The sequence below is a fragment of the Falco biarmicus genome, chromosome 1 (genome assembly GCF_023638135.1).
Source record: "Falco biarmicus isolate bFalBia1 chromosome 1, bFalBia1.pri, whole genome shotgun sequence".
NCBI lineage: Eukaryota > Metazoa > Chordata > Aves > Falconiformes > Falconidae > Falco > Falco biarmicus.
The window spans coordinates 125984725-126125170 of record NC_079288.1 but is presented as its reverse complement, the minus strand read 5'-3'; the positions used below and the strand labels follow the sequence as shown (position 1 = coordinate 126125170).

Sequence of the window (140446 nt, the reverse complement as noted above, 5' to 3'; positions counted from 1 at the left end):
GTTTTTTTTTTTCTTTCCCCTGTTCTTAATGTTGGTTACTTTTTTCCATGTTGTTTCTTTCTCCAGCTCATTTCTACCATTGTTGCTGAAGTTATAAGTAAAGTGGAAATTACTACAGAATATTTCTTCAAAGTGCTCGGAGTTTTAGAAATTGTCATGCCATTGGCACCAGAGTAATGGCACAGACAGGGGAGAACAGGCAATGTTCATAAGCCTGGTCTGGAAAGGGTACAGCAATGGTCTGAATAATTCTGTTGCTTATCTTTTTAATATAGAATTCTCATTTATTTGAGAAGAACACAGGTACTCCTGTTGGTACAACCAGTCACTGCAAGTTGATCTTGTAGATTTCTATAGGAGAAAGGCTTTCTTCTTTGATCGCTTCCTTTGTCAAGAAACAGCAAAAATATAGGGTTGGCTCAACAGCGGAAACATAATTTATGTTTGAATGTCAGATGTGTCCTTGTATATGTTTTCCTATATTAATCATATAAAAACATTTTTAACTCTGTGACTTTTTTTTTCACTCAGGCTTATTTTTATAGAAATGCATTTTTTTTTTTCCAGAACAATATATGTTAGCAAACCCTAGTCACTTTCACAGAAATGTTACGCATTTTTTTAAAAGCACCCCACACATACTTCCACCCCCCGTATTTCTTATAAAACATAAATATTTTCTGACTGGATGATCCTGTTTTACAACCAGCTGTGAGCTGACATTTATCAAGGCTGAATTTATTACATAAAAATATGAAGCAATAAGTTACTATAGAGATTCAGTATAAATCGGGTTTATTTTTTAAATAATTATTTAATCAAAACCAGCTGTGTCTTCTAATGCCTGATCAGCCAGAGACTAATAGATGAAAGCTAAAACTTGAGTATAATCAAATGTGAATGTATAGAAAAATCAAATGCTCTTTTAGAGTGTATGTCTGTTTGCAAATAAACAGCAGATTGCAATAAAACTCAGACTTCAAGACTTTTCCAAAGAAAAATAGCATTTAATCAGTTACAGCTCAAAAATGGCGTAAAAAATGTTGCTTTTCTAGGTCAACAAAGAACAGTAGTCAATTGTATATAAATGAAAATAAAATCAAAGCGCATCAATAAACCAATTCTGAAATGGCAGATTCCAAGGCAGGAGATGAATCTAGGGGGGCAAAAATCAGCTGGAAATCACACATGACAGGAATACCAATATGTAATGTTGATTTAGGGTTGATTTAGACTTCACTTACAACTTCATTTCTGTTGAACAAATAAGTGACTTCAGATTGGTGCATACGGATATGTTTTAAAGTCTTCCTAACTTAATTTAATTAGAAACCCTAAACAAGTAGGTCTTTTTATTATTTACTGTGCCCTTACCTGTGCTTTCTCTCAACCTTGCTTGGACACCCTTTCTGAAATCGTTGTTATATATACACTATATTATATGTACCACACTAACAGTATTGTATACTTATGTGCATATGTATGTTTATATAGTGTTACAACTCACAAATTTCTACTTTTTCTGTTAGTATTTCCTGATCTTGTAGGCTTTCATAGGATATATAGCAGCTAATAACCAGAAGTTAATTACAGTAATTTTTAATTTCAGTTCAGAGTTGGGGTTTTTTTTATATTTTTATTTTATTAGGATCTTTCACCCTAACAGCTTCAATGGATTGAAGTAGTTGATGATAATGTTTGGTTTCTCCAGTTTCTTTGGTTTCACAAATGTAAAAAACAAGACAGACATTCTGTTAAAATAATAAAAAAACCATTGAAAATGTAGATGTAATTGCACGCATATAATAAATACATGCATAGTGTATAGTAAATACTACTATATGTAAGTTAATATATATGTATATGTTTATATACCTACATTCGATATATTCTCCAATATTTGTTTTTTCCCATCCCAAATAAAGACAAACTCTATGCTGCTCCAGTGTATGTGACTTGTTAGATACAAAAATTCTTAGTCCTGTTTTGTTATTTTAGTTTATGTTCTACTTACTCTCCTCATCACTGAAAAAAATGCCAAAATATTTTAATAACCACTATTGCTGTAGAATATTTTTGTAGTATGGGAAACTGTGTATGGATTACACAACACTGGCTTATGACCTTTTCTTGAGGTACATAGCAGTCTAACTCCCATGCCAGCTTAGGAAATTATTCTTTGATTAGTATGTGTGCAGATAACTAAGTGCCCTTCATTGCTTTCCTGGGTTTTTATAAGCAATTTATTGAAGGAAAAGTATTTTTCCTGAAGATTTTTTTTTCTTCTTTTTTTCTACTGGCCAATATTAGAGCAGCTTCTCAAAGTCAGTCATCATCACTGAAGATGGATAAGCTTGTCTGGTCACTTTATGGCACCTGAAATAGTGAAATAGTGAGTGTTTGGTGGGGGTTTTTGCTTGGCTGGTTGTTTTTTTGAGGTGGTGTGTCCGAATGAGACAGTCCCAAAGAATACTGCACCGGTTAACTGACTGCACTAAGTGTAATTATTAAGAAAACTAAGCCTTAGTAACTAAATTGGCTGAGATCTCACTTCATTTCCTTTGTATTCCTGTAGACCTCAGGAACTGAGCTGTGGGTTTTACTTGTGAGAGTCGAAGGAAACGGGATGTCGTATTCTCTTGTCCTCAAGGCCTGAAGGGAGTTCATCTGCAAAGTGTTTGGTCTAAAATGTTAAGTCCTGTTGCAAGATGTTTGAATGTGGGGAAAAAAACCCTGTATGGTGTGTGTCTTCCTTCCATTACTTCCTGAGCGCCTTCATTAGCAGCCTTGTAAAATCCTGTGTTTTATCAGATGTCATTTATCTGCGTTAGGGATGACCCCACGGTGTTTGCCCACCCATTGTCCGCTTGCTCCTACGTTAACTCACAGCTGTCAAACAAGTCATAGGTGGAGGGCCAGTGGGCTGGTACTTCCTGCTCACTTCCAGATGTACCGATAAAAGTCTTTTCCTGGATGTCTCTCAGGGTTTGAGGGGCTGTCAAGCTAAAGCTGAAGGGCTCATTTTCTCCCTCACTATCTTACACACCCCCACCCCCACCCCCCTCCATATCAACAGCGTGAAAGCAAAACTTCAAAAGCCAGAAATATAAGCTGGTTTTGATATGCATTTTCAGTCAGCTTTTTGTCCTTTCTTGAATCTTAACAAAAAGTACTAATGGTGTCCTTTTATTGTTTATAAAACATCTAAGTAGTGGCAATAAAAGTAATTCTGACTGAAAAGCAAGGAAGGTACTGCCTTAGAATATTTTGTAATTTAAAAATTTCCCCTGGCTATTCTTATGCACATCCTCATAGCTAAGCAAGAAAAGTAATGCAAGAGCATTACCTATTATATTCTACTAGGCTTTTCTCCTTGATGATGATGATGATAATGAAATAATACTATATATATAATAACTATGTATATGTAATAACTAAAGCACTATAACGCTGAAATTTGGTGTTGTTGCATCAGAAAATTTTGTCAACACAGATGATTACTTAAGATTCAGAAATTATTTAATAGACAAAACCTGCCATTAATTACAGAGGCAACTGAGTGAAAACATGAAAAAAAAGATACTTTTGTATATATGGACTTGATCCAAATCCTCAAGTAATTTAATAGTTTCATATTCAGAAAATGCTGTATCAAGTTTTAACATTGAGATTGGATATAGTTAATATAATATCTAAGTAGCCTGCACTGTAGTAGAAAATAATTTTAAAATAATCTTGGCTCTGGAATATTGTGCTGGAACTTGGCAGCACTCTCTGGCTATTGTGACACTTGAATTGAGCAGCTCAATCCCGGCTAGGGTGTTAACTAACTTTATCTATGAATAAATTGAGAAATTATAGGTAATCATAAATGCACAGAGTTGGCTCTATGTATCTGTAAAACTTCTACAGTGTTTGAAAGTCTATTGTCAAATTCTTTTCCTGGGAATTAGAGGGTGGGGTGTTTAGTGCTTCAAAAATAAATAAATAAGAAAGGGAAAGGGTGTGTTGTTCCTTGATCAATTCCAAGCCCAAGCTGGTAAGCTGCGATTTTTATACACTTGGACTTTTGTAATGGATTGACTGGCTGGGTATAGTTATGGGGAAATGCGAAATGCTGGACTGGAAATTTTCCCTAAAGATGTTGATCTTCCAAGGTGTAACATACCTTCTAGTCTAAATAGATGTGTATCAGTGGCAATAACATTTGGGACAGTCCCTCATAAAATTCTGTGTGTAACAAAAGTAGAAAGACATGAACTTCTGTTAACCTTCTGCACACGCGTGACCAGATATTTACATCTTGGAAAAGTACGTGAAACAAGAAACTAAAGGGATACTTGGTGCAAAGTGATGCTTTCTGTTATTGATGCTTGTTATAGCACTGAAGACATTCTACCCAGTTCTACCCTGGAATGTCAATATTGTTGCTATCTCCATGTGACATGGAGAGACTCCATTTGGCTTGTTGGGAATCTGTTGCTGAAACTGACCCAGAAAGGGGAGAGAAAGCAAATGATGGCCCAGGGGGTAAAAAGGCAAGGCAGGCAGAGAGAAGCTGGGTGGTTCGGGGCAGGTCAGAAGTAGGGGTACAGGCGAAGCCTAGAAGTGAGAAAAATTGTCATGGAAAATCAAGTTTTTATGAAAACAACACTTTTCTGCTTATACAGAAATTGTGAAATATTTCAAGCGTTGACTTCCTTACTTGATCAAAGTTTATTTGACTTCAACAAAAAATATTTTACCTCAGTTAAGGATGTAGGATTTGGTCTATGGTTTAAAATAGATGTGAAATATATCTCATAATGGTTGGGTTTTTTTGGTTTTTGTTTTTTTTTTAATAAATCTGTTGAAACAGAAGATACAGAAATTGTCTTTCTGGTGGTGAATGCAAGAGTAAATCTTTTCACATTTTTGTGCTGTAAAGACAAGAACCTATTCAAAGACAAGGTTTTTTTTTAGCATGTTACTTCCTTCTGAGTTGCAGAAAATATTTAAAAAGCATGTATTGATTTAGGAAAACTTCTCTGAGATTAACAGTTTGCTGCGCTGTTTACATGTTTACATTGTAGCTGAAATATCAGGTACACATATGAATGCAAGTCTGGGCTTGAATTCAAGAAACAAGTTTGTGGAAAGCATTTGATCCGTTGATTTTGTGGCATTAGAACTAATGAAAATTGATCTGCAAGACTTTCAGAAGTATTCTTCCTACATTTTCAGCGGTATGAGTATGAATCAAAGCCATGTTTCTGCTTTTTCTTTGTTGTTTTTTCTTTTTTTTGTGTGTGTGTGGTTTTTTTTATAACTTTTTTAAATGACAGTGTGTTTTGGTCTACTTGACAGATAAGTATGTGGGTATAATCTGAAATAAAACCTGTGGTAGTTTATCAGAGTAGAAGGAAACTTCCTTGATGGTTGAATGTTCTAGATCCTCTTTGGAAAAATGGACGTTACCAAATATTAACCAGCTCTATCCCTTATGTGGCTGATGACAAATGATGAAAAATAGCTGAACCTACTCTGGACTTAGTTTCCATCAAATTTATACATGGTTTATTGAGGGGAAAATTAAAAAGCACACCTCCTTAAATACAACCAGTCAATTACTGATAGCTATCAGGTATTACTTACTAACTAGACTTTATGTAATAGGAAAAAAATTGAAATCTTTAGAAAAGAATTAAATGTATTTAAATCTGCAATGGGATCATATTTGTAGTGGTCAGTTTCCTGTCTCTTTATGGCATCAGACAGAGTAACTAGATTCTCTGGCTTATGGAATTTAAAGAGAGTTGCTCTTCAACATTTTATAGGGAGCAGCTCAAGAAATTCAGGTGACACTTAAAGATAGGGAGAAAACCACAAAATACAAATGTTTCATTCAATTTATTCTTGGGATAAAGCAGTAGTCTTTTTAATTTTGAAATGGACATTTCCACTTTGGAAGAGTTTTGGTAACAGAAGGAAAGATTGTAATATAGTTCCCTTTGCTCTTCTTTGAGACATCATAGAAGATGGTTTATAAGCAGTTACTCTTCTACTTCCAAAAGCCACCACCTCAGAAATGTTCAGAACAACAGAGGTAATTTCTTTTTGTTTGGTTGGGTTGTTTTTTGTTTTTTTTAATCTTTTCAATTGCTACAGCAGATCTGTGGGTGGATATGGGTTACCATTACCATGGGTTTTCATTAGTATTTCTGAAGTTTGTTTTGTTTTATTTCCTCTTCAGCTGGAACTGCTGCCTTCCTTTACATTTGGCTGACTACAAGCCCTGGACTAAGGCCAGCTGGCTCAGTTGTAACCCAGATAAGGTTGGCAAGGAAGACTCTTTTGAGCAAATGTCAAAATCTGTAGCTGCTCCCTCCATTGAGAATATCTGCCTGAAATCTGGTCAAACTGGCTTACAGTAGTTCAAACCTTTTCAATGTCATTATTTTCTCTTTACTTGAAATACAGTGCTTTTCCCCCCTATTTTTGTTTGTTTATTTGTTTGTTTGTTTTTGGTTTTAGTTGTATGGTGATTTTTAACTCCTGATTAATAAGAGAGTTTTAAGCCTTAGGTGAGTTCTCCAACAGCTTTTTGTGGGCAATCAACCACTAGAATAAGAATGAACTTATTTTACTTAACACAGAAGAAGATGAAGTTGGAGTAGAGATGCAGATCTCTTACGTGTCTGTTTAAAGATGATGACAACAGAGTTTATGCTTGTTTATGAAAGTATCTTTAGGAACAGAGGAGTTGCAGATGAAAGATTTAGGGAATAAACCACAAATTCAGAAGAGAAGAGAGGTTTTCTGGAGGAGTTATGGAAGAAAGCCAAGACAGGTATGAAATACTGCTGGAGTCTCCTCTCTTGAGAAGAGACAGTTATAACTGTCCTGGACTTTGATATTAAGTATTACTGTGCAGTGCCTTACAGGGTAAAATACAAGCTTTTGGTTTCCATCTACATACACGACACCAGGTTCTGCTTACCTAAAATGGTGTTAGAATTGTTGATTTCCTGAAAGGGCTTGACACGTGCCTGCATAGAAGAGTAGGAGGTGATGTATCACCAAGGTGTGGTTGTAACACTCTTACCTAATCTTGGCTTCCAACTGTGAAAGAAAAAAAAACCAAAACCATAAATGCCCTGGTTTTTTTTTACTTTTACTCTTATGAAAAGGATAATGGTAGTCTGTGGACAGTAGCAAGGCAGCAGGCAATTTTCTCCTTTACTAACTGTCCTCGTGTTGAATTCTGGTGCTACACCAACCAGATGTTAATGCCTAGCCTAATATTTAGTAATGATAGCTGTCTCCAAGCTGGCTTCACTCACACATCCCTGAGAAATTCACAAGCTACATCATCTGACTAAAGAAAAATCCTCATGTGGCTGGGATAAAGACAAAGACCAGCAACAACTTTATCTGATCTCTAACTGCACAGTCTCACTTTGAGGGCCTGAGGACTTAGTTGACTATATCAATTTCCATTATTGTTTTGCATTCATAATTTTAATATATAAAAATAGATTTATTTTTATGTGGTGTTTCTATATCTAAGTCTTTGTCAATACTTTTACAACCCAAGAAGACAGTGACTTCAGCAGAAGCTTAATAGTCCATCAAAGAGAACTTGACCATTGCAAAATATGTGTGATATTTAGGTAAAATAAGACATAACTGAATAAATCATTCAGTAAATAGCATCCTTGAGGGAATTAACTTAAGCTCTTGGGAAGAAAGCTGTGCTCCTTATTTTCATGAGGTTCATGTTTCATAAGAATCAGCCCAGTTTTGAATGATGTTTGCATTGCTATTTGGTTTTAATAATTTGTTGCTGCTTCTCGATTGATTTCGGTTTTAGTAAGCTTAAGTATTATTCATGTAGTTCTTGATTAAAATTATACTTTTTAGGTTTTGAATTTTTAAATGTTCTTGTTTTCTATGAAACTTCAGCCCTAGAGAAACTTTTCACAGCAATATTCACTGTCCAGAAGATCAAATACACTTCCCAGTGTTATGATTTCAGGCTTCATCTCCAAATCAATACTTAGCTTCTTTAGAAATAATGATCATGATGTGCATGTAACAATATGTTTTAGCAGGTACTTAACAAGTCTTTACAGATAATCCATCTTTCAGCAACACAGCCAAACAATTTAAAAAAACCAAGACTTCAGGGAAAAAAATAGGTTATATAGTAAAGGCAGAGAAATGATAACATCTTCAGTTGCCAGCATATGTTTATACTGGGTGGGCTATTGGCACAAGTAATCCTGAACTCTTTTATTTAGTGCATTTTTCCTGTAAATTCTCTGTAGTATGTTATATTTCAGTTGATACTATAGCTAACCTGTCTCTAAGGCGACTCAGCTTGCTTTTTAACTTCTAAGAGAGAAAATTGTAAGACATACATATGGATATGCTAGAAAAAAAGACATCTGTAAGGAATTTAAATACTCCCCACAGACTTTTTATTCCTGCCCTACTGTCTGATTTTCTGTGCTTATACATAAGGTCTGTGCCTGTAGACCTGACTCAAATGAATATACTAGTCATGTGAGTGAGGACTGTATCAAATGATTCAATAGAAAGGTATGCAAGGGGAGACAGAGTAGACATTTTAAATACTCTATACCAGGGAACTGGAAGCGCTCATAGTTTGATGGAGATCACTAAGAGATCAAGTCAAGACAGAGCAAGTGTTACACAGAGAAAATGTACTGGTGGTACACTGGAGAAATCTGAAACCTCAAGGGCATCAGCAGGATCCTTGTGCTAAAATGGAAAAGGCTTTCGATGAACAAGTAGTGTATTATCATTATAAGGTCCTTTGGAGGAATGGTCAATTTATTATGAGTAAATAAATCTGTGATATGATTTTGTTTAGGATTTTACTTCTTACTTGCAGTTTGCTGATTTTGCTTTGTCATACATGAAAAGAAAGTAAGACCTAGGACATTTATAGCAGGCATTTACATCAGGCAACTTCTCCAGCATTTTCTGTTATATGAGAAAATCAGGGGGAAGGACTTAATGTTTTTTACCTGTGCTAGTGTTGGGAGGCTTCATTTTATTCATGACGTCTTCAAAAAACATCACTAGTTTCTGAGCTGCTGGGTGCTGGTAAATTGGAGGATGGTGAATTTATAGACTAGGTGAGTTTGTCGTGATGCAACTTTGCTGCATAAAGGAGTGCCGTAAGGGAAATACGTTATCGAACTTCTCTGTTAAACAACTCTATGAATTTCACATACTGAATTTCCTATTGGAACTGAGATAATCATGTGAATAATTATAGCAATGATTAGAAAAACTATTGAATAGATGAATAAAGCAGCTTTTGCACATTCACAGTGAAAGCTGCTGCAACGTGGCAATTGCAGCCTATCCTCTTTCTGCTCCAGAAGGTTACTGTCCCCAGCTCTCATGTCTGTGAAGCACTGAAGAACAGTTTAAGCAGAGAAGTTCATTTTTTATTCAAATATTTTTAGTAGTATACAAGCAAAGACAGTCTCTCTTTAAACTTGATTTGTTCCTCTTGAAAAGTTTAATTGAAATTCAAAGATGGAAGAAGGTCATAGAAAGGGGTTATTACATTTCATGCTTAATTTATCTTTCATGAATACAATTGAAGAAAAATTGGGACCTTAGTTGTTCTTAAAATATGTCACTGTAACACACTACTACTGAATATTGCCAAGTTTCTGAGCTGCCAAGTGCTCTTTGTACTCATGGCTTCATGGAAAAAAAAGTATTGATTTCATGCCATATGATGACATATAAGTAGGAAGGCCTGTTTCCTTGGAGGATATAATTTTCTTTTAACTTAAGATAATATTTTATCATCACAATATCACAAATAACTCTAAATGTTATCTTGCTCTTTGTGTCTGTTTCTTTGTTTTTGTTTTCTGTCTGATGAATGTGTTCTCTCGGGCTTATTGTATGTAAGCATATCATTTATGCATGATAAAATTGCTGCTAGATTTAATTTTGATTGTACAACTGTTTTTAGTGTTTACTTCAGTTTCCTTTCATTGATTCATTGCTTTTCTTTATTTGGTGCCTTGCCACAAGCCAGATATTTCTAAACCCATAAAAAAAAAAAAGTGTTAGTATAGATTAGGATATGGTCTTGTTCCACCCTTTTATATCATCACATACATGTTAATTTAAATAAGGATTTCCAATTGAGTATAACAGCATTTTTTTTCTTATCACTCCATTCCTCCTACACCTTAAGAACTCCTACTTCACATACTCAATGAAAGATACTGTCTGATGATTTATAAATTACTGCCTATCAACTTCTAAACATCTGGCCTTTTACACTTAGTACTCACTTTAGACCACTCTTTTTCTCCAAATCCTTAATTTAGTTAGAATTTGGATAGTAGTTTAGATGAAAGAAAATTTTTGTCTTTAAATATTTACTATAATTATATCCCCTGAGCTACTTTTCTTAAACATTGCCATATTTGACACAATATTGTTGTTCGAAACCCCTGTATATGTCAGCTTTAAAACTTAAGGATGGGTTTCATCCAATTTCCCTAAATGTTTTGACTTCTTGTTGTTGGGGTGGCTGTGGGGTTTTTTGGTGGGTTTTTTGGTTGGTTTTTTTTGGGGGGTGGGGACACAACGTTCCTCCATGTTTGAATATACTAGTTTAAAAAATATTTGGCGACTCAGAGATTCAATACTGATGGACTCTTGAAGTCAACTGATCTCTTAACTTTTATGTATTTGCTTATCTTTTACTGAGAACCAGATACTGTCAATTATTTCATCACGTGATCATTTAAATGAATCATGGTAGCACAAAGTTACATGCCAATAATATTGTCAATAAAACATGTTGTATACAGTTCCCAGAGATTGATTATTATAAAATTAATAAGAAAGCCCATAGAAATAGCACTTCTATTGACAACTGCCACTCCAGATTCAAACTGAGGTTCCTAAGGCACACTAATAATGTGTAAGGTAAATGTTATGGTTAACATATTTTTCTCCTAAGTCACAGATTTTAAGTTATGTGTATTTTCAAGCCAGAAAAATTGCTATTCCTGCTGTAAGAATGGCACAAGGAGGAAAGACAGTTGGTTTGGAATTTATCTGACCAATATTGACATCTGTAATACAGATACCATCATTAGAATTAGTCACCTGGGTTCATTTATAGGCAGAAGAAAGAAATAGGTATTTCTGTGGCGTGACTAACCTCATTCTAAAATCGGGAAGAGCAAACACAGCCTTTCCGTGCTCTCCATTGTCTGTGAAAGGACACAAAGGCAACTCGCTCAGGTATAGCCAGGCTGTTGTGTTGCTGTCTACAGGGCTGGGAGAGATCACAGTTCAGCTGCCCGTATGTACAGCGTGTAATTGAAGCCAGATGTGAGTATATACTACTCTGCATAAATAATACAGGGTTCTATTTTATTGGTCAGAGTAAAATTTAATTAGATTTTGTTTTTATATTTAATTACATTTTCCTGACCTGCCAGACTGCTTCTCCAATAGAAAAACAAGGGCAAGTCTTCATGAACTTCTTAAATTCCTGTCTTAAAATCTGAATTAAGAGTACTATGATCATAAAACTCATTCTGTATTCCTGCTAGGTTATGAAGCTCAGGCTTGTTTTAGCTTGCTAATATAAACATTGCAAACGTATGAAAAATTTTATATTAAAGCATCTAACAGTGTGGTGGAATATTGTTCCTCCAGAAATTTGTGTTCAGTGATGAGAAATAAGTAATGCAGCTAAAGCTGATTCTGGTCAATGCATTTACAGTCAGGTTTTCAATTTTTGCCTTACGTATTTGGGCTGTCTTTGGTCTCTATTTAAGATTTAGTAAATAACATATGTTTATTCTTGAGAAAGTCAAAGAGCTTCAGCTTTGTAGCTTTGTGATGAAGTGAATTCCATTGGACAGAGGAGACCACATCTCTAGTTCCTTCATAAACTGCCCTGGGAGCAATTTGCTTAGAGGCATCGAAAATAAGCGCCCAAGGGACGCTGAACAAAAGCAAGACCTGAGAGCTTCCCGTGGGAAATGTCTTTCTTGTTAGGACACACAATCAGGCTGTATCTTGTGCATTAAATATTTGAATCTTTTCAGCACAGAGACCCATTTACCACAGAGAGGAAGGAAACTGGTCCCGTTATAGCCCACTCAAAGCTTATCAGTTAGGAGGATATACTATTTCTTGGAAAGGTGCTCAAATCAGAAGCTGATCGTACAAAGACAAGTACTTCTTACCAGTTGCAGCTGGTTTTGCCCTTCTTCAAGGCAAAACCCCTAATCTAGAAACCCAGCTACCTTTGTCTTCACTATTGAGTTTGAATAACATACACTAGCAGAGCAAAACTCTGCATAAAGAATGACAGGAGAAATAGTCATTTTTTGAGCAGCACTTATGTGCAGCAATAAGTTCACTGCATGAGACAGTACAATGAAGAGGAGGTCTCACGCAGTCATATGCATAGTCCCCTTTGCAAAGGCACGGATTAGCCTAGACAACTTCAAACTAGCATTTACATATTAGAATTCAATGAGTTTTTTCAGCTTCTAAACTTTGAAGTGTATTAAAATAGCACATATACGAATATGCCATGGAATGCTTGAAAAGACTGTGGTTCTCCACTCCTTATGATATTCTTTCTTATGGAAAACAAACCAAAAAACCCCACCAATACATCCGTTTCAAATCTGGATGTAGTTGGGTGGTAAAACTCAACTGTGACCTCAAAAATATGTGAAAATTTAGAGGCTTGCTCAGTCACTGGATCTGTTCTTCTTTTTTAATTTCAGTACTGTTTTTCCTTCCTGATAAGTACGTAAATTAATGACCTACCTTCCTGATCCAGACCTTCCACTGTCCTCCCTTGTATATGCATTGTAATCAGAGAGAAAGATATGAAAGGTAATTTATCACTATCAAGTATCGTTATCAAATTGTGCCCAGGGTTATCTAGGATTATCCCATTCTGCAGGGGAAAAAGCCTAATTACTCAGCGAGGGTTTTGTTCCATAGTTTCTCAGAATACTCAGGGTAATAGAAAGAAGAGGGTGTCTTTCCACTTCTTGATGAATCTGAAAACCTGTAGACCCCATGTAAGGGTGCTTATGAGGGTAGCCAGTCCTACTGCTGAGTTATCTTAGTTCCTGCAGACAGGGTCATCCTTCTATGCTTCAAGAAAATTATGTTCATTTCCTGAAAAAGAGGGTCAGAGGAAAAGAAAGTCTTTTAGACCCTTTCATTAGGTGATGGAATGAGTCCTGTCTTGGCACCAGATTTGGAATGAGTGTAATAATATGTAACACTTCCTCCAGTAATGTTCTTGTGGAGTCAAAATCCATAAATTTAATGAAACTCAGGCTTCAATTTTATAATACAAGTTATAAGAATTATGAAAAACAAAAAGGTAGTGACTTGATTTCAATTCCAAAGGCAAACATAAGACAAAAATAACTCCCCCCTTCTGTTAGAAGCAGTTCCAGAACACACTAGGTGGTGCTGTAAACCAAACAGCAGTTGCTGAACGTGCTTTACGTGTGTTTTCCTACTGACAAGGTGTAAACTGTTGCAGTTAGCCTTTTGTACATTTTCTAATACTTGTGAAATTTTAAATATTTCCTGTGTATTTTAAGATGCTGTAACCGATCTTTTATTTGGTAGGAACAACACTGAACACTTTCAGTTTTCATGTTTTGATTTTTGGTCTAGTGACATAAAATCCAATAGATTTTCATTCTCATCGTGCTTAGGACCCAGGTTTTGAGGATGAGTTTTCCTTCTGCTGAAAGGAAAGGAATTTTCAGGAAAATTCTGGATGTCATGCCAAAAAACTAACCATGAAAATATTGATCTCCGCCTGCATCTGTACTGCCACTTCACCAACATCAGTGACAGTGAATTGCACTTGCATATAGTCTGGAATAGGCATATCAGAAGTGCAGGAGAACATATTTGACTTAGCTTCCCCATACCATTCATGTTACCGTCATGTAGTCATGTAGCCCCGTATATAAGGTGTTGGCATTGCTACAAAAATGCCCCAGGTCTTTGTGTTAAGTGAATGGCACGAGCCTCAGGTTTTTCAGGCTCTGTCTGGACCTTGTCTCAGTCTTCACAGAAGTTAAACAAACTTCTTGTTTAGCTGTTAGGGAAATTAGCTAATGACAAGATGACCATGAACGGTTTGTTCTCTCTTTTGCTTAGCTTTGTGCATTTTTGTGGTAGGGTGCTTGCTGTTATGTATATATTTTAATAATAGGTCATAATATCATAAAGTTATTCTATGTAGAATGAAGTATGTGTGACCCTAGAATAAAATGCAGAGTAGAGGTGACAGGGGATGGCAATGGAAACCTTTTAAATTATGCTAGAGGCCCCAGTGTGCTATGTGGCTGGTCACTGGTCACCAGAGAAATGCAGCCTTGGGATCGGTCGAAGTCAGTGTTAGGGAGTGCAAAGGGAACAGAGAAGAAATATCCACTTTGTTAAAACAGGATTTATATATAGCAAATTTGGTTGCAGTGTGGAATTGTAAATGAGTGATATAAACAACGTGTATAGCATGTTAGAAAGCACATCAAAAATAGTGCTAAACTGACCTCAGAAGGCAGCATCACACTCCTACTAGAGAAGAGTAGTCATCAGCTTCCATTTTAAGCCTTCGTCCTCTCCCAAAAGAAGGGGGAGATAACACCAAAATTAGGGTGTAGGTGCTAGGAAATGTGTTGATTCTATTTTAACTAGTATTTTGGAAGCTTTTTTGATAATAATATTCTTCCTTTGATTTGCCTTTTTTTTTTTTTTTTTTTTTTTTTTCCCTCCCCACTCTGTAATAAGCAGATCTGGGCTAATAATAATTCCTTGATTAGGCTGCTATGATTTGAGATTAATAGAAATTACTTGTAATTTTTTAGCCTGTAAGGTGTCTCTTTAGCTCATGTAAACTGCACAAGTTGTAGCTCAACACACTGATGGACGTCTTAGATTGTAATCTGGATGCATCGTCTCCAGCATTTTGGCAGCACTGTGTTTTACTTCCCCCTCTTGGGGATCATTGTATGAGCAGGGGAAAGAAGATAAGAAAAATATTTGGAAGTGGCAGGATGAGAGAATGAGACTTCATACATCCTATGTATGTTTTCAGATGATGTAATGTTTAATAACTCTTCCATAGCACTTTCTCACTCTTCTGTAATCCAAGTGTGTGTATTTAAGCAAACATTAGTAGGGTACTGTTGCCATGCCTAATGTGGCAACTTCTCTATTCATTGTTAGTAAGAAGAGTGAAAACTGAGTACAACTTTAAAAGAAAAAAAGACATTGTAGAGCTGAAAGAAATTATCTTGGAAATATTACCCATACTCCCTTTTATATATATGGCTTAAAAAATAGTATGCATTTACAGTGGTCCTATTAACATATCAGTAACAAGCTAGAAAAACTCTCTAGTCATGATGTGATTTGGGAACAGTGAGATGTGACAGCACTCCAGTTCAACATTTAGATGAACTTTTTTACAGTTTGAGCCCACACTCCAGAAGCAAATCAAAAGAGCTACATATTTTTATTAGTTCTACACAAGCCCTGTATTATTTAACTACATCAGCTTTTGTTTAGGTTATGTAAATAAGAGTTCTTGTCATGTCAAGTGTCTTGTATTAAACTATAGTTATATGTTGATATCCACTGAGAAGGAAATGTTTCATTAGATGTTTACTATCACATCAGAAGGGCTTTGCTTTGGGTAGGGAAATATTGCAGAAATTAAGCCTTCTTAATTAAATCTAAAATATTGAAGAACTAATAGAATGCTTTTAAAAGTACTTGGCATGCTGTCTTTAAGTTGATTTTAACACGAAAACTGCCAACCTCCACATCAAGAAAATCTTTGCTCCTACTTTTGCTTTTCAGTTCTCTATCTGAAAACTTGTTTTATCCAGTGTTTTATCTGTTACTCTTATTTATTAGGGTACATTTTGATTTGCCTTTCTAATGGTACTTTCACTTTGAAATTTCTGAAAAAAAAAGGTTTTTTTAAGTGCAAAACTGTAAACATTAACTCAAAATAGATGTCTGTGTTCAAAATTGAACAAACCAAAATGGAGACAAGTACTTAATTTTATTCGTTTCCACTCTAATTGGAAAGTAATCAAACACCATTATATTTTCTGTTACTTCACACTCCATATTAAAAAAAAAAAAAAAAATTCCAGTCAAACTCGCTCTCTTTTTTTGATAAATTTTGAATCGGTTGGCCTACTTCAACTGGTTTTGAAAGAGTAATAGAAGTCTCTGGGCTAGTACGTTAGTACGTCCATATGGGTTCATGAAAATGAATCTGAATCTCATGCATGTGTGATGCTTCCTGAGTGAAATGCTGTGGTAGATGAGGTTAGGTGTAGAAATATGTGGGCTTTTGAGTTGATACATTTGTTGGGAAAAGCTTCAACTCACTAGACACCTGAGCATCTACCCAGAAGACCGTAAAAATCTAAGTATCTTGAGTTCCACTGTTTTTGTGAAAGTTCCAGCAGCATGCCAGGGATTATTTTTTCACATTCCACTGTGCGTGTGTATGAGATAAATAAGATTGTGTAATAATAAATAAATAGAAAGCAAATATTTTTCCCTTCATGTTCTTTTGTACCTGCAAAGTTGCTTCTGCTTGAAACTGTAAAATCTTTAAACCAGCATCTCTGAAACCAAATGTTTACTTGCAGTGTACCACCAAAACGTAATGTCTTTCTTTTGAATCAGTTTAAAATCTGCTTGCTTTAAGGTATTGTGGTGCTTCATGCGAGTTGAGGTCACATATCGCATGCTTTCATTGTAGCCATTTGCCATGCTTCCCCTCTAGGCTACATATTCTGTGGCTCACCACGATTGTGATGAAGATGCTTCCTTACAGTGACTCAGGCAAGGGGAAGATTGCAGTGGCACCAAGAACTGTAGTCTGTTAGGTGAACTTCTTGAGCACTGTTAGTTACAAGACTGTACAAAATCCTTGTGCATTCTTCTCCCCCTCTTCTTGTCAAGTAGAATTTGTATAAGGTTCCAGATTTCCAGACCAAAAATACATATATCCAATTTCAATAGCAGGAACAGAGACTTCTTGTCTTCCCACTCTATGGGAACTCTTCTGAAAGAATTCCTTTACAGTTATGAGTTGTATCCAGTAACTATAAAAGTTTCTTCTTCTTTTTTTATTTTATTATTACATCTTCAGGCTCATTTCAGTAGATTAGGAAAATTAGATAACTTGTAATAATTTGAATGAGCTGGATTGTTACATCATGTCATATAGCATGCCAGGGTAAGGAAATGCCATTTCCCCATAGGAAATTAAAACAATGAACACCTATTTTGAGATGAGAAAGATGCTATCAGTTTATGTAGACAAAAGATCATAATATCTCATAATTTTATGATTACACAATAAATAGAATTGAAGATAGAAAAGGATTTTGTAGATAGTACTTTCTTCTGATACACTGCTAGCAGCTTAATGAAGCAATGTTCAAACAAATCTCTGTGAGCAATTTGGAAGGGTTCATATTGCATCCTTCCTTGTTTCATAACTGTACTCTGCAGAATGTGATTTTTGCCAAAACCTTTTTTGCTTTAGTTTTACATCCTCTATGTACTTTCCTCTCAGTTGACACAAGGTGAAAGTTTTTTTCTGTTTGCTTAAGAAGTAAAACAGATCCATACTTAATCTTCCTTTCATGTCCAAAGGCAGGACAAAAGTTAGGCCAGTATAGGGGTTTTCTCTTACATTTTTTCTTCAAAACAGAGGCTGAATACAGATTGTCAGAAGCAGATACCACTTCAGTAGTTCAAAGGCTAAATCTGTAGGTTCCCTCAGCCTTCATCCCCTCCAGTGCATCTCTGATATCTGTCATGATACTAATCTGCTGGGAAAAGATTAGCTGTTAGTTATTACAGTGAGGTTTGGGAAGACCTAACTGTTAGAGGAGTTTGACCAAAATTATGGAATTCCTCCTGCCAAAGATGATGATGCTCAGCGATTGGCAGCCTTCAGTAAAAACTACCAAATGTGCTTTTGATTATTTCCTTGGCATACATGGAGAAAAACCTGCCAAGGGTACAAGCAAGCAAAACCAGAGAAACTAGGTGCAGCCTGTATTCTGCCTCTCCTGTCTGCCCCCTCCCCTACCCCCAGGATTAATAAGATAAAAACAAAGATTGCTTTCGTGACTCTAAGACATAACATTTTGAAAATGCTCAGGTATGTAGAAGTTCATATTAGTTATGTTCTAATGCTGGTTTTAAAGCAAATAAAAACCTTAGGACCTTATTATGTATAACTCGTAACTTAACAAATCAGTGATTAGCTTGTCTAGCAACATTCCAGATATGCAAACAATATTATTTCCATCTAAGAGTAATCTTTAATGACCTACTCGGTTGTTTTTTGTCAGAGTACCTGGTGCCATTACATCTCTTCAATTTACAATTAATATAAGATAATGGTTACATAAAAAAAGGAATTACAGGTTTAACTCTGGGAACAAATCTGTAGTTTTATAGAAATATGTTGAATTTAGACTTGGGAAACTGTGTTCAGAATCCATGCCATAATAAAATTCCTAACATTTTTTGTGTGCTAACCGTGGATATCTAGGTGCCTTAAATACACTAGCCAGACTTATCTTCTAGCTTATAGGTATTTGGAAGTTTTATCTTACTCCTTTTAGGTACATGCTCTACCAGAGTTACTGAGAAACTTGCGTTAGTATTGCAGGATTGTGTTAAGTTTTTGCTTTTCTATTTGAGTGTCTTCAATTTTCCTTAGTAGTTCTCAGGTTTTGGAAAACTAGAACTTGAATTCTTTAAAAAAAGAGAGTTCAGGGGTCTATTTAAACTCAGCATTTAGGCTATGTACACTATCAAAAATAGTCATCAATACTGCAAAACACCAATAGGTAGGCTATGTGATATTTATTGATTTTACATTTGTAAAGACTAAAAATGAACATTCAAAAGCCCTTCGTACAGCAGTCCTACAATGTCACTTTGGGTTTACATCAGTGAAACTGAGAAAAGGCTCTAAGGAATTTATTTCTACAGAAAATATACAGTGTACAGGAAATGGGCAAATGCACTCTTTCTGTTAACAATTTTCATTTTTAAATTCCCTTCCCACCTAAAAGAGTTTAGGAGTTTTAAAAGTTTCATGGAGCAATTTGTAATGGCAACTTACATCTGAATTGTTGTCAGTTTGCAATATCTCCATTTTTGTGGCACTTTGAGTATTTTACAGTAATTTAGTTTATTTTTAAGGTGCAGTCAGAGAGACAGGATTAAAAGACTCAACTGTTAAACTAAATTATATTCCTGTGGCAGTGGCGGTCACACATTCACTTCCTAAAGAAAAATAAGAAGGCTCAGCAAAAGTGAGAGGAGAATTTATTTGGATAAAACATGTAATATTGCTTTGAGTAAATACAAGTCTTAAATCTTTCAAGCTCTGAAAAGACAGGGAAATCACTGGCATGATCAGTTTAATTCCTTCTCAAAGTGTGTTAATGGGGGTAAGTGTAAAGTAGGAAAAAAGCAAACAAGGAAGGCATAAATATTTGTATTTATGTCTGTCACATTGAGTTGAAACTTGTAAACTTAAGGTGAATTAAAATTATTCTGGTTATTTGTGACAGTTAAGGGTGGATTTTGCATGAATTGGACTCTCATATTTTAGGAGGAGATCTATTGATTTTTCTCGCTGAATTAGTCTGTCCTGTCAAGCTCTTAAGCAGCGTCACCAAATTGGAATAGGCTTGTGGCTCACTTTTTGAAGAGTTTTCTGGTTTGTGCAATCAAACGGCAATGATAATAGCTGTGACTATTTGCTGGTTTAAAATGTAACCCTGTTAAATATCAACCAAATGCTTCCGCGGAAGGCTGATGTCTTCAGCTGGTGCGAGACTTGGCTGTTTACAGAAAACTGACTGGATGTTTCTGGCTGTTTACAAAGTGGCTCTGAAGGTTTACTTAGCAGTGGTCTGCTTTCAGCAAAGTTGTATGCACTTTTTCCTTTTTCTGAGGGATTTTTTTTTTTTTTCCCTCCATGGAAAGGGGGAACAGTTTGAGTTTACTTAGGCCTACCTTTCACTTGTGAGCTGGCTTTAAGGCTCAGTTCAGAAAGCATGTGCCCTTCAGCGGGAACTGTTTTGAGAGGAATTCTCTTCTGGGCAGTTATAAAGGGTTTTGATTTGTTGGTGCCTACCTCAGTTTTGGATCCCAAAGAAGACTTGAATCTGAGGGTGTTTTAGATTTACTTTTTATATTTTAGTTCTTGCTTTTAGTGGGATTTAGTATTGTTAGAAGGTCCTCAGGGAATAGGAAGAAGAGAGCAGCACACGTTTTCTTGATCACTTTCACCTCATCATCCATAAGAATGAATCAGAGCAGTTGTCTTTTTAAATTGTTCTGAAATACAATCATACACATGTAATGATTCGTTTCTTAAAAACAGTTCTTCACTTGACTGTACTTTTTTTATTTTTCTTGCTTGATTTTATCAGTTCTCAACTCTGTTGCTTGCTACCAAAGCTGATTTATCCTGATATACTGTCTTACACATTCCTGCAGGGAAATTTATTTGATATTTTTATGATAATTTTATGATAGTACAGTCCTCTCCACTCACAGATTTGTTCATAAACAAAAGGTCTGTACCTTCTCCTATGGGATCAAATACAAGAAACCCAGATTGTGAGGAAAAGAACTCCTTTTACAAAACAAATATTTTGAATGACTGCATTGCATTGTAGGAAATACGTAACTCTTGTGTACTCCATACTATGTATCTTCTTCCTTGGTTTTGCTGAACTGAAAATTAGTCATTATATTAATTAAGGAAATAATAAAGTGAAAATCAAAGTACACCTGCATTACTTGGCTATTCCATCTCTTACTTGATTTCCTGCTGAGGAAACAAGGCTCTTTAAGGTGGAGAAAATAGGTTGGAATCCAAAAGAAATTTATTTAAAAAAAACCCTAGCAGTCATATTAGGTCAAAACTGTAAAATAAAGGTAAGCAACTTTTTATGTTGTGGGTAGAGTGGTTTAGGTGATTCTGGTCCTTGAATGTTCTGTTTTAAAATATAAAATTACTTCTGTATGTGTGAAGAGATTTTGGAATATCTCGTTTAGATAGCTTTTTTGAGATACCTTTAAATGTGTGACAAAATGTCACAAATCCATAAACTCATTTAAAAATCTTGGTCTTTATTATCCTTATACTGCAGATCTGAGAAATAAAAGCTAATTGTTTCCACAAGATACAAAATAATTATCAGAGTATATCTGGCCTTGGAAGGTACCTATAAGGATCATACTCATTCTTTCAGTGTTTGCTGTTTCAGACTGTGTTTCTGTGGTGATTCTTCAATTTTCCATAGCCTCTTCTTCTTACAGGGTACATAATAGAAATTAAACCTTAAAGTGAAAATAAGGAATATATTAATGACTACTGGCAGACATATGCAATTTTAGTATTTGCTTTCAGAATCAGTGTAGATTGGTTTAGATTTACGACTTGTAATTACTTAGAATCATGAGTATTATTTCATAAAAAACATGTAGTGATAAGCAAATAACAAAAAAAAACCCAGCACCTTGATTTCCTAGCATTAGGAGATGAAATAGTTCACTGCTGCAAGGAGGGTGTATTGAGTGGTATCCTTCAGTCTGGTGCTACTTGATATTAATTAATGGCTTGAGTAATGGAATAAAAAGGCTCTATAGTGAATTTGCAGATAACTCTAACCTAAAAGTAAGCCATAAAGCATACAGGATGAGAGATCAGAATGGTTTTTGAAAACGGAGGAAAGCCTTTCAGAAATATATGCTAGAAGGAGGAGTTGTACACTTGAATGAAAAAAATACATGTAGTTGGTAGAATGCAAAACTTCATGTTGGCCTACTGGGAAATAAGAGAAGGATTACATACAAAATATGTCAGATAGTCTTTTTGCTTTAAACTGAGTTAGAAAGATGTAAAGATGCTCTTGGAAGACACAATTCCATGAAGAAAAATGGAAGGACTTCAGTTTATTTAGAATAAAAACCAAGAGAAATAGTGGGTTAAATGGTGTTCCAATAAATATGAGAAAAAGCTGCCTGAAAAGAATACTTTCTTCTTGTATTCAGAGTTGGTAACATAGAAATCAATTAGCTTCAAACTGCAATAAGGAAAAATAAGGCAATACAGAAAATTATCAATGGTAAGAGCAGATGAATAGACTGCTGAAGGTTATTGAATCTATATTGTTGATTATTTAAACATTTCTTTATATTTTTAAACTTTTCTGTTTGAGAATTATGTGAGTGGGTGGTCCACACCTTAACAGATGAGAATGTACTGGAGGCTTCCTTGAGGGCACTTACACAATGTTTCTACTACTATTCTTTTTCCTTTTTTCTCCTTGTATTTTCAGCTACATAATATATATAGTCTGTCTTCTTACATATGATGTTTTGTAAGTGCATATTGCCGGTTTAAATAGAGTGGGATAGAACTGAGATATTTTGCTCCTGTACGTAGAAAAAAAGTGCCTCAAGATATTAAAAAAAGAACAAAATAATTTATCACATGGAAATGAGGAAGAATATTGCCAGATATTCTTGTGTGCTGTGAATATTATGTTGCCAACTGTTCACTGAGTCTTTGCTGAACATTGGATTGTAAAAATAAAATAAGAAATTACAAGTTGTATTGAAGTGCAAAGTGGTGTCAGGGAGGATGACAGGCGTCAAGCTAACCATAAAATCAGTGGCTGGCAGTAGCAACAAAACTTAGAGACATTTATAGATGCTCTGAAAGGAATCCCTGGCATGATTACATTGCAGATCAAGTAAAGTATGGCGAATTATAAGCATTTGAGGTTGATATTAGATGGCATACAAATAAGAGTGAAAACCCAAGCACTTCTATGTTTAAAAAGAAAAAACAAACCCAACCAACCCTTAAATGGCCATGGTGCTATATATGAGAAAATGTGTAGTCTGTTTAAAAAAGCATAAGGCAAACTGTGACAAAGTAAAAAAGGTATCCTCATTTTGTGGATCAACCACCATGTCTAGAATATGATGGTATATACCGCTTCAGATGTATAAGCGGTTCCATGCAGAATAACACTGTGGGTGATATATGCAGAGTAATGCTGTAACCAGATATCAAACTAGTATTTTCTAGGACTAAACAATAGAAGAACTGGTTATTTAATAAGGCAACATGCATCTACTCTTAGGTTCCCAGCTGAAAACAGCTAAATTCAATTTAATCCCCAGTGATACAAAAGTCATTATAAACTAGCAGGTACATGTTCCTCTGAGCAGAAAGAGGAGGGGAGAGGCACAAAGATGAGAAAAACTGTGCAAGGCCTGAAAAATGAAATAATATAGCAGCTTTGGTTGACTTCAGATTCTCCTGACTGCTGTGCATTGTGTATGTTTCATCCATTTCTTTGGTTAATAATAATTAAGATAGATTCAGTCCAAGTCTCAAAAAATGTGGACATGTTGCTTGAGAGATTGTGAGCGTATGAACAATCGGTGGTGTATGTAATTCCTCACTTATTAATTCAAGAGAAACCATCCTTGAGTCATTAAAACCAAGCTTGCAGTCCTCAGGAGCCCAAGCAACTTTTTTTTTTTACATAAAGTTAGTGCTTTTTTAAAGTGACTCTGATTATTTTGAATATCTTGACGTCCTTTATAAAAATTGTAATGCAACATGATCTTTCAGTATGACATATGTTGGAGCTGAAATATATTTTCCTAATTAGAAAGTATGGAGAAATAATCCAAATTTGCAAAGATGCTAGTCTAGCTCAATACAAGTACCAAAGTAAGTGATGAAGTTTTAGCTGTGAAAAATGTATGTGCATGGAGCTATACTATGGAGCTGAGAAAAATGACCTGAACCTACTAAAATGCTGCATTAGGTTGCTGACCCTTGGAAAACAGGTCATTTGTTCTTCAGCACTGGCTTATGCGTTGTGCTATGTAACACTCCACAAAACCAGTTTCAAAGTCATAGAAGGCCTGAAATCCCAGTTCTGAATGTTATGTATTTAAACACTTTGGAACCTAAATGCCTTTGAAAATGGAAGGTAACACTCAGATTTGGGCACATTTAAAAATTATGTCAGCCCAGCCCCTGAAGAACAATGGACAGTTGACATAGCTTCCAAAAGACAATAGAAGGAAATGCCTTTCAGGGAGCTGTTAAAGAAAAGCCTTTTAAAATAGCCACTAAGTCTTTTTTGACTCTGCCTTTAGTTCTGCCACAAGATGACAGTATCTCAGGACGTGACTGTTATGGTGTTGAGGGGTTTTGTATGTGAATGATCAGTAAGGCTATGGTGTAACGTTAGATAAAAGTGTGAACTAAGAATAACTATTTTGCAGGGAGGCATGCAGAATTGCTTCTTCATGAAGTCATAGAGGTGAAGAGGGCAATTCTAGCCCATGTTTCTGAGTCCCATTAAGAGTGAAATAAAATCAAGTATTTGCCTTGAGACTTTGTTTCAATGGAAGTCAGCTATGGGGTCAGAAATAAGCCTAGACAGAGCAACAGAGGCAGTAGGTGTCTCTTCCTGTTAACCCCGTTAATTATGCTGTTGGCATGAGGCAATGTCACCTACAGATAACTTCTCTACACAGCTTTTTTTTTAGTGACACTAACTTGATGCCATCACAGTGTTTCAGTATGCAACTAAAACCATAATTTAGTTGGTAGGTGAAATGATAATTTATGTGAGTTTTGGAAAGTATCCTCTATGAAGTAAAAATACAAAATGAATTGGCTTTTGTCAGAATTGAACAGCAGCTCATCAGTCTGTGTATGATCAAATTGCCGTACATAACCTTTTGCCCATGTTTTTTGTAACTCCTTCCTCCCCTCTTCTGGGAAGCTTTAAACAATAATTTCACTCACTACCATTAACAAACAGGGCTGTTGAAGGTCTCAACATTTTTACTCTGTAGAATATGTACGTGCAAAGATTTGGGAGCATTTTCTTGTTTAATTTTGCCCCTCTGACAGGCTTTTTGAGATTCTTTTTTTGCTCCTCAAAGAACAGATTGCTACAAGGCAAGGAAGGGAACTCGATGTATTTGTTACAGCTTAGGAAGCATATGAAGTTTCACTTACTGCAAATAAATGTGGTGGGTTGACCCTGGCTGAATGCCAAGGTCCCACCAAAGCTGCTCTTTCACTCCCTTGGCTAGACAGGGGAGAGAAAAACACAACAAAAATCTCACAGGTCGAGATAAGGAGAGGGAGAGATCATTCACCAATTACCATCACCCGCAAAACACACCTGGGGGAAAAAGAAAATAATTTATTACCCACCAAATCAGAGTAGGATAATGAGAAATAAACCCAAATCTTTACAACATCTTCCCCCCGCCACTCCTCTCTTCTTCTTGGGCTTAACTTTACTCCTGATTTTCTCTACCTTCTCCCCCTGAGCAGTGCAGGGGGATGGGGAATGGGGGCTGTGGGGTCAGTTCATCACGCTGTCTCTGCTGCTCCTTCCTCCTCACAGGGAGGGCCCCTGACACTTCGCCTGCTCCAGCACGGGATCCCTCCCATGGGAGACAGTTCTCCACGAACTTCTCCACTGTCAGTCCTTCTCATGAGCTGCAGTTCCTCACACACTGCTCCAGCCTGGGTCCCTTCCACAGGGTGCGGTCCTTCAGCAACGGACTGCTCTGGGGTGGGTCCCCCATGGTGTCACAGGCCCTGCCAGCAACCCTGCTCTGCTGTGGGCTTCCCAGGGGGTCACAGCCTCCTTCGGGCATCTGCCTGCTCTGGCCTGGGGTCCTCCCCTGGCTGCAGGCGGGTACCTGCTCCAGCATTAACCCCCCCGGGCTGCAGGGGCACAGCCTGCCTCACCGTGGGCTTCACCACAGGCTGCGGGGGAATCTCTGCTCCGGCGCCTGGACACCTCCTGCCCCTCCTTCCTCACTGACTTCGGTGTTTGCAGAGTTGTTGCTCTCACATGTTCTTGCTCCAACAACTAGCACAGCAGGGTCGTCCCCCCCCCGCCCTTCTTAAATTTATCAGAGAGGTGCTACCCCATCATTGATGGGCTCAGCCTTGGCCAACGTGGGTCCATCTTGGAGCCGGCTGGCATTGGCTCCATGTGACATAGGGGAAGCTTCCAGCAGCCTCTCACAGAAGCCACCCCTGTAGCCACTCCTGCTACAAAATCCTTGCCACACAAACCAAATACAATATGGTAGATGGAATTGTGTCCTTTTTGGCCAATCCTACATGGATAATAATTGCATTCCTGGATATTAAGAAGCTGGAAGAAAGAGACTCTGTAATGAAAACTGTTTTCAGAATGTCTGCAAGCTTTCTAAGGTGCATTTCATGTAGAGATTAGTCATAAGCAGGATTGTATTTTCTGTGAAACCAGCATGATGGATGAATTCACATGTGTATATCTGAACTTTGAATAGATCCTTGGGGTGAAAATGGGAGGGGAAGTAAGATCTCTGATGGCATATGCAACAACTTTAGATTCTGGCTTGTGAAACTCACTTCTAGAATTCCTTCTAGACTTCCTTCCAGATAATAAACCGAAAGAATCCTTTACCTGAAAGAAATTAATGTCAAACAGTGTACAGCTTTGCTTATGATAGTAGTTTGGGTGCTTAATTTCATTAACCACATTCTAGACCACAATCCCTACTTGCTGCTTTAACTGAAAGGATGGTGGTTCCTCCAGAAGGGTGAATGTCATGTCTTCTCACTTCCGCCTTTGAAATGCATATCGCAGGTAGTCTTGGCTAAATGTACTGATCCTTTTCTTGCAATGACAGTACACTTTGAAGTAATTCTTCTTCGTTCCTGCTCTTTTCATTTTATTCACTTTCAAAAAAAAAAAAAAAAAAAAGGTCTGCTGCTGGATTTTCTACATTCTTCTTGGGGCTTTTCCAACATCTATCACATAGTATGTAGGAGGCATATGGGAAAGACAAGACGGTAAGACGATGCAGAATTTGGAGAAGCAGCAGCATAAAACAGCTCCCACTTCCCTTTAAAATATATACTTCTATTAACTTTTATATAAACTTTAATATAAATTAACTTTATATTAAACTTTAAATATAAATTAAAATTTAAGGCTAAGAGATTACCTCAGAAGAGATTTGTTTAAATACTTTAGAGATTTGATTCTGTTGTGGTCTTCAGAAGATGGTTCATTAAACAAATACTTATTAGCTTATCCTTACAGTTTATTAGCTGTCAGCATATGTAACTTTAAAGGTCAGTGCTTAGGTAGTTGCCTTCTACATGTTGCGGGGTTGGGGGGGGGGGGGGGGGAAGAGGGACAGAGATCACTGTGTAGGTACTTTGCCTTGCCTTGAACAGAAAGACAAACCCAAACAAGCCATTAAGTCTTAACAATCACTTTCTTTTCATCACGTTTTAAAAGGCTTGCGCAAAGCCCTTCTCCCTTATGAAGCCATGCAGGATTGGTCCCTTTATTGGTCCCTTTATGATGATTGTCTTAGAGCAGTTAAAATGCAGGAAAATGAGTTTAGCAGCTGTGAAAATTAGTGCAACTCCAGGGACTAATAAAAAGAAAAACTGTAATGTTGACACATCAGATAATGTCTTCGGGATGTGGGACAACACCTAATGTGCGTTTTGTCTGACCAACTATATGTGTGTGTGGCAGCCCTTGAGTGCAGTCATCAACTTAAGAGGGATATTATGCTTAGGTTTCAAATTGTATATACTACTTAAAGGAGAATAAACATTTTACTGTAGGTCAGTGGGATCAAAACATAATCTGAATTCGTGGAGCATTGCAGTACTGATGTATGTTTGAATGCCCCTTACAAAATGTGTGTTCGTGTTATTTCTTCAGTCTGTGAATGTGTATATGTCTAATAACGCTTGCATTTATAAAATATTTATTGGGTCTATAAGTGACACAAGCCAATACATACATATTCAATGTAAAGCAAGAAATCATAAGAATTACTAAGTATGCGTTCTTCAAATATATTTCCAGATGCTAAACCAAACAATATGATTATTGGTAAAAAATACAAAAGAGCAAAATGGTATAAAATAATTTTGTTTCCAAAGTACTGTTTTAATTACTTTGAACTAAATAGGTCAAGGACTTGAATGCAGAAAAGGACAGCAAGTCAAAATGTAAAAAGATCCCCCCACCTTCACTCTTGTAGGAAATGTCTCCAGGCTTATCTGGATAAATAGTGACCTGAGAAAGAATCTCTTCCCTCCTGCCTTAAAGACAGCAGGAAAGAGAGCTGGATCTTGTAGGTCAGAGAAAGTAGGAAGAGGTTACAATTGCCAGAAGTCAAGCTGAAGCAATCATTGCAAGGAATTTAAATAAACAAACAGAAAGATTCTTTAGACATAAAAGTAAGAAGAGAACAAGATCTGTTTGCATCAGGTAACCTGTATTGGCTCCAAATAGAAGTAGTATTTTGATTCACTTTTAAAAAGTGATACAAAAAATCTGCAAAAGCCAGATGGCTAATGGTTATATGGCAATGGAAATCACCTCCTTAATAATGGTAACAAAGCTCAGAATGTAACATACTCCAAAAGGATTATGGGTGGGAATTGGATAGGTGCTTTCAAGAGTTTTGACATTTCAGGTCTGGTAGCAAGTGTTAAGAAAATGGGAAGAGGAGTAAAAGAAAAGAAAAAAAGAAAGTAGAAAACCAGAATAAGGTACAACTTAAGTTCATCAAAGATACAGCTTCCTAAACTAATACTACCTCTGATAAGGTAACTTCTAATTCTGGTAACGTGATTAAGTATTCTCTAGTCTCCCTATCTAATGCTGTTCAAGCATAAGGCACACACCTTCTGTGCCAGCTGCAGTGGTGTGCGCTTTGTATTAAAGACTCTGAACTTAACTTGGAGTAGAGGAGTGGTTACAGATTGTTTTGTGCTGAGGGAGCAGAAATGGTTGTTCTGTGCAATCCCAAACTTCCTTTTGTGGAGTCACTTTGATTCTGGGGATGAAATCTGTTGCCTGGAGGGAGTTCCCCTCTGGGGAACGTCCCTTCCCTCCTATAGGTTGCTATATAAACTCCTTCACTTGCCTCTCATCAAAAGACAAGTTCTGTGTAAAGATACACAAACAGCTAGCCTTGCCTTTACTACTGCAACCCAATGCCTCCTGAATGTGATTCTCGGACTACTAATGGGATGCAAAATAAAAGCAAATGGCTTCTTCCTTGCCTGCTAAACCAACCTGCCTTTGCAGCGTTCTCGTTTGCAGGGCTGAAAGCACGTCTCTGGCCCTCAAAATATAGAAGCTGCACTGCTACTGCTTTTAAAGCAAGAACTAATCAATGAGGCTTGGAGAGGGATTAAAGGCTGTGTTACAAATGCATTATAAACACTGGTTATTAATGGAAGTTACTGCACTGACTACAGTGGGAAACTCTTGTTCTCTGGGGAGCTTGGAGAAAATCTGCTTTCCAAACGCAGAATTTACCTTCTGTTTCAAGTGGTACTGTGGAACATAGCCAGCAGCTCTGAATTACTATTTCTTTTTCACCACCAACTGGAGACAAATTTTATTAGATCTTTTTTTCCACTGAGATATTAGCTACTGTTGACCAACTGTATTCAGAGAAAGGAGGGGACAGAGGACTGGCCAACAAAAGATTTTGTAACATTTTATCTAAGAGCTGGGATGCCTCCCATGTTTTTGGTTTTTTTCTCCGCCCCCCCTGCATTCTTGCTTGGGATGATTGATATTGTGAGTCTTCTATAAAAACGCACAGTGCCTTCTCTGAAAGTTCCTTTTTGCCATTCTCAGGCGGACTGAAGCAGAACAATCAGTAACAAAACGATCTCTTGGTTGGTCTGTTTGCTTTGATATTTTCACTAGGAATTCTGTTGGCTATGCTATCAGTTAGTTATAAAATTACTTGCCCTGCAGTATTAAAGAGAAAATAGATGTATTTTGAAATGAGCATGTAAGTCTGTAAACTTGGATGCTCTCCTAACTCATACATCTTCAAAGTGCATTCAGTATTGATGAAAGGCTAGTAAGGTTTATGGATATAACATTTTGTTACTGTAAATGTCTTGCGTCATCTTGATAAGCAAAAGCAACCTCTGAACGATCATTTAGCCTATTTCCACTTTTAAAAGGAATCTGTACTGACACCATAATCATGTGCTAGTAGACTTTGTCAAATTCTTCTTGGCAGACATTGTCTTGAATCATTTTCAATGCCACACAGGCTATATCATAATCTTCTCTCTGACAGATATTATGTTAAAACCTCTTGTAAACCTGATTGCTTTTTTGGAATCCAGACCGCCGTAATGTGGATTTTGTATGGAGAGCAAATAAAAATATAAAGCCAGTGCCGATAGGCTGTAATAAAATTCTCCCTTCTTAATACATATGTGGTGGCAGGGCATGAAACCAGAAGAGACAAAGAAAATGGGGAATAAGCACAGACCCAGCAATTAGGTGAAAGGAAAGAACTTGTATCTCCACTGGTGCTGTACTTGGGTAGAAAGGTTTGTGTTAAACACCTAATTGTTGTCAAGTTTTCAGTGGAGGAGTTTGGTTTGGTTGCATTCAAGCACAATTTTGCACTGACTCCAGGGTGACTTCATACAGGGAAAGCCCTGAGGTTGCAGGAATTAATGTTCAGTCTGTCCCCAAACTGTGGCAATCCAGATAATTATCTGCCTGTCAGTATGGAAATACCATGTAAGGGGGAGAAAGAAATCACCTCCTGTATGTGATTAGCAGCCAATCTCTTCCCTAATATCACACAAAATTGTATTTTTTGCCATAGATGAGAAATGTACTTTGTCCCCCTCAAGTAACTTGGACAGTAAACATGTTTTGGGGATTAACCTGCCCCATTGCTAGTGATTCATATATCATAGAATGATAGAATCATTTAGGTTGGAAAAGACCTTTAAGATCATCAAGTCCAACCGTTAACCCAGCACTGCCAAATCCCTCACTTAAACCATGTCCCTAAGCACCGCATCCATCTGCGTGGTTTTTTTAACACCTCCAGGGATGGCGATTCCACCACCTCCCCGGGCAGCCTGTTCCAATGCTTGACCACCCTTTCAGTGATTTTTTTTTCCTCTTATCCAAGCTATGGCACAACTTGAGGCCATTTCTTCTTGTCCTGTCACTTTTTACCTGGGAAAAAGGACCAACCCTCACCTGCCTACAGCCCCTGCCAGGCAGTTGTAAAGAGCAATAAGGTCCCCCTTGAGCCTCCTCCTCTCCAGGCTGAACACCCCCGGTTCCCTCAGCCGTTCCTCATAAGACTTGTGCTCCAGACCCTTCTTCTCTGGACACGCTCCAGCACCTCAACGTCCCTCTTGCAGTGAGGGGCCCAACGCTGAACACAGGATTCGAGGTGCGGCCTCACCAGTGCCCAGTACAGGGGGACGATTGCTGTCCTGGTCCTGCTGGCCACACTATTTCTGCCAGGATGCTGTTGGCCACCTGGGCACACAGCTGGCTCATGCCCAGCCGGCTGCTGACCAGCGCCCCAGGCCCTTTCCCCCAGGCCCTTCCCAGCCGCTCTCCCCCAGCCTGTAGCGCTGCGGGGGGCTGGTGTCACCCACGGGCAGGACCCAGCACTGACCCGTGTTCAACCTCATACAAGTGGCCTCGGCCCATCGGTCCAGCCTGTCCAGACCCCTCTGCAGAGCCTTCCTGACCTCCAGCAGATCAACACTCCCACCCAGCCTGGTGCTATCTGCGAACTGACTGAGTGTGCTCGACTCCCTTGTCCAGATCATCCATAAAGACATTGAACAAAACTGGCCCCAGTACTGAGCCCTGGGGAACACCACGTGTGACTGGCTGCCAGCTGGGTGCAACTCCAGTCACCACCACTCCTTGGCCCCAGCCATCCAGCCAGCTTTTTACCCTGCACAGAGCACACCCATCCAAGCCATGAGTGGCCAGTTTCCCCAGGAGAACGCTGTGGGAGACAGTTCAAAGGCTTTACTAAAGTCTAGGCAGACAACATCCACAGCCTTTCCCTCATCTGCTAGGTAGGTCACTTTGTCCTAGAAGGAGCTCAGGTTAGTCAAGCAGGACCTGCCCTTCATGAACCCCTGCTGGCTGGGCCTGATCCCCTGGTTGTCCTGCACGTGCCATGTGAGGGCACTCAGGATGATCTGCTCCATAACCTTCCCCGGCACCGAGGTCAGGCTGACAGGCCTGTAGTTCCCTGGATCCTCCTTCCTGCTCTTCTTGCAGTTATGTGTCACACAGGCCAACCTCCACTCTTCTGGGACCTCCCCAGTTAGCCAGGACTGCAGATAAATGATGGAGAGTGGCTTGGCGAGCTCCTCCACCAGCTCCCTCAGTACCTTCAGGGTGGATCCCACCTGGCCTCATAGACTTGTGCGTGTCTAAGCGGAGCAGGTGGTCACCGTCCTCTTGGACTGTGGGGACTTGGTTCTGCTCCTCGTCCCTGTCTTCCAGCTCAGGGGGCTGAGTACCCTGATGGTAACTGGTTTGACTATTAAGAGACTGACACAAAGAAAGTATTAAGCACCTCAGCCTTCTCCTCATCCTTTGTGGCAATGTTCCCCCCAACATGCAGTAAAGGATGCAGATGATCCTTGGCCCTCCTTTTGTTTATAATGTATTTGTAAAAACATTTTTTTTGTTCTCTTTTATGGCTGTGGCCAGCCTGAGTTCTAGCTGGGCTTTTGCCTCTCTAATCTTCACCCTGCATATGTCCTAACCCTAAGAACTCCTGTGTGTCCCACTGTGCTCCCTGCCACAGCATTTCAGTACTAGGTAAAGATGCTATCTCCTCTAAACCTCTCTGTGCTCTGCTGCTTAAGTCAACTTTTTCTCCAAATTCTGCAAGAGTCATGTCAAGAGGCTGCTTTGTAGATGGCAGTGGATGCAGGAGGAGTAAGCCTGGTGTGCCATTTCAGGCGTGACTCCCAAAACTCTCCACCTACAGTGCCTACACAGAAAAAAAGTGACTCTCATGACTTGTTTAGTGGCTTCTTGGGTCATGCCCTTCTTAGTCTCTTTTAGAGAGGAAGCTGAGCTTAGTTTAGAAGTAGCGTAGCACAGCTCTGGCTAGACAAATAACACTGATGCATGGAACAGGTGAAGCACTGGAAGAGCTAGTAAAATTCTTCAAGGAGGGTTTGCAAAGATCGAAAATCTGTAAAGCAAGTTTATGCAGTCCTGACTTCTAGTCTGTATCTATGCACACAGTACTTGTGTAATGGGTGAAAATAGCATTATCTTTTCTCTCTGAAATGAAACACTCCAAAATGATCCCCGATGTTATTAAACACAGCTGCAACATGTGTTACATAACCTAAAGCTTGGCACACTCAGAAGCGAATGACCGTAGAGAGTGCTGCAGTTTTCCTACGCAGGTAAGCATGCTGTAAACATGCTGAACCTTTACCTTTGAGAATATGTTACCATATTATTTCTTTGTCACATTTACTCTTTGACTGATTTATCTGGAGAACACAAACGGCGGATTTTTAACAGTATCACTTAATTGCTGGAATATCTTTATATTTTTCAACAGCTGATGACTTACATTCAAGATTGTAATTTATTTAGCAGAAGTTATGGCTTAAATGGAAATTTTGACTTGGAGGCAAAGCCTGTTGTTTGAGTGGTTTTGGTCTCTATTGTGCTCATACTTGGATTAGATGATGTTTGTAGTCTCCTTGTAAATATGAATTAGGGTTTTTTTTTGTGAATACCTGTTAGCCATCGACAGATTTTTGAAAGGTGGTTACATGTTATTTTTGCTTTAAGAATGTTTTAGTTTGTGTTACATCTCCAGAAACAAAAAAAGAGAAAACTGCATGAGGTATATTCATTCCAAATGTAATTTTCATTTCAGAAGGGAAAACTGCCTGGAACTTTTGCAAAAGAAAATTACTCATATATGGAACATTTTCTGCGTCCGTACAGTATTTACAGGTTTAAGGAAATGAAATATTCATGTTTGGTGTATCATATGCATAATCACATAGAGTTCAAAGTCTTGTTTTACACTTCAGCACTGGGAATCGGGATTTCCCAACACAATGTAGTCACGAAAAATGAATTAGCACTGACGCAGAGCTCATGACCTCCTTGGCGCCAAGGGGCTACATTTAGCCAATTTCCTGCAAGGATATAGTTCAAGGAAAGTTTCTCACCGATGCCTAATGTAATTTATATGATTGCATTTAATTTTTCTTTTAACTTTTATAGGAGTGACTTTAAAAAAAATCAAATTTTAATAGTTACTTGAATACCATTCCCTCATTGAAAATAAGATTTAATTCCATTGCCTTTGTACATGCCCTGTTTGACTGTTAAGTCCAGCGTTTTGTTATTTCAGCAGACTTCAAACGCGTAATAAATAAATTTCCACTGGGTTGGCACTTCCCTTTTGCTTCCTGATGTAGGGATTAATTGTTCTTTGCAAGTCTCTTGGGATTTTATGAGCTTTCTCAGAATGACTGACTTGACCACAAACTCAACCATCATAATTTTCAGAAACCGTTCACACAGAAAAGCTAATAGAGGCAATTTTTAGAACAATAGCAACTGCTGCATATTGTATGAGATCAAATGCCTTCTCAGGTGTAACAGGAGATACAAACAATGATGGAATTGACTCAAAATATTGTTAGTCATGGGATTAGACTCAGTTGCAGGGAAGGTTGTTAATATGGTAAGTTGTACAGGAGAATATTCTTAGAATAAGGATTCTCACAAGGGGTGTCTTTACATATGCACAGAAATACTAATGCGGTTGCTTAGACTATGCAGCAATTGGGAAACTTAGCAAGTACTATGCAGGTCAAACAATACTAGAACTACTTACTGAACCCAGCTTAGGATAAAGACATACTGAAATTTTAGTAAAATCTAAATTAGCTAAGTAATGTCGTTGAATAATTAAATATCTCAGAAAAAAAAAAAAGAAACTAAAATAATAAAAATGGTTACTTAAGACAGTAACAGTTCAGGGTTCAGTTCAAGTGGGGAAACGTACAGCAAGGTATGTCCAGTGGCATTTTGGGTGTCCAAGTGAATCCTTGTCTCCTGCAGGCCTTGTGTTTATACTTGACAAGCCTGAATGGAAGCATCAGATATGCTTGGTGCCCAAAATGGCAAGAAATAGCTATGCTTAGTCTCAGAAATCACCTTCTAATAGTTACTAAGTATTCAATAGTATTAGTGTATACATATATATTTATTTACCTGGTCAGCAATAAAGTATTGTCTCGTAGTTAATAAAACAGGATGAATAAAACCCGGTCTGGGTAGTTCAACAGAACTGCTAAACATCTGAGATTTAATGTATCCTTCTACCTTAGGCAGTTTTGGCCATAGCTGGGTGTAATTTCTCTCTGCTGCTACTTGTAAGAGTTGTTGTCTAGACACTTCACTACCTTTGCCACCCTTCTTTGGAGATGCTCCAGCACCTCCATGTCTTTCTTGTAGTGAGGGGCCCAAAACTGTTTCCCTGATTGCAACTATATCATAGTTTCTCAGCTGCACGATGGCTTCCAACTCCCGTTTGGTGCCCATGCTACGTGTATTGCTGTTGATGCACTCCAGTTTGGCTATTGACCCCACCATCTTTTTGAGAACATCTAATTCCTATGTGACCATTCTCAGGTGCTTTCATGGTTTCTAACACATCAATAACCTTTGTGTCTTTGCTGCCACATACCATCCCTTGCTTCCACTGAGATGATAGACCAAGGACCTTGCCAGCACACTCCCTCAAACACTGGCGTGTCACCGCCACGCTTATCTCTAGTGAGCCCTGTTCTATCTCTTTCCTCCTGCAGTTATTTTTCCTAGAATCACAGAAGAACTTAGTCTGGAGCTCCTGGAGCTCATCTAACCTAACGCAACCTGCTGAAAGCAGGGGCAGCTTTGGGTTGCTCAGGCCTTTGTCTAGCCAAGTTTTGAAAACTTCTGACAACAGAGATACCAAAATCTCCCTGGACAGGCTGTTCCAGTACCAAAATGAAACTAATTGTGAATTTAATTTTTTTTCCTTTTACATAGTCAGAATTTCCCTTGCTGCAACTTGTGATGATGATGGTTCTGTCTCGTCCTCTCCATGGACCTGCAAGAAGGGTCTGACTGAATCTCTCCTCTCTACAATCACGCACTAGGTAGTGGAAGACAGTGGTCAGACACCCCCTTAACCTTCTACGGGCAGAACAAGCCCAGCTCCCTCAGCCTCTCCTTCCATGCTTTGTGCACCACCACCATCTCAGTGGCCAGCCTGCCACTTGATTGCCTCCAGTTTTCCTGGGTTGCTGTTGAACTGGGGAGCCCCAAACCGGGTACAACATGTCAAATACTATCCTGCAGGTGCTGATCAGAGGGAAACAATCTCTTCTGTTTTCCTTCTGGCTCTCTCTCTCACACAGCCCTGCTTTATTGCTGCAAGGGCACTTTTCTGGATCATGTTCAACTTGTTGCTCACCTGGATCTTCAGATCCTTTTGTACTTTGCTTTTTTAGACTGTCTGCCCTCAGTGTTGCATGGGCTTATTCCATCCAAAGTGGGGGGGTTTGTATTTGTACTTCGAGGCTTCAGTCAAACCTTCTCCTTCAGCTTATCAATATCCCTCTGAATGCCAGCTCTACCCTACATGACACTGACCACTGCCCCTAGACTGGTGTCATTCCTGAACTTCATCAGTAATGTTATGTTCTGCTCCATCATCCAAGCTATTGGTGAAAGCGTTCAATAATATTTGCCTGACAACTGCTGACCCTGAGGAATGCCACTGGTAACTGTCATCCACCCAGACTTCAAACTACCAACAACTAGTCTTCAAACTTGGCAACTGAGCTGGCAAGCTGAGTTTTTTCACCTGGATGCTATGGGACATTGTGTCAAAAGCCTTGTTAAAATAAAGCTAAATGGCATCCATTGCTCTCCCATTGACCCCAGAGCCAGTCATCTGATGTAGAACAAAATGTGGTTAGTCAGGTGCACTTCGCCTTTGGTAAAGCCATTCAGGTCACCTAAGCAGCACGGACTTGTGTGTGGTTCATAACGAGTTTTTATTTTCAGGCTACACGGACAAAAACTTTGTACTTGAGTCTGATAGGTTGGCCTCTCTTGCTGTTGTCCTGTTAGGACAATGTATGACATGGAAAAATATCATTATTCATAAAACATAAAAAGAAAAGCTGACTTTACCCAATAATACCAAAGACTGCCTGTAGTGTTAGTGGATTGAGTATTCTAGAGTGGAACAGTGAAAATGAATAAATTCTGTAAAATCACGAACTGAGGTTTTGGACGTCTGATCTGGATTTCCCATTGATTTTTTTTTAAACACTTTGACCAATTAGAAGGTTTCTCTGGAGCCAACTTGGCACTATCTGGGTTGGACTGCTATTGCCCTATGAGATCTTACTGGCAGATTTTTTAAGAAGTCAATGTTTGCCAATACTATGAAGCAGAAAATGAGATTGTGCAGTTATTTTCTATTCCAAATATAGGGTAAAACTGGATTAAATATTTAAACACCATAATTGCAGGAAAATGTTTCGTAATGGTGAATGATGCATAAATAGCATTCCTAGACTTACTATGTAAAATATTTCTGGAAATCATTTTAGGAAAGTGTCAAATATGCATTTAATTCATACTTCAAAATAATGAAAAAGCTTTTGTATGATAAACACACGTATTTAACAGATTTGTTCTTAGTTTTAAAATAGAAGGATTATTATTGTTACATTACGTATTCTATATGTATTAGAAGCTATGTGGCCATTCTACATGCCATGTACATTTCCATGCCAAGCAGTGTAACTCTTGTTAGAAGGAGTAACAAAATAAGTACGTCATCTCTTCTTGTTAATTCCCAATTTATATTTGAATCAATTACTGTTGGAACGGTCCAGATGTGACCCTTGGGAGTCCTGGATTTTAAGGGAAGCTCCCCTGGCCTTAATGCAGCATATGAATGGCAGACGCAAAAGGTGGTGGCAGAGGCTGCACAAGGCTGAGGTCGCCCTTAGTACGTGTCTGGACCTGTTGTCCAGTGGCACTGGAGGAGCAGTTGTCCCCTCCAGCTTCTGCACCCCTGCAGGGCTTTGGCATCTTTCAGCTCATTTGGGAACCTGGTGAGTTGTGGCTCTCGGCAATGTGAAGATTTGGGCATGCGACTCGTGGATTAGTGTGTTGCATCTGAAAAATTAAGATGTAGCCTTCTTTTGCTCCTCTTAATGTTAAAAAAATGCTGTTGGCCCAGTCATTCAGTTGGGAATAAGTGGTTACTTGACTGCTGTGCAAATGTTATACTAATGAATGGAGTATAACATCACGTAATTTTCCTACATTCCTACCACAGAGAAAAAGAATGTTGAGGGCTTTGATCCAAAGTAATCATGTTTCTGTTTTCATCCACCAGTTGTACAGTTTTACCATGTTGTGTGGAAAGACAGCTGGAATTATATACTACACAATTTTATACTTGGGAAGTAAATGAGCTCGGAAATATTTTTACAGGCTGCCATTTGCTGAAAAGAACTGAAACTACTTACTTGTCAATATATCTATGCCCTATATAACATATAATTCAGCCATTTTAATGAGAATTTTACGCCCAATGGCGTAACTTTCCGTTTTCAGTTGTAACTAATGTGCAACTAGTACCTAAAATGAAATTGGAAAGGTCAAACTACATTCAGCAGAGCACTTTTTCTCATGCACCTGCCTGAATTTAGAACGTTATTATTAAGAAACCAGTACTGAGAGTTTGATCTCTATGCTCAGTAACTAAACTGGGAGAAGCTGTATGTAGAGTAGTATGAAGATTAATATTTTCATTATCACAGCTTTTCAAAAAGAAGATGAGTCTAATGAAAGGAGATACTAAATATCAGTCCTGCAATGTAAGTCTCTGAAGTTCTGAATCACTAAGCTCAATTTCGGGACTGTGCTGCTTTATTAGGAGTGCAAATGTGTGATGCCACATTCGGGCCTTCTTCATGACCAGCTTACTACTACGTAAGACAGAAATACACGAGAGGTTGGGTGCCATGACACTGTCTGTGGTACGATCCCGGCGCAAAGAGCAATCCGTCCCAGTTTTGGAAGCGGGGAGATTACCCTGAACAGGGAATCAGGCAATGACGAAGAGACAATGGTGGGACAAAAATCACTGCATGGTGATTGTGTATGAGATCAGGTGCTGAAGCTGAAAGGTGAAAGTCAGGGAGACTTAATGTAACATTTCACATAAAATTAATTTCCACTAATACTACGTAAAATGTACTTACAAAAAGCTAAATATATAGTTCTCTTGCTGGTTGTTGTCTTCTCTAAATCCTTCATAATATCTACTGGGAGGAGGTTGTGCATCATGGGACACACTTGAAAAGGTTTGGGAATTGCTGCAGTGTTACAGCAAGACTAGTAATCTCGAAGACCTAGCACAGGGCTTGTTTCTTTGCTCAGGGTAAAATCCCGTCATCCTTATTATAAAGAAATTATGGTATTTGGAAAGAGATACTTTCTGTTCCTGGTAAACTTTTTTTTTTCCTATCTGTAATTTTATTTTATCTAACAAAATAGGAAGCAGTTCAAAACAACAGTTCTTCCCCAGATATCAGTGTGAAATTAAAATCTCTGGTTTTTAAATCATATCTACCTATATATACCCATGTGTATTACATATATATACTTCATTTATATATACACATTTATACAAACATCTTATTTATATCTATATATTATAGAATCTTCCTTTGTTATCCAAATAGGTGCCTGCAGGAATTTACTAGGTTTTGTTATTTACTAGGTTTTGTTAAGATTTAGAAAAACATTTATATTCTATACTTTAAAGGGAATATTATTTTTTTTAAACAGTAAGAACATGAAATATAGTATACTTTTTGGAGACCTCTCACAATGATACCATTTTTTAGCCACAGATCTAGAGAGGAATCAAGTGTCTTTTAGTTTGACTTGGATGCTGGTACCTGAATTTTGCCTATGAAGCATTTCCCATTTAAAGCATGTCAGAATCTTAAGCCCGATTCCTGTGTGCTTTCACTGAAATCAATGATTTCAACAGAAAGCAGTGGGAAGGAAAAAACCCAACCCAACCCACTTTCCTGAGCTACAATTCTGGTACTCTCGTGGAAAAGGGGAAAAGAGGGTTTTACTACTGATCTGGGACTGCTACGCATTATTTTTCTCACTGTCTTTCCTGATGTCTTTCAAAGATAACCATTCCCCCTTTCTCAAGAATTGGACCGTGACACAGGGTTTGTTGGATGTGGGTACTATCCTGCATTCAGTTGGGATTGTCTAGGAAACTAGTCAGGCATTCGAGTTTGTAAGGTTTTGTAAGATGGGAAGAACTTTGCTTCTCAGTAGGATGTGTACAGATGTGGGGGTTTGAGATTCCATATGGACGGATGCATGAACCCAACTGGGCCAGAAAGGAGACTGTTGCTTTGTTCTTGTGAAGATAGTGGTGTTCCTCAGGGAAAGCGTAGCTGAGGGGAAAGGATAGGAATGGATCAGAAAAGTTGGCCAGAGGCTGCATAGTTTATGTTGTAGGGGATCAGCTTATACTTAAGTCGTCCATTATATATAAGCTATATATGATATATAGTGAGACTGCTGGTTCCGCTAGTGTTGGATACCAGACCTTACACCTGGTCACGCAACACTTCCAAGCATTTTTAATTCCCATCAGTTTGCAGTATGAGACAATATGTCATTTGCATCTTGTCATGGGAATTAGTCTACTGCTTATGGACTGTCTAGAAAACAGCTTAATGCTGGTCTGGAAAGGCTTATGCAAGAGCAAAAAGCCATTTCTATTGTTTTCGCTTTTCAATGCATCTGTCATGAAATACTTGTTTTCATTTGTGGAAAACTTACGAAATATATGAATAGCACTGGAACCATGAATTTATTGAGTTACACGAAAACCTCATAGTTGTTTTTTTTTTGTAGTTATTTCTTTCTTATTTGTAGTTAAGCATCTCTAGAGAATATTTGACATAGGTTTTTTTCTTCTATTTTGGTATGAGAGGGAGATTAGTTGTCTGTTAGAAACACATAGTATTTGGCATACTCTGGAAGTAAACCAGGCTTTATGAGGATTCTAACTGAAGAAAAAACTTAGTTATCGTAGTAGTATTTTTTAATGCGCATTAATGGTATATTTGATGTTCTCATACATGGTGTGTCTCAGTAAATGGAAGGATCCAGCTGAGTAACTTTCTTTGCTAATGAAAATGTTTTCTACTCAGCAGATGACAGTTTAGGTCAATGATTGTTTTCTCTGGTGTAAAGACAAAACAGCATGTATACAACGCAAGTAATAAATAAGCAAAATTTACACAGGGAAAAAACCCGTACTTTCAAGGCTTTAGAGGTAGAATGGATCAGCTGTCATCAGCTTCAGAATGTTTTTGATTTTGAAAGACAAATACATTTTTCCTCATTTCAGCTAAGATAATTTGGACATGTGAGTGCTAAGTATCAATGCACATGTGGGTTTGAAGGTAGGCAAGCAGAATGTTCTCTGATGGTTGCAATGATGGCTTTTACTGCAAAATAGTATCAGATTAAACAGCTTTCTCATTTAGCAGACAGCTTTATCAGAAACAATGCAAAGAAGCCTTAAAGTAGATTCATGGGCCATGTGTGTATCCCTCATATCTTACACAAAGTCAGGTTAAGTATTTTTGAAGCCCACTAAGCAAATCGCTAGCTCCTGTGACTCCAACTCTCCCCAGTTCCCTGAGAATCCTGTATTTTGTTTAGTATTCAAAGTGTGTGATGAGAAATAAAAGGATGAAGATGGATTTTGAACCTTTTTCTCACATCTGGAGTAACAAGTTAATTATCTATCACCTCAAAACATCCCACCTGAATGACACGTGTCAATGATATGGTATTGCTGTAAGCGCTGTAAATATGAGCGTTTCATTCTTTCACATCAAGCACTACAATAAAACGTGCTCTTGGTTTGCACGAGCATGTATAAACCCTTGTGGAAGTCATTTCAAGAAAGCTGCTTTTGGATCATTAGCAGTAGATACAGTGCTCACCATGCAAATTGGCCAAAATGTCCAGAAAAAATGGCAGCTCTACCACTGGGCTTTGCAGTGGCTTCCAGAAGTTTTGCTGCATGGAGGGCAATTAGGAGCTGGACTCAAAGGGAGGTTATCACAATCAGCCAAGGACTAATATATGTCACTGTACTGATGTCAAACTGGAACTCACCCTGGCTTCCACTATGACATTACCGATAATCTTGCGGATGAATGCTTGACAGACTCTTCATGGGTAGAAATAACATATTTCGGCCTTTAAGATACCTGATTTTCCTGGATGGCTTGAAGGAAAAAATCAGACCTTTATTACTGACGTAAGAGGAATTACTACTGTCTTATTTACCTCTTTAATAGATTTTAAACCACTGAAGTTTAAAGTAAAGAGGCTTTTTTTGCTCAAAATGTTTTTCTTTTCTGAATTCTTTCAGTAGTTATACCTGACAAAACATGAAGATGATGGCTTAGGAAATTGAAATCTATTGCTTTCAATGAAGTATATAAAATACTAAGCAATCATATCAACAGTTAGCATTGTAAACCAAGAAAGGCTCTAAAAGAATCAAGTGCACACCAGGCAAGGCTGAACAAGGCAGATAGAACTTGTTTATACTTAAATTTCTAACTGTGTCAATTTACCCTATGAATTAATGAAACCACAGCAAAAATACAAAAAAATGTGGAGGTTTTTTGTATACTGTAGAACAACTGCAACAAGAAAACAAAACATGTCACATCCCACATAAGAGAAGCATGGCAGAAGTGAGAAATGGGAATTAGTGACATGAACTAGATGAAGGATATTTATTCCAATACTTGTCAAGAACTACAAACTAACAGCAAGTAATAATATCCTGGACAGTTTAGTTCCTTCTCGAACATCTGCTGGCACGTTACAAGAACATGAATAGTCAGTTAAATAGTACTGGAATCCGGGTCTTCCATTTTAAAAAATCAACAGCAATAGTTCATATATTCTCCCTTTCTGACTTGAATTTTATTTAATATTTCATACAAGGTATAACAGCTCAAACAGAAGGGATCTGAGAGAAACTTTTCCGTATGTTTCGGGCATAAAGACGATGTTAGTACCTTCTGAATATCTACCAGATTTTACTTCACAGGGTAAATAGAGATGTCATCAGTTTATCTATCTTGATGGAGTTTAGGCATATAGTTGTGCTGCACCATAGGCATTTGCAAAAATGCATCTTCAGGTTAGGGAAATTACTTTGGAAAGCTGCCTTCCGTGGACTGGGGGCAAAGGAATGAGGATTTTTAGGGTTTAAGTTTAGGATTTAGATACTGCTCACAGCGATTATGAAGGCAACTGTGGATCTAATCCTTTATGTATTTTTATGTGTTCCTTGGTTTTCTTCTTTAAAAATTCATCGGTGACAAGGAAATTTTAAGTGCTGACTCGTGAGTATTTGTAAGACTTACCTACTTTTTTGGCATGGCATTTCACTACGTTGCAAACTCCCCCAGCAGGAACAATGTAGTTAAGAGACCACAATTTGGTCTAAACTATCTCTTTTAAAACTTCCTGAATCTTACATAAAACAGTTTTTCTGTCAGTGGGTGTTGTGTTGAATGCACTTAATCTTAATGAACGCTTCAGTAATGGTGGGATATTTAATTTTCTCTTACTTTTTCAGTCCTTTCCCATGAAGTGTGCTTTGAGCTTTGCAGTGTTGCTCCCTCTCTTGAAAACCTAGCAAGAATTGTAGTAGATATCTATTGTTTCATTTTGTGTAAAAACAGTAATGAAAGTTATGGATGATGTCTTCTCAAGCTACGGTGTTCTAACAGCTATAGTTACCTATCTGGTAAATGCAAAGAGTTTTCAGGTAGAATATTCTTGGGTATGTGTAGCTCTTCCCTCCTTCAGAAATCAATGATGTTAGAGCAACCTGTGAAGAACAGCAGTGCCTGATGACATTCACCAGGCCTTCCTACTCCGAAGACTGATCACAGTCTTACCGTGATGCCATTAAAATGAGTAATACCACTTAAATCAGAAGAATCAGTGACATCAGGGACAAGCTGCCTCCTGCAGATGTAACGGTTCTGACTTGTCTTCAGCTAACCTCTTGATGTTCTCCTCAGGGGCCAAGAGAATTATTTATTTAGTCGTTTGTTTATTTTTGCTTTCGTGAGCATTGACTTTTCTTCCTGGGAGTTTAAGCAGCCTCCTAATACAGATAATCTTCCGTCTAAGCTAAAAGCAGCTCCAAGAAGCTGTCCTTTGTGTAAGTCACAGGAGAAGCCAGGATCTCGGCAGCACTGGTGGCTGCAGTTGCATGCCCGGTTTGAAACCACCCAGAGAGTATGTTGGGGTAGGAACCCGCGTACGCACTTCGGCAGGACCCTGGCTAGTGGAAAGAGTCAATAACTGAAGTGGGACTGGGGGCTGTGAAAAGCCAAGTTTTAACCTGCTGGTTGTTTATGGGCTTTTTGTCATATCGTTGCTAGGGTTACTAAAATAAAAATAGTTATTTCGGAAGTATTTTTTCAAAATAAACTACAGTTAAAGAATATAAGACATACTTCCTGTATGTTTTAAAGAACAATGACAAGTAATTAATAAAGGGAAATGTTAACTGGTAGATTTTCAACAGCTGAAGACATGTGATTGTAAAGATATGTAAAATCTGAATGTTTGTAAACTTAGTACAGTATAAATGTAATGCAGTAATATACTGAATGATTGAGTATTAATCTTCCAAAAGAATAACACACTTGTATATATATAAAAAATATATACTTTATATATGTATGTTATACATATATACACACACACTTACAGCAATATTAAAACATCTTGTTGCTGCACTGTCAACTGCTGCAAATAAATACATGAAAGTGCTGTCAGACAGTTTTATAGTTCCCCCACAAATGACACTAATACGTACTTAATATGGATTGAAAACTCAAGTCTCTCATTTTCGGAAATTACCTTTGATAAATTCTTAATCTCTACATAAAGCACATATTTGTATTTTTTCATAGTCTGGAAATGAAAGTAAATATTAGCACAGTATCTTACTCTAATGGATGCAACTGACTTGATTTAGCCTCAGAAAAAAAGCCACAGTCTTTGCTTTTTTTAAACTTACCTTAATTTTACTTAAGTTTAATTCCAGGGACCATGTTTGCTCATATGTTTAGATTTTTTTTTTTTTTCTGAAAACAATACAAGTCCAAGGTATTTTAGTGATTCATTAACAGGTTATTTGCTATATTTTAAATTAAGTATATCTTAAATGGTTTACTGAAAACTGAATGGAGCAAATGAAACAAGGTGTTAACTCATGGACTAAGCTGAACCTCAAGTGTTCTGTGACCTGGTAGCTCTCATCCAAATAACTGGACAGAGTGCAGGGTGGTGAAAAGAACATTCATCTTATGAGCCAACCTGACTGTACATATTACCTATCTTTACATATGGCATTCTCCTTCTGGAAGGGATCCTGTGATCACATTTCATCTGTCTTCACAGTGGTGTAAAGCACAGAGGTGGGTACATCTGTGCTATGGAAGAGCAGAGGCCTCAGGTCTGTTTTGGCACGTTTGAGAAGTCTCCTTAGCTACCCTTGCGCCTGGATTTTTTCCACAGTGTGAATGAGATGAACATGAACTCAATTACAAGGCTGAATTTAGTTGCAAAATGCTGTGCTGGACATTGTCGAGGCTGTACGAGTGCAATGTTAGACTGCAGAAGCAGCACCCATGGAATGAATATTGTCTTTTGTGTTTCAAATGTAATCTGCTAGGGTGAATTCTGCACCTGTTATTTTTATTTGCAAGTTTGCTTTGGGAGGTTCTCAACTGTGATAATTTTTATTATTTTCTTGGGTAGACTGGATTTGCACACTTGGAATGCGAAGTTTCAGACTTCTTTTTAACACTTTCTTCTTTCATGTATGTATACTTAAGAGTATCACTAGACATATAAAAACAAATTAATCCCCGCGTTGGCATGATTATTTAAAGTAGAGAGGGGGAAGCGGTGTTAATGATAATAGAGAAGAAAGCAATGCCATTCTTAGTGAGATACTGGATATAAAAGGGCTGTTCTTACGAGCAGATTGAGATATGGTCCAGAAATCTAAGAGAAGTAATTTGAGAAAGGGGGCCCAAAGGGGAAGAGTTCAATGACCACATACGGCTGATTATAAATGTAGAAAATGGATAAAGAGTTTGCTGAAACTCAGTTGAAAGGTCAGGAACGTATACAGTACCCTTACCCAGGAAAAACATATGATTCTATGAGAGGTTATTTTCATGACAATGTTTTGCTGAAAAGAAAGGGAATAAATGATAATACACAATTTTCAGAGATTTCCATAGCAGTTTGCCACAAGTAGCAATGCTTATACAAAAGAGCAAAGCATTGTGTTTTAAGATTTATTTTTTTTCCTGGAATGTGCTGTGTTTTAAAATTCAACACATTCTTAAAGCTGAAGTATGGTCCTCTGATTCATAGCTTCAGACTATAGATAAAATACACAATTTTATAATGATAAATTACTGAAATTTTAGAAACTGTGCTATCATAAAATTGGTGACCTCTTAATGGTTGGTACTGTTCAGATTCCGTTACAACATTTGGGCATGAAAACGTAGATGAAATGAGTCCAGATATGTTACTCTATAAAAATGTTCTGATCTATGCAGAGCTTTTAAGAATTCTAGTGTCATCTGGAGTCTTAAACCTGCATTGAACTGGCCTAATCTTATTAATCCTTGTTAGTCCCTCATATTTATTACATTTTAAAAAATCAAATACCTGGTCCATTTGGTCTTAGTATTCAATCTCAATCAGAAGATTGTCTGTCCTGTGTTCTTTCCCAGAAGTTTTATCTGAAATGGGAAAGGAAAAGAGAAGGCAAACAAAAGGAAGCTATTAAAAAAATTTCAACTGTTATTTTAATTTTTTCAATGAAGTAAAAATCCTGTAATATTAGAAGTTACTACTAGATCATATTGACTAAATTACAGAAGTTCTGAAAATTGATTTGATCACCTTTCAACTTTTCTACTTGAGGGCAACCTTTTGTACCCCCAATTAATGCAAAATTAAGGCTTATTTAATGTATTAAATAATGTTTAAAGAATGTATTCTTAAATTAAATAATATTTAAAAGAACATAGTCTATTCCCCAGCTTAATCTGTTGATGAGCTTGTTGGCTGCATAAATTATCCCATTCTCACCTTTTGGCATAGATGTGGTTGCTAGTTATACTTCCAGAAAATCAGAGAGAGAGAGAGAGCGCGCGATGTTAAAATTCAAGGGCATCTGGAGTTGTCACAGCGATCTGACGACTGAAAATGAGAATACTGAAAGCAAGCCCAACACTAAGCCTTTCGAGATGATACACTACATATGCAAGATTTCATGCTGGTCTTTGAAATAGAACTAGGAGAACTGATTTACTATCAACTTGTTCAACATGAATTAAACAAACGTGTCAGCAGACTAACAACATTCACACTGTAAACAGTATGTCCTTCTGTTAATAAAGGTAGAGAAGAGCTGTTCTGCATAATTTATGGTCGCCATACAATATAATATTGAAAGTGTACAGAAACCATTCTAAATTCCTGATGAAATCCAAGCATAACTCTGTTTACTATTAAATGTGATTTATTGCAGAGTTACACGTGCCCTCTCTCCCCCTGCTTGTATTTTTTGTAGAAGGTACAGGGATTTTAGACAGATAACAATAATAAGCTTTTTAATCAAGAGTTAGTCCAGAACTTGTATACAGAATTATCACCTATATTTTTAATCTTCTTTTAAGCTGTACAGTCTTTTAAATGTATTTTACAAATACTAAATTAAGATTTGAAATGAAGATGAAAATTGCAAGGAGATTATAATCAAGTAACACTCAAAACGGTGTAAATCTGTCAGCTACTTTATATAATAGATGCAAGGAAGATTTGCTGTGCAGATTATGCCACCACTCTATACTTCTCTACAGAGAAACACTTGCTAAAATACTGATGATTTTGTGACAGTACTGAGATAGACAGATTTTATCACAGAATGGGAAATCTGTAGCCTATACTAATGATAATAATTGTGATATTTATTAAGTTCTTATGTATAATGCATTTTTAAAACACATGTTATTTTTATACAAAGCAGAATTGGAGACCCTGATTACCAGAAAATGCTATCAACTGCTTGCGTATATCATTCTAATCACCTGCATACCTTTGAGAACGGCTGACCAGTCATTTTACTCAGACATAAATCTGATTTGTGGTAATCCTTAGAAGTCAACTCTTTGCTTTCTCTAAATCTTAGTTTTACCTAGTGATTTACATAATTTATGTCCAAGAGTCTCAATATTTGGAAAGTTAAGAAACTGAAAAAAAAAGGCATTCAAGAAAGTAATCCTTACTGAATTTTGATTTTGATTTTTTTTTTTTTTTTGTAATCAAGTTGGAGCTTCCTGCTCAGTGCTCTCGGTTTCAAACTCCCTGCCCTGACGGGTTTTATCATTTTGGAGTGTAGCATGCTCAGTAGAAATCCAAATATCTGCTTAGCCAGAATAGTTTTATGAGCTCTGTTTTCACGAACTCTTCAAATAGTTTAGACATGTAAAGTGAGCATCGCTCAGTTTAGTAGTATTTTTATTTGCACAGTATTGTAACATGCAGTTTTGATAATCTACATAGAATTACTTGTAGGAATGCAGTTTTGCTCTGTCTTCACTTGTGCCCTCCTCCTTTTAAACCACAAGTACATATTTTATCTGTTAGATACTGGCTTACTTTATATCTGTTCTCCATTCCTGGTTTCAGATTTGGTTTGTCCTTCCCCTACTGCCTCTGTTCCGTATTGGGCTTAGATAGAAATTAACGCTAATTTTGGGAGCTTCACCAATACTTTGTTGTCCCAAGTCTTCATTTAAGTTTGCTCTTTAATTGATTTCTTAGGGTGTTTATGCTTCCTTCAAGCAGCTGACACACAGAACGCCTGGATCTTTAGTAATACTGAATCCAATTCTGACTATTAACCTCTTCCTATTGGACTGATATTGCCGGTTTAGACACTGATGATCTGCATGACTACTAATTCAATCAATGGGAATTGTGTGTTGCTATACTAGATGAAGCTGTGTGTCGATGTTAAATTGTCACCCAGAGCTCAACCTGCATTTGACTACTGATGAAATACAGTAATAAAGACATTCCTCAGTATCTGTATGCCTAAACTTAATCCTATTATCCTATTTGGAAAATAAATAGCTGGCCTCTTTGGAAGAACATTGAGGACACTACAAGTACAGTGGGAAGTGTGAACTCTCAAACTGCCTCTTTGTTAGATTGTCTCAACCCGCACTGGGGACTGACTAATTAAAAGTAGCTTTCACTCAGTTCTAGGAACTCGGATATCTAAATATGCAAGAATCTAGAAAAGCAACCCTCTCCCACCAACTTTGTAGGAAATAAATAGACTTCATTAATAAGTCTTAAGAACAGCTGCTTAGAACCAGCATTGATATCTCAAATTATTTTTACAGATCTGCCCACTCCTGTCACAAAAAATCTTGCTTTGCCTCACTTCTGCACCCCATAACGTTTACGTAATTTAACAACATCTTTCCAACTTCTAAAATATTTTAATTTTCAACAGACTGTTTTATGCACATTGTTTTTTCCATGAAAGTTAAAAATCTTACCTCTTTTTAGTGTTGCAGATGTTTGATTTCACATTCTCTTTAACAAAAAGACAATTTTTAATGTAGAAATTATGTCAATCCATACCAGACTGGTAGAAGTCCTTTCACTGGAATACAAATTGTATTTCTTTCCTGCAAAGTATTTTTGCACACACATGCACTGTTGCTCAAGATACGTGATTGACTATATGAAAGAGTAAAGTGCACCAAAGCATTCTGAATTGCTTAGTTGTAGATTTTACAATATAGCCTGTAATACTAAATAAAAAACCACAGTTGGCATTTCCGCTTTCATACCATATAACTTTCAATAGTCATTATTTAACATTATTCATTAGGAATGCTGACAAAGAATAAAATAGAAGGTGAATATATTGGAATGTGAGTGGTTGCTGCTGTCCTTTAAACATAGTCCTTATCCCTGGGTAACACCCAGGATCTCCAGTGTTTTCATTACTTATTAATTCCTGCCTTGCTAGTTTCATTCTAGAGACAGAAATATCACTGGCCATGAAATACTAAGTATAGCTCTTTCTATTTCAAATTACATATACACAAGCACGAGACAAGGTCTGTAGTCTTCCTTTCATAAAACTGCCTTCTCTTAATCACCTTTCTCCCTTGTAAGAACCCTAACAATAAAGCTGAATTATAGACCCTTTCCTTAAGCAGATGATTAAACATTCTCACCATTATATAATACAATTTCCATTTTATTTTAAACATACTTTGCATGATATAAAAATATTGATCACAGTGAGCTTTAACAATTGTTACTGCTATAAACAGAAATGCTGCACAATGGTTTTAGTGGAAATAAATTATATAGTCATTATCTCTTTAAAAAAAAAAAAAATCACAAGAAGGAGAACCTAGGCTGTTTGGTCATTGGCAGAAAATAAGTCCTTATTGAGTTCTTTACAAAACATGAACCCCAGTTATTTCCTACATTTGCTTTCCACATCTTGAGAAAAGCACAATGAGTCTGTCTCTGAAAGCCCCACAGGGTCTCTGGTGAACATTTAATTCCAAATATTAGGAGTTTCTGTTGTTCTTTTGTTCTAATGGAAAAATGTACACCCAAATAGCAAGTAGCACTCTCATCACTAATTCATAAGTGGTCTTTTCCAATATGTGGGTACACAGCGGCACACTTCTTCACTAAAATAAAATCCAGCATCACAACGTTTTGTTCGGACTGTACACGGTGGTCTGTAACAACTAAAGAAATGAAAAAAAGCAAGCATTAATATAATATGATCATTTATATTAACCTGAAGTAGAAATTTCTGAGCATTCAGATTGCCATTTCTGAACGGAACATTTAATTCCTACAAAAACTTACCCTTTAACTTCTGTTTATGTTTTTGCAACTACCTTCAATTGGACTATTCTTCACAAAAGACAATGAAAGAACAATGGATGCTATTGAAGAGAAATTATTCTATTGCAACAGATACTCATGAATATTTTTAACATATTGCCTGGTTGTAATTGCATTCTAATCTCGAGTAGCATTGTTTGAAATCTAATTTTGCAAAGACAATAGGGGTTTTTTTGTACTCAAATTGGCTTGTTATGACCTACTGCATGCTGCCGGTTTGAGGTGGCAATCTGCATTTCAGGTGATAATCAAATCTACCATCTTCTTACACAGGACTGTTTCTCACCTTAATCACTAATGCAATAAGCCTAAGAGAGATTAGTCTTGAAAATGAGAACATACTTCCTTTCAAGTTGCAGACTCCTACAGTCACTCTGAGGTGAGTGGGAATGCATCGACATTTCAAATTGCATCTATGTCCATTCTGAAGTAAGATCAAAGCCTGCATGTTTACGATAAATCTTCAAGGAAAAAGAACTGAAATAGGTCCTATTTGATTAAAGTAAGTTTAACAAAATCGAGCATTAAACCACAAGTCACATCTACCTAAGAAGCAGCAGAACTTTTCTTCACAGATTCCTTGACTGAAAAATAGAACTTGGACAAAGATAGTATCTGTGGTTGTTCCTGAACTCTTCCTTTTCCTATTTTATTTTTCTATTAAAACAAGAACTTGACCTAAAATAACCTTACAATAACAATGCTAAATACTTTCTGGTGTATAATGGAGACAAAGTACAAGTCTGGGTGTTTTTTTTCAGACGCTGGCAATGAGTCAAAAGACAAAAGTATACATTTTGAATTTCAACACAGTTATACTTAAAACTTGCATTTAAATAATGTGTGCCTGTTTGTGAAACACTGGTATTATGAGCTATTACTATAATTCATACTTACTTCAGTTCAAAGACACTACAGTACACTATATTAAGGCAATGTCGCTACCCTCTTCCCTATGTAATTCTTGTTTCAGGCTTGTGGCTACTCTTATTATTGTTGCAGATAAGTTAATACGCTGTGTGCTTGTTTTGGATACCAGGTTACTACTCTGCTGTAATTTTTTTATGATCTGAGGTCTGGATTACAGTTACATTAACTTACACCAGCTAGTTCAACCAGTGAACCTGGCTATGAGGAAAACATCAAGGAATGAGGAAGACTGCAAACGTGACATTTATTAACTAGCCACGTCTTGTTCAGTGTTTTCAGTGTCATTAATCCCAGATTAGTTCATCAGTGTGGTCTCTGTAATTAAGGGAGTAACATTATTTTGTGCCACTTCATAAAGATATTTGAGATCAGTGTAACAGCTCATTGGAATCTCTCAAAACCCTACTGATCTTTTGCCCAACGGAGTTTGGAAACAGTCGTAAAAGGCAACGAAAATGTTTGCCAAATGACCTAGCACTCAGATCCAATCTGAGCAAATGGGCAACCAGCAGTAGGCCTGCTCTGGGAAAAAGGTGCTCCACGGAGATGAGACTGAAACACTGAACTTGCCTTTTTGCCTCTCTCTGACACCAAAGTTAGACTATTTCATGTACTGAAGGACCGTAAAATGAAATAAGAAAAAAAAAAAAAAAAAAAAGACAAAGCCAAACTCTTCCACCCACTATACAACACGCTGTACAAAATGAAAAGCAGTCACACAATCACTCGATATGAGGAGTTCCCTTTGTTTAGGATTCATGCCTCCTAGTGAACTGTGAACTTCAACTTACAGTTGAGAGTGCTGTAAAGCACCATTCCCACGGGAGCTTGTGTCCAGCAGCAGTCAAGGTCGGGCTACTGCAGTCCTACCCTTATCTGGGACATGGCAACAGAGCAAGAAAGCCTCTCCTCCTCTAAGAGGCTTTGCAGCTGAGGTGCCTAGCTATCTGGCCCTGCCAAAACTGACCAAAATAAATTTTTGAGGTGATAGCACAGGGTGAATAGCAGCAGAGTCATTGTAACTACAGAAACGTGGTTTCCTTAGGAAACTCTGCTGAACAATAGACCAGGTCTTTCAAAAGGTTTGGGCTGGATATTGTTTACGTAACGCTTTCATGTGATAGATGTCTGTTTTGTTGAGGATAATATCTGAGCATACTGGAGGTGAGACAGATGTTCGGTCAGTGTGTATAGTGCTGGGTCAGCCAGTGGCAACTTTCTCTTGATGGTCAGTAATTGCAGCTGTTGCTGCTGAACGCCCAGGTTTGCCGTGCGGGGCAGTCTCGCTTCACAGATGAAAATGAAGCAGAAAACGCTACTTTCAGTCGCGTTATCGGCTTAGCAGAAAATACTACTTTCATCATCATCAACTTAAAAGCCAGTATATTTTACAGTGGGCTTTTTCTTTCTTTCCTTTTCCTTTTTCCTTTCTACGCTGCCCTTTGTAAATGACTTTGTATTCCTTTCCTCTGGAGCAGGGGATAACATCAGCAGCAGAGGTGCTTCGAAACCAGAAGCTACAAGGACAACAGCACGGAACGCTGTCTAGGACATGGCCACAGGATTCTGTCCATGTCTAGGTCTCAGGCATCTTGCACCAAGTTATAGAGTGGTACCTCCTCCATTTACATTATGGTCTTATAACAGCAAGGGATCTTTTTTCAAAGACAAACAGGATGTTGCAGGTTTTTTTTACTTCTTTTAGAGAAATCTTGTGGTGGACAGAGCCAAAATATGAGAAACCTACAGTAAGTCCTTTTTTTAAGAAGAAGGAGAGATTGCATCCTCTGTTTTTCCCTTGATGGTCCTACCAGCTACCATCTATCAGTTGTAGAGCTCCAGAGTAACACCATACACAAATCAATCTTTCTCCACACAAAGATGAACTGCTTAAAGAGAAACAGCTAAAAGCACCCTATATCACATTGCCCTTGGAAGTGAGAAAGTGATCAAACTATCGTTTTCAACCACAACACCACAGAGAAAAGCGGGGCTCTATTCCCTCCTTCAAATACTAAGTCTTTAAATAAACAGAGATGGCATCAGCTATTTATTGTGGCATTTCTTAGCTTTTTGAATGCCTGACTTCTCCAGTTGTGAATGTTCTTTTAAAATACACATGGTTTATGTGTAGCACTACTGGCAGTGCACACTGGAGCAGTGCTAAGGCTCTGTAGCATGTTAAAGCTCATGTAATCATGTTGTTTCTTTTACTCTGCAAACATAAAATTGAAATAAAACCTGAATGACAGTTATTTCTTATGTTTCTAACAACTCTTCTATTCCACTCAAAAGGCCAAACATAACAAAACAGGTACTGCCAGTTACTATTAATATTTTCCCCTATTTTAGAAATTTCAGCACAGGTGTCATTCCTAATATTAGATATTTTTTCTTTATGTATATATGGTAATATAATTACATGTTATATTAAAATACATAATTTTTACCTTTGATAAGCAACAAATAACCACAACCATTTAAAATGTCTCACTTTGCCATTTTCCTTTTTCAGTGTCTGAACATTTCTGGAACTGTTATTTGTCATTAATATAACAGAAATAATTTCCATATATTCATAAGTGATCTTTCTGTTCCAAATGGCATTGTTTCTAAGAAATTAACTTCACAGAAAAACGTTCCTCAAAAAATACATAAAGCAGAAATTAAGTCATTCATATTTTTGTATATAGACTGCTACCACTATAGATGTAGCCGTCGTGGAAGGAAAAGCTCCAGTGATATATGAAGAAATTGCAGAGTTTTCTTCCTGACCAAATCCCATTTTAAATGATGAATGTGGGTGGTCTCTTTTATAGTTACGTATGTCTACTTTTCACAGAAATCACCCAGAGCTATAATACTTTTCGTGCACTCATAAATCTTTAATATCTGTTGAGTGAAATTAAGGCTATGCAAAAATTTAGGAAGCGAAAATGAATTATGGTATCTCCAGAACTAGCCTCTGAGATCCAATTAGGAATACTTGAGTTATTTGAATTGCAATGTTCAGTTCTTGGGGAAAAACAGAGTGGGGTTTTAAGTAGCATTAAAAAAATCCCCAGGGAGCTTGATCTTACAGCTCATTTTCATCAAAATAAAAAAAATAATCATATGAAGTAGTAATAAGAGTACAAGAAAATAAACATGCTTTAAAATACTCATTCTGACTAGTAGTTTCCCCTTGGAGATGATCAAAGTCATAGAAGATAAAATCAAATTGAAGAGAGGCTTACTTTTTACTTAAGACTACAAAGCAATGCAACAAGACAGCTAACGACACAACAAAAATGTACCGTAAACACAACAAAAGGAGTAAACACTGAGTTTTTACCTGCACGTCTGGTGGTGGAATCTCTTTCCTTTTAAGAAGCATTTATTGGGAGATTCTATACATTCACAGCTGCATTTTGCAGGATTTAGTGGCTGATGTTTAGGACAGATCTTTTTACACACACACTGGCACTTATCGTCATCGAACTCCTTGTTGGGCCCACAGGAAGCAGGAAGCAGTTTGTTTTTGCACATGCACTGACACGATGATCTGTCTAGTTCTTTGTAAGGTCCACAGCTTGAGGGCCGTATGCCTCCTCTGCAGACACACTGACAGGTTTCTTCATCCAGCTCTTTGCTTGGTCCACAGATATGGAAACCTTCAGATGCATCTAGAAATACAGCAGAGACGTTGCACCACTATCAATATTTTGTGTCTACCCATTCACCTATATAAGTGAAGAAATGATAGCAAATCCATACCTTTTAAGGTCTTTTAAGTATACATCAAAAACCAGGCAACAACCAGTAATAGTATCAATAAAGAAAAATACTTAACTATTCACTTTTTTAGGTTTTTAACTTCTCCTTTAGGTAAATCAAAACATGGAATGACAGTTAATCCTTTAAGCAAAGCTGCTTACCAGAATCTCCAACGTGAGAAGAGAAACCAAAATCATGCTGTGCCAAACATCTGCAAATTTGATTATTCCAAATATGATTTTTTGGACAAGTCTTGTTTGCCACATGACACCTGTGGAATGAAATATACTGCTGAATTACTACCATAGGAACTCAAAAAAAAAAATATATGCATTTTAGGTGCTGACTGCTTTTGTTTCCCTCCGTTACAAAAACCTTTCTAAGAGCTTCAGCTCATTCATAATCTTATTTTTAACTCCTATCAGATCTGTTACTAATTGAGGTTCTCCCCAGTATAGGAATCTTCAACCATTTGTTGAAGGTACCTTCTCATGTTTCAAGTTTTAGCTCTAACTTCTAGAAGCTGGTATCTGTACTTTCCTAGTGTAGTCTGGAAACAAATCTAAGCCTTGAATGTAAGCTTTATATAGAAAATAGACCAGCATAAAAATATTTGCATGCCAAATACACATAGGGCGTAAGAAGCATACTTTTCCACATTGTTTTTTGAAATACAAAAATGTTTTCACATGTATAGATGTCAAAAGACAGCTGTTAATAGTTTCTGGATGAACGCAGTACACAAAAATCTAATTTCTAAAACAAAATCGGTTTATCAGATTTCTTTCCCCTTTACATGGAATTTAGGTGTCATTAACTGACTCCTCCTCGTCAGCCACTCAAATCCTAGACAGGTTTCTTGCATCTAAAGAGTTGGACTTCAGCAGTGATGCTCTTCACTTTAGAAATGAAAGAAAACAAAAAAATTAACAGTTTAGTGCTCTTTACCTGCTAATTTTGCAGCCAAGGTAGTGGACTAAAGAAAACAAAAAATCCTAACAGCAGCTGGTGCCTTTTAAAGGAGGACTGCACTTGGCTAGTAGGTGCACCACAGACAGAATATTTATGTGTGATATCTCATCTTCCTTGCCTGCAATTTCTTTATCACGGCAGGTGACATTACAACTTTTAACAAGTTGTGCCTAACTTCGTGCATCCAGGCTGTGTCATTTATTCATCATTTCTGTAGTACTTCTAAAATCCCCATCTGTTAAGGCAGCACATACATTACAAATTTTAAGCACTTTTCATTCCCCCGAGGATCATTACTCATGCATTCAAAAATGCAGGTGCTGGGACATTCTTCCATGATCGTCGTTCCAGTATACCACTCCCCTTCACCACATTAAACAACTCTTTGCTTGTAAAGACTGCTGTAGTTTAACATCACCCTGCATCACCTCATACTTTATCAAGCTGGTGTTTCCTGATTTCATTCCACTAATGATCTCACTCTTGCTCCCTCACTTGGCACATATGTCCTTTTGCCTGCCTCCTGATTCTGCTTAAAAACCAGTATGGATAATTTACAGACATATTATTGTTTTCTTGGCTTTTTTTTTTAAAAAAACAACCCGCAGCAGCCTGGGTCTAACCAGCTACCTACAGAAGGAAGCTAGGGTGACAGCACGAAGAAAACACCAAGTGCATATGAATCCACGAGAAGACAATGTTGATACACAACCCAAGTTACCAGAACTTGAAGGGAACAATACATATTTCAGCATCAGGGTTGGAGACATCCAGCAAAAGGAACTAGAACTGTTTCTTTACCATTTCTACCCTGGTTGCTAGTACAGAAAATTATTGGGAGATATAGCTGAAATTTTAAAATTACTTATTTTAACACTTCAAAAAAGTTCAGAAAGGCTAGGAAAAAAAAATTGGGGGGTAAAACCACTTTGCAGAAAATTTCACTACCTCCTTCCAAACCATTCTCAACTCAACTAAAAGAAAAAGGAACAATAACAAAAAAATATCAGCATGCTAACTTGTTAGCTGCCAGTGTCAGGACAGATAATACACAAGAGGAGGAAACATTAAATGTGTACAACATACGTCTAAACCCACATCTAAAATATGCTTATCTGCTCTGTAAGCCCCCACCCACAAATCATGGGAAAAGAAGGTCATCACAGAGACTTGATCCGAACTAGGTGTATTGCAGGCCCCTCTGCTCCCGCTCACCCCAAATCACTAAACTTCTGAGAGGGATAATATCCTAACTCAGTCACACACCTCGATGACATTCTCTATAAACAGAGAAGAGTACAACTTCAAATACCATTAATCCAGGAGGAATCCTGAAACACTGGTTAACATGAACTGACATGCCTCAGCTCTGCAAGCGTGTAGAAGTAGCTACTACATTTTAGAAAGAAAAAAAAGGAAAGAAGTGGGAGAACAGGCAAAGACCGAGACCTTAATTCTCAGGATAGAGATGTAGAGAAAATATATTATTTGTATTCTATCTTACATGTAATTTATCTCTTCTAACACATGCCTGTGCATCAGGGCATAATCCAGCCTTGAATTCGTATTAGATCCCAAGTGTTACTACCCTAAACCCAGAGATTATGCTCTTAGGCTTTTCAGTAATGCGTAAGAAAGTCATATATGAGCAAGTAGGTAAGTACGTGCACACATGCAGATCTGCCACTGTGACAAGAAAGTACATTTCCAAGTTTTGGCTTTAATGCAGTTTTACTGGCGTTCAAACCTGTAACTAAAAATGTTAAGGAAAAATAGCAAGTTGAAACGAAATTGGGAAATATAGTACAAATTAAAAAGCCCCACTGGGATTCTGAAAAGCAACCAGGCACCCACCAGGAACATGCAAATCTAGAAGCACTCAGCTTGGGTTTTTTTCTTCTATTTTATTGTAAAAACCCATAGATTTTAAACGTACAGACAGTACTTGGCAGCAGAGAAGGCCTGTATATATTCTGATGTAGTGCTGCTCTGTCTTACTGTTGTGGTTTAACCCCAGCCAGCAACTAAATACCACGCAGCCACTTGCTGACTCCCCCCCCCGCCTGGTGGGATGGGGAGAATTGGGAAAAGGTAGAACCCATGGGTTGAGGTGAGAACAGTTTAGTAATTTAAATAAAGCATCAACAACAACAACAGTGAATGTAATGAAGAGGAAAGGGAGAGAGAGGAATAAAACCCACTCGCTCACCACCTGCTGACGGGTGCCCAGCCAGCCCCCGAGCAGCGCTCAGCCCCTCCGAGCCGGTGATATCCCCCCCCGTGATATACTCAGCGTGACGTTCTATGGTCTAGAATATCCCTTTGGGAAGTTCAGCTCTGTCCCGGCTCTGCTCCCTCCCAGCTACTCGTGCCCCTGCTCACCGGCAGAGCAGGGGAAACTGAAGCGCCCTTGACTTTGTATGGACAGTACTCAGCAACGACTACACCATCAGTGTGTCATCAACATCATTCTCATACTAAATCCAAAACGCAGCACCATGCCAGCGACTGAGAAGAAAGTTAATTCTATCCTGGTGGAAACCAGGACACTTACCTTTCTTGAAGCGTGATTCCCTTACTCACAGCACAGCCAGCCTGTGAGCGCTGGTCAAAGTCTTGTATCTGTATGCTTACTTCCCTCTAACTACAGGTTCCTGGCTAAAATAAAGTCTTGCACTAGTAATTCTAACTGCTCTTAATCTGGAAGCACCGAGAAGCTGCCAACAGTGAGCATAATTTGACTTCACTAATGACTTCTGGCTTTTGATTTTTTTCTAATGTGTTAATTATGCAATTATTTAACTATTGATAGATTTATTTCCTAATATTTTTCTAATCCACTGTTTATGATTCATGTTTTGATGAAAAAATTCAATAATTAGAATACAAATAGAACATAATCTGTGTTTCGTTGGAACATGTCAGAAAACATCCAGACTTCAACTGACTGAAAAGAGAGAGAAAACAACCTAACTTACACTTAGGGGCATTTTACACTATTCACTTGCCATATTAAAAATGTCTACAATTGATTCCACTTCAGCTTGTAGTTATTGGTCCTTCCATGAAGCAACTGTTAGTCCATTACGTATGTTTTGTCTCCTAAATACGTATACATAATGAAATCATCACTCAGTCCTCTAAAATGAAGGGAAGGAGTTCTTCAAGTATTTTAGTAACAGTTGCTTCAGTGCCAGATTTCTTCCTTCTCATTCAAAATCACCAAACAAATCAATATGCTAATTCTGTGACCTGTCAATTAATCCTTTATTTCCCCTTCCCATTCTGTTTTATTTTCGCTTCTGGCATATGAAGATCTCCAAAAAGATCTGGAGTTAAAGATTCCCAGGCCTTTTTTTTCAACAACATTTTAAATAGGAAAATATTTAAGAGACAGAGATGCTGTGCACTCCTTATTTGAAAGTGTTTTTTTTAAAAAAAGGTAATCAAGAACAGATAAAGAAGTTGATTTTAATGTTTCCTTCAAGCCTCAATTGCATTGCAGCTCTTTCCATGGAACAAACCCCACAAACAACATTATTCTTCATTTTAAAATCAGCTAGCCCCAGTTAATCCACTGGGTAAAAAGCTAATGTTACTAAAGTAACATTCCCTTCGTGTAAAACAGTACTAGCTCCTTTGCAAAATGCACTCTGCTACTACTACTGTGTAGTTCACCTATCTTAATTGTGAAAGCTTCCAGCAACATTTTAAATCTAATTATATAGGCTTGCTCATAATGCAAAAGAAAAGGCAAGGTCTCATACTCACGGAGTTTGTGTTGCTGGCAAGGAACGTCTTATGATAGAATGAACTTGTCTGTAAACATCCAGCTTGGACATGCATCGGCAGGACGTGTGGTTGGCAAAGCTGACGGTTACCGGTTTGGGGCCGTGAGAGAGAGGCACTGTGATCTCAAACAACTAGAAAAGGGAAAGGAAAGGAAAGCATGTTTTTATAGATCAGCAACAGTGCAACTAAAAATAACATAAGGACATACAAAAAACCTATACGGAATTTAAGTTTTAGGTTTTTGTTCTCTGCCATCCTTCAGTGGCATAGTCAATTGTACCGCTAAAAAATCGTTATGTGCAAAATGAATACAATCGCTGTGGTACGGCAATTCATGTTTTTAGTGTTAAACCGTGTTACGTGCCTGTTTGCTTACTATAACATTTAACATTCAAAGAGGAAAACGTACAAACAACACATTTTTCTAGACAAAATGACTTCAAATTGGCAGCCTTTTAAAAAAAACTAAACCGTAATATTTGGAAGGTGCTTCAAAAAGTTGGAAAACCAGAACAATTTTAAAAGGGGGTAAGCTACAGCCTAATACATCAGTTGCACAATTACAAAAACATTGTGTAAAACAGCAATACGTTGGACTTAGATCAAAACATTTTTGGATGAACAAGTTTTGAACTGTAGCATGCTGTATTTTTTACTTTCCAGTATTTGTATCAATGCAAATTATATGGTTACCCTAACAGAATGCATCTTGAACTATTTTTTTCTCAAGATATTAAGAAATATCCACTATTAATAAAATAATAATGTATGTGAATGAATAAAATTCTAATTTTAGCAGGAAATTAGTTCAGCTGGTGGAAGAGGACAACTTCAGTGGTACCTTGTGGAAAAAGAGAACATGTGGTAACAGACAAACAGTGAGGCTCATTTCAGTATTTAATTCAGGACACCTACTTCATCAAATTAAGAAGGTTTCACTGTTGAAACATGGATTTCAATAGCCTCCTGAAAATTAGTTGGGACAAATACTTTAGGTCAAAGCCTTACAAACTCTTTTTTTTTTGATAGTATTTTTAATAGGATAATAGTGCACTGTTGCCTTTTAGGTACATAGTTGCTTTTCCAAATATATTTCTGCACCTTCTGGGGATTTCACTGCATTTAAAAACGTGGTCATTGGTTATTATTCCAGTTTCAGTTGATGAGAATGTATAACTAGATTTTATTTTTTTAGCTGAGATCTATTTGCAATGCTTTCTTATAATCAATAACTTTATAGTATGGCATATAGGCAGCATGCAAATGTAATCAAAATACTGGTAATTTTAAATGATTGAGAGTATGAAGTAAATTTACAAGATGTCCTGAAAAGGGTACCTTGGCACTGAAGTATGCAAGAGAGCCTGAGTACTTTCAAGCATGCAGGTACAGCAGTATGGGATATATTCACCAAGTACTCACAGGTTAAAGGGCACTTGTGCAGCCAACGATAAAGCTTGTACTATTAATAAACCTGAATCATAGAACTTACACCTGAATTGTATAAAGCATCATTAAGTCTGATAGGTATTACCTGTTTCACGCAACAAATTTTGACATCATTTAGTGACTGCAACTTTAAAAAAGTCTAACACTCCGAATGTCATCATACAAGAACTAAAACTGCAAAAGTATTTATTTGTATTAGATTCTGTTAACAGAAGATTACAATGCTATTATTTTTGCTGCAAAAGCACCACATCCCTTCCGTTAGTTTTAAATGTGCTTTTTTTCCCCCACTACAGTCTAGAAATGCAAGCTGGTATGTATTTACTTATGTAGAAGGAAATCCAAACCAGAAAATTGTTTCCTTCATCTTTTTAATACTGATGAAAAAACCCTGTCTTTCTAGGGAGCTACCATGAAGAGCTTCTCTTGTTAGACAGACTTCCAGCCAAAGCATATTAGCACTTGGATTCTTGCTCCAGCTGCAAAATAAGTAACACTTCTTAAAATTTTGGTCTTGAGTCATCAGTAAGATAAGGGCACAAGTCCACGTCTAGTTTAAAGTTTGGTACCAATAAAATGAATGCCTATTTCTCACCAGACATACCTCCAGGGTTTTGACAAAGTTCAACACAGACTTCTGGAAAGAGACTTTCTGATCAACTTTTTATTATATTTACAATCCTTTTTGGCATCCAAAACCAATATTTACCCTTATCTATTATAAAAGTTCCTTTAAATTAATCACAAAAGGAATTCCTACCAAGATGCCTCGTCCAAATAGAGCAATAATCATAACCCAGAGATATAATTCTCATACTGATGTAATGTCGCTTTATGTACTTACTAATTTATTTTTAAAATAGGCACCTACGTGAAGGCCATCATAAGTTTTGTTATAATGCACAAACTAGGAAATTAGAAAGGATGAAGGTGGTGGTGTAGATGTAGACAGAGAGGACTGTGTTTATGAAAAATAGCTTTCATTTCTGCATACAGTACACATTTGAGAAAATACATGCTGAGTTCTTTGGGCTTCTGTTTTTTAAATACTGATCTTTAATCAAATGACAAAACATCTATATATGCGAGAGTACCTTTTTTTAAACAATTTGTGTTTTCAGAAGGACAGCACAACAGGTCTGGACCTCTAAAAATCTGGATAGCTAAGAATCTACAGATGCAAAAGCCTTTACTATACTAAATATAAGAAAACTGATTCCTAAAAGACATTTATGAATTGAGAGGCAGAAGAAAGAGTATGGACTTAATTACAATACTACACATGTAAAGAGAATCTTGTTCTCTCTGCTTTCTTATCACAGTATGAACTTCTTTTTCCAAAGGTGAAGTAAAAACCCACTATAGGGAGAACTGATAAAACTTTGAAACTGAAGACGCATGATTCTTTGCATGGACTGAACTTCAGGTGACTAGAAAAAAGGGCATGTTCTGTTCTTCTTCTGTTCTTGGAGATCGGTTTGTCACGCTGCAAAGCACAGCAGACTCCAGACTGCTGGAGACGGCAGTGTAGGACTATTGCTACAATTCCAAACCAGCTAAAAGAGGTCCCTGGCAGGCTAACTGTCCTCCTGTTTGGCATCCCGAGTGCACCGAGAGAGATTTCACTAGAACACCTGAGACATACCAATTGTGAGTGGAAATGATGAACATTGTCTTAATCTACATTTATCCTTCCATCTAAACTATGAAAGGTTATCAGTTTAGAGATAAGTATTGCTAACAACTACTCCCATAAACGTTTCAGTGGTGCAATGCAAAACACCCCTAGTTAAACAATGTAAAGGTAGACTAGCTTCCTTAACTTCACTGAATCTCCTTCAGTTTGTTCAACTAAATTCTCTTAACAGCAATGCATTTTACATCACCTAATAGTAGCTACTGTTCATATATAAAGTAAAAAACTTAAGACAACTATTTATATTAGATACTGTATTATATTATATTTGGTATTACACTTCTAGTCCTCACTTTTGGCAAGTGCTTAAGATGATACACGAACTAGCATTTTGAAGAATATAAACCAGATCTATTTTCATTAACGGGACTGATGGATGTGAAATACTGGGGCTGGAAATACTGATTTGTTCTTTCTTCACTTTTCTGCAAACGCTATCAAGATACTATATTCTGATGCATACTGAAAAATGAGGTATTTATTCTTATCTTCTGATAATGAAACTGTATCAAGAAGAGATTTCACAAGAAATACATTCTTGAAAAGTAGTCTGTTACAGAAAACACATAATAATTCAGTTTAAACAATCTCTGGCATTTTAAAGAAGACCCACTCTAAAAAAAAAAATGTATATTCTGCTCTCAGCTGTGATAGCAGCATCTCTAAATCCAATGAAGCTGCTTAAGTGTGAGTAAACTCTCAATATACATAAGCTGGGTTTGAATTATCATCTTAATAAATCACTTCAAATTAGGTAAGATCGGACATTGTGTAATGCTTTCTGGTTTTGCTAACATCTCTAATTTATTTCTTTCTCATCTTCATCCACCAGAACAATAAGCTCAACATCTATTGTCACTACAGGGCATGCTGGGCAACACGTCACAGCCAAACGTCAATATCTAGAAAGGGTATTTCTACGAGAAATGCACTGTAACAACAGTGTATAAGGCTGGTTCTTGACTCCCTTCTTTGCTGGCAACACTACTGGTTGTGGCTACTATTGCTGGTACCCATACTGCCCAAATGGGTGCCTCTTCTTGGAGATCAGATGGCTTATATTTCTGTCTGACTTCTCACTTGGTAAAGGATTGGTTTTACAGTATTCTTAGAGGCCCAAATCTTCTCTTCCTTCCCAACTTCATATCATAGTAAAAATTGGATTAATTCACACTACAGGCAATAGGTAAAAGACATATCCTTCAGGTCTGTTCTTCAGGGACCAATGCCTAAACCCAGACATTCAGGACTAAAGACTACAAAAAATGAGGTTCAGTCCCTAGAACATGAGATCTGACAGCAGCAGCGATTAGAGCAGTGTTTTCAAAGCTTTTATTGCTTGCAGTTTTCAGAAAAAAATGTTACAATTATAGCACATTAAACAGCAAATCAAAGTACATTACGTATTGCTAGAGTTGGATGCAAATACAAGTTAAAAGAAAAATATTAGACTCAACCTGCCCATGTTGTCCTGCACATTTGTGCTACTAACGCCGCATTGTCAAGAAAGCAGTGGAAAATACCCACTGAAGCAGTATGTGATAGCACAGCTATGGAGCATTACATACAACAAAACAAAACAAATTAAATCACACAAAATCGCAGTCAAAGCTCTGACCTCTTCCACAGAAGCTAGTATCATAAACATGTATCAGTAACATACTGTTAATCTTAGTGTGTAACACATACTAATGGAAGCTCTACATAACTGAAGAACAGTTGAAAACCATACGTAGTTAACGAATTTCACAAGAACCGAATACATGCCATTCAGCCAAGACCAAGGCTGTTTTGTCACTGAAAGCCTCATGGTAGGTCTTCCAGTCTTTCTTGTATTTTCTAATATTTCTCTTCAAAGTACTGTGCTCAGCCCTTGTGTCCTAAGGTCTTCACCTCTGTGCCAACCTCCTCTCACTTCAGCCCACCCAAAACTTCCCTTTCAGCCAGCCCATGAAGCTTGATTTCCCTTCCCTCTTCTTGGGTTCCTTAGCATAATTTTTAGTGTTCTGGCACACACACATCTTGGCTCAGCTGCTTTTGGATCAACCAGGTTCATTCCTTCCCAACGAAAGGTGGGTCTACCAATGACAGATTCTCCCTAGATGATGGGATTTAGGTTCCCAGATCTGAAACTGCACCAGATTTTTTGTTCAGCTCCAGGTTACAAAGTGTTCTAGTTACGAAGAAAGCCAAGTCTTCTAACAATACCATTTGCCTCCTAGCTCTTTCTTTTTTCTTTTTTTTAACACTTAAAAGTATGCAGATTGTCTCAAAGATAACGAAACACACATTCCTAATACAAGCAAACAAGTATCGTATCCTTTACCTAAAACAAGGAAACATGAACATTTTTTTAGATTAAAAAAACCCATTGTTTTTTGTTTTTACTGATAAAGCCATATGCACTTTTTCTTACTCCGGTCTAAGAAAAAGCAGAACCACCACTTTTACTGAGGTTTTGAAGCAAAAAACTAAAAGCAAACCCAGCACATCTGGCAGAAAAATGTCAACCTCTATTGTTAAAGAATAGCGAAGTTAGGCTAAGGATGCCAGTAGAGTTTATAACGGAGTATGATGGATAATCTTAATATTAGGCTACTTAAGCTAGAGTTGTTTACCGTGGAACAAGATTATGCGTGACTATAAATGTTTTTTTCCCCATTCTTCTCTGTCATGAAAAAGCTCTAGAGAAAAGTATAGTAAATGACTTAAATAGAAACTGTGTGCTAAAACTCTGACAGTAATTGGTACTATATGGATTTTAAAAAAGAACTTTGGTTGCAAGACATTTTTTGTTATTATTATTTGAGGATACGTATTTTCTGTAGTTCCCATTGTCAATTACCAAGATGACTTGATAACTGTCTTTCAACCTAGCATAACTTGAAATGTTCATTTTCAAAAATGAAGGAAGGTCATTTTTCTTCATACATCTGGATTACACTATCTGTAGTAAGGTATATTCTACGCTTAATACTTAACTTTCATTCCACTGCACCAGCCAAAATTAAAAGGCAGCATATGCTATGGTCAGCTGACCTGAACGTCAGCTTCATATACTTCTATTTTCTGCCTTCCAGTAGAGACAGGTAAATAATTAAAGAACTTTTCAGACTAATACAAAGGTAAGTGAATCATTAGATCACTTTTACAATCCTGTGTGCAACTACAAACAATTTTTTCCCCTAAATTTTCATTCTTTTACACGTCATTTTTTTAAATCCTTGAAGATCGGTGCATATGCTCTTTACTCCTCCAGTGAGAAGCACAGCAAGAGTACACCAGGCAAAGGTGTCTCTGAATTGTTCTCCCTAACCAGACCTGGCCTTTGGCACTCCAAAACCTGCAATTACTATGAAGCCAAGTGCACCAGTCCCCCTTCTTCCCATCCTTGTTATTTCTTCAGTCGTCCTTGCAAGAGCTTCCAGGGCAGACCTGTGTGCTCCATCCCACAACAGCCCTGTAGCAGCTTCTTTTCAGTTCCCGAACGGGCCACGCTCTTCTGTCAGCCATTTTTAGAGCTGCGGTGGAGAACTGAAATGAGGGTGGGACCAGAGTCTGGTCCATGACCTAGAGCTCACCATGATTTTAATATTAATTTTTTAAAAAATTATATCTAACAGCAGACAGGAATCTCTGCATGCTTGACCAAAACTGCTATCAGAATTCTGGAAAAAAAATATTCTCATATATTCCTCCTCAATGATCCTTAGAAAGGCATGTATTGTTGATTCACTGCATTGATAGCTCCTTCTTTAGACTAGAAGGACTTCATACCATACTTTCCAGAAGAACTGTTGATTTTTATACTTAGTATTTCTTTGCTTCAGCAGCTAAAATAAATTGTTCAGCACTACTGTCACATGCGCCAATATCCATTGTATCAGCACAAATACAATTACTATGATGATCAATGACTTCCAAAATATAAAATAATCAAAACACTTTCGTATCAGACGACGGAAGCTTATCATTCTAGAAACTTTTCAAATATAGGATTTATGTATGATTTTCCCCCCAGATTTACAGGAACTACTCTATGTTTGTCTGATAGACTGTGGTTTATTTTGGCAAGTTTCCCTTAAACATGGTTGACTCTCGGTTTCCATCACTTGTGATCTTTGCACTGCCTAAAGTGTCAGTAAGGCTGGCCAAGTATAACCAGTGTAACAAAGCACAATGTATCTAGAGAGATTTTTAAGCTAAGGATACAAGACTGGAAAGAATGAACAGAAGCTATCAGAAAAATGGTACACAATCGTTATTTATTTCACTAACTTTTTTTTTAAAAAACAGTATTTCAAGGCTTATGTGTGATACAACAACAGGTAACTTACGTGATATAACACATTTCATATCTGTTTGATATGCTCGGGTTCCTTATTTTATCTTTTTATATTTGAATCACTTTATTCCTCCCAGAAATTCTAATAAAAAACGTTTGGAAATTATACTGCTGTATCTCCCACTATTAATAGTACCTACTATATCATTACAATCATCAGCCTAACAGAAAAATGCATGGGAAAAGGCATAAGTGGTAAAGTTCAAAACAACTGAAAATTCTTATGACATATGCATCTCCAAACTGTGTAAAGGAACACCATGTACATCTCAAATATGGAAAGCAATTTTAAGCTGTTAACTTCTTTCCTGTGAGAAAAGCTCCCCTACATCTAATTTGAAACTGCTTGGAAAGATGTTTTCCCTTGAGGGACTTTTACTGTGACCATGAAACAAGAAGATTTAGGACCTTTCTATCAAATGATCTGAAAGAAGCCAAAAAACTGTCCACCCTGCCAGCCAAGAGGAAGACTGGAATGAGCTGGCTCTTTGACATCTGCTCACTGCTGCCCCTTCAACCTATACGCAAGTACCTATAGGTGCGGCATAAAAAATGTACAGCTGAGGGACAGGCTGTTGTTGCACCAGGTAGGTCCAAACCTTTTTAACTGCTGTTGAACTAGCTGTGCCATGTGAAAAAGAACAGTTGTTTGATTAATAACAATTAGAGAAATAAACAACACAACCACACCACGAAACGAAAAACCAACCAACCACCTTCCCCACAGACCTTAAACAAGCTGCCACCTGCAAAGTTGGGCTATTGCAGTGTCACAGCTAAAGGAAGAAAAAGATCTACTGCATTTTATGAATTAGCCTAGGGGGTTCTCAAACCTCGTACTATAGCTTAATTAAGAAATGGTCTCATGTCCTCATCATGTATAAACACCCCCTAGCAACTACTGGAATGATCTTTGTGGAAAAAATGGCATTTAAAGCAAAGTGGGATACTTTTCTGTTTTTCTCTTAATAAAGTGGCTAGAAAGGGGGAACACAGCCCGAACTACAGAACTATTGACCTCTCTCTGAACCACCACAGTGTTCCACAAGCCAATCTGGGAACATCTGACCTAGTCCATTCTCCTGGCGATCAATTATTTGCTCCCCATAAAAATAATCACTACGCTTAGCTCTTCTTTTTGATTAATTTTGATGAAAGCTGATATCAACTTTCTTTAATGTCTGGAACCGATGCTAGAGCTTGCCCTCACAGTAAGACCTCCAGCTGAAAAGTTAATTTCCCATTAAGACTTCTTCTGCAGGCTGAACAGCATGAAGTTATCTTTTGGAATTTACACACCAAAAACAAAACTACAAAAATGGTGAGATGAAAAAACAGAAGATGCCTGGTTACTAACCATTTGTTCTGATTTCATTCAGGAAATAAAAGGAAAACAGTAGTGAAAATAGGTGTGTAGGGTACCTGAATTCCACAGAAGGGTCTTGAATCCAATACTTTTTTCTTCCTAATTCTCATCTGATATAGGGTAAGCTGTGGTCACATAACTTTAAAAAGATTTGAGATGATGACAGATGAAGAGATATAGCTATAGCTCTCTTCCTTTATTAAGGGTTTTTTTAAAACTGCATTCTGTCAAGGACCAGATAAAACTGGAAAGCAGAAGCAAGACAGAAAACTCAAGAGATTAAATTGCTTGCTTTTACAGTATAGGTAAGAAAACAAAACAATGTTGTTGCCTCTTTCTTCTTTCTGACAAGTCCTTTAACATTTTCTTTTTCAGAATCTCTCAAATCTTTAACTACTTCTATATCATATAATCACCAATGACATCAAGAACTTAAAAAAGAAACTCAGCACTAAACATTTTCTACTAGCAAAAATAAATTACTTCACTCAATAGATAAGAACAGAAAGATGAATAGAAAGGGATTATTTACCCCAAACTGATATGGTGCTCAAAGACCAGGAAATCTGTGCTAAGTGGAACAACTCTCTCTGTAACTAGATCATTCCAATAAGCTGAACTTCATAAATCCATGAAAAAAAAAAAAAGAAGTCCTATTTCTTGGTTTATAACATGAAAATTATATTTCCATCTTTCAAGCAAATGGAATTAGGACAGCTGTTTGTGGGAATAGCTATGGGCCTGAACGAAATCAGCATTGTAGTTTTCTTTGTTCAAGCTATTTTGAGTTAGCATTATTCCTGCTTTGTGTGGCTGTCTACCACTAGCTTAAATTTAGGATTGAAAATTCTTGCTAGAATACACCACTTCAGACAGACAGATTTGGTGAGAAATGAGGACAAAAAAATTATTTTATAAAAAAAAAAAAAAAGCTGGTTTTTTTCTGTTTTTTTTCTGTTCCCTTTTTGGCCTCAAGAAGGCTCAGAGCACTAAGAAGTTTCGCAATAAAGTAGTGACATTTCCAGGGGCTACAATCTCATAGTTAGCTATGCAGTTGTGTATCTTCCTTATTAATATGTACTGCATCTTCAGCTCGATGAATCTAGTTGAAAAAGGAAGCAAGATTTACACTAAAATTAGTTTTCTTCAAAGTATCAGAAAGATGAGGTAAAAGGCCCACAACCAACAAAACTCCTACCAAATACTGTAACAAAAGCAAATTATCCTAGCAAACATTCTGAAGCATGATTATTTTTATGTGATTTTTCAGGGAAATGTTGTTTTAAGATAACTGTGATAGCTACTTGAAATAGAATAATGCATGTATGCTCATCCTTTAAAGGCAGCCCACAGGCTCAATGCTTAATCTCTGCACACTCCTACCTGATCACTAGCCCTGAACTTGAATAAAATCTGCACATATACCTGAGGAAGGTGCACTAAAACAAAAAGAATGGGTATGTTACACTAATATCTCTTAATATAGTAAATTTGGGTTCCTAAAAGGTTTATTTGCAACATGCATTGTGTCTGCACACGTCCTAAAGCAGTCTTCACTACTAAAATTAAAGGTTAGTTTTCCAGATTGCTTGCCTCATACAGCAGGCAAATGGTAGATGTAAAAAAAAAGGACAGAATTATGTTTCATGGATAATCTCAAAACTGAGAACAAGGCATCATAATTTTTTTATTCCCCTGCCACCCCCCCCGGAGAGGGAGAGGAGAGGGAGAGGAGAGGGAGAGGAGAGGGAGAGGAGAGGGAGAGGAGAGGGAGAGGAGAGGGAGAGGAGAGGGAGAGGAGAGGGAGAGGAGAGGGAGAGGAGAGGGAGAGGAGAGGGAGAGGAGAGGGAGAGGAGAGGGAGAGGAGAGGGAGAGGAGAGGGAGAGGAGAGGGAGAGGAGAGGGAGAGGAGAGGGAGAGGAGAGGGAGAGGAGAGGGAGAGGAGAGGGAGAGGAGAGAAGAGAATATATTTTGGGGAAAAGAGAACACTTTCTTCTGGGCAGCAGTCTCTTCAGCTGTTTTTCCTATGTATTCTGGAATTGATTCTTTTCCTTCCGTGTACTAAGTAAGAAGGTTTAAAATATGCATGATCACAAATGGATTTGCAAGGAGCACTTGGACTGTAGTAAGAGTGAGAACTTACTGTCTTGCTGATGTAATTTGTGCTGACATTCATACACTGGAGTCCTTCGCTATTGCAGCAACCTCCACATCTGTAGATGGATACACATGGAGGTTTAAAGAAGGTGTTTGTAGTTGCTCCAAACTCTTTTCCCACATCCACACACACTTCACGTGGCATGCACTGAGTTTTTCTCCATTCAGTATCAATACCTGCCAAGTTACAGGGAATTTCATGTGTTATAAAGTAACTGTTTAAAAACAATACTTTCCTGCAGTAAATTAGTAGGATTTTTTTTTTTTTATTTAGAACCGAAAATGTAATTGCTAGTCACACCTTTTATTCAGTACACATCTCTCTATGTTAACTTCTAATTAATTTTTCTTCTTCATAGGGATGTGGCACATTGTCATGGAGCAGAAGGAAAGTCACAGCAGAGCTACAAGGGGAACCTAACAAGATTGGGTAGATCATATGACATAGAATCATGGAATTATAGAATAGTTTGGATTGGAAGAAACTTTTAAAGGCCATCTAGTCCAACCCCCCTGCAATAAGCAGAGATACCTTCAACTAGATCAGGTTGCTTGGAGCCCCATCCAACCTGACCTTGAATGTTTCCAGGGACGGGGCACCTGCCACCTCTCTGGGTGACATGTTCCAGTGTTTCACCACCCTCATTATGAAAAATCTCTTCTTTATTATCCCTTGTCCTATCACAAGTCCCTACCAAGAAGTTTGTCCCCATCTTTCTTGGAAGTCCCCTCTAAGTACTGAAAGGCTGCAATAGAGTTTCTCCAGAGCCTTCCCTTCTCCAGGCTGAACAACCCCAACTCTCTTGGCCGTTCCTCACAGGACAGGTGCTCCACCCCTCTGATCACTTTTGTGGCCCTCCTCTGGACCCACTCCAACAGGTCCATGTCTTTCCTGTGCTGAGGGCTCCAGAGCTGGACGCAGTGCTCTAGGTGGGGTCCCACCAGAGCCGAGCAAAGGGGCAGAATCACCTCCCTCAACCTGCCGGCCAGCAGCTACAGCTGTACATGTCCCTCCTGCTATGGCTGGGGTGAGTCTCACCATGAGTGAAGTCTAAAGTACTGCACATCTCCCCCAGGTAAGCATAGCTGGTCCCACACAGCACTTCACTTGGATACTATATATTAGAAACATTAAATTCTATACTTACACACTTAACGTGAAATTAATTTGAACACATTTACTTTTTAAACTCAAAGAGTATAATTCAAAGCAAAAGGTTATTATTTAGCTGTTCTATACACCATAGGAATTAATCTGAGAGGCAATATTTGCGCCCTGCCCAGGTTACCTATGCAAATTTGGGCAAACATTTTACACCATGTTATACAGACTTTTACCAGATACAACCTTACACTAAACAGCCGTGAAACTTGCAGCTATACAATAAAGGCCTCTTCATTCTCTCCTGGCAACAGTTTTTGTTAGGCTATTCAGCAAAAATGGAAATTTCTCCTCATGTGTACCTTAATGTCTCCATTAAAATACATGATTTCCAATATCATGTCAAAAAAAACACACCTCCTGCTATAAATCCTGTGTTTGCCTGCAAGCACTTGCTTAAACTGTAAGCTAATATATTTTTATCTAGGCCATCTAAATCACTAAAGGGTATTGACATATTTGTCTGAAAGCCGGTTTTTTTCTGGTTTGAGCATAACAACGTGACAACTGTGCTCATGTTACAGGAAAAAGCTACAGGTGGATTATTTAGCATCCTAAAGCAATAATGCATGAGAGAAGAAGGCACTACCAGCCGTGACGTGATTGCAAAAACAAGCAGAAACAGTTCCATGAATCCAACTATCAGTGCCCTCTTTCCTTTCTCAAAATTGTTACAGCCTCTGCAAAGCAAGATTGCTTACACCTGAAGACAAACACTTAACTTCCTCTACCCATTGAGCCGAGAAGCACTCTGTAGAAGCACCTCTCTTACAATGGATGTACCAAAAATATGTCTGCAGAGCAATTTATTTCATTAGGGAAGGCTGATTTTCAAATATTTTATATTATAGACATGGCATCAATTCAAACTGCAGAGGTTGGTTTCCTGACAATGCTTAGGTTTTAAAATATTTTTGACACAACTGAGAAGCCTTCAGATTTTGATTCATTGTGTGTTAGAATGTGTTTTGCGCCCTGTACTTACTTTTCAGGATCTCTGCATTATAGTGTGCTGCAGCAAATTTCAGGGAATCATCTGATCTTGTGTCAAAGCTGGAGTGTCCCCTGTTGTGTTGCCAACCTCCTTTCCTCAACTGACATTTGAACATTTTCCAGTATTCTGGGTAAAGTACCGTCATGAGTTCATCCACACTGGACACAGACCGCAACTGCTCTTCCAGGTCTTTGCTTGCATGAGCCTGTCAAAGTAACATGCAAGATTAATTACTTTCTCTATTACACAAAGTTTGCTGGAAAGTAGTCTGAAAAACAACGCATACAGTGTAGAATGAAGTTGTACTCGAAGGGGTCCTCGTTAGAAAAAAAGCTTCTGTAGGTCCATGCCAACAGTACTATGTTGACAAATACTGAAATGTTTTGCTTCTGCCACTAACTCTTCACCGTACTTGTAGTTCAAAACATCTCAGCGAGGAAGGAGCTATAGAATTAAGCCTATACAAGTAGAGTTTGCAGATAAAAAAAAAAAAATATGCATTTTTATCCTGGAAATAAAAGTTTTCATGATAAAATTCTCATTGCTTAAACACCAAAATATTTAAATGATGATCATGTTACATGTCACATACTTGTAAAGTAACACCAGATTTTTCCCCATTTCCCTTAGTCCAGGAAAATCAGAACACCCAGAAATTCAAAACATGTTACATTAGAAAAAAAAGAGGAAAATAATTCATATTACTTTGTGTCTTTTTAGGTAAAACCTTAATAAACAAATTCTATTAAAGACCACTAATCCTTGAACCAGTAGGAGTCAAGCACTTTGGTACCTTTAGGAATCTGAACTGCCCACCCCCTCACTGCTGAGAGTTTCAACTGAAACCCTTCGGGGCTCTAAGCACTAGCTCCTTGTCCCAAGAGCAGCCTCAGATCCTGTAATCTCCCTTTCTTATTTGCTGGCTTTTACACAAACTCATTGCATTTTCCTAAAAGACTACGGCTCCAATTTACATTCCAATTTCTCACTCACCTGCAAGATTCCTCTATCCTTTCAGATGAAACATCACATTGCAAAGGCTTGCTGTTATTCCTGCCCACCCCTCTCATCCATGAGTTGCTGACTTCTCAAAGGGAAGGGCAGCAAGAAGCAAAGTCCTGAAGACTCTTCAGCCACCTTCTCAGCCTACATGGCCCTTAGATGGCAGTGTGAGACACAAAATACAGAGGTACACTTTTTACTAAGTGTGTAGCAAAAGGCTGCAGACTCTGTACAGTTTACTACAGAACCGCTGCTCTCATCCAAGAAACTCCAGGCTGCAACAGTGTAAAGAGCATCTAAAACCAGAGATCTGAAACTATAGTAATTGAAATTTAGGAGTTCTTGTCAAACGCCGCTACTAACAAAAAAAGAAGCTATTTCAATTCAGTGATTTTGAACGTTACGCAAGTAAACCCCCCGTTCTGAGCGAGCTCAGCTGACTCACAGGCGCGCCTTGTCTCACAAACCACTAGAAGGGCACACAACGGCACGTGCTGTCGGATCCCCCTCCTCGGCAGGTGTCACTTACAGAGAAATGCCGCGGGGTCAGGCAGATTCACAGAACTCATTTCCGTAAATACAGTGGAATACAGAAGGCAATTTACACAGATTTCAACACCATTTTACATGTCAAGGCGTTATGAAGTTAAACAAAAATGTTTTCACTACTACTACAGTGACAGACCACTCTGTGCTCGGAGACTTCATTCATCAAACGATCAGCCTCAGACACGCGCTCATTCAGGACTTCATCTCCTTCCTTACCTCCATAGAAAGGGTCATCTCCAACCCAAGCCACCCGGCAAGCAGTATTGGGGCCTTGCCTTCAAATTCGTTGGCATCACGAGGCTTATCTCGCTCCCCACCACCCCTGGTCTCCTTGCAGGACACCACACAGGTTCCTAACCAGCAGGTCACGGATGAAAAGCCAAGCCGAACGAACCCCTAGGCCGCTGCCTCCTCACTTCTGTCTCCCCCGAGGGGTGAAAAGAGCAGGGTTTGAGAAACCTGATTCCTGCCAGACAGTTTTCCTGAGGGTGCTGCAGCACATGCCCCTTAATGAATGGGGAACAGCTCACCGCAGCAGTGCCGTAAACGCCAGCGTCGCGGATGCATGCCTGCCACGCGATGGGAATACACCTGGCACGGGAGGTCACAGCACGGAGGCAACACGCCTAGCCTGTCACAAGGCTGGACACCAGTCCATTAGGTAAAAGGCTCAAGAATGGAAACTACGTCATCTAGTAACTGATCCTAAGAGGTTCTAGCAGTTCATGGGGGTTATACGGGAAAAGAATCCAACCAAAGGTTCACCAGCCTTTGATGAATCCCTTAAAAGCCTGTGCAGCCACTGTAGACAAAATGTTGGCTATTGCTGTTTCAGATATTCAAGGTACAGGCCTAGATCATCAGAAAAATAAGTACTGAAACTCAAAATTACCTAGCTGATAAGAAGCCAGGGGTATGCAGTTGGAAAGAGGTTATATTTGTTAGAAATAAGGTGTGTTGATGACAGCCTCTTTGATCAGGATATATATGTCTCTCCATCTGGACAGAATTCGGTACACATGTATAAAGCATGTATGAACAAAAGTCAAAACATGAAGAAATTAGTGGCTTTAACAAAGTATTGTATGAAATTTAATAAATTAATGTTTTCAACTGCATTTCTTCCTGGCTATTCCATGAGCCGGAGTGCCATGTGCCCACAACACAAACTGCTCACTTAACAGGAACTAAAGGAAAACAATTTCTGGAGCAGATATATAAAAACAGTTTTATTAAAAATCCAAATCATTATTGCATCTGAATTATTTTGTGCTTAGTTTAATAAAACCATTTGCTTATAAAGATGGCTTCAATTCAAATTTACAAATACACTGTGGACAACCAACTTGACCATTGGAGGGCTTTTGTTCTCTCCCCTCTTCCAATTCAGCAAGAAATGGAGAAAGAAATCCATACATGTATAGTAAACAAAGTACACACAGTGCCCAGAGTTAGGAAAAAAAAGGAATAGAAAAAAATATGTTGATTTTTCCAGTAAGTTACCAGTATTACCTTGACACACAGTTCAGTGATCTCCTCTTGGTATATTCATTGTAAAGTCTGTATTTGTTTAGCTGCAGCAAATTCTTCTTCTCTATCAGACTATTTAAAAGAACATGTGTAAGGAGCTGGTGGAGTGATTTAGTTTTCTACAACAGTCAACATTTATTGTTGACATGAACTTCAAATTAAATCTTAAATTCTGGTTGATTAGAAGAGTGTGGCTGTATACAGTAAAAACATCAGATCATTAAGGATTGGTAAAAAGAGTTTCTAAATTTTTAAGAGAGGAATGCAACTGCTTCCGTAAAAGTAACAGTTGTCTGGCAACATTCCTGACTTTGTGCAAATTTTGGTTAATTTCACAAAAATATACTGTCTCAGTCCCTACCTTTTATTCCAAATTCTTTGCTCTTTCTTAGTTGTGCACTTTTAGTGTAGGCAACTGAAAAAAAATTAAAAACTCAAAACGGCTTTGCAACAGAAACCCAGACTTCAACACATACTTAGAATTTATGGCAAGACACCAATAAAGTAACATTAAAAAAAAGTACTACAAATCAGAGGAGCTCTAATTTTTCATTAATCTTATGCAAGCCCAGATTAGTGAAGTTTAGAGAGGGTCTGTAGATGCAATTACTTTCAATTCCTAGATGTAATTTTAAATTTTAAAAATAATGTTAAAAAATTGTTCTACTGTCTGAAAGTAATATAACATTAACAAAGGTTGTGATAAGAGAAATTCTACAACTTTTAGGACCAAAGTGAGCTTTTTGCTAATGCAAACAGTCCACTGGTTTTCATGTAATCAGTTGCAGCGTGCTCCACATGAAATCCTGACCCAATTATTTAACGTCTTACTGGCAAGACGTTCTGGGATCTATATTCTGCATCGAGAATGATGCAGGAAACAGTGCCATCAGTGCTTGTAGAGGAAGGAGTTTTCTCTGCCCCACATTTTTGATTATCTTTGCTGGGTCTTGGGCCCCCCCCTTTTTTTTTTTTTTATAATACCACAAAACAGTGTTTCCCTCTGTCCTTTCGTTGGCCATTCTACTACTATCGCCATTTTTACCTATTATCAGTGTTGTCTTGCATGATCACCTAAAATCACTAGAAGCTATATTCTAGATAAAGACATTTGACTAGCCAATTTCTACAAGATGATGGATGATATTGAGCAAAATAACAATTTAAAAATACAAGAATGAATGGAGAACACAGTAAAGACAAGTTGCTCCATTTCACTTCTTCCAGGTTATTTTCCAAGAAACAGGGGAAATGACAAATATATATATAAATAAAGCAGTAAAGCTTGATGACAAGAGCTTTCTTGCTATTATTTAACTTAGGAACATTTTTTTCCTATAAGAGTGTATTTTTGACAATGCTGCTTTCCATTACTTTGTTTGTCCATTTTTTTCATAAAATTATAGCTTGCAAAGGGAGGGGCAGGATACCAAATGGGCTCTATATCCATTAACAAAATCAGATCTATATACATTATTTGTCTTCCACATGTCCCCAGTGTCTGCCTCCATTATTAATAACAAAGGTCAGAACACTTACTATTTGGCAGCATGCTTGACACATAATTGATGGTGCAATGTGCTATAACAGTACTTTACGAATCTGCTCCGACTACAGCTGTCAGCTCATTTCATTCTCAAGGATTTCGTTGACAATTTGTAATTGGAAAATGCTGTGTTTAAACTTTCTATTTTAATATGGTTATATTCTGTATTTATGGACTAAAATGTATTAAAAAATCAAAGAGTTAAATCTGAACATTGAAACAGTTTGCAGTTATTTCTATTTGCTTGCAAAAGAAGAGTTATGTATAAACACTTCACTTGCATAACATTTTATTGCAATTTTCCTGTATTTCAGTGCTATTTTTTTGGAAGTTATGCCAGTAAATAAAAAAAAAATCCTAATTAAATATCTTTGCCATAGTTAAGAAGTAAATTCAAATTTTTTTTTTGTCTACAGTCACTCTAGACTAGCCTTGCTTCTGATCTCATATGCACCAACTTGTCACTAGTAAAATTCAATGACTGTCCACAGCTGCAAACTTTTAAGTTGCCATTCAACACAGCAACAAAACAGTGCCTTAGAGAAGTGAAATGGTAACAGTGAGCATAATTTTTAATTTGACATTACTTTATATAAGTAGTAAGACCACTGCAGTTAATTTGAACTAAATCAAAACATTGTGAGAACAGCAGAGAGATTAGCATCCATCTAATGAGCTTACAAAGCACATCAGACAAACCTAAAAAGTAAGAATGAAAGTATAAAATAAATAAAATGGTCTAAACTGTACTGTGCTTTAAGTGACCTCTATTTATTCTGGCATTTTACACAGCAAGAATAATGCCAGGCAAAGAAAAGAAATAAATGGGGATGGGGTGGGGTGGGGTGACAGGAAGAGAATGTACAAAGCAGACAGGCAAGGAAAAGTAACTGAGTTTGAGGAGAAAGTTGAAAGAGAAATCGTTAAAAATGAAGAAAAAGACACTGGCTATGAAGATAAGCGCAACTTCTGTAATTTTAAGCTTCTGTATTAGACACCACATGTTCTTCTTTTGTCCCCAACATTTTTGGAGATGAAGATGCATAAACTGCTAGAAGATCATCATAGGCTTGTATTATTTAATATTGCTCTCCTGTTTATAGGTACAAGTATTTAAGCTGAGGTTAGGTTGTGTAAAATTTCCATTTTAAGAGAAGTTCAACTTTTATGCAAGTCAGCATTTGCCAGGTATGCATTATTTAGATGTTCTTAGAAAACGCTTAAAAACATATCTAAGATTATAGCTTTGCACAAAGGCACTTCATTAGGTCCTTCAGTAAAACATTTAGCTGCTGCTAAGGTTCTGAAACATGCTTCTTTTGGCTGTTGCTTAAACCCTCAAGTACCTGCATTCCTAAATGGTTCTCAACCTTCCCTAATAGAATTCCAGTACTTTCATGCATTCAGTGGGAATTACTTATAAAAATACCGTTTTTTGATCTGAATCCGATTTCCCTGGGAAGCAAAGGGAGAGGGAAAAATAATTCTAGTTGCTTTCTACAGCAACTGCCTGCTCTACTGCCTGGTTTCTTTAGAAGCTTGTCTTAGATGGCCAGCTCTCCTCGATTTTTATGAGCTTGGGCAATCAAGACACTGCTGCAGGTAACATGGTATCTGATACAATCAAAGACGGTAATGCCACAGTGCTGTGAGATAAATCCATATGATCTAGACACACAAGCATGTGTGCGTAGAAACAGGAAAAGAAAAGGTGTCAAATACCATTCCTGACTGTGACGGAAAGCAGTTTTGAGAAAGAGGGTTGTTGGCACCTTAGCTGGACCTCTTGAGTACCTACGACCTTCTCTGAAGCAATTTCACAACTAGATTATAGTAACAGGAAAGGTTTTGTTCTCATGAACTTCAGCCCGATCTTTGAAATTTGCATTGTTCCACAGCAGCAGCCTTCAACTTGTGTTCGCAGATCCCTGCAGACTGTTTCTAAGAATACAGCAAGTTGTAACTGCAAGATAAAACACAAAACATTAAGCCTGTTATCAATAGGCTTGATTCACTATTCAGGAGCTCACACTAGATGAGCCCACAAATTAAAGGTCAAAGGCTGCACAGCAGTCATGGAAATGTGTGGGATCCATTTGCTGTCTAAGTGCAGCTGCATCTGGACTGTTTAATTGATTCAAAGACTCATACTGCAGCTTTCAGCTAGCATTACAAATAGATTGGGAATCAATAAGGATTTGGATTATTGCTGCTGAAAGGCTTACATCTGATTAAGTCTTGGAGACGTCAGGCAGTGCAATCTGTACCAGATGAGATTTGTGTGTTGTTTTCTTGGTCATCCGCAGTGATCAGTGGTGACAAATGCAAGGATCACCGTGCGCGACCAGATGCACGACCAGAAGAAAGGGGAAACCATTTGTAAGTAAAAAAAGATTTGTAAGGTGAAAATAAAGGACAACGTTGTGACGATTGCTGGCTTATCAAGGGGGCTAACAAATACAGCAGCCCTCCAGAAAGGAGACAGCTAGCAGCGTGAGAACGCTACTGCCATCTGCAACGCAACCGCTGCAGCCAGCCAGGCTCTGGCGCCAATCGTGTGTCCCTCGACTATGACACATCTGGGTTGACGCCACGTGGCAGTTCTGTAGAATGTGACACATTATAAAAACAATATGTTCATTTTGAATACATTTACGTAACTTTTTAACGAACATTGAGGAAAGCGAACCATGCAATTCTGAAAGGAAAACTTAAGTACTTTGATCTCCAACTAATAATTCTGGTTATTAGATCTTACTCTCAGAAAAAGACAAAATGCCAGTTAAGCAATGTTTTAAATGGTTTGAATATTGAATATTGCTGGGTTTTTAAAATAACCCGCAACCTTTTGCCTTCCTTCCAATAGTCAGACATATTAAAACCAGTACACAAGAATAAACTACCAGGTCTTTGTAAGGTTGTTTATTTTCAGTCTTTACTGAGCTCTCACTGGTACCATCACAACTTTTAACAACTGTCATTAGCTTTGTCAGTAAAAGCAAACAAATACGGAGACAGTTTTTGAAGAAAACTGTTAACATGGTAACACTGCGATCACCTGTCATCGCTTCAGCAGCTGTAACACAGGCAGTGAGAATTAAAAACTTTCTCAGTATCAAGCAGAGATATACTGAGGGGAAAGGTAAGGGACAACCCCTGCATTTTAACTTGAATGCCAGCCCATTCTGAGGTACTGCCTGAGCACCGCCTGCGCTATATACAAAGCCATTACAGCTCCTAATTAGCGAGTGAGAAGAGTTCTAGACGTGTCACCAAGGGATGGGCTTCAAAAAGGCAATAGGTACAGTTGCAATGTAATGCTTTCCACTCCATGGGTCAACCGTACGTACAAAAAGGTTTCACTAAGATCTGCAATAAGAAATTGCACAGTCTTAAGGAAATTTCTGAGTTAAGCTGAGCACATTGGCTACAGCGTATGGTGCATTCTCCCTGTGATGACAGTATTTAGTTTTCAATTCAATGCTCTTGTTTATTCTTGAATTTTTAGCAATGTGTCCATTTACATGACAGAAGGATTACACGAACACATCACCTCTTATCGTTGTATAATTCCTCTCACTAATAAGCCCCTTTCATTTTCACCAAGTTTTTTAAAATCACTATTTGAAGCCCTGAGCAAATACAATTAATCTGCGGTCTAAATATTTAGCAACAGGTCACAGAAATGTCTTGAATTAATTATACTTTTAAAACCGTTCTTAAAATAAATAATTTCAAAGGCCTTGAAACAAGATCAATTGAATTTCAAAGAAAAAGTTGAACTTCATTCCTAAACAAATGTCTTAATCTAACAACAAGATTTCTGTATAGTTAAACAAGCCTTGCACAGTTTATGGATCTGTACAGAAATATTAATTAGAAGACCACCTACCTTGTCACATTGCCTATTTCAACAAATATTCCAGCTATAAACACAATGCACTACTTAAAACTCAACCAAAAGCTGAAGAATAATGAGCAAGTTATAACACGGCAATTCCAGATTCAAAATCTTTGTCTCTAATTACTACAAACAAGTTTTGTATATAGGAAAAAGGAAACACATATAAGCCCTTAGAAATCTGTGCATTTTATTAAATTTTAGAGTTTGCCATTAAAATTACATTATTATCTGATAATTTTATTTGGCATCATGTTTCTTCACGTTAATTTTACACAAGTTGTTAAAAAAAGACTCTAACATGCCAGACTAACACATCACACAGCTACGCCTTTGGTAACTAAGACACAAAATTGTGACATTTCATTAATGAACACAATAGCAGAAGAAGCTTTTATATTTGTTGTCAAAGTATTACCCAAATATTTTATATAAAGGTTCTTTGCTGATGAAGGCAAAAGCAAGAGATCATCTGAATTTCGTTAGCCTGAGGTAGGTACACAATGCAAAGGACCTGCTACCCACTGTCCACTTTGCCCACCCTGATAATCTGGGCTTAAAATTTGTTCCATCCTATATTCTGTGTGGAACATCCCTTGGATCACCATTTGACATCTGTGACAGAGAAGTTATACAGAAACAAACCCACTTGTTTAGACACTGAGCCTACAATACTTCTTTCCTTTTTGCTTTCCTCTTATGGGCTAACTACTCCATTGCAAACCACGATACAAAAGGTCAGTAGTTCTGCGGAGCTGTCACATCCCTTCTGAACTATGGGGAGGAAAAAATGAAAAAACAAGGGGTTTTGAACACAAAAAGAGAAGTAATGCTTCTGTACCGCTAAAAGAGAAAGCTTACTGTACCATGTAAAACCTGACAGGTATTAAAGAGATTTGTCAGCAAGGCATGAGCGATGGGGAAAGGCAAAAGAATCCTTGAGAATGGCAAATTTAAGAACTAGTTTGAGACTTGGTCACGGTTCCCTTTCATGCAACCAAATCAGGAGAAATGTATGTTGCCCATTATTTTTGGCTTAAATTATTCTGAATAGCGTATTGTACTGTAACGTTACTTAAAAAGGGTCAGGGAACATCAGCAGTATTAAACTAGATCCTAATTTACACTGACAGGACACAGAGTAATCCAGTGCCGATCACAGCATGCTATCAGAAGACTTTTTGAAGAAGGCTTGACTGGGGAATGAAGTTTTTGCAAGAACAGATTTAGAAAGTATGCCCTGAACTATCAACTTCAACTGGATTGCACGAATATGTATAACCTCTGATGGAAGGCATGGCATTGCATCTTGAAATTCATGACAGTTGCCATTAGTTGAAACTTGTCCTATACCACCTTGCTGAGCTGCCTGCATTCTCATCCGGGCCCAGAAACTAATGAAAAAGAAAACGGATTTACAGGGATTATGTATATGTTAAAAGGAGGCATACAGAGAGCAGAAGGGGAAAAGAGGCTCTAGTTTCTCAAAGTTTGTGGAAAGGTATAGGGATGATGCTTAAAACTAAGCTACGCATATGGATTAACCTTACTGTTATACTGAAATATTTTCTCATGTTAAGCTTTTTATCTGCCTTTAGAAGTAAGCAATTATTTTATGGAACAAAAAGGTGCTTTAGTGTCACTGCATTTTGTATTCATTTGGTCACAGAGTCTTGAACGGAAGAACTGCAAGTAAAGAAACCCAAATACCAGGTTTGTGAGGTGAAAATGGGAGTGGGGGAAGAAAGAAAGAAAGGAGTACCAAGTCAGTTAGGACCAGGCTGGTGCAGCCTAACACCCAGTCTCAGGCTCAGAGCACCCTGACACGCTGTCCTTCAGAAGCAAAGGCACACACCCTGAGATGACAGGTTCTAATACAAAAAGAAGAAATAATTGAATCAAACGGCTCTAGTCTTTCTAAATAAAACAGGTCCTATCATATTAGGCAGTTTCATCAAAGTAAAAGGTTCTAGAGGGTTTTTTTTAGATCAGGGGTCCTCAAACTACGGCCCGCGGGCTGGATATGGCCCCCCAGGGTCCTCAATCCGGCCCCCGGTATTTACAGACCCCCCCCCCCCCCACCACTCACACACACACCCCCTGGCAGGGGTTGGGGGGGAACCAAGCAGCCGCAGATGACTGCCTGCCACTACATCCGTGCCAGCCCCCTGGTTAAAAAGTTTGAGGACCCCTGGTGTAGATTTTAGCAGAAGAAAATGTCAAAGCAGAAGAATTTATGCAGAAATTTCAAATTCTCTAGCACTACCAGCAACCCTTAAGGAAGCATTTTTTCAAGCATATGAAACAACTTCCCGAAGCCAATCTGCAGAGATTATTTATAATGGGTTGCATAGTATACCATGATGGAGTGATGTGCACACAAAATTAACATAGTAGGAGGATTCCTTTGACTTTTTCCCCAGCATGAAGCACACACACATCTCTGCAGGATTGCAGTCCTGGAAATTGGAATTTTGAACACACACCTGTTAATACCTAGAGCCTATTGTAGTTGCTGAGGTTAACATTTACGGGACCAGACCACAAAACAATTTCTGTCTGTTCTTGCACATGTTTCTAGCATTTCTTTTACTGAGAACTGCAATTTCCTCAATGCTTTGAGACAGCAGCTCTTTTCAAACAAAGTAGATTCAGACACAAGGAACACACGTCCCATTGGAGTAACTGGCAGTGAGAATGATGTTTCTGATATGCTGAATTAAATTTTGATTCAAAAGAGTTTTGTTTATTTTCAGTTTTATTTGAACTAGGCTCACAAAAGAGGGGAAAAATGTAAATGAATAATCTTTAAGAACATTTTGTTTCATACTGAAATAGTTTTAAAACAATTTGGAAAGCAATTATTAATGTAGCTTTATAAATATGGCCAGATGCTGTTATATATTTCTATTAATTTAGCTGGTGATTATTTCTGACATCCCACACAATCTCCCTTCTTGTCTTACATTTTTGAAAAGTCCCATAACTGCCACCCTGTATTATGATGGGCAAAACTAGAACAGTATCTACTAAATTCCTGCTTTCCCTGACAAGGAAAGGAACGACGAATGCAGAATTTGGCTGTTCCAAAAGACACAGATTTTAATGCATAGCCTTAATACGCAATTACTTGCATTTGTCATTTGGATCAATTAGAACTTTAAGCATGGCATAATTGTTGGGGGTTTTTTAGATGTCATTAAAATTGACTGTGCCTTTAAACAAACGTGCCCAGATGCAGTGGGTACAGCTAATCACAGGCACAAAGGCCCAGTCAAGGTCAGACTGCAAGTTTGTCTCTAATTGCCCAGTTATACATTCCTTGTTCACCCAAATCTTCTATCGACTTCAATGGGATTTTTGTTTAGTGAGGATTACAGGATTTTGCCTCCTAGCTTAAGTATTGCATCTATACATCACTGTGTGTAGTACGTTTCAGTCCCTACGGTCACAGTATCTGTAGTTTTACTAGCCCTACATATCGTGTTGAGCTTTTTAAGTCTTTCACCCTCCCAAAGCCTTAGAACCCAAGTTTCCTTTTGTTATACTTGACATTTTTTTGCTCTTCCATGGCCAATATTATTGAACTTTGAAAAGTAGCTCCCTGGCAGCCAACATTTGTCTCGCTGCTGCTATATTTTTCATTTCCAACATGCTAATTTGCTTTCAAAACCTAATGACCTAATTACCATATTAGTCATTCTGCTAAAACACGACGACAGTATTTTTCCTACCCTAAAGTCTTTCTCTTAAATTCTTGGTTACATTTCAGCTCCTTATTAAAGCAGTCTGGTGATTTTTAGATGATCTTACCGATGCCTGTAATAGCTTTTGTTGACTTCTCTAAACATTTTTTTTTCACAATACAATTTTGTTTCACAAAAACCAGAATACAAATCACAGCGTGTTTGTACGATTAACTCTCAATTCCATTTTTTCAGATGTTTATATCAGGTCGCCTGCAGCCCTTCCTTCCAATTTACCCCTACAGCCCGTGTTCATGTAACATTTTTTCCTCGTTATGCAAACACTACGATCTAGACAAAGCGCACGCTATCACTTTTTATCAGACCAGCTGCACGACGCAAAGGCAAGGGTGGGTCCTTGTCCTCAGTTCAGGCCTGCTGGTCTCTCCCTCATCCAAACTGAACGCATGAGGAAACCCAGACACCCCTGACAAGACGGTTCACTCAAGGGCCTGCTTCTAACGGCACAAACACAAACAGCCACGAGTTGATCTCCAGCATGGTCCGGCACTGAGGAAGCCCCTCTGCCACCTCCCAGGCCTGCAACGGGCACCTGCAGCATTATGCCCCACAAACACCTTTCCAGGGAGGCTGAAACACACCCTTTAACCATTTAAAACCCAAAACATAAGCAAAAAACGACAACACAAACTCCCTCCAAACCCAAGGACCCTCCGAAACAATACAAAAAGTAATTACGACACTGTACGGGAGCCGAGGGGACCCACAGAAACTTCTGTGCCAAGTACATGTGGTCAACTGCCTTGGGCAGCATCAACAAGGGTCAGACCTGTACCCAAGCAGCCTGAGGGCTAGAGGTTGCCCTCTACTACAGTCCACAAAGCCCATCTAGATATCATCTTTGCTTCCTTAAGAAACAGCACGTACGTGCAGGTCACATCACAGGAAAGCCCAGCAGCTTCAGGGTGCTACAGTTTAGTCTAATAACTTTATCGATCCATATTAATTTTCTGTTGTGTTTCTCAAGGTATTTACCAGACAGATCTTCAGAAAATGAGCTTTTGCTCAATACTCCCTTCCAGGCAAGGGCTTTGTGAAAATGCACCTGCCTCAAGCTCCCTCACCAGCTGTATTCTAATCTTTCTGCTGGATTACACAGAAAGGTGTTAATGCTGAAGGACTTCACACATCATGGAGCCTCTACCACTGCAAGCATCTCACACAAAATACCCAAAAATATACAACCACAGCTGTCCATGTGGAAAGCCAAGCACTTACTGGTCTTACCACAAGACAGTATTACTTGACTGTCTCACGCCCTCTGAACTCCCTCATGCTTCTTACCTTATTCTCAGGTCCATATCGTCTGTACTAAAGTAATGGTGGTGGTGGTAACTTCCACAATAGAAAAATAAAATCTATGGTAGAGAAATACATGTGCTCCATAATGCATTGCTGAGAAGAAACTTGAAGAACTCTATGAAGTATTTGTTCTATCAATTATTACGATGCACTGGTGAGCACTGAACATTTGATTTGTTATGTTAATCACCCACATTTTAAAACAATTTTTTTTCTAATTATTAATTGCTTTAAAAATAATTACCCTGATAAATTCTCCTAAAGACTTTGTTTCTTTCTACCCAGGCCAGTGGTCTTCAGCTTATGCTAAAGAAACATCAGCTGTTTCTGTTGGCCTCAGTTTTAACTGTTCATTTCCGATTTGTGAGCAACACATTAGCTGCGCGCCACAGACTGAGCAGCTAGGAGTTAACAGACTGATTTTTGCCTTATGAGAGACTAATACTCTAACATGTTTTTATTAGCAAGCCTCTTTTCTGTACAACTGTGAATTACAGCATTTTAAAAGAGCAGAAAAACATATTCCCTTATCTATGCTTTTACGGTTAAACATGTAACTACAGTTATTGAGCATCCCCTGGTGTATACGCATTTCCATATAAAGTTATTATCATTTGAACAAAATTTTTTGAGCAGCAGATGAAAGATGAAGAATTGGTTACATGAGAATCAGAAGCATTAACTCAACTGACACACTGGATAAAATATATTCATTTAGTTAAAATGTCACCAGTTAGTGGCAAGCAAGAGAAAAGTGTACTCACTGCTCAAGTTTTGCAGTTTCTCTGGTACCATCATGATGTGACTGATCAGAATACTATTTAACAGTGTGCACTTTCAAGGTTACATTATGTTCCAATACAGTGTGTGAAACAGTCACTGCCAATAAACATATGCATTGGTATTTTTCATGCTTGTAAAGCCCATGCGAGTCAGGAGGTTTTATCACCTGTTTACTTTAAACACAAAAGAGCGCTTAACTCCTATTGATAGATAAGGGACACAAACTCAGTGCTGAGTTTGGGCCACTGCTACAAGGCCACAGTCGACAGGTACTGTCAAGTCTGGACCACATGCAGAAGCGACAGTTAAATTTTTGGGGCTCAAGCACCAGCGTGACCATCGTATTCATGTCACCCTTGGCACACACGGTAGCAGTAGAGTGCACAGCTAATTGCTAGGTGACGTACCGATCAGTGGATGCTTGCTGGTTTTGCATGAGAGTTTCTAAGTCTCCTTCAGTCTCCAGTACCGTGGCACTTGCAAAGTCACACCAAGTAAGACAGGTTGGGTAACAAGAACTGGCAGACTGACTCAGTTCAAACGCTAGACTGCTGTAATGTGAAATAAGTGTTTTCTTGCTCTTCTGTCTGCAACCAACACGGAGCACACACATGGAGGGTATGAATCACAGATGGCCAGTCCATTTATTGAAAGGTAACCAGCCCTTCCAAATAAGTGCACATTTTTTAAACTGACCCTAAAACCGTATCTCTTCTGTGAACTGAAATTATTGCCTGGCTTATTTCGACCTTTCAGTAAAGCCTGCACTAAGCTACAGTAGTTTGTAGCCTGCAGACAGAACAGAAAATCCTTTCCCTCTGAAGGGTCCAGATACACCTTTTCCATTCTCAGCTTTTTTCAGATTTTTACCAAATACCTGTGATTTAAGGATGGAACCCTGTTTTCTTCCACAGTATGTTCTTGGCTTCCTGAACTTAATTCCAACATTCCCTCAGAGCATTCCTTACATGAATTGCCTAAAACTCCTCTCAACAGTCTTTAAAACCAAATAACACGTGCATTAAAATCTCTCAGCACTGACTGTCTATGCAATTGATGCTATTTGTGCCTACCAGTTCATCCCCCAGGCTGACTCCAGCGCTGGCCAACTCAACACCTTTCTTTGGGCTAAACGCACATGAAGGTACTTTTGGAGAGCACACGAACATTCCTTATATGAACAGCAATGTTTCATGACATTATTTACAAAATTAGCATCCAAATAGTAACTGCAGGAAATACATGGGAAAGGGAGTAATACTGTTAGTCTTCAGCTCCTACAGCTTTGCACTGTGGCAATACAAAAGATGACATACACTAAAGCCCCGTCTCAGTGCTCTGAGATAGCTGTGTTGGGCAAACATCATTGGCAGGCAGAATTATACCTATTTATTAATACCACCGAACTTGAAGCAACAGAATTTCTGGGGAAAAAAACTGAACAAAAAGCACACTATAACTGACTATACCAATGTTGCTAATAAAAGGTAGAAGGCACTTTTTTTATCAGTTCCTGAATCAGGAGGTATAGTGTATTACAAAGATGTTGATTTGCCATTATATTTGAAGTGATTACCTTAGATTTACACCTATTCTGGCCTTCAGAAAGCATGAGCCATCCTAGACAGAGATATCAAAGTGTACACCCAGACAGAAAATAAGGCACATAATTCTAAATGCTAAAAATTGCTTGCAATTTTTTCAAAGCAATATTACATGGACAATGCAGTATAGTCAAATCCAGCAATAGTATAAATGGCACAAACTAACATATAGTTATATATGTGCTCCTTCATAATTTCAGATCTGTCACAGATATTAGCGAGTCACATCTTCGTGATTTCAGATGTATTAGTAGGTCACATGGAAAATTTTTGCGGTATAAAGGACAGAAAATGTGTGGGAAGGGTTAAAGAACAGGGAAATAAACTTTTATTTTAAAAGTCTCCCAAATACAGCAAAAATAGGTAAATGTAGCCTAAAACCTGAAATTTGAATGGCTATTGCTTATTTTTATTCATGTACCTGACTGTCTTAAAAAAGGACGTATTTTGTAAATACAAGAAAGTACTTAGCTCCTCTGGGGGGAAAAAAAAAAAAAGTGGCACAAAGAAATAGGTTTAGAAGCCAAACTTTTACCACATTGCTAATGCTTGTAGCTTATACTAAAAGTCTAGCTTCTGGGACTCATACAGTTACCAAAAAAATTATATCCTTAAAATATACCTAACATCTCCTGATAGTGGGCAACAGTTTTAAAAAACAAACCTTGAAGGAACAGAACCACACAGAAAAACAGAAAAAAAACCATCACATTTTTGCATCTTCTGTTTTAGACTTGACTCCAAATTCCTAGTTATTTCAATATAGCAATAATACTCTAAGCATCCGGAATTCAACACTCCAAAGTCAAGAGAACAGATGCCCCCTAACACGAGTAGTTGAATTGAATATTGAAAACTGCAATCTCCATAAGGGGAATTTTTTTATTAGCATTTATTCTTTTAAAGAACAAGTGTTGCTGGGTTTATTACAGGAATACATTACTTGTCCTGATTATGGGTATATTTATTAAAAATGAATATACAGAATATAATGCAAGCTATTATATTGTTGTCTGCATTTGAAGGACAGGTGTTAAGAACAGATTGATAAAGCTAATATCCAGAAAATTTCACTCCATGAAGGAGTTACCTTATCTTGAAAGACAAGTGAACTTGACCACAGACACAACTTACACAGCACAAACAAATTATAATTTCTCAGTGAAGGAAAAAACAATGTTCTACATTTAATTTCTGAAGAAATGACAAATACTGGAGAAGCCTCCCATTTTGTCTCTTGCATTGTTTTTGAGTACATGTTACAGGACTCCTTCCAAGAAATCTCCCCTCCTACTCCTCCTCATCCCTCCCCTGGATCCTCAATTTTAACATCTATTTCTATGGGATTTCATCTTCTTTCCTTCAATATCAACTCAAGAGTAGTGTTTCACATTCTTCTCATCTCATCCCCTTGGATATCCATCAGGGAAACCAGAACTCCTATAACAATACTGAAAAGATTAATGGGAGTAGGATAGTAGTCTCCTTATCAAGTCTAAATAAAAAAAAGACCCTGGAAACTGAAGAACTGTAACTCAATTTTACAGCAACATTTAAGGTTTTGGACATTCTTCTGACATTTTTGACATCTGCACATTCCCCACTGGAATGTGGGGAATTAACCTGATGGTTTCTAAAAATGGGAATGCATGTGTTTCTCTCTGTGCCTCCCCTGCTCCATTACCAAATAATACTTTGCGAAAACCAGTAACTTTAACAAAACATTTAAGCTATAAAAACATGGTGTATTTGTATGCTATAAAAATACAGCATATTTCACTGAACTATTATTTGAGTTTGGCAAAAAGGTCTGAATGGAAGCAAGTTTGAGGGTTGAGGGTTTGGGGTTTTTTTTCTTGTTTTGTTTGTTTGCTCAATGTTGGTTGGCACTGGTTACCTTCTATTTCTCTTAGATCAACAGAATAATTCACGGTTGGAAGGGTCCTCCAACGGCCATCTAGTCCAACCTCCTGATCAAACCTCCAAAGACAAAAAAAATAATCTACATCCTCTCCGGGAAGCTTGTTCCAATGCTTAATTGTCCCTGTAGAAACCCTTGGACTTTTTCCTTACATCCTTTGGATACCTCTCCTGCTCCAACTTACGATTATTGCCTCTTGTTCTTCTGTGTACCTCCGTGAAAAGCCTGGCTCCACTTTAGTAACCTCAAGCTTGGGAAGACCACTGTTAGGCCCAGTTCTCTCAGACTCTTCTCACAGGGCACATGTTCCACCCCATCTCAGTGGCCCACTGCTACAGTCAATCAAGTTTACTGACATCTTTCTTGTGTTTTCTTTTTCCCCTGAAAACCGGACATGGTATTTCACATGTGGTTTAACAAGCATCTGATAGAGCAGGACAAACATTCTGCTCAATTTACTGGACGTGTTCCTCTTGATAGAGCCCAGGATGCTGCCAGTCTGCATTGCTGGTGGGGCGCAAGACTGGCTCACAGTCAGCTGACCAGCTGCCTGGACCCTCAAGTCCTTTTCGCAAAGCTGCTCCCCAACCAGTCAGCCCTAGCCTGTATCATTGCAAGGAGCTCTTCCACCCCAGGTTAAAGACTTTGCATTTGTCTTCATTGAATTTCATCAGATTCCTGTCAGTCCATTTTTCTAGCGCACCCGGGTCCCTCTGCATGGCAGCCCTGCCCTGAAGTCCATCAGCTGCGCTGCCGCCACACCTCCAGTCCCGTGTCATCCAAAGGCCTTACGAGGGTGTGCTTTGTCTCACCACAATGTACCCTCTCCTCCTTCTGTTACTGACAAAGATACAAGCCAGGACAGATCCCAGGAGAGGGCCCTGAGGAAAGGTACTCGTAAGGGGCCTCTAAACAGAGTACGAACCATTAACCACACTCTAGAACCCAAGCTTCCAACCAACCACACTGTCAGATCCTAACATGAATACAAAGATACTGCAAGAGACAGCGCCAAAAGCCCTGCTGAAGTCAAGGCAGTTGAAATCCACTTCTCTGCCCTCACCTACAGATCTAGTAATTTCATCAAAGATGCTGATCAGATTAGTCAAGCACGATTTACCTTTGGCATAACCCATGCTGCCTCCAAAAGGATCCTATTTACCAGTTTCCTGAATAAACCACAGTTTCCTCTGTGAAAGGCCAGGTTGTATACTGTGCTGCATGCCTTCCTCACTCCCCATCTGGATCCCCATCCGTGGATGCTGAGCTCCAGTAATTCATGGTTGCTACAAGCCAAGGCTGCCATTATTACCTCCTTGGCCATTATTTATTTGTGAAGACAGTGTCACCCAAGTAGTACTGCATCTAAATCAGGGTCCCTTGACAGTGTCCAGAAACCTCCCGGGCTGCTTGTATGTATTGATCTTCCAGGAGGTATCAGGAAGGCTAAAGTCTTCCCTAAGAACAAGGGTCTCCAAGTTGCCTAAATATGACTTTGTCCTCTTCCTCACACTAACCAAATGGTCTGTAACACACGCTCACCATAACGTCACCCAAACCAGCCCTCCCTCTGATCCTAATCCACAAGCAACCCATCTACTCAAGCTGCTGCTTCATGTAAAGGGAAACTCCATCCCTTTAGTTCCCCGCCCGTCTTCCTATATCCACCCGCCAGTTTTCCAGCAAAGCCTTGGTGACATGTCTGCATGCAGAGCTCAGTCTCCTCCAGGTTGATTCCCAGACTGTGGGCATCTCCATGCAGGCAATTCCTCTGTGACAGCCAATAAACCAGAAGATTTAAGTTTTGCTTTGGAGTTCTTCCTCAGATCTGACCATCTGCTGATAGTACTTTTCTGTCTTTCATCTAAATTTTGGATTCTTTCTCTGAACAAATGCGCACCACCTCCCCCCCGCCCCAAATCTGTTTCTATCCCTCTCCATTCCAGTAAGAAAACATTAATTAAAAAGCATGTAAAGACTATCTGACAAAGCAGTGGTTTGCCTGTCAGCTATCACACGTTCAAATTAGCACTTCTACTTTTGGGAAAGCTGTACTGTGGTAAATTTAAGTGATGAGAAAGTTGTAGAAGCCCATACATGAGCACATTCAATCAGCACCTTATATGCAGGCAATGGAAGGAGATGCTATTAGCCAAAGGCGGCTAAAATCTCTTCTAACACAGCGATTTTAAAGACTGGAACTGCAAAGTAGAAACAGTTCTCTCTGATCGAGTGAACAGCTACGCAGGTGCAGCTATCCTGCACTGGTGCTCCAACTACCTCATTCGGAAGTTACCTTAGGGACATCTACAGGTTGCAGTACTGAGACTGCCGAACTTCACTGTTCTGCATGGGATACGCTCTGGACCAGGACACAGGCTCCCTAGGTGGGAGGTGCTGTAGACTCACCCAATGGACAAGATGCCTTGCAGAGGGATCTAGACAGATCGAGCATTGGGCAATGATTAACTGGATGAAATCTAACAAGTCCAAACACCAGATCCTGCACCTGGGACGGAGTAATGCTGGGCACAAGTATAAACTGGGAGAGGAGTGGCTGGAGAGCCGCCCCGCAGAAAGGGCTCTGGGGGTGCTGGTGGGCAGCAGGCCCAGTGTGAGCCAGCAGTGACCCCGGCAGCCAGGGGGGCAGACCCCATCCTGGGGGGCATCAAACAGCGTAACCAGCCGGTCAAAGGAGGCGACTGTCCCGCCGCGTTCGGCCATGGTGCAGCCTCACCCCGAGCGCCGTGGGCAGGCCTGGGCCCCGCCATTCAGGAAGGATGGGAAGGTCCCTGGAGGCCTCCAGAGGGGGACAACAAAGCTGGTGAAAGGGCTGGGGGCATGTCCTGTGGGGAGCGGCTGAGGACTTTGGGGGTGTCTGGTCTGGAGAAAAAGAGGCCGAGGGGCGACCTCCTGGCTCTCTGCGGCTGCCTGAGGAGGGGCAGCGGAGAGGAGAGGGAGGTGCGGCGCTCTTCTCGATCCCTGGGATCCGGCGATCCCTGGGAATGGTTCCCAGCTGCGCCAGGGCAGCTTTAGACTGGACATTAGGAAGCATTTCCGTAGGGAGAGGGTGAGCAAACGCTGGAACAGGCTTCCTGGGGAGGGGCTCCGTGCCCCGGGCCTGCCCGTGTTTAAGAGGCATTTGGACGGTGCCCTGAAGAGCACGCTGCAACTCTTGGCCAGCCCTGAACCCGTGAGGCAGCCCGACTAGATGGCTGCTGTAGGTCCCTTCCAACTGGGATGTTCTGTTCTGTTCTAGCATCTGGAGGTGACCGGTGTTACACCTTTGAAGCTGGTGAAAAGCGAGTGTGAACGCCCCTGGAAGGAAGGGCTTTCCTGGGCAGGGTGGCTGTGCCGCGCTGCCACAGAAGGGCAGAACGGGCGGCTGCTTTGGCTCTTCAAGAGAGGCACGGGATGGCTCGCCGCGCTTACGCTGCCAGAGTTCAGGGCTCAGACAGATGGAGCACGAAGCAACAGAGCCAAACCCATGTGCCAAGCCAGAAAAAGCAGCAACGCCTCAGGTTCTGCCGGGGATAGTGTGCAGCAAGACGTGGAAGCCCTGAGCAACAGCCTCCCATCTTGAGCTTCAGTTCCACTCCCCTGGCCAAGCCTGCAGAAAGGCTTTAGAGAATGATGACATGAGAATCTCATTGTGGGCTAGCAGTTACAAGAAGTGTATGTATGCTGTTTCTCTTCCAGCAAATCAACTGACTGATGGCAACTTTACATTTGTTTAGTGAGTGGAGGTCACTAAAAACCCAAGATGTTATTGACCCCAACAGCTAGCTCAGAGAATCTGAGTGGAGAATGGACACAGATCTCAACATGCTGAAAAGAACCCTCTCGTTTTCATGTTGACCGATGAGTGGAAAAACGTATCAATCAACTCCCACTGGTGGGTTATGGCTATAATATAGTAAAAATTGCAGATTACTCATGGCTCCTCATGAACAAAATACTCTCAATTTGAATTTCCAATTGTGAAGGCACTTTCATCCAGACTTAATACTGAGCACATGTTTTTCCCAATTAAACCAAGGAGATAATCCCCAACGTGAAAGTAAAGCAATATACACATCTGTAGCGCTAGAGTACAGATTAGCCATTATTTTAGATTTAGTTTTTAAAGAAAGCTGTTATGAAACAAAACCAAACATTATCTGGTATTATTACGTTTACAGACTCCTAAGTGAGACTATGTAACTGTTCAGTATAATTTCCTATATATTGCTTGGTGAGATAAACTCTTTATAGAAGCTAGACATTAGTACAGAAAAAGGCACTGAAAAGCCAAAGATGCAGGACCAAAAGGTGCTGTGTTCCCTGTCACCTGATGAAGTCTTTTCAAAATGCAGAGAAAAGCAAGCTGTATAGCATATAACAGCTCTAGACTAAAATAAGAATTATTTCTATACATAAGTCCTACTCAGTTTTAAACTCTTGAAAGAAAAGGCAGCCCAACCCCTTTCCTAGAAGCACATGCAAATAAGAAAACCACAATCAAGAACATTCTTGAAAGAGCAGTTCTGTCTTTACAGCTGTTGTGACCACGGCTACACTCATTTTAGTGGAGTTCAGACTATTCACAGCAGCTGAAGATCTGGTCTTCCAATTTAAATTCTGTCTTGACTTTGAGTAATTCTGTTGAGGTCACTAGAACAGGGTTACTCAGGACATAAATTTGCCCTAAGGGCTTTTGTTGCCTAAGCTATATTTATATTACATTAATGTATAAACAGAAAATGCCTAACAAGTTCCAGTAAAGCAATTAATGTAATTAGTTTGTAACTTGTGCTTAGGTCTCTCAAGGGTTACTGGGGGTCAAATTAAGGAAACATATTTCTGAAAAGCAGAAGTCCTGAAATAATAAAGCTTCAGTTTACATTTTGAAGTGGTAGCACCTCTGTCTTGTGACTTCTAATAGTATTTTTTAAAACTGAATGAATTAAATTGATAGCATAAAATATATCTGAAATGATGGACTATCATACTAAAAGACAAATGGTAGTTCTGCGTGTTTCCACCAATAAAAATTATTTTGTTAATTTCTGTTTAAGCTTCAGAACATGAGAAAGCCACAAATAACACCACAAAAGTAGGATTTTTTTCATATATTCTAAAAATAGAACAATTCAGATGCAAACAAAAAAAACCCCTGTCCTCTATTTTGTACTATCTGTAACCTATCCTCATTGAAAATTCAGTAAAACTTGCATCATATAAAGCACATACAAGTTAGCAGGATCGGGACCTAAAAATTAAATAGCAAACCAGCTTGTGCTGTTCCACTAAGGGAACTGATGCCACTTGTCATACACATGAACACAGTGGCTGTGTCCTCTTTTACAAGCAGCAATGTGGTTTTATTTTAGAAAGACAAAATTTGTGGAACTTGAAGGTCGAGAAACAGTACAAGACCTGCATGATCTATGAGAATGCCAACGGGGAAAATATTCTTTTATTAACTAAACCTGTCTGAGAACCCTAAAGAGCCACTAAAATATCATTAAACAAATTATCAAAGGTCACCATGCACCAGTTGTTCATTTGGATAACTATAAAGGCAGATACCAGCCGTTGATAACTCTCATTTATTGAATTTATTAACAAGCTGCAGGAATGTTGCATTGCATGACTATGCATATTGAACAAGTGTTTTATTTCAACTTCCTTCCATTCTACATAGTCCACAACCATTTACACTATGCAAACATGTAACAAATGTATATTTTTTTTAGATCCTGTTACATTACACATGACATTTATCACATTTAACAACTGACCTATTAGTTACAGAAACTGAAAAGAAATAGTAAGGAAATGCAATCTCCTTAAGGCCAAAAGAGGACATATAAATCATGATTCTAAGACAACTACTTGCAGCACGTAGTTCACTAGATTTATACATTAGTACATGAAACCTCCGCATTTTTTCGTGCTAAATATGTAAATCCCTTATTTAACAGTTGCCGACAAGCAGGAACTTTGAAAGTGGAGATCAAAAGGAATAAAATAGTCAAATCTGAGTCCCGTTAACAATACAAAACCATGATGCTTCCACGTATGTCTAGAACACAGAGTGATGTGGGCAGCCACAAACACATCAACTTTAAATGGAGACAGACAGAAATACATATTTCTGAAAGATGGGCAGAAATGGAAGAATGCTTTTAACATAGCTCATGAAGTATAGCAAACCCTGGTAATACACCTGCTTTCAGGCTGCATTATAGTCACATCGTACTGTTTCTGATTTTTTTGTATAGATATATTTCTAATTTGTAACTGTAAATAAAAAGTTCTTTGAATTAAAACAGAATTCAAGCAAGTCTGATAGTTCATACTGAAATAAAAGGAAATTTTATTATTTCTGATTTAAGGGAGGACCAGCTGGCACTTATTATGTCTATGTACTACATCAATCAGCAGCAACACATAAACTCTGATAAATCTACCTTATGTCCCTATAAATACAAAGCTGTTTTTCCTTTCCTAGACCAGATTGCTAGCTTATGTAAAGTGGTGCAGCTCTAAATCCAGCTGTCTCTTATAATCAGTTCAAATGATTTACCAGGCACAAATTTATCTAGTTTAGGGGTTTTTTTTGGTGGGGTTTGTTTTTTGTTTTGGTTTTTTTTTGGGGGGGGGGGTGGTGGTGGTGGTGGTGGTGGGTGGTTGTTGTTTTTTTTTTTTACCCAAGTAATTTTGCTCTGCACAGAAGTCTCTTACAGGATAAACAGCATCAGCACAACAGAGTATCAGCAAGTACTGCCGGCTTTGCTCATAGTTGTAATTACAACAGATGCCAATCTGTGCATTGTTATATCTACTACAGCATGTGCTGTTTATAAAGAGGCAATCTACTGCAACTGGACGATGACAAGAATGAAAAGAATAAAGGTGGTGGTAAGGATGTTAATCGCAGAAAGATGAATAGGACACGGCCTCTCACGATCTGACCACCCAATGTACGGGCCATTAGTACTGGGAAACAAACGTGCTTTAACTTTCCAATCTGCTGAGGAAAGAACGAAGCAGAACAGATTGTCCAGCAAACTCCTGCTATGTGCTTATCACAATTTTCAGTACAGAGAAGGATAGAGAAACCACTGCAAAGCAAACATTTCTAAATTTGACTCAAACCACATAGAAGGATTTAGTGCAGAATGTGAGAAGGACACAATAGTTTTCAATTGACTAGTCCATTAACCTTCAAAAGTAAGTTGGTAGTCTACCTAATGGAGAAGAGCAGCTTATTGACAGACTGTGCTGAGAAGACAGATTTGTATTTTTTTAGTCTTTCTTTTTTTAAAAAAGGTCAGTTGCAATTAGACAGCTGACACGATCAACACAGCAACACAGGTCTCCAACTAAAATGGGGAAATGTTAATCTGGATGCTTTAAACATGAAATTACTTTGTCTAGTTTTCCCTAAGATACTTTAAATTTTGACAAAAGGAAAAACAGAGCTATCAGCCTCTATCTCTGAGAAGGATAACTGATCGGGAGGATTGGTGGTTTTGGGAGACTGGAAAAGAAAACCAGAGTTCCTATCCCAGGCTCAACTCCAATTGCACAAACACTAGAGCAAACGATAAATAAACAAGCTGTTTGCAAGTTCTTGCGGAGTGGGAAAAGAAGAAGAATCCTTACCCCCTATCCCCCTAGAGACTGTAAACATCTGATACAGCTGTGTATAATGCACAAATCATGTGAAATGAGTATCATTATCTCTTCCTGTTATGACGGAAACAGTTTGTTCTGATAAGGAAGCAGCAGCAGGGATCAGATGAGTTAGGATAAACCCTCTGCACGGTAATAAGCAGCGTTCTAACATTTTCATATGGGGAAGAGCCACACTTCTTGCAAGCCCGCAGCCCAGCCTCACCGCTCCCGGTACCCTTATCCCAAGCTTCTACCATCCCTGCACACAAATGCAGACACTAGTCGGGTGCAGATAGCTGCTGCTGCCAGACAGACCGCACACGTTTTTGAACTCACTATTTCTGCAGCATAATAAAAGTTTGCAGCCAAAACCTACTATAGGTGCACATCAAGTACTTTTGTAACGGCTCCGCCACCCCCCACCCCCCTGAATTCTACACCCCATGCATGATTTTGTGAAGTCCTGCGGCCAAAGGGGCCCACTAAAAGACACTGATAAGCAAACCTGGCCCTTTCTCCAGTGTGTTGCACTGGTTAAAGACTACAAGAAATACAAACAGTTGTCATGGAGCTGCACTTCCTCTTAGAATTATACTTGAGAAAAAAATTCGTGTCATTTTTTTCCTGCCAACACAGATGCCTGACCCTTGTTTTCTTGGAAAGCTTGTGACCTCAGCGTGAATTACAAGCCCCATCATGTCCACTCTGTAATTTATTTTGACTTTAGTAAGACTTTTTCCTTGATATTCTAAGGTGCAGGAAATACGCTCCAGAGGAAGTTACTACAACGAGGGAAGCCAAACTCCAGGAAAAGTGTACCCTACACTGTTTATCAATGACTCACTGTCAAAGTGAACACAGCTGTACTCTTGGTGCTGTGCTGGTTTAATGTACTCATTCTGGAGTTGGGTGACGGAAGCGGGAGATGCTTACAAAATTTGCAGCTGGCTACTTTATGATAGGCTGTAAAAACTTTGGAGGACAGGATCAGAATTCCAAAGGAACTTGGCCATTAAGAGAAATACTCAAAGAAAAAGACAGGTAAGATTTTGTTAGGACGCTTCCACTCTTCAGGATCTTTTAAGTTCTGTCCTTCCAGCAGGAATACCCAGCTGGACAAACACAAACTGAGCAAGTTCCAACTTCGTAGCAGCTCTCTAGAAAAGCCATCCCTGAGTCACAAGCTGAACACACGTTAACAACTACAAAGAACAAACTGAAGGGACCATTGTTCAGTCTGAAGAAAAGGAGCCTGAGGGGAATGAAGGGCTAAACACAAAGAAGGAGGAAATAAGCCATCTTCCATATCCATATTATCCAGGACAAATAGTCATGGACTTACAGCACAGAAAATTTACATTAGGTGTTGGGGAAAAAAAAGAAAAAAAAAGAGTTGTGTTGAATAATCTCCTTTTCTTGAGAGCTATACAGATAAATATATAAGCAAAGTTCCCTGTTTGTCTCGTAACAGTCTTCCCTTTACTGTCCCATACAAAGACCTACCGTTGCTTTTTTGTTTGCTTTTAATCTAGCCAGTGTCTTGTGGTAAAACCATGCCACCACTGATGAAGTCACAGAAAGCAATTTAGACAAATTTCTCTAACGGAAATACATGACCATATCTTATTAAATCTTTATCATTTTATGGTTTTACTTATTTTATAATATATATAAATATAAACATTATATTGTATTATAAAATATAATAGATTTTATTTGTATATTAAAAATAATATCTTACTTAAAACTTTACAAATATTCCAAGGTATATGTAACAAAATAAGAACACGTTGATTCAAAATGTCTTTTATTCTGAGGCTCCAGCTAGATTCAGTGGACCATACACTGCTTCAAAATTCACGTAGCCAGCTCTATATGGGCTCTATAGGGGAGTCTGATTCCATGAAACAGTGTCCTTGTGTGTAACTAATTACATATATCAGAAGGAGAGTACAGTTGCTTTAAAAATGCACAAGAAACAATCCAATAGCCTGATCTTCTAATTAAATGTGTTGGCTATAAACAGCCAACAAAATCTCTTTCTAAAAAGATAGAAATTATGTCTAAACTACTACTTTGTGCTGCAGTTACAAAACGGCTTAACAGATACTGTTTGGACACCTGTTCCAAAAATCAGGACTCTGCCTACCATATTGCGACCTGGTACTCCAGGAGGAGCAGGGGGAGAGGAAAGGGTATAAAAGGGAAACAGATCATCTTGTGACTAATGAATCAATTCCAAATGCTTGTTTATGGTGCATAATCACTCTCACATGGAATATAAATACAATTTTATATGCTATGCAGGAGCTTTTTTTTTTTGTCATTGTGCAAAATTTATGATAACTTTCAGGCAAGTTACTCCAACCATGTAATGTCACATATAACAGCATATATAAAAGTGAACATGAAAACAAACAGAAACATACTTAGGCTTTAAGAAGATAAAATACAAGGGGAGCCACAGCAGTAATCTTTCAGCCAGCAGAACACACCTCCATTGCTGTCTGGCTGCTTTCCCTATTCATGACTTCAGATGCAAGCCACCCAGCCCTGCACTGGGTCTACACCAGAATGGATCTATGATTTAGCCACAAAATAACCCTCCATTCTAGCTTGCATTATGTAGACATTCAGCATAAGCCAGTTCTTTGTGTAAGAAACACTTGTATAGTTGCTTGATTTATTGACCTACTCCAAAAATCTTACGTTCTTCAGAACGACAAAAACGTAGTCGTGAAACAATACATTCATAATATACGCACCTCAACACCAACATTTCTATCTAAGTCTCATACACATAACACTGGGGATCATTCTTCAGGTAAAGCTTTGCATTTGGAATGATGATAGCTTACTAAACAGCTAAAAAGAAATTATGGCATGATTTAAAAAAGTATTTTGCCGTTTTGTTTCATAAAATATTTCATGTTAGAAGTACCCTTACACTGAAGTACTGAAATACGTGGATTTCATTAGTTTGGGAAAATACAAATTAAATTGCAATATGAAGTAATACGAAATAATAATACCTTCCTTTCACATAAAGTAAGGTAGTTTAAGACACAGAAAACAAAAAATTGTACCTCCTTCTCAAAAGCAAAGCCCCCAAAAGCTGGTATGTCACTCTAAACAATGCAGAGGTCCACAAATCATACTTAAAGTAAAGCTTCTAATATAAAAGAGACCAACTTCCAAGGATAAAGGGATTGCTATGCAAATGCAGAATCTTGGTCGAACCCCCACAGTAATCAATAAAGAAACATCCACCAGTTTTAGCGGACAATGAACCAAACATACACATGGGATGCCTGAATCTACAGAGCTAGATTTGAGACAAAGCAAGCATGAATATTGCCTTCATGACTTACCATCCTCCAAAATCCTTCAGCCTGTTGATTATACAGAAAGTGATCTGAAGTGGAAGACGTGTAAGATGAGGAAATAACACGAGAGGTATTGCCCAAACTCATTCAGCTTTGCTGCCATTTGCAGTAATTCATATGGCCCAATCCACAGTTAGTCATCCCCTCAAAGCAGTTTACAGTAGCACTTAAAGGAGCCCTTGCTATAGACATTATTTGTTTAAATAAGCCCATAATGTAGTGATAATTAATAATTACATTTAGCGTGTGTGCATGGCTACGATTTACCTTTCCACATATCACCACAGTAAAGAAAAAACATAAGCAAAACCAAATCAACCACCGTAAGTAAGGTCAATCACATATTTAAAAAATTAACAATTAGTCATTTGAAAACAGCCAGACTGCTGATTTTGGATTGTAAATAATCGGGGAGACATCAGTGGGAACTCTAAAAATTTCTTTCACTTTCAAAATAATGCTTTAAAGCAATTTAATATTTAACTACATTAATGGTTTAAACCATAATATCAGAAACAGTTCAGCTGTATTTCAAAAGTTGCAATGTGATTCAGACAGAAAAATAAATACTGCATTTAAATAAGATGGGGGTTTTTAGACCATGATTTTCTAATGAGCGAAAGTGTTCTTAAGTGCTAAAAATTATATGTGTATGAATTAATCCCAACAAAACATTCTCAGTGTCACATAGCTTTAATCTGAAGGAGAATTACTGAAATCAAATCATCAGTCTATTTGAGTTGCATGACAATTTAGAGTAAGCACCTTTCTTAATAATTACATCATAAACCACTGCGATATTTGGCTTTTCAGAGAGAATTCTCCCCTGAAATAAAGACACTTGCACTGCAGCTCTGGCTGAGGTTACATTAATATAAATGAGCTCAAATGGTTTGCTGTTTTAAATTGCTTAATTTAGGGAGAATAAAAAAGAAAATTACTATTGGACCTACTTTTAATACAACGTAAGTTTAAATTTAAAGGACTTGTTCTAAGGAAAAAATCAAAATAAAACTCATGAGAACATAATGTTAAATACTCTCTGAAAGCTCCACTTTGAATCTCAAGCTTATTTCTAAATAAATTAAAAGTTAAAGCCCCAAAGACTAACCTCATTTTCTGCATGTGGGAAATTCCACTGCAAAAAGTATCCCCTTAGGGTTTTGGGTCTAGACCCAAAACCCAAGTAATTAATTTTTAAATCCACATTTCAATGGCCATCTTTTGTTCTTGATGGTAGACCACAAATTGTTTGGGTGAAGAAGGTTATGGTAAAGCTGATCGGGATTCACACAGAACAGCTAAATGGACATAAGAGCAACACTGGTTTTCTAGGTCTTGTCTTCTTTGCACCTAAAGCCCTTTGAGGCATTCTGCTCTTGCTACCACAAGACGTAGGACAACAGAAGATGAATCACATTGAAAGGCCTAAATAATACCTAACAAAGTTAACACAGCTGCAATAATGCAACAATTATTGCTAAGCAAGCACTACTGCATAACAACAAAATTACACACCACATCTTTTTAAAAGTCGCTAACTTGCACAGGTTTTTTTTCAACCATACCAGACACCACATGGTGAGAAGAAAAAAACCACACAAACAGAAACCTTCAACAGTAAAAAGCTTTAAGATCTGCCAGAACAGGGTGTTTACACATGCAAAGTATTTTCCTTTCAAGATGCATACCTCAATACCCGAGAAACAGGTATTTTCCTTTCTTATTCACGGCACTCATAAAAAAACCTAACTCAGTAAAAGAAAGTTTTATTAGTAAGAAAACAAATTTGAGTCAATTAAAATGACAATCCATATCACTTGTTTGTGGACATTTCTTTGGCGTACATACTCATTTTTAAACTCCTTCCTAATACTACTGTTTTGATTTTTGGAATACCTGGGAAATTGTCACATAACTCCTGGTATGGTATTACTGAGGCTGTAGAGGCAATCAGCTCTCAGAAGACTTATGCTTTTACAGACAAAAGATTTTGGTATCTCTACATTACTTCAAAAAAAATTAAGAACATAATAAAATGCAGTTGGATCAGTCAGCTATCTAAAAAAATAAATAAATCTATATACAAAAAGATTAGTGATCAAGATCAAAAAACAAACATACGGACAAAGATCTGATAAAATATATTAACTAAAGGTGGCTTCACAAAACACTAAGGCTAAACAAAAGACTGCATTATACGTTCAAGTCCATACAGCTGTGTTGCATCCCAGTATACCCAGTTCTCTAGATGCCATCTAGATTTTCCTGTTTGGACTACTGTTTGAAGATGCGATAGAACAAACCATGAAGACTGCAAAGCAAGTTAACTCATTTCCAGTGAGAGGCGGAAAATAGCTTGACTGCCTGTATTCATAAAGTAGCGAGGAAAACCAAGACCTATGGTAAGAGGTTTCAGGAGGGAATGAAATCTGGAATACCAGAGAAGAGTAAAAGAACACAGTTTCATAGCAAAATGGTATTTTGGACTTCATAGCTCTGGCTGAGGAAGAAGGAACGTCCATCTCGGCAGCCATTTGGAAGCAGAGAAATCGTGGTTGACCTCCGAAGCTCTCTAAACAGTAGTGGTGAAAAACTGAAGCAGTCAAGAGCATGGATAGATTCTGTCATAGTGTCCAGAACTTCTTATCTATTTTGGAACTCAAAATTCATAAAAAACCTCATAAAAACCGAAGCTTCTCATGACCTCAACTGCCCGCAGTAGTTGAGGTGAGGAAGCCATACAGCTGGAGTTCGTGAAAGCAGGTATTTACGCTACTGGATGCCTGGGGTGTCTGAAAGCCCTGCCCTCAGAGGCAAGAGGCAGACCAAGGCAACATCCAGTGTTCTAGCCTATCTTACTGAGAGCAGCCTATGCATTCATCATAGCAGGATCCATGCACAGGAGACCCACGAGTAGTAGATTCCTGAATCAAAACAAAAAAAAACCCTCAAAGCCCCTGCAAACTCAAACAAAAGATGGATCCAAGTCATGAACCAAAAAGGCCAACTTTTAAAACTGCCTTCAACAGAAACAATGTAAGAAATAAATCTCACCTTTATTAACAGAAAAGGGAAGATTCTGTAACAAGCTTTTTTAAAAAAAAATATACACACACGCATTCCGCTCAAATCTGAAGTTGAGTAAGTACTAAGTAATCTCAGCTGAGTTTCCCAATTCCTTAGTCCGTGCAGAGAGAAGATAACTTCCAGGGGCTAATTTAAAATTTGCATGGGTTAAATTGTCCTCTGAAGCTGTTCCCTCTCCAGACAGCTTTGGATGACGAAGTTTCTAACAGAGCACTCAGCTAAACGCCTATCGATGCTGGACTATGTTCAAAATGCGACTCAGTTAACAAGTGCTCTGAAGTCCTCAGATGGTAATAACTACTCCTTTGCTCAGAATCTGGCAAATCCCTCACTTTCCACAGATTCCTGCATTCCTTTAGATTGTGGGAAAAAAAGCTGACATCCCCACCTGAAGTTATTCTATACTAACTTTTACAATTAAGAGACCTTAAAAAGCAAACAAATCGCTTACTATATTTTCACGTACCTCTATATAAGTGCCTAATAATATTAATGCACTTCAATCTTTAATTGAATCTTACAAGTCATGGTGAAAAAATTTCTTGCCAGTATTTTTTTAATTTTTGTATGATCTTGATGTACACACTTTGGTCCCACTAAAATAACTATTTATACACACACTAAGACTAACTAAAAGCCTAATAAAACCATTGTTCGGGCTTTCACCAACTTCAGAAACTCCAAATCAGATCCTGAATCTCGCAACTACCAACAGAGATTCAGGATCTTCACGTATAGGGTTACCAGCTCAAGAAAATTCTACTACATAAGTGTAATTTGTAAACTGGAAGTGGGGATACATATCTCAAAATTACAACTGCTAGCAGGAAAGGACTGAAATTAACAGTTTGCAGTTTATGTATCTATCACTACATACACAAAGATGAAAACTTCCACATGCTGCACATTTATGCATTTCTTTTTTGGATTTTTTTTCTTTTTTTGGGGAATTCCAAGGGTATACCACAGCTGTTACTCAAAGCAGGCTTTCAAACCAGTCGTGAGACATCTGCGTGCAGAAAGCCTGGCACTGTCTTCACTGTACTGACACTGCATGGTACATTTAATCACAGCACTTACTTCCAATTCAAACAAAAAATGTGAAGTTGGTTTGTGACGACGCATGAGTTAACAGCAAGTTAGCTACCTGGTGAAGCAACACCCAAGTCGCTGTTGCAACGCAGAACTAAGCATGGATAAAATCCTTCCAAGAAGCTTCATGCAGGCTTTCCCAAAGGTCCATCCTGCCCCAGCTATATGCCTAGAAATGCCCTATTAGTTGTCTTAAACAAGAGTTCAATTATCGAAGTCTTCTGACAAAGTCAAGACCGCAACTGTTTCCAACCCTCCCTTCCCACTGGGATCTGTAATCCAGCAGCTGCTTGTTGAAAATTACAGAAGCAAAATTAGAATGGTTTCTGCGGGCCTTCACTTTCTGTAGCAATTCATATAGCTTTAGAAATACACGCAGATAAACTCACACACTGAACAACGCAGAACCAGTTTTGGGGTTTGTGGTTGGTTTTTTTTCCCTAAACAAGCAGAGAATTACAGCAACCCTTACTACCATGCCTATGACTTCTCCTCCAAGACCAGCTTCTTACGTACTTCCAAGTCCCTGGGTGATGCCCACTGCTTCCCCAACAGGGAATTAGTCTGACCTGGCCTGCCCCTGGTACATGATGCTTCAGCCGCATTCACAGGCTGGGAAGGGGACTCGATAGCTGAAAGGAGCATTTTCTCGAGAAGTGTTTTGTATGAAGTGCTACAGGTTTTCTAAGTATAGCCTCTTCACGAGGGAATGAAAGGAGAAGGACAAATGCCCACAGCAGAACTTCCATGCCACGGCTACTGCAGCCTGGAATTTCAAAGCAGCTCTAATGCACTCACCAACAAAAAAAAAAGTAATTATATATATACATTATATAATATATATAAATATAAATTATATTTATAATATGTATAAAAATTATGTATTTATTGTAAAGAGCCGCCTCACAGCACCCAGGCTGCCCATCACCCTGCACCCACCTGCGCTTTCACTGTGCTTCTCGGAAGACAAGACAAAACTCCATTCTATAAGGGTTTTCTGACCTGTAACACCAAACACCTGACGTACACTGCAGACGTACCTAATGTACTTTTATCACACGCCACACGAAACAGCGCTTGGTCTGGCTACAAGTACCCGGCTGATAAAATAAGCCGGGGCTGCCTGCTCCATCTAACGGTGCTCAGCACCCTCAGCCGCAACGTTTCACTGCACTCCGCTACACCTGCTTGCCAGTTTGACAAGGTAGCGTGTCCCAGCACCCACTGCACATGTAGGGTCATTTGGGACCCACGCAGGACCACCACCAAGGGGCATCTGCCCAGGAACCCCACTATGCTGGCGCATGCCAAGGGCATCTCACAGAGCCTGACAAGCTCGAGTTTTACACAAGGTGCAACGGGCACTTCCATCTCAGAACTATGCGTAGTGGAAGGGGTCAGCGGCCATTTTTACCCGTGGTTTAGTGTCCTGAATGTTTGCCTAGGAAATGGCGATCCATTATTCCAGCACAGTTTTCACCAGAAGTTCAAAACCACTCAATGAGCCTTACCAGATGCTGGGTTCCACACGCTGTCTTGCTCTGCACTAGGCTGCTACCCAAGGTCTCAGTACCTATAGGTTACGTATAGAGCAAGGTCATGCTGGCTCACAGGATCTGGCCATTAGCAGCTTGTTGCTCTTTTTCCCCGTTCTGTTGGCACTGAAAGAGCAGACCCTTGATCTTTTTTACCCAAAAGTATAACCAAGAGTAAAGGCTTGAGATTTGTACTGAGGATATTTTGTTCCTTTCTACGTGTGGATCTGCACGTAAGCTTGCAGACTGGGACAAAAATACAGATCGCATTCTGTTTTCACATTAGTGCAAGCCCAGAGTAAACTACTGCCTTAATAAATTTATTTGGGATCTACAACTGAGTAAATAAAAGAATATCAGCCAAAATAACTCTTATGATTTATAGATTTAACTTTAGTTTATGATTTCTAAACTCCTTAACAGATCCGAATAGTCACATATTCTTGATACAAAAAGTGTATTCCGCGTTGTTTAGCATACTTTGTTTAGGAAAAGTAGTGCATTTCTATTTAAATATATAACAAATTAGTTGCCTAAATACACTGCTTGAAAGCTTACTTCTTTTTTTTTCTGTTAGCAATATTGCCAAATCTTATTTTCATCTTCAAACAGAGCTTTTACTGTTTTACTTAAAGCTCCTGGAGCAATCACAATTCAAACTTTCACATATGCTTCTATACAAAACACAGCAATGACAAAAACCTGAAAAATGCAATACTTCTTCCAAAGCCAGAAAGGTCATTTGGACTGAGGTGCCCAAAATTACTGACTGGATTTGGCTCAGTAGACTAATTCCTTCTGCACATAGCTACAGCTTCCTCCCTCCTGTCCTCTTGATACTTCTAGATATAAATAAGGGCAAGCTGGGGCTGCACGAATTATTCGCACAGCTTGCTCCCTGTCATAACGTTTATGGAAAGATCACAGCTCTTCTGTCTTCACTTAACTAGAAACTGGCAAGCCATGACGATAGCTGCTCTAGTTTACTGGTGTATGATGGATGAATGTCTGCTCACATAAAAGCGGCATGTGTGCTTGTAAGAGGACAGGTAAGGACATGAAGGACATGTAAGAGGCAGCGCACAGTCTCTGATCGTGTAATGGGACAGCCATTACAATGGAGAGAGACGCCCATATGTTACCTGCTGATGAGCAGGTCAGGATGAAGTCATGTTTGGATGTGTCACTTGAATAAAACAGACTGCTATTATCAGCTGATGTAACAGGAAATAACTACATCTTGGTCTTGTACGTTTATACTTCATTAATTCCCCATGTTCTCTCACATCGCGCACTAACGGGATCACCCCACCTCAAAGCAAAAAGAGGATGTGACAAGCAGACAGTTAAAGACAAGAACAACAACCCGCAATGCCTAACTGTTTCTGTGTGACAGCTGTAAAATTAATGTAGCATTATGAATGGCAATAACCAAATGATTACGCAGTATTTATCACAAGACAAGACTGGCTGAAATCTAACCCCCCCAATCAAATAACTGGTTTAAAATAAAGAAAAGGGGGTTGTGTGTGTGTGTGTGTAGGAGAGTTGCACCTCCCCACCAAGACTCAATTACACAGTGCAGCTCAAACTCTTTGCCATTGAAGACTGGCAAGACATAACAAAGGAATAACACAGGAATTTGGCAGACTTGGGGTGGGTGAGTATATAAATGGATAATAAACTTGGAGGGCTAGAGTTACCCTGGCTCAGCCCTAATCTGCTGTGTGACAAAAGCCAAAAGATGCAACTGGAAAAAAGCATCTCTCCACTTCAAATGCAGTCGTTCGGCATCCACAACAGAATCGGATGAAATACTAACCCAGACGGACTTCAGCATGGTATTTCTAATGCTTTTTTGTACTTGTCAGACCAAAGAGGATTTCAGCGTGCCATACTGTATGTGCCTATACAAAGGTATGCTGCTTGGAGGGTCAGGTACACCAAAGAAAGATTGTCTGCTCTGACCTCCTGCATGCAATGGCCATTTTCATCTGTGCATCTCAGCACTGAATCGAACCTCTTAGAAACATACAGGCTCCTACCCGACAGCATCTAGACTGGATGATCAGAATAGGTGCTAACTTCACCATTTCCCTTAACAGTTTATTCCAAAGAGTAGTCACTTTCACAGTTCAGAAGAAAAAAAGAAACAAACCAGAAAACCAAATGCAGTGTCTCTGACTTCAGTTTTTAGTTTCTGCTATGCCTTCTGCCATGTTACACTTTCTCTTTTCCAAAGATTTCCACATGCTTTTCCCAGTCATCTTTTGTTCTGCAACTCTTTAAGACTCTCAGTAGCAGTTACCTTCCTCTCTCCCCTTTATTGTTACATGCCTATTTCCCCCAACTCAATTTTTCAGTGCAGGTTCCTCTGCAGAACTCAAAACTGGGAGACAGTAGCTCAGTAGCTGCCTTACTAGCACCACAGACAGGGAGGGGAGGAGGGTATGTTTCTGCTGCAACCCACTGTTGGTCCCTTCTACGTGTGTGAGGTTCTGATGATCCTGTTTCAGTGACAACATTCTAATGAAGAAACACACAGAAATGTATTTACTGCGGCTCTTAAATCTTCTAGCACTACTATCCATTATTTAGTCTTCTAATAGTATATATATAATATATATATAATGTAACAAGTATATTCAATCTTAATTACTAGAAGGCAAATCACAGTTTTGTTAAGAGTGATGCATTTAAAGTATCACTGTTTTGCTTGGCTAGACTCATGATTGTTCACATTTGGGACTGCCAGCATTTTACTGCAGCAGGGTTTGCGTATGTGATGCAGCAGTGACATGGGCAGCACTTCTGTGACAGTAATGTGTGTTTGTTTATTGCTCTCCCTATCTTTATAGGTTGTCATTTTACAGGCGACATAAAACGCTTGCAATTTATTACTAAGGCCATTCAAACTAGCATGGTATGACAGCTGAACTATTCTACAAGTTAAAGTTTCCAGGCTTTCAAGAAGATATTTTCTCTAATGCTTTGTTTCTGCCAATGCTCATTGCCAATCATAAATATGAGGCCTGACAGGACCAGGGTTATTATGCTGAAAAATAAAGGCACTCTACTGGATTTGGAGTAAGGTTTTTAATTGATTCATTTCCAGTTTCCTTTCTAAAGAAGTTAAACAGCCTTCTGCCATAAAAACGTGAATGGGGGAATACAGAGAATTGCATTCAGTGCTCCTCATTTTTCATTATTTTCTATGAAATTATCACTTGGAGCACTGGGGCAGAGAACTGCACTCCAAGTACAAATTACGGTGGCTTTTGGTTTTTCTGTGGGGTTTTTTTTGTAATTATGGTCTACTAAAAGTATCCTTTTTTTCCATTTAAAGCAGAGAGATGCATTATATTACACGTCAGTTGGGTGCAAATATGAGAAAAGAATACAGAAACTGTGAAACACTTCTGACTCAGATGAAATGACTAAGTGTGAGAGGTGACTCAGGTCTCATTTCTTCACTCAGAATACATTTATTGAAGGAGCATGAAGATGAAGCCAGTGCGTAGGAGCAGGAGTGAAGGAGACCCCAGCTTTGACATCTTGAGTTAGCAGAGCATAGGCAGCTCTGATTCAGTGGCACTGCCACCAAGCTCTCCAAGTGTATATAAAGGTACATTTGTAAACAGTCTATTTAGTTATGGAACGAGAGTTCTAAGCATGCATGCACTTCAGTCTGTGCAGATCAGGGAATAAAGACCTGGAAAATTACTCACTAGTATCAGACTAATAAAAGAAAGGTTAAGTCAATCACTTCTATCTCATGCATATCTTTACCAACTTTTATACTAAGAAGTGATCTCCGATGCAATACGGTATTTTAAGTAAGAACAGCCAAAGTTAGCTCAACTCAGCCTACTATTCACTGCATCAGATAGAGTGGACACCATGATTTGACCAGATGTTCAGTCAGGCAGCTAATAATTAGAAAAGCATATATAAACAGACACTATTTTGGCTCAAAAATGTTTCTTCCAAATAAAAACATTACTCCTCCTGATAATGCATGTTTAATGCACTCTACTGTAGTTCAATAGTATACTTACATATGAGTATATAGGCTCAAAATCTTGACATCTATAAAATATTAATAAACATAGGAAGTGAATAACCTGGAGTCTTAATATATACCTAAGTACAATGGTCTCATCAAGACTGTGACAAGTATAATTACTAGCTCCTGAAAAATACCTTGTCAGCCTGCAATTAGAGTCTCTCCCACATTTATCACAGTTGGTAAGAAAGATTTAGCCATTGTGTAAAAAAATAGGCAGTTAAGGAAAAAAAAAATAATTGGAAATAAATACCTATTTTAACGACTATTTCCATTTTAATTTTGTTTTGCTCATGAATCTTTATTTTCTAAGTTGTAACTGACCTATTGGAAACCAAATCGTAAAATCAGAAGCAATCATTTCACCGAAAAAAATTGAGTAATTTTACTCATCTACAGTAGAATTGTCAGCTGACAGTTTTAAGGACACATTAAATATCTTGAAAATAAAAAGATCTATGTGTATATATACACACATTTTGTGTGCGTGCATATGTGTGTTCCTGTGTCATACATATAAAGGTGGGGACAGCATCATTATATTCTATAGATAGAATTTCCAATTCTAATCTATAGTTGGTAATTAAGCAACGGCATCCGGATACAAAGCAATACATTAAAACTATGACCTCAGGAAATTCCACACTAAAATTATCTCTCCTTTAATTCCACTGTATTAGCACTGAATGGGAATCAAGACAACAGCTGGTGTTGAGTATCGGATGCATTGATCTAATGCACAGTTTATTAAAAAAGCCCACACTTCAGACTCTCTCAGCATGGAATACGTTATGTAGTGTTCCTATTAACCTTAATTTATGGCTATGTGTTGCTGGAGCTGTAGGAATAATTGGATAGCAGCTCCCATCTCTTCCCTGCTGCTGCTTTTCTTCATCCCTTTCACCTTCTTCAGCCATTTGCTATTTATAACTAGCACCAACCAAAGGGATTGAAATGTTAAGCAATACCTCAGTACTTCAGCAACCTTTCAAACGTGGTCTGAGGACAAAAGCTTCATATACTTAAGAAAAATCCCTCAGCAATTTCAGCAAAGAGGATGTGGAAAACACTGAACGCAACTGAAAAGCGTTGCTGTAGTTACACAAGATAATGCACACAGGCACGCTTATTTAATGCCCCCACCCCAATCAGTACACCCACTTGAAAGTGGTAACTTTTGAAACCTGGAATTTCTGAAGAAATGTTGAAACTGTGGCTGATGAGGTCATGTCATGTATTCCTTGTAAGTGCCTGGCTCCGTCTTTTAGCTACAACAGAGTCCAGACAGCCTGACTCAGTTGCTTAACCTTTAAGCAGATAGAGTGAGATAAAGCAAATCAATAATTGCAAAGTTTTTTCACAGAATTACTGCCTCCTTCAAGGTGTTTTCTGCTCTAAGGCTATTCTTCCACGGGACATTGCAAAGTGGAAAGAAAATAGGCCCTTGCGGCCGAGTGAGCAGTAACCACTGTGACCTGAAGTTGCTGATAAATGTCCAAGACTACCACCAAAAAAACCCGCCTGCCTCTACTCTTTCTAATGCCAACTGCTCATTCCTGCTCTCCCGCAAGTCCTCGTCTCCTGTGCAGACACAACCACACGTGAGGCCAAGAGGTAAAGCAGACTGAAAAAGCTGTCCAAGTATTCCTTAACACTCACATCTTCCTGCCACGCAAAAGCTGTCATTCAGATCACGGTCCCAGTGCAGTTCCCCACACACTCATACTGGCCCTCACCAAGGGACAGAGCAGGGAACAAAGAAGCAAGTAGGTGATGGGCGCGCTGGTCGGGCTAGCGGCACCAAACTACATGGGTTTAAGCAGCTAACTTCAACTGGAACTGCTCCGTTTTTTCACCACTTAAGACCTTGTTTCTAGCGGTTTATTCAAAGATTTTGACAGACTTTAACCTGAAGCTTGATTTTTCCACTGAGGAACTGTCTTAGCGCCTGTTCCTTGTCCACATTAAAACAGTGCAGCCTCCTCAGTGAAGATTTGTATCATCTTCAACTGACAGAGAAGTATAACCTGGAGCGATAGAAAGGCCAAATTAAAACCAGAGGGTGCCTCAGGGGCATACTTTGTCTCAGCAAAATTTGCCCAACAAGGAAGCACTACAGCTGAGGAAAATCCAGTAAATACTGGCAGATTGATCTGCTAAAACACAAGAAGGTTGAGGGAACGATCGGTACGTGTTCCCTGCAGCTGCTGAACGAGAGCTGCTCTGCAGGTATAGCTCTGGTCCGCAGCAGATGACAAAGGGACAGCATTGAGGTTTTTCGTTTGTGCACTCTCGGTGATTTCAGAGCAGACAGCTAAAAGGGAGAAACTTGAGCGTAAAGGAACAGAAAGCAGAAAAAGGCTGTCTGCCCTGAGAAAAGAGTGAGGAAAAAAAAAAGAAAGGACACCAAGAGAGGGATCAGAACTGAAGTCTGCAGCTGAAGCTTCAATCTCAAGAGACTGGGAGAAGCAGGCAGAGGAAGCTGTGCTCTGAAGCTAGTGAGAGTGACAGGGGAAAGAGAGGACACTACAGAGGGACCTGGGTTGGCACTGAATTTGCTATGCAGAGACAAAACGTCAAAGGAATCAAAGAGCTGTGACAGCCTGGTGCAGCTTCATTGCCATTTATTCCCATGAGAAAGGGCAATTAAAAGTTAGGATGACACGTAAGGAGAAGGGAAGAGAGAGATGAAATTATTTCACAGTTCAAAGAAGAGGAGAAGCAAGTAGTAAAGAAAGCAGGGAGGAAACAGAGATATATTTAAAACACAGGAGCTGCTCAAGAGGTGGAAGACAGAAGCCTAAAGGCATAGCCTGCTGCCCCCTCGGCTATTTCAGTACTTGCACTGCGCAGCCTTGAATAGGCAAAAACCACCCAAAGGTCTTATGGCACAGCCTTCCATCTCTTCAGCTGCATCAGCTTCCTTCCAGTTCACAGCTCTTAAATCAAGTCCAGCATGGCCAGCACATGCTGCGGGGAGGGAGGTGGCAGCACTTCGGCTGGCGCCCCTTTACCCCCGCTCTCCATACAAAGCCCGCTCAGTCAGATGGAGGAGTAAAGTCAGAGAAGAAGGATGGAACCAGCTGGGACCTGGGGTGACAGCGAGGAGCAGGTAAGGGAAAGGCAGCGCTCCCCACGCTTTGGGAAGCTGCTCACACAGGCCCATCCCCACTGAAGACTGTCCGCTGGACTCCGACGACAGAACCGGGGGCATTTTTGTTGATCTTTTCAAAGCCCCTGAACATCAGGCAACTCCAAGATTATGAGAAGAACATCACACAAAAAATGGAGGAATGTAGCCCGCCAGACATACTCGCTGCTGTAAATGGCCAAATGTGGAAGAAACAGTAGTGCCTGCCAGAGAGACGTAAAATATACTAGAGTTCCCAAAACTGGGATAAGGACTATAAGACTCAATCCATCTGTAATTTCCAGATTTTTTTTTTATTATTTTTTAATTCTAGCACTGTGCAACTTCTGAACCCTTGATTTTTATTGAAGTAGCAAATCGTAGCGTACATATTCGTATACATCACGCATTGAAGGTTGCAATGCCTGGTGGTACTACTATATTTATCTTGGCTCTAAGCGAGTGTATTATTTGTGCGGGACGACTGCAAAATATTGATTATAAATCTTCATATTGTAGCTGGAGAAAGGTTTCCAGACACCGAATTCATGTCACTGAAAGTCCAAGTACAAAGTAGAAGGTAAACAGTATTTGATTATGTCCTTCTATTAGTTTAACAGGGAACACAATCACTTTACTTGCAGTACTTCTATAATTTTGGACAACTACTTCCATTCAATGTTAACAGGAATAATAACCCAACAAAGGCTGGGCTTACAAACTGTCAGCATAAGTTTAACTGCACATGAACTGCACAGATTTTGTTGCAATAATCCACCTGTTCACAAATACGTCATTAACCAGATCACCCTCTCGCTACATAGGACACACCCACTGTACTATCTAATCACAAAGAAAGCAGAGTGGAAGCTTAATAGTTGATCCTAGGCCACCTCCTGCAGGAAACATAGCTGACTAGTTAAATTAGCAATGTAGTCTAGTATTACCAGCCCTTCACTTTAATATTACTGAATTTTGTATGTAGGTAAGGAAAGGAGGAAAAAAAAATACAAAAAAGCAAAATTACTTTGCTCAGTAAGACCTACATAAATACTCTCATTACTTGCAAAAATTAAATGAAACAGACACTTTTATTGGAATAAACTGTTCACATTGGCAGTCACCGTTCATGAGGATGTGTTTGTGTGGAGGTAATATACCCACAAAAGAAGCACTGTAACCATGCATGTGACTACTCCTAATTGATTTTGCAACACAGTAAATCAAGTTCAGTCACTATAAGTGATTTACCTAAAATATTTCTTTTAACATGTAAAAGTACTCATAAGTAAACTGTTGCACGGTCTCTATAATCCAGCATAAATCCCTGCTGCTACCAAAAGGAGTACCCTTATCCTACCTCCCCCATGCCACCTTGTCCAACACATAGAGGGAGGAGTAAGAACTAGGGGAACAGGGACAGGCAGGCTTCTGGCTAGTGCATCTCTCCTGTCAAACTCATGCTACAAGTCCAGCCTTATTTACCACAGCCCAGATGTAATGCAGTAACTTGTCACTTATATACGCTGCCTTCTTCAGCTACTACGGTTGGACTCAGAGAGGTATGACCAATTACACCTTTATAGTGGTGTTACTTAGAGCAGCATAATTACACTAGGAAATTAATTTATTTCACACAACTCTTACGTAAAAATACTGCAATTTCAGTAACAAAACCCCCTCAAAAACCAAAAACATAAACCAACATTTGTCCTTCCCAGGTACAGCTCTGACAGAGTTTGCAATGAGATAAAGAAAGTGCCCTTAAAAGAGGGTGGTAGAAATTTCTCACACTCTTTGTGATCAACTGAGTAGAACCAGAGAGGTTGCAGGGCTTTCTTGTTTGTTTGTTTTTGTACAATTTCCCACAAGACACTGAAACCAATATTGCAGTCCAGCTAAAGCATTTCCATTTCAGAGTATCAGGATGCTATCTGCATGGTAATTGTGATTTTATGAAAGGATGTGGGAAAATAATCTCGAGCAGTGGGTAAGAGTAGTTCTGCCTGAAACTCAGTCACTGTAACAATTACCAAAATGAAAGTTTATTAATTTCAGTTTTCTTTCAAGATTGTTATTCAGCTATCAGTACAAGTCTTATAAGATAAGCAATTAGTTCCACATCTTAGTAAGACTATGCATTTACTTTAAAATCCTCAAAACTGCACTAACTCATCAAGTGAAAGGGAAATTCCCATTCTAATGAAACCAGTTAGCTAATGAACACACCTTGCTCTGGCTCAGAATAAGCTTCCATTTCAATAACTACCTCATTAGGCAGCTGAAAAATTAAAAAAAATATTTTTATGATCACTTTATATGTATAAGTGTTTACAAGAGCATGCATTAAACTGTCCACAGGTTTGGGGCTGTATGACAATGTAACAGATTTTAAGGAATTCATTCTGCATGTTATTTATGAAAGGCAAGAGAATAAAATCAAAGCTAAATAGTTTACACAGTTGTAGTAAAGAATATGAAAAATAATAGTAGAATTCAATAGGTTAACACAAACATAGAAGAAGTATTTAGAAGAAAAAAACCTGATTATTAACCAGAACTTCAATTTTATTCAATGTATCACTTGTTGGATAATATCTCTATGATAACAATAAGGATTTAAGCATAAATGCCTCAGTGGAACCCTTAGTAAGATGCACAAATTCCTCATAGCAGCACATGGTACTTCTCTAGTGAGACAGAAGAAAGATCTCTCAACACCATGAAGAAGGAGGAACAATGAATGCAAGGAGAGAAAAAAAAAAAATCCAAAGCCTAAAAGACTTCATTTTCTTTGGGAGAGGGCAGAAGGTTCTAAGGGGGTAACGGTGGATGTCTGCTCAAGCTCACATTATATAACCCCTTAATCTGAAGGGTTGCCCTTAATTTTCTTATCTCCTCACTCCTCCTGGAACAGGAGAAAAAGAGAATTAAAGGAAATTTGTGATCCAGCTGTTTAGGATCCAACTCCACCTTCCTCTAAATATTCCTGCAACTCTTCCCATACTTGTCTATGGAGTAAGGCATCAAGAGCAAGACAGGATCTCATGGTTTACTCCTGTACTTGGCACTGTACCTGTGTTCACCAAGTGGCATTTGGAAGATGGAATTTCCTACAAACAAATCCATAGTAAGGGTTCCAGGCAGCATATTAGCATCCTAAAAGGGCTACAGGTTTTGATTCGAGGAAAATAGTGCCCAAAGCTGGCAAAACCACAGGCAGACAGCAACTGAAGAGACACCATGCATGTAATAAAGGTCTAAAAATGAAAACAGAATCAGCCTCTTAGCGAAGGGGGTGGGGGGATATCTGACATTGGACCCAGTCCCTGCGACTGGCCAAAATATAAACCACACATTTGTATCTGATTGAAAAAACACATCTGTATTTGATTGAAATGTAAGTATGAAAGTATTAAATGACACATTTATGTTTCTTCTTTAGTCTTTGAAAATTTCACGACATTTACCCCATATATCCCAAAATAAACAACAAAATTTATTTTCTAAGTGCTGAAAATAAATTTTGTGCCCATGTAACACACAAGATTCAAAGAAGAGGTAAGTAGAGAATATTATCAGATACTGTAAGTCACCAAAATCAAAGAAGTTCCACTGTACCCAAACGGGCGCCGTCCTGGTATGAAGTAGTTCAGTATCTACTAACCACTAGTCTTCATAGACAGATCCATGGACAAGATGTCCATGAAGAGATACTGGAGGACAGAGGCAGGGGCATGTCTGTTAACACCCTCAGTCGGGTATGAAGGGAGCAGTGTGCCTTAAGCCCCAGTGTGTTCCTCAAACAGGACAGCATGTGTTGCTGAGACTGGCAGAGGCCAAACACTTGCCTGTGCAGACCATAATTCTGCCCTAGTGGGGTGTTTCTTATATTCATATGCTTTAAGCAATGCTTGACGTGTATCTGAGCATTTGCAAGCGTATGAAGGTTCCTGATAAATTTGCATAGTCGAATGCACCCAGTTAGTGCATGTAACTAAGCTGTCACAAATCTTGCCTGACAGTAACATCATACTGTTAACGGGTATAAACAACCTTTGCGAGACTGCTGGCATATTTCACAGATCACTGAGAGCACATCCCATTTCATAAAAAATCATTAAGGACATTAAAGATACAGGTCACGTAACTCAGAAGATGGCTAGTCCCATTAAATCTCTCACTGCGCACATGTGGCAGGCAGAAACACATTCAAAGCATAATGAACACACAGGTTAAATAATCATACATCATCTTGAAACAGGCCCCTAAGAACAGCTTTTATGTGAATTTTGAGGAAGTAGTAATAACTATGAAATGCCTTCCCCCATCCAGTTCTTCAGTATAAATATGGGTAGTTCTTTAAAAGAGACATTTTAATCATACTCACATCTGACATGTTACAAAATACTCTACGATCAAGACACTTTTAAAATAAATGTAAGTGGAATTATTAGGAAAGAGAACAAAACATCATTGTGTCTGTGGCGTTCCACAGTGGAATCCAGTGTGCAGACTGGCTCTCCCCTCTCCTTGTTCTACAGTTTCAAAGAGAAATAAACGTACGAAGTCAGATGATCAAAGGTAAGGAACAGGTTCATTACAAAAAGCAGTCTGCCTAACTGAAGGATCTTTAGCCTAAGAAACAATGAGAGGAGGACTCAAAAACCACAAGCAGTACAAACAGAATTGTTCCAGGCCTCGTCCAGGACAAGGACTGGATAAGTTTCATAAATAATTAACAGGTGTCAGGCTCAAGACAAGCAAAGGGAATGGTTCTTTCAGTTCTGAGGCTTTTTTTTTTTTAATTTACTATTCTATATAGTAAACAGAACATCCACTCAAAGTCAAACTTCTTGATACCAAAAGGTGTTGATGTCAAAAGCTTCTGTGGGTTCAATAAGCACCTAGATAACACGTAGGATAAAAGTCAACTGAAAGCTATTAAATAAAAGAAAACAAAGTAATCCCCCCTCACTCCCCCATCATTTAAGGCAAGGAAGTCCACAGCTGCCAACAGTCTGTAAGCATGTAGTGACACTTTCCATTTCTTTGCTCAGAAGGATGTTGTCAAGTAGGTCCCGTAATTTGGCAGGGCCTTGGATGGTAAGGGCATAAATAAAAAGAGAAGTCCAGCCAAAAAAACCCCGAAGAGGTACTGGAAGAGGCAGAAGAGTGGCTGTAGCCAGGTGCACGTTGCCATGGGTGCCCTTTCACTAAAAAAACCACGATGAGCCTGGGGACCCTGTAAACGTCCAACGCCTGCTAATGGCTTTTCCAGCTGAAGTCCCCAGCTGGCCAAGGAACAAGCGGCAGGTACATGCCGGCATCCCCGGGTTTCAGAGCTTCTCCTGAACATGGCCTGTGGGACACAAGGCTGAAGAAACAAAGCAAGCAGAGCACAAATCTCTCAAGCCGTTTCCATGGGATGGCTGGGGAAAAAACAGCTGGATGTTGCACAAGCTCCCTACGTGGGATTCAAGCAGGGCAGCTCACAGGACAGAAGATATAAGGAAAAATAAAAAAAAAAAAAAAAAAGAAATGTTTAGGGGCCAGGACTCAGTGGGTGCTGCCTTCTTGCAGGAAAAGACATGCCTATGGCCGAAGGGCAGCTTTCACCTGCAAGCAACTGGGGAGAAGGGGCTGTGAGGGGGAAGGTGTGACAGATTTCTCCTCATGCTGTGCACGAGGTTTCCAACGCCACTCTCCGTCATCCTCTGCCACACCAGTGGGGCACACTGTGCACATTTAGCGGCTGTGCAGCTGGGGCTCTCCAACAAGATGATACCCTGTGTTGGATACCGTTGAAAAGGGCATATAGGGCTAACCAGGTGTTTTGTCTGACCGGGTACAGCCATTCCTCTACTCTTACATGACTTCAACACTCAAAGTAAATAACCATAAGCCAACTAATCATGGAGTAAAGCAGCAACTTACAGGCTCCAGGGAAAAATATATATCATCTGTTTGTCATAAGAGATGAGGATTTGAAAATTTCATTAATTTTCTGAAACCGTTAACTAAGATATTCAGAGAGTTTCATTACTACAAAGAGCCTTTTTTATGCTGTTAATCCACATTAGTAATGACTGTTCAGTTTAGTTTTCCTAATTCTTTAGTTCCACCTGATGCAACAGAATGGCCTAACTCTTCCTTCCTCTGAAGCATGATCCTGCCCCCTGAAAATCCTTTGTTGCTCCTTCCTCTACCTCCTGCTCCAAGACTGTGGTTCAGTGTGCCTTTACTGGCTTATGAGCCCGTCCACAGATACTTTGGAAAGGAAAATACTCAGAACTTCTCTAAAGCTTTTTATTCCTTTCATTTTTTTTTAGTGATGTGAACACCTGGGGGAAGGGGGGAAGCTGGATTCTCATTAAAGATCCTCATAATTTTCACACATTAGAGAAAAATAGACAGCTCTTCTAAGGCAAGGGGAAAAAAAAAAAAAGCAGCATTTTTTCATGCATTGCTTTCCACACCTTTTAGCTGTGCAGGCTGCATTTACTCTCACTTGAGCACCACAGTACTGGAGGGAACAGTAACTGCAGGGACAACCCTTTATCAACCGATTCGCCACTCTACTGCAGCCCGATGTCAGTCAGAGTCCAGACCGTTCACCAAACCCACCTCCTTCAGCACAGACACGGTGAATCCCCTCCTAAGAGGGGTCCAGACAACCTCACGTGCCCAATAACTACTAACATAGCATTCCTGGCAGGCCAAGGCAATTGCAGGGAGACAGCCAGGCACTGCCTACCCGCAGTGTGCACCACAGGAGCCCAGACCTTTCACAACTGTGCGTTCAAACCATACATTCTCATGTCTCAGGGCGCACCTGGGGACGCAAGGCAGAAGGCACAAACTCAGCATCACTAACACTCCAGCAAGCAAGGAAGTAGACCCTTGGAGGATTTGACTTTGAGCCTAACCTCTCGGCTTTTGCTGCCCGTCCAGTTTAGACGAAACCTCCATGAAAGGCCATGAGACTTTACAAAGGAGACAGGCCAATACGCACCATATTCAGTCGTGTCAGTGGAATATTTAGCAGCTGTTAATGCTCTCCTGAAAGCTGTGCCCCATGGCTTGCACAACAGGCTTCTTGGTATTTTTAAATGCACCAACATTTTGCTCTTCTCTAGCCAGCTAGAAACACACCCAACTGGAAAGACAAAATAATTGTCTGTTGCTATCTTCCTTCCTGGAAAAAACACTTCTCCATGTTTGCTGAATCTACTGTGATTCCACAGCGTAAGCCTGCTTATTACTAACAAGATAGCCTTGTTTCCTTCAAATCACAGAATATTTCAATGATATGAAGGAAATAAAATCAGCCTTACGGCAAAGAGATATTGAAATCTTAACACGTGCACCTCAACATACACGAATAAACTGAAAGTAAATGGTCACGTTTGTCCCGCAGCAGCACACTGCCTGTTACGCAAGATTCGCTGGGGTGGGGTCAAGAGGAAGTAGGCTCCGGTTTAATTTGGAAACATCTGTCCCCAGGCAAGGGACACACGTCAATAAGGCGCCACCTCGCAAGTTTATTTCTTGGTTTCCTTAGACAGTTAATTGCACTGCTAATCAAACGGTAAGCAGCGATTCTGCAAGTGTTATACATCGTCTCCATCAAGAGTCTCAGCACTGCTAAATATACAGGCAAAGTATGTTTCTGTCAAGTGCGTCTGCAGCCAGCTACAAATACATGTAACTGGAATGACTGAAGTTCATTTTCTTCCTTTATTATTTCTAAGCATAAACAGCAGAAGTGGCATTCTCTAAGTAACAGTGAGCATGCAAATAAGCAGAGATTTTATCCTCAGCAGTACACCAAATAATGATGATCCTTTTAGGGCTACAAAATATAAACACCTTCTTTGGCTTCCAGTGAAACCTACTTTCATGGTATCCTCCCAGTTTCCAATTCACAGCAGCCACAAAGCTGTAACACAGTTTGCAATACTCAACAGCTGTTAGTCAAGAAGAATGACAGTCAAGACTAGTGAATTCTCAGAGCTCCAAAGGCAACACTTCCAAAGAAAATATATCTGTTTAAAAAAACTCTTAAAATTACTTCCAATGTTCTTGTGGCGAGAAACATCCTCTCCATTTTTTTAAGGAACAAACAAAACCAAAGCTGTTCAAGCAACTTTTTGCTTACAATTTTCTTCGCTCCTCAAGCTTTATGTTTTAAAATCTTCAGATTTTTTTTCTTTCTCCATGTTAATATGCATATATTTAGATCTTTAATATGCATACAGCACAAAGCAAGACTACCTACATGGCCAGCTCCTGGAACTCAGATTTGTTTGAGCACTTTCCAGTGCAGGTAAGCGTGAATCTGAGTTGACAGATCCCAGGCTTGGTACTCAGGAGCTGCACGGACAGGACAGCAGGTTCACAGCAGTGTCCCTTTGGGCTTGCTCTGGGTCACAGGGGAGCTAGCAAAGGGAACCCACGTACAGCGCCCTATCACTGCTTCCTCGGCAAGAATCTTGTAAGATCCAAGAACCCAGTGGGCGAAGCAGGGATGTGGATCCCACTGCCCGCAGACAGCACACCTTGAACAACACCTACCAGCTTTTCTTCATGTGATTGTGTATATGGGTAATGAATATTAGCCACCTACTTGGAAAGGGGTGAATGAATCTTACTTGAATTATAATACAAAATTATATACATTTTATATACTGTAATTAATGTTTGACCTGGAAGTAATTAATACCTTAACCTCTAAAACTGCTGCGCTTTGTCTCTCTAATAAGACTCTTCAGCAAACTGTAGAGCTCACTTACCAGCTGTATCTGGCTCAGTCAATTTCAAACATACACACACACACTAAACAAACAAACAAACAAACCCCTCAAACATGTCATTGTTTACACAAATGAGTAAGTAGATGGCAGCTAACACCTGAAGCTGTATTTGGCCAGTTCTTCTCGCTTTAAGTACCATGACTAGTGCAGCAAGTACATTCTGGATAGCTGGAGCAGTCCACCACAAATATATTTGCTCTGCTGAATTGTCCAGTCAAAGAAAGTTGAAGGACACCAGAGTAGTTTTGCTGCTTCCGAATGATCTGCTTTTCCGCAGGCTTGGCCAGGGGAGTGGAACTGAAGCTCAAGATGGGAGGCTGTTGCTCAGGGCTTCCACGTCTTGCTGCACACTATCCCCGGCAGAACCTGAGGCGTTGCTGCTTTTTCTGGCTTGGCACATGGGTTTGGCTCTGTTGCTTCGTGCTCCATCTGTCTGAGCCCTGAACTCTGGCAGCGTAAGCGCGGCGAGCCATCCCGTGCCTCTCTTGAAGAGCCAAAGCAGCCGCCCGTTCTGCCCTTCTGTGGCAGCGCGGCACAGCCACCCTGCCCAGGAAAGCCCTTCCTTCCAGGGGCGTTCACACTCGCTTTTCACCAGCTTCAAAGGTGTAACACCGGTCACCTCCAGATGCTAGAACAGAACAGAACATCCCAGTTGGAAGGGACCTACAGCAGCCATCTAGTCGGGCTGCCTCATGGGTTCAGGGCTGGCCAAGAGTTGCAGCGTGCTCTTCAGGGCACCGTCCAAATGCCTCTTAAACATGGGCAGGCCCGGGGCACGGAGCCCCTCCCCAGGAAGCCTGTTCCAGCGTTTGCTCACCCTCTCCCTACGGAAATGCTTCCTAATGTCCAGTCTAAAGCTGCCCTGGCGCAGCTGGGAACCATTCCCAGGGATCGCCGGATCCCAGGGATCGAGAAGAGCGCCGCACCTCCCTCTCCTCTCCGCTGCCCCTCCTCAGGCAGCCGCAGAGAGCCAGGAGGTCGCCCCTCGGCCTCTTTTTCTCCAGACCAGACACCCCCAAAGTCCTCAGCCGCTCCCCACAGGACATGCCCCCAGCCCTTTCACCAGCTTTGTTGTCCCCCTCTGGAGGCCTCCAGGGACCTTCCCATCCTTCCTGAATGGCGGGGCCCAGGCCTGCCCACGGCGCTCGGGGTGAGGCTGCACCATGGCCGAACGCGGCGGGACAGTTGGGTACCTATTCTTTTTGACCATCTTTACAAGTCTCCCAAAACTTTCACACATATACATAGAGGGGATGAGGGGGGTTACTATGGATCTTTTTTTTTTTTTTGGGGGGGGGGGGGGGGGGGGAGAAAAAAAAAAGATGAAATAGCCAAATGCTACATTTGTTCTCAGAAGCAATCTCTTCTGCTGAATTCCTCTCCGTCTCTCAACAAATTCTCAGATAAAGGAAGTCAAAGAATGAAACCGTTTAATGGTGTAAAGGATTTTGTTCTAGATGATACCAAACTCCTGAAATTTCTTATTTTGCAACGCTGCCACAAGCAGGTAGGAGTAACACAGGGGGTGCCACACTTGTGATGCCAGAAGGAAACAGCCACATCCCTTGCTCCCCAGCAGCCGTCTGGTGTCTTCCAAGAATTGTCCAATTCTTTGCCAGTATTTTCCCTCGCCCAGGATAAAAAGCCCTTCTTTAGTCAATGAGGAACAGGATGCAAAACACCTTCAATACTTTTTAAGCTGCATCCTCGCAGTCAGGCCATTTGAAAATTGTCACTGAGTAGGTGAAGCCATTACGTGAACAATATGGAGTACTATAAGGCATGAGGTGACAATATAATATATAATTCATATATATATTATAATTCATATCATTGACTTCCCCAAGCAATCATCTTTCATTGAAGTTAACCACAATCAGGATCCCAAAAATTTCCTGCAGAACTTGTATTGAATTAGTAACTACATCTAGGAAGATAACATATCCTAAAACAGAATTTACCCATACTCAGCGAAGACCACAATATAGCCAAAATACAGCCGCTACTATTATTTTTTTAAATTCAGTTATCAAAGGTGTTCTTCCTGTGTTTTGTCCTCCTCCCTCCCCAGAGGACACCATTCCTCTTGGTTACTTCACTAAAGAGAAGCAACTTAACAAAACATTCCTTCACTCCACTGGCAATTGCTGTCTCTGCAATTACATAAATAAATATTTATAAGGAGTTATAGCCATCTTAGACAAGTCAGGAAGTGCTAAAAGAGAAAAAAATTACTCCAGAGCTAGGCGGATTGGTTTAAAATTATTACAATGGAAGAGTAGAAGAATAAATGGCTTACAGTTTAGTTATTTCCTAACTAAAGTCTGAAATGCAACAGAGGGGGAAAAAATAGCCACACAAATATTAAGACAGTAGAAAAAATTATGGTGACAGATAAACACAAGGCAAGAAACGCAAGCTGACAAATTCATATACAATAGGAATTCAAACAACAGTCCCCCATGGTTCCCCCTGTTTTAAATTAAAATTCTGTTGCAATTTATGCAACCATTAGTGCCTTTGAAGCACATAGACACATATATGGAGGGCAACCTGGTATTACATATCACTCAGGTTAGAAGGTGGAATTAGGGGGGAAAAAAAAAAAAAGAGAAAAAAGTACTGATGTTTATCATAGATAGTGAACACAATCATACCTACTCTACTCACTAAAAACCCAATACCTTACCAAACCAAACTTCTAAGAAGCAACTTAGGCTTCGAAAGAGCTTACAACTGTCATATAACGACCTTGCTTGGAATTTCTTATAATTAATTCTACAAACAGCTGTAGCAATTTTTTTACATTGCATGGGATATTAAACTTCATAGAATATCAGCCTGGCTTCAGTTGGATCCCTTTGTTCCAAGCATTTTGCTTTAATGGATCACTGACCACATTCAAAAGAGCAGCAGCCAAACACAAGGTTCTAGACAGACTTCCTACCCTGGGTGCAGGGTATCAGTGGGAGGGGATTACTACCACCACCCTCAGATGCAACAGCCCGAAGAACAAGTTCTAGTTTGTTTTTACTACAATAAGCAGACACACCACCCTGATGAACAAGTAAGGCTTTCAAACATGCACTGAACCCAAGCGAACGTAAAAATACTTTTTTTTTTTTTTGACGGGATGTTTCTGTACGCCTCCAAGCACTCGAGGTAGTTAAGGTGATCCCCAGAGCATTTTCAGAGCCTTCAGAAGTGCGTTTGTCAGCAGCAATCCCATGAAGTCCTTCACAGGCACACAAGTGTACTTACACAAGATACCCAGGCATGCACACGCCTACACTGAGAACTAGAGTGTGCCATGAGCTCTTAGAACTTCGCATTGTACTCTACTCACACAGAAAGCTAGGCCAGGGTTTAATAATAATGTTTGCAGAAGCACTGTTTAGTCTTTATAGCAGGTCCCGTTGTATTACTTATGTCCATCCCATTGTATCTGATACAAATTGTGCTTCTAAAAAAAAAAGACAGCATCTTTCTGTGTGCACGTGTGTGTCTGAGAAAAGGAGACTGGCTACTCACACAAAAAGGAAAGTTGCAACAGACAAAACAGCAACAGCAGAAAGAAGTAGCATTCTCCCCATGCAATTTAGCACTGCTTGAGTACTGGAGTGAGGTTTACGCTTGTATTGAGAGCAGAAAATCTAGCCTCCTCTCTCACCAGTGCATGTAACATCACAACGCAGAGTAAGGCAACACTTCACAGACTTAAGAGGTGGCCATAAAACCAACACGTTTGAGATCACACCATCAAGATAGAGTGGCAGGAGGAAACCCCATAAACTGACACACTGCTTTTCCCCCCACTCCCACACCAACAGCATTTAAAATCCATTAGTCATCAACTAGCCACATTTTATGATTAGGTCAGATTTAAAATAATCTTAAAATACTAATAATTTAAAAAAAAGTTATCTCTCAGCTGAGGTAGCATCCAAGATAAATGGCAGTCAATTAAACACACCTGTTTCCATTGCAGAAAGCAAATCACTGAGTCACAGCACAAAGACTGTTCTGTACCTCGTTGCTATCTGTGTAAAGAGGCCCCAATGCTGCTTTCAGGGATGCACCTTACAACAGGCAAATAACATTTCCACTTGCTAGTCCCATTCTAATACACAACTCAGAATTCTCACATTAAACCTCTCAAAACTGTGTGGGTCAGCTGACCAGTATTGCTCTTGTATAATCCTAAGGGTTTGACTATGCAACAATATGAAGTGCAGCTACAGCAAGCCCTCCCGGCTGTGTGGCTTCTTTCCAATTACCGTTAGCACACTAACTGACTCCTGCTGTCGTTATCCTCTTACCATTAATGCAGTCTAGGTACATGCTACTGTCACACCTTCATTTCAATAACCCAGGACATTTTAATACACGCTCAGAATGCCTGTGTAGTCCTTCCAGTTCGTTCTGAAACCTTCAGCAAACAAGCAAGCATTATTTTACTTACTGTAGATACTGTGCCCTCCCAGGTAGACAGCCTATACCCAGCACAGGTTCCCAGTTCAAAACTACCTAAAGAACAAGTTTAATAGACTAAACACACTGTAAGAGTTATTAACATCTGAATAGACAGTACAAGGAGCTAAAGTTCCAAGTCACTGGTATCACACAGCTGCTCACCCTCTCCTTGCTACGGCTGCTCCGAGCATCTCTGCTGGGCATACTCCCCAAGCTGCGGGGAGTCTGGGGACAGGAGGGCTGGTTCCCCCATTTCACCTTCAGCAGAAAGAACTGAAATACCAGGTTGCCTTCCACAGCAGCAACATCGGGGGAGCTGGGGGCCGCCTAGCCTCCTGTCCTGTCGGGAGAGGTGGTGAGCAGCTGCCAGGGGGTCACCTCATCAGGTCAACCTACCTGCACTGCAGGAGGTCTCAAAGAGGTGATTTACAGGTGAGATTCATTCCTATCCCACTGAGCACACAGTTCAGCTGAAAAGTATTAATCTGGGCCCTGTAAGCTTGTTAAATAATGAACTTTATCCTCAGGCTGAAAAAAAAGGGGGGGGGGGGGGGGAGGCAGCGTTGCACAATTTTTATCAGTGCCCACTTGCTGCAGAACATGCCCTTGCAAGACATGCATATGAAGAACTACTATTATTTATACCTGTAATATTTCCAAGTTGCTGCAAATCTCTAGGACAAGATTAATGCATAACACTTACCTGTATAAAAACATAATACCCTTATTTTCTTCCCAGGTTTTCCTCCCATGTTAGAGGACCCTCAACTTCATACTTATTTTTAAAATGTTGCTGAAGCTGAGGTCCTTAAGATAGCAGTAAAGAAAGATATTGTGAAAGAGCTGACCCAAAAGGCTGCATGATCTGCACTTGGGCATCAGTTTAATGTACAGCAGTATGGTGTATGGATGGAAAGTAAAAACAGAGAAAGCATAGTATCTATGCACACAAACTCAAGTGGTCATGCATTTTTCATTGAAGTTAAGAAAGTTCAAGCAGATGGCTTTTTATTGACAATATAATCATATTTTCCTTGAACAATTACATAAGAGTTTACTTACTTAATCCTTTCATAATTACTTCAGACATTCATCTCAACATGCTCTCATCACAGGCACAAATATGCACAGTACTCAACCAATTCCAGCAATAGCAACAAACTCTCAACCAAAACTTCCAACATGACTAAGTCTGCTTGGATCCAGAGACATTCTTTCTCTCTCTCTCTGCTACTCACCAGTAGTCAGGCACAAAAACATTTTTCTGTTAACATAATAGCTTAACACATGCTCTCCCACTCACTTCCCGGTCTCTTGACCTTTCTTCCTTCGGTTTGCTGACAGTTCCCCTTTTTCCAGGGAGCACTTGCACTTCCTCACAATGCACTACAGCGGCAGCTCCCAAGGACTCTGAGGTTCCTTCAAGAAACAGAGTGACTGTCCACAACACGTGCATGGGAACCTATACCGCATCACTTAGGAGAACACCTTCGCTACCAGCTGTTCAATCTCGGCAGCTGTGGTGCACAAAGTACGCACAGTACTCCAGTTTAGAGTCTTTCTACCTTCTCAGCATAAACCATTCTGAGGCTTTACAGCTCACGTGCCAGTTTCACCCAGTAAATAATGACTTACAGTCATGGCCTGGAAAGGCTTGAGGTATTTTTACCCTTCACTAAGTTGTATTTTGGGTTGTTGTGTTGTTTTTTTTTTATAAATAGTTTAAGTGATAAGAGTGACCAGCTGGATTGATTCTGTGTTCCAATTTTAAATACTTACATTTAAAAAATACTTGATAAACACTTAAGCAATATGATCACTGATAGCACGTTAGCATTCGGAACGTTGCAGCGTAAGCATTCGGCTGTAATTAAAGTATTTTAAAAGAGACTACAGTAAACTCAGTAACCTTTTCCATGCAGAGTATTATTTGAAAAGCATGAACTCTGTGAACAATATACGGTCTACAGCAGTTTGAATACCTGAAATAAATACAGCTAATGTACGCTATCAGAACTTGACTTCCCATGTAGTTACGATAAAATCTCCCAAGCTTTTCCATTCAGTAAAACAAACAGCATGAGAAAAACACCTAAAAATCAGAATATCTGCTCAACTTTTAATGCACACACTTCCCTCCCTGCCCCATACTGCAGTGTATAATGAATGAGCTGGGTCATCACTGCCTTCACTAAGTATTTCAGAAATCTTTCAAAACAACAAGACGAGAGTAAGAGTTGTTAGAAGCCCAGACATCAAAGAACTTCCCAATAACGCCGCGTGTTCATACAGCCACAGGCATCGGGTTTATGCATCAGCATACCGGGAACTGCAAACCCACAAGTACCAAAGTACTGGGAATTCTACGTTATGAAACTTCCTATGCAAAGAGAAAGTAACGCAGAATTATAAGTATTTGTGGCTGGAACTGAGAATTTAAGCCCAACCTTCAGCATGCGCCGGGGCAGAACGAACATTTTCAGACCCGAGTGTCACCTTGCACCTCTCGGCAACTCCGTCACGCAGCAGCAACTCACCCGCAGCGTCAGTAACTCCAAGACGCTTTTCAACAAATGGAAATTCCCGGGGTTTGTTGTCACCGTCCCCCCACACCTCCCTCGCCGCTTGCTGCTGCGCTCAGCTGCTCCTCGGCGCGCCGCCGCCGGACCCCGCCGCCAGGCAGCCCCGGCACGGCCGCCACCCGCCCGCGGGGGTGCCGCCGCGGCCCGGGGGTCCCGCCCCGTCCGAGCTCCGCTGCGAACGGCGGCGCCGCGGCCGGGCCAGCCCGCCGGGCAGCCCCAGCACCACGGCCGGCGCGGAGCCCTCGGGCTGCCTCTGCCCATCAGGTGTTTTGCGTTTCTTTGTAAGTACGGCTGTTCCCCGTGCAACCTTCCCTCCAGCAGCCCTGAAAACCCAGGCAATTTTTTGTGTGTCCTTAAAAGATATCCTTCTCTCACATGTAAAGGACAGCAGCGCACACACACACACACAAAAAGAAAAAAAAAAAAAAAGTCTTCTCCCAAGTATTTTCCTCGGTGGGATTTCCAAGAGGTCCGTTCAAACGGGCCGGGAGCCACACGCGCTGGCATCTGCGGCCGGGGCACGGGCTTACCTTTACCTCTCCCGCGTCGGGCTCCTCCTCGTAGTAGCCCTGGCCGGACTCGTAGGCGGCGGCGGCGGCCGGCTGCCGGGGTCCCAGGAGCACGGCGCCGGCGGCGAGGCAGCAACCCAGGGAGAGCACCTCCAGCAAGTGCATTGTGCGAGGGCGGCGGGGCGGGCGCGCAGCCGGGCCGCGGGGCGCTTGGAGGAATGCAGGCGAAATTACGAGGCTCCTTCTCTTCCTCTCCCCCCCCTCGTTCGCTGTCCTCTCCCCCCTCCCTCCCCTCGCAATATCCAAGGCAGTAAAATCCGTGGGATGGAGAAGACGCGGTAGCAGCAGCTCCCAGGCGCCTGCGGGGGAGCTCCCAACTTTCCCAGCCGCTTTACAAATTCTCACCGAAGTTACCCGGAGTTTGCCAGGTAGAAAACCCACCAGGAAACCGGACATCCGAGGCTGCGCTCACTCGGGAGCAGGGGAGGTGGAAAGCACAGAGAGGAGGAGGAGGAGGGAAGGGAAGGGAAGGAGAGGAGCGAGCGGCCGAGCGGGACCGAGCGGCCGGTCGCACCCGCGGCGCTGCCTTCGCCCCGGGCCGGGCCGGGCCGCGGGGGCTCCGCTCCGCCCGCCGCCGAGGTCTCTCCGGACGCTGTCAGCGGCAGCGCGGCCTGGGGGTGCGCGGCGGCGCCGGGGGCTGCGCGGCGGCGCCGGGGGCCGCGCATGGCGAAAGCGCCCTCTGCCTGCGCGGCGAGCGGCGGGCCGCCGGCGGCCTTCCTCCTCCTCCTCCTCCTCCTCCTCCTCCCGCTGCTGCTGCTGCGGCGCCGCCTGCCGCTGGCGCTGCGCTGGCGCCCCGGGGAGCGGAGCGCCCCGCACCGCGGGCAACGGGCCGCCCGTGCCGGAGGGGGCCGAGCAGGCCGGGCCCCGCAGTGCCCCGGGGCGCAGGCGGCCCCGCGCAGCCCGGCTCGGCCCGCCCCGAGGGGACAGCGAAGTGCCCCCTTGGGTCGTTCTGCTCGGAAACCAACGGGTGAAGCTGGGCAAAGCGCACACAAGGAAATCGTGCACCAAAATTGCTGTTAATCCTAACGGGCTCGTGCGGAGCAGCGCCGGCAGCCTCGCTGGGGCGAGTGTGCGGGGTTTTTTTGGCCAGAGAGAAAAAGATTTGGCCATCCTAGAAACGGAATAATCCAAAGAGTGCCGTATTTACTCGTAGCCTTCCTATCGGTGACCTATCACAAGCCCTCTTTGAACAGAAGTTACACCCCATTCAGAGCCCTAAATAAAACAGCGTAGATACTGTGTTCCAGTTACACTGTGATTAGAAGTGGAAAAAAACCCCCAAAAAACCAACAGTAAAACCAAAAGAGATTGCACATTGGTAAACAAAGCAACACACTACAGCCTGCCCGAATCTCAGCTACAAAAAGGAAGAAGTTCTATTCCCTGTACTATTATCTTTGCTCAATGTGAACAGCATTATTGAACCACGTGTAAATATTTAGAAAGCATTTCAAATTATTCTGCATCACTTATACGTATTTTGGTAACAAGATTGTATGGGAACGAACTGTGGGGGCAGATCCCTGGCTGCCTTGGCTGGATGCTGGCCCTCTGCTCACGTTATGCTGCTCTTATTCTTTGGGAATCCCATTATGTAACTGCTCAGGGAACAACATTCTGGGGGTTCTGCATGAAGGTGTCCCCAGCAGGCCTCGAGGTACCCCCTGTTCTTTTTGATTTCTTTTTTATCACTCTCAAGGTGGTATTTCTGCTTGCTGCTACAGAAATCAATTATTTCAATGCTAAGAAGTAATCACGTCATTTGCAATCAGAATGAAATCTAACGTTTAAGCAGATCTGCATTTTAGAAGTTTTTATAGTTACTAGAAAGTTATTTAAGCACTAACAATTTTTTAACATCTTGGCAACAGTGAAGCCATGAAGCAAAGACAGTAGTAGAAGTTAAGTTGAACAGCCATAAAGATATAAAGTAGTGTACATAAATTAAGGAGCCTATTGTTCTTCAGAGGACCCTTACAGCGCTGCGGATCAAAGCATAGGATTAAAGCCTAAAGAGAGCATAATCCAGGATGCAAAACCCATCTAAATAGAAATATGCCATTAATGATTTGAGTTTCAACATGTTAAAATCCCTCAGAAACGTCACAGACTGGTGTAGAAAGCCAGTTCTTTTGCAGCACGTTAATAAAACCCACCTGCCAAATCATACACAGCTAATATTATTTCAATGAGTGCCACGCAAGGAGTGCCTCTCCGTAACTAAATCACAAAACTATGGAACATACTGCTCCCGCTGCGCTGTCATAATATCAGCTGGCTTCTTTCTTTATTTCCGCAGTTCCCCAGCACTTTCATTCTGTCGCTCCCCCCCAATTCATAGAACATCCATCATGAGATCAAAGGCTTTTATGCAAGACAGCATTTCCACCGAGTGCTCTGTATAGCAAATTTAAAGTGTCACAACTGAAGGCTACTAATCATAGTCACAGTCTAATCACAAGGTTTTTAAAATAAAGTTGTTGAAATCGATGATGATTAATACTATCTGCTAATAAACAAATAAATATTCCATTGGCTCTGGGACACTTTAAAGTTTTCTTCAATTCAGGCTGCATTGCTTTCCATCCCATAAGAGATGGCTAATTTAAAGGTTTACTGATTCAAAAATCTTTTCTTCTTTCCCCACCATCTCATGATTAATATTTTTCCCCTTGTCTTGAAATTAAGCAGAAATACGCCTACAGGACAATGAATTTAAAGTTCTCAGTAGCACTCAGTACACTGGCAGTGAACCGACCTTAAAACCAGAAATGACTAAAGAGATACGTGCAGTAGTAGAGAGATACAGGTCTAGGTCTTGCCCGGTTATGTTTCATTGCAACGATAGCTACTACTGACAAAGGAAATTTTTTATGTCAGGTGTAAGATTCTTTCAAATGAATTCTCTTGATGTTGTTTTAAAATTGCATTAAAATACCCAGACCTCATCCTGGTTTTCAAGTTGGTGTAATGTACATCTGTCAAGCACGTTCCTCTCTTGTGTCTAGACATACCTGGTACGTTCTTTTCTGATATATTCTCCTTCTGAAACATGAATGTGTTTCAATACCTGTTTCCTATCTTCATTCATTAGCAGTACGGAAAATCAGAGAGGAACCAGAACAAGAAACGTGAACTGAGACAGGAGAATAGAAAAGTGTCAGTAGCAGCAAGAAACATCAGTAGCACGCTGTTGTGATTTTGTCTGTTTGCTTATTGTAGGAGTTAAATGCTAACGTTAAATGTTTGCTTTTCACAGAATGTCATTGCCTTTCTCCTTATATTTAAATTTTTGTGTTTGATTCAAACCAAACTCCTTTGCATTCTCCTCTTAAATAGACATATAGAAGCATGCCCAAGAGTTAAAATCACAGATTGCATGGTTTGCTTTTATTTCAACACACATAGTCTTACTGGTGAGTTTCAGTGGGATGTATATTTAATGTAAATTTCAAAGGTAGAAAACAGTGTTCCCCCCAGTGCAGCGAATCAGAAGGCTGTGGAAGTGCCATTCTGGAGTCATTCCAAAAGAGGAAGGCACTGTAGTAAGCTTCAGTCCACAATTCCTCTACAGATATGACACCCACCCCCCCCCCCCCCCCATTTCCTCTAATGCTTAAAAGCACAGGGAAAAAAAAAAGTGGATCTTAATCAATGTCTTAAATATCAAAGCTCTATGCAAATACTGAAAGCGAACCTGATATGTATAGGAAAAAGAGAAAAAGAAAAGGCATTCAGAGTTGGTGCCAAACTACTAGAACAGCTGCTTGCTAATGCATTTTCTGCCAATCGAATCTTTCAATCCCAAGTTTTATCACACGTCTCTTATCATATTGCTTATTCACTTGGAGTAACCAGTTTGATGGAAGAAAAGACTTAGCTACTGCAAAAGGATGGTGCGGTGGTTTTCAGGCTGTGGTCCACTTCTCAAATCCTCTTCTTTACATAAAACATATGATTTAGTGGAAACATTTATAGGTACTGCATTTTTACTGATTATGCACATAATGGCCTTCCTCATTCCTCACAAACACGTTTAAAAACATAATTTTTTTTGTACAGGTGCTCATTTTGTATTTCCTTATATGATTCTAGAAAAGGATCTAAGTATGGTGGCTTGAAGATCATCAAAAGCAAATGAATATTTTCCTTGACTGTGATCAGGCACCTTCTCTGTAAAACAACCCATGGGAAACCGTTCTACACGAAACCTCCAGCTAGGGATCCTGAAATGTAGATTTCTCTGTTCACTTCCTCTAAAAATATTGCCAGGACAAAAACCTTTAATTCAATGTGAAAGACATCACTGCTGGAAAATAATTCTCTGCAATGCTTGACCTAGCAACCCACACTTTATTATCTAGAAATCTCTCTTTCATTTGGTGTAAAAGTTGGTTCCTCTTGAAAATTAATTAACAGGACAAGAATCCTTAGTCTTCAGCCCTTTGACACTGGTTGATATTCAGGGATTACCGGATTATTGGCATTTCTTTGTTCTCAGGGATTCTCTTTCTAAACTGTTAAAATCGAAACTACTGGCATCTAACATTAGAATTTCTTTATGCTACAGATTGGATGACTGCAACAGCATAAATCCCTTACTATAGTAAGGGGTTAGTATGATGCAAAAATTGACAGCAAAAGGCAGAATCTCACGAAAAGTGTTTGAATCGCCCAAAGCAAATTATATCTTCCTAAAGCTGCCCTAAAATTCGAATGGAGAATGCCCTAGCACACATTTTACTCAGCTGTTTTACGTTAGGGATCTTTACAATAGTTTTTCTTCCTTCTTGTGATGTAAGGTGTCAACAAGGACAGGTATGCAGAGAATGTTGATTTAACACCCTGTGTTTAATCTATCCACATAGTGATGATGTTCATTGTTATAACCTCTGACTGTAAACAATAAAATGACTGAATGTAAATTTATGCTGCCTCTTAACTGAAAGCTGTGCATAATCTAAACTGTGTATAACTGAAGCCATGTCACTACGTAAACAAATTTAGATTCAACAAAACATATTAGGATTTAACAGCACATGACCATTACACATGGAAATGTTTACCATGGTACATACCCTCCTGCAGCAGTATTCTAAGCGATAATCTATGAGATAAAAAGTGTATTCAGAAGCTTTTTTCCCTGATTATACTTACAAAATTTTGGAATGTAACAGGACAAAACAGTCCTAAATCAATTCAAGAGACATTTCTGTATAATTGCTAAAACAATGACAGAGACAATTATTTCTATGAAGAGATGCAGTTTCAACTAACTTTACTCCTGCATACTTTTCCACTCATATATTCTGTTGCATTTCCCCACCCCCACCCCTTTTTCTCCAGTACTTCAAACCTTCTGTTCAATATTTTGGCTGTTCTGGAAATTAAGAGTATGCTAAACACTTCTCAAATGCAAATTGCTGAAGTATTAAAACCTCAAAAAAATTCACAAATGGTATTGAGACAAATTCATTTCCAAGTTCAGAACAGCGTAATGTATTATTACTATGAGCCTCATTTTTTGTTATATTTCTAAGGTTTTCCTTACCAAAGTTAATTCTTTTCTCCTATGTAAAATAGCATTTTACATATTTGAACACTTACCCTTTCTTACTTAGCTATCTTGTTTTAAGCTAAACAAGATCAGGTGTTCCAACATTCCTGTGTAGATTTTTATTTTCTAAAGTTCTGCTTATCCTTATAACTGTCATTTGAATAATCATTAGCTGATCCAGGGGTTCTTTGAAAGGTGATGCCCAACACTGAAGAAGGGTACTTCAAAACTGACCTGGGTTGTGCAGAACAACTGGGAGCCGAACAAACCAGCCCTACCCGCTCTCCTGCTTGTACATCCCCACATGGCATTTGCTTGTTAGGCAGGTTGATGTTCAGCTGGCAAGTCAGCTGCAACTCTTGGATATTTTTGTGGGTTTTCTAACAGCCAGATGTTCCCTTTCCTGCAGTTGTAGATATGACCCTTCCAACAGAAGTGGAATGCAGCGCTCTCGTTTCCCAACAGAATGGTGTCCACTATCTCCTATTTTTTGCTAGTGATTTCTTGAACCTTATAAAAATTATTTCCAATTTTAGGCCTGCCTGTCTGTGCTGTCCTTGCTAGCTAGATCTCATCTGTAAATCTAATAAAGGAAAGGTGTATTCCACCTATGCTGCCCTTGATTCCTTGTGGTCAGCAGAAGCATTGTTAGTGACCTATTGCAAGGTTTCCCTGAGGGTTGCAATGTGCCTCCTGAGGTGCTGGTTCAAGCTGCAGGGTTTGGGTTCAGAAGCCAAAAATGCCAAAATGTGGGGACATTCAGATCTGAGATTCTTCCTTAGGCCTGTCTTCATTTTTCACAGGGCTGAAAATAGTTGGAGATTAGTTTAAAAATGATGAAAAATAGAGGGTTGTGGTTGGGTTGGGTTTTTGTTTGGGTTGGTTGGTTTTCTGTGTTGTTTTTTTTTTTTTCCCTTGATACACCCGGTAGCGAACTTCTGGAATTTGTTGTTATGATGAGTTGGAGGCAGGTAACTATGAGGTCTAGAAATAGATCAGACAAATTAATGAAGATCAGGACCATAAATTGATACTGAAAAAAAAGGGGGGGAGGGGGGGGGCGGGTAGGAGTAGGGGAGTTCAGCGTTGCCTACCTAATTAAATGAGTGGTGATGCTGGAAAAGTGTGAATTCAATTCACAGTGTGTGATTTCACAAAGTGTGAATTCATCTTCAATTGCAACTGTTGGAGACAGAAGACTAGATAGACTGTCTAGATGGATGGTTTGTCTGAGCCAATAGGACGTTTCTTATATTTTGAGGGAAATGGAATCAATTTCTCATTGATTTAGGTCCAAACCACAAAGTAAATTTGTTCTTGTCTTTTAGTCTCATGTTCTGACCAGTATACGTAGTCATAACAAAAACACTTATTTTTACACATCATTATTGCACCAGAAGTCAGTCCAACAGATAGGGTTGGAAGGAAGTACACAGGAAATCCAATCTGTAAAATGTTCTTTATAATCTAAAATGAAATGAATAAAGAGTGCTATTGCCATCGCCATTGAAACTAGATTTAATCATTCCATCTTCAAAAGAAGAAAACTAAACCAAAACCCATGTATCCACTTTTTGGATACATATCACAGAAACCCAGCAAAACAGCAGATATTTTTTTTCTTTTGTTTGAGGTTTGGGTTTTGTTGGTTGTTGGTTTTTTTTTTTTTCTTAAACAAATGATAAGACAAAGCAAAACAAGAAACCTACATACAAATTTTTGGTCAGGAAGTCACCATTACTAATAGTTTGAATTGGCACCATGCGTAACTTGGTTACTAAGACAGTTTTGTTCTCTGCTAAACAATGACTTAATAAGAAACATGTTCCCTTCAAAAAGTTGTATGTTTTGTGCTGAATCAAGAGTGTCATTGTTGCTATCAGACCTAAGGGTACATCCTGGGCCCAAAAGCAGAAGGATGAGGAGCCACCATCTGTAAGAATTCCAAATTCAATCCTTAAACTTTTCATTTTCCGAAAGCTGCTAAAAAAAAAAAAAAAAAAAAGGAAAAAAAAGAAAAAGCAAGCACTGTCAAAGAATTAAAGAACAAAGTGTATTGATATCCAGATTGCATCAGAGGCCACAAGCAATGTCTTTTTTTGCTGTCTGGCCAGGATATTTCATTTTCCTAAGCATGCAGCACTGGATGACACAGATCCTGTTCCCTGACTATATTGAAAGCCATGCAAATTTCCCCGTTTATCATTAATGAATTTATGTAGCAAGAGACATTTTTAGACCAGTTCTTGACTGTTTCTTCCTTTCATCATAACCTGTTAATGTCTCCTTTGGCCAGTCTCTTGACTTTCAACACCTCAGGCTGGACTAGGCAGCTGGCACATGGAACCAGATGATTGTGGGGCAAAGAGGCCTTCAGCACAGCACATCCGTTGTCTTTCTGGTTGCTTATCTCTTTGTAACTTGAATTTAAGCAGCTACTACTGATCTGAAAAGTGAGTAGCATGCTGGGCCTAATCTATTTTTAAAATTCCTATCCCACCACAAACCTACAGCTATACTCCACAGGGACACTTCAACTAATCTGTCCTAGCAGAAAACTCTGAAGTGCAAAGGGTAGAGCAACAGATCATTTTCAGTCGCAGATTCCAGCTGTGGAACTCAACCTAATCTTCTCTATTGATAATGAATATAAGCCCGAGTGTATTCAAAATTAAAACTAACCCCAGCTGCTTAGTAAGGCCTCCTGCAGCAAT

At 39.3% G+C, this 140446-nt stretch overlaps 1 protein-coding gene across 2 annotated transcripts; it reads right to left on the bottom strand.

Moving 5' to 3' along the window:
• Window positions 1–50556: 50556 nt before the first annotated feature.
• On the bottom strand, window positions 50557–132831 carry VEGFC (vascular endothelial growth factor C). Of its 2 annotated transcripts, none has more exons than XM_056326409.1 (7): window positions 132137–132831; window positions 73858–74071; window positions 71697–71887; window positions 60678–60829; window positions 56096–56205; window positions 55513–55843; window positions 50557–51085 (listed from the first exon to the last, which is right to left on the bottom strand). In XM_056326409.1, the coding sequence occupies exons 1-7, from the start codon at window positions 132569–132571 to the stop codon at window positions 50971–50973; spliced, it is 1548 nt and encodes a 515-aa protein (XP_056182384.1). In that variant the 5' UTR covers window positions 132572–132831; the 3' UTR covers window positions 50557–50970. The 2 variants fall into 2 exon arrangements, with proteins under 2 accessions (XP_056182384.1, XP_056182385.1); XM_056326410.1 differs by lacking the exon at window positions 132137–132831 and adding an exon at window positions 131472–131624.
• Between the last annotated feature and the right edge of the window lie 7615 nt (window positions 132832–140446).

What these genes read in the sequence shown, in the direction of transcription:
- VEGFC (XM_056326409.1), bottom strand. Translation starts at nt 132,571, where the DNA reads ATGTCCGGTTTCCTGGTGGGTTTTCTACCTGGCAAACTCCGGGTAACT. An exon ending in TAATGCAGAGATCCTGAAAA is followed by an intron (nt 71,888 to 73,857) that starts GTAAGTACAGGG and finishes GTAACTTGGCAG; the next exon opens with GTATTGATACTGAATGGAGA. An exon ending in TTGCCAGCAACACAAACTCC is followed by an intron (nt 56,206 to 60,677) that starts GTGAGTATGAGA and finishes TTCATTCCACAG; the next exon opens with GTGTCATGTGGCAAACAAGA.